The sequence below is a fragment of the Sarcophilus harrisii genome, chromosome 5, assembly GCF_902635505.1.
Source record: "Sarcophilus harrisii chromosome 5, mSarHar1.11, whole genome shotgun sequence".
Taxonomy (NCBI): domain Eukaryota; kingdom Metazoa; phylum Chordata; class Mammalia; order Dasyuromorphia; family Dasyuridae; genus Sarcophilus; species Sarcophilus harrisii.
Genome location: NC_045430.1, coordinates 284,591,291 through 284,735,469, shown reverse-complemented (window position 1 = coordinate 284,735,469; position 144,179 = coordinate 284,591,291). Strand labels below are relative to the sequence as shown.

Below are 144,179 nucleotides of genomic sequence, written 5' to 3'. Positions count from 1 at the left end.
GGTAAGCAGGCCCTTCAAACGGGACTATTGGACCTGAAAGGGCTGCTAAGGGGTTATTTCATAGGCCTAATATACGTGTTGGCATTGCCACTATTTCCAGTACTGAGTACTCAGAAATATTTTGAATCATTTTTGGCCACATTTTTCTGTTCACCAGGCTGTAGTTATTTTTTTCAGTTACAACATCTGATTCAAACCCAGAATTGATCTTTAATCAAAGAGAATAATAAAGGTTGCTAATAAGCACACCCTTGGAGACTCCAGAACTGATTACCTTTGTGTGGTTGGTTGGTGGTTGTCTTTTGTGCTCAAAAAGGACCAAAATGACATCACTATATTAAAGTCAATATGTCTAACTGAGTGATCAGGACGATGTGATCTGAGAAGGTTTTGCCACAGGTAAGGGACAAATTGTCCATATGAATATTTGGAGTGGAAATGGCTCTACATTGCACATCTCATTTCTTTTGAGCTACTATAACTCTGCTTTGCTCATAAATCACAGTACCAGTGTCTACATTGTCTCAGAAATGATTCCAAAGCTTTTCAGAGAAGTCTTGAGAGCGTCCTCTTATTGCTTCATCTAACCTCTGTGTGAACACTTGCCCTCCATAAAATCGTCTTTTAGACAAACATGAATTTAGCATTCAAACAATGTAACCAGCAACCCATCAGAGTTGCCCTCCCTGCAGTAGAGTTGCAATGCTTGGCAGTTTAGCTCAAGAAAGGACTCCAATATCTTGCCAGGAAATCTTCAGAACTTTCCAAAGAAAATTCAAATGGAAGCTATTCAGTTTCCTGGCATGGCACTGGTACGTTTCACAGACACACAATAATGAGATCAGCATAACAGTTCCATAAACTTTCAGTTTGGTAGGCAATATAATACATTTTCTTTCCACACTTTTTTTAGAGCCTCCAAACACTGAGCTATCTCTGTCAGACCCTATGTCAACCTCATCATCTATTTGGACAACCCTGGAAACTGTACTGCCAAGGTAAGTGAATTTACCATAGCATTTAACATTTCTCCATTTACTTTAACTGAGAATTCCATGTCTGTATAGTATAGTGCTGATTAGTAGGGAAGCTGTTTCCTTGATCTCCATTTTTAGTCCAAAATTAGCATAAGAAGCAGAGAATTGATCTATCCTTTGTTGCATCTCAGCCTCAGAGACTGCACTGAATGTACAATCACCTGAGAACAAAAAAGTCACACACCAATTTTCTCTCCAATGTAGTCTTGGCTTGTAGTCTTTTCAAGTTAAATACTTTATTGTAAGTTTAGTAGCTTACCTTGATGCCATTTTCTTCCTTGTTAAAGGCATCTGATAGCATCTCTGCAAACATCATGTTAAAAAGCAGGGAATAAGGACACTCCAGTGGTGGCTTCCATTGGGAAAGTACAAAGGTATCGAACATTTTCCAGAACGCCAGCCAGCATGCTACAAGCCACCCCCTCCCAAACTGAATGATCAAAGGTTATTATTAGATGAATGAATATTGTATTTATACAATATTCTTCTATTTATACAATATTCTTCTATTCTAGACTTCTATTCCGATCCTGTCATAATCTCCTGGAGTTTCCAAGAAGCAAAAAAAAAAAAAAAAATATTAACCCATTCCTTAGCTGTTTCTGAAATCACACTAGCTTTTTGGTAAATGACCTTTTCCTAAAGGAAGTATCTAGCTTTTAAGGAGAATTCCAGCAAGAATCTTCCTGGCAATTACTAAAACAGAAACATCTCCTGTGATTGTCAGAGGACAACCTATTTCTTTTTCCTTTATAAAGACTTAAAAAGGAAGCATCCTTGAACTCCTAAGGGATAACCTCCTCTTGCCAGATGATCCTGAAAATTTATATCAGCTTCTATATGAGCAGCAGACCACATGCCTTGTAAATCTCAGCTAGAAGAAAATCATCACCAGGGGCTTTGCCACCCAAGAAGAGTCTAACAGCAATCAAAATCTCTTCTTCAGTTAGAAGTTTGACTAGAGAGAGATATCAGTCAGTGGCTTCAGCATTGATTGAGGATAGACTGTTGAGCACACTTTGAAAGTGCTCAGTTCATGTCTCCAGAATCATGTACTTATTACTCTAGATTGCTTCACCTGCACTGCTGCTTCAGTTCAGAAAAGATGAGTCTATGGCCTGGACTGCCTACATGCAGGGTTGTGATGACAATCTCCACTGTAACTATCCCTGAAGTTTCATCACTGGCCTGGTTGGCACAGGACTTTAAGGTAGGCAAAAATGGTAACATGTTGGGTGTTTTTTGACCCATACATAAATAGGATTTAAGACAGAGTTCTACAAAGTCACCAGTCTTACTCTCTCTTCCAGAGTCCAGCAGCATGACAAAAATCAAGAAAATGGCAATTGTTCAGGATGTGGTAGATGACCTCGGCATCTCTGGTGTCTAACCAAGCTCTAAGGCCTCCATCAAGCTTCAGCTGTTTTCATGGTCATTGGAACAAATTGTTCACATCCACCCCTTCCACTAGGAAAAGTCTTCACATGGTTGGGTGTTCAACCCCCTCCAAAACTCATCAAGAGGTCTGAGGCCTATTAGTGACCCACAACCTGGTTTAGCCTATCCCACAAAACATTTTCCTGGGCTGAGCTCAAACAGAACCACAGCTGAGGGTTGAGTGAATCAGGTGACCGGACCTGAAAAGGGCTCGGAAATCCATACATCAGGTATATTAATCTTGCCCATAGACATACATCTTATTTTTGTATGGTAGCTGAGAGCTGAAGAAACCCTTCCCAGGAAGTCTCTTCAGTCATACTCTCCAATATGTGATGTTGTATTCTCTCTTTCGAATAAAATTTGAGTTTCCAGATGCTTACAGAAGTTTTATCTGATTTTGGCACAATCTCTCCTTGTTAAAAAGATTATTGAGTGTGAAAGAAAGGTATTAGTATCTAACTTAGACTTTTTAAGGTAAACAATAGAATTGGAAGAAAACTAGAAAGTTTCATAGAGAAAACTGGAAAAAAGCTGTCTAAACCCTGATATATGGAGAGCAGCTACTTTTTTCCATCTGAGGCCATTTTAGAACTTATTATGGAAATGAAAAATGTGTTCAGTACCATACAAGTTGGCACATAATATCCATTCTAAGAGAATGACAATAGCAAGAGGAGAAAAAGGAAGAAAAGTTGTCTTGAGTAAAGAGAAAAAAAAAATACAAGAGGAAGAGGAGGAGGTTGAGAATAAGTACACAGAAGAAACAAGGAAAGGGAAAAGCCAAAAAGTAGGACATGTGAAGGGGAAAAGAAGAAAAAGAGGAAGATAAGTAAAGGAAGAGGAAAAGAAAGGGAAAACAAAGAAAAAGAAGAAAATAAGAGAGAAAAAAGAAGCAAAAGAAAAAGAAAAGAATGATTAGGAGAGGAAGAAATAGTTGTCAAGGAACATCAATTAAACAGTTACACAAATCCATGTTATTGACAAAAGACAAACCATGCTTTCAAGGAGCTCACAATCTACTGGGAAAGAGAACATACAATTAATAAATAAGATACATATGACAGCAGTGGAAAGAGTCCTGACAGAGTCCTTGATCAGCCTGTACCATGAGACTACAAGGGATCTTAGGGATGATCTGAGTCAGTTGCCTCAGTTCATAGAAGGGGACAGGAAGGTAGAAGACTAGACCATAATTATGACTTTTCTAAGGTCACATAGATACTAAGTGCCTAAGTCAGGATTTGAATTAAAGTTTTTGTAATTCAAGCTAAGCACTTACAGCCCTGTAATATAGAGGCAATGATATAAAATATTTTTAAAAAGACAAATTTTGCTTCAAATTTTCTTCTTTAAATGTGCTACATTCTAGGAACCTTCTTCTAGAAATGATGCCATGGAATGGAATGGCCCTACTTACCCACTGTATAGATATTCTTTGACTGGCTTCTTCTAAATCATTCTCATTCTTCTCTTCTCTCCCTACCTCAACACAAAATGAACTCATTGTACCTGCATGTGGCTCCTCAGACAGTATGTCATGAGTGCTTTCACTCATCCTTCACTTATCAAATTTACATTTCAAAGTGGGTAAATTGTTTTGAAACTACATCCCAGCATGAAGTCCTTTGCAAACTCTGTTTGATGTTTCAAAATGCCTGCCATGGATGAGAAAAATGCTGTTTGTGGCAATCGGTGAAGCACAATGAGAGAAAACCCATGCAATCATTCTTCCTGTACAGATTTCAGTAGTATCTGTTACCATCATTATCTGTGAGAAAGATTAAATACGCCTTTGGAGCTGAAAGAGTCCTCAGAGATCAGTGCTCTAAATGATCATCAAGAGAACATTTGAGAACAGTCAGGATCATGGAAGTCCTAAAGGTCACAACATATGAAGATTATGCAAGACAGAGTGAATTTTAAGCAAAAGAAGGAAAGACTGAAGGGGAAGGAACATAATAGCCAAATCTTTGAAGGGATGTCATAAGGAAGAGACTTGCCTTGCCATGCCTCACTCTCAAGAGCATAACCAGGAATGACTAGATGGCTTGATGTCAGGAAAAAAAGAGGAAGAAATCCTCCCTAATCACAACTGTCCCAAAGTAGAATGGGATGTCATGGGAATGAGGAAGTTCCCTCTTACCTGAGTGTTTCAAGTGAAAAATAGCTGGGATGCCAACTTTTGAAAGGAATTTTCATCCAGTTCTTGGTAATTTTCTTTTTTTTTTTTTAATTTAATTTTATTTTTTTAAATTTTTTATTTATTTATTTTTTTAATAGCCTTTTATTTACAGGATATATGAATGGGTAACTTTACAGCATTAACAATTGCCAAACCTCTTGTTCCAATTTTTCACCTCTTACCCCCCCACCCCCTCCCCTAGATGGCAGGATGACCAGTAGATGTTAAATATATTAAAATATAAATTAGATACACAATAAGTATCTTGTTAATTTTCTTATGTCAATCCAGATTTCAAGTTTATCAATGCTATAATCTAGTTCAACAGCTTCATCTTACAAATAAAGAAGCCAAATTGCAAGTGGGGTTTGTTCAAGATCACATAGCTTCCTACAACCATAGTCTTGTTAACTATTGGGTAGTTTTGGTCATGTCTGACTCTGTGATCCGGCAGAGATTTTTCATGGCAAAGATAATAGTTTGTCATTTTTTTTTCCAATTCATTTTATAGATGTAGAAACTGAAACAAACAAGGTTAAGTGACTTGCCTGTCCCAGTCTATGGACTTTTTAGCCGATTTCTGATTATTCTCCTTTATGCATGGTTTGTTCATAGGAAATTACACCAACTTCTATCATGTAAAAGTGCCCAGAAGCTCATTACTTTCGCTAACACAGAAGCCTACTTCTGGAATTTCTTTCCTCTGTGTATTTGTCACTTGGAAACCCAGTCTTCCTTAATGCTTGCCTGAGATAACACCTGCTCCAATAACATTTTGCTGTTATTACTCAAATAGCCCACCTCACCATAAGACCTCATGAGAAGGTTATATTTGTACCTTTCTGACACAACTATCATATTGCAATGTTTATTTGGATCATTGATATAATAGTTTAACCTGTTACTAGACTGGGATCCCCTTAAATTCAGAGGCTCTGCCTTCTCTGCAGTTTCTATCTTCTCTTTTCTTTCTCTGCATGTAGTTAACACTTAAATGCCTTTGAATTGGTTGATTGATTGTTGAGGAGGGTGTGTGAAATTTAGAATTTAAACAAATTGTTTTAAACCTATAATTTTATCTTTGTATAAAGCTCCCTGTATAGAAACCTTCCTAGATTAATAAATATGAGGTATTCATCTTTAATATAAGTTCTTAGAGTATTGGCTAGGACCACCAAAGTTTAACTGCCTCATTCATGGACTTTCCTCAAGAGGAAAAACTAAAAACCTAAAGCTTCTTGACTCCACATCTAGTAACCATTTCGTTATGGTGTTTTTTTTTTTCTGAAATCATGTCTGCAATAACCACAAATATAGTATTTGATATAAAGTATTGTGGGATAAACTATCTGCCACAAATGGAAAATGGTACCTAAGTATGAATTGTAGAAAGACTCTATTTGAAATCATTACGATGAAACAACTCACTAACGAAAACTGAATGGGTTTATTGCTATATATAAACCTTTTCCTTTCCAACTCACAAAAGTCACAGCATATCTGGAAGAACCCACTCATATGTCCATAATGCTTCAGTTGGTCTGGGGAAAAATACAATATTATGCTCATTCATCTCCAATCGCCCTATATTTTCTAAATATCTGCCATATGCAAGATACTGTCTGAGGTGCTGAAGTAAGACACAAAAAAACAAAACAAAATGATTTCCTCCCTCAATGGGCCTAACTGTTGTATCCCCTAAGCCACCAAGGAGGGATGCTAGACCAATTTGAGGAGTCATACCCAACGTAGGGATATGAAACTTGTTCCCAAAGGAAGTATACCTTAACTACTCCTTTTAAGAAGCTGGGGGTCCTAAAAGAGAAGAATGTAAAAAATGAATATCAGAGCTAAGGGCAGCCTTGGCAAAGGTAGAAAGGATGAGACCCAGAACAGTCACTGCATTGTGACTATAGTAAAGACTGTGATAGGGAATCTGGAAAGCTCAATGGGAGGGCTTTTAACACAAGATAGAGGATTTTGTATTTTATCTTAGAGATCAAAGGAAATCACTAAAGGATTTTGGACAGGAGAATGACACATTAAAACCTGTGCTTTGGGATGATTATTTTGCAACTGCAAGTGTATGTGGCAGAGATGAATGTATTGAAAAGGGGAAAGCCTGGAAGCTGTCAAATCAATTAGAATAGTAGTCTAATAATTCAAGTAAAAAGTCATAAAAGCCTAAACAAGAGTATCCACTGTGTAAGTGGACAAAAGCATACTGACTGATTCAAAGATTTTTAGGAGGTAGAATTGATAAAACTTTAGAACTAATTCTCTATATCCCCATAGATAGTTTTAGTCATTTGAAAATCCCCTCATTTGCAAAACAGTAAGATTGAGAGCAGCACAATTTTTAAGAACATCAGGCCTGGTCCAGAACAACTCTATTCCAGTTTGGTCTCTGGAACTACAGTCAGCCATTCTAGAAAATTTATCTATGAAGCAGGACAGCAGTAACTGTGGCCACAATCTTTGATGAGCCACTACTGCATGCATTTCTCTCTCAGGCTCTCTGTGGGAAACTAATAAAATGACACTGAAAAAACTCTTAAGATGATGTTGTTAAATTGGTCCTCATCCAATCAAGCTAATATATTTCCAAGAAGAAGAATGATAGAATCAACTGATACCTTTGTAGTGCACAGCAAAGCAGTCATGGGGAATCAAGTTGCCTGGGTGACTTTCTCCAAGGTTTGCATTGATGTTCCCCTGAAGTGTGTGTGTGTGTGTGTGTGTGTGTGTGTGTGAGTGGGTACACACATGTGCATGGGGCAATTTCATGCATCAGGTTCTATACTGTGATAGTGGTCTGGATAGAAATTTTCATGAACATCATCATTATAAACCATCACAACTATAACAAAACACCTTTTTAATAATTTGAAAAAGAAGGTGATGTAAATATTTCTCTTCAAGTGATGGACAATGAGCATAAAATATTAAAATAGTATACACATACATCAAGAGGCTCTCTGACATTCTGAGGTCAAAACCAAACAGAAAGAATAACCTCAGAACAATTAAATCATATATCAATGCTTTTTTTTTTGCTTTTTAAATATTTATTTAATTATTAATTTAATAAGCAATACCATCAAATAAATTAGTAAATGAATGAATAATAAATGATAAATTGATAAATTTAAATTTTTATTTATTTATTTTAATACACATTGCTTTATGAATCACGTTGGAAAGGAAAAACAAAGGAGGAAAACCAAGGGAGAAGAAAAAAAACAGAAAAAAGAAGTGAACATAGCATATATTTATTTATATTCAGTTTCCACTGTTCTTTTTCTAGATGCAGATGTCATTTTCTATCCAAAGTCTATTGAGATTGTTTTAGATCACTGAACCACTGAGAAGAACCAAGTCTTTCTTGTTCAGCCATTTCCCAATTGATGGCCATCTACTCCTCCAATTCTTTGCTACCACAAAAAGAACTGCTACAAACAGTTTTGCACAGTGGGTCCTTTTCCCAGGATTTTTATGGGAATCCTGGGATTCCCCAGGAATTATGATTTCTTTGGGATACAGACCCAGTAATGTCACTGCTTAGTTCAAGGGTATCTACAGATTTATAGTCCTTTGGGCATAGTTACTAATTGCTCTCCAGAATGCTTGGATCATTTCATAACTCCACTAACAATGATCAGTGTCCCAGTTTTCCCACATTCCCTCTAACATTTATCGTTATTTTTTCCTGGTCATCTTAGCCAATCTGAGAAGTGTAAGGTATTAACTCAGAGTTGTTTTAATTTGCATATCTCTAATCAAAAGTGATTTAGAGCATTTTTAAAATAGCACATAGATGACTTTAATTTCATCCTCTGAAAATTGTCTGTTTATATCCTTTAATCATTTATCAGTTGGGAAATGACTTGTGTTCTTATAAATTTGACACAGTTCTTTATATATTTTAGAAATAAGATTTTATCAGAAAAAACTGTAAAGATTTTTTTCCCTAGCTTTGTACTTCCCTTTTAATCTATTTTCTGTTGGTTTTGTTTGATTACATTAAATTATAAAAGTTTTGCACAAAGTTATCCATTTTGCTTATTATGTTGCCTAGTTCTGCTTTGGTCATCAACTCCTCCTTCTCCAAAGATCTAAAGTAAATGATCCATTGTTCTCCTAATTTGTTTATGGGATCATTCTTTATCCCCAAATCATGTACCCATTTTGATCTTATTTGGATAGGGGGTGTTAGATGAAAGTTCATGCCAAGATTCTGACATGATTTTCCAGTTTTCCCTGCAATTTTTGTCAAATAGAATCTGGAATTTAGGGGCTTATCAAATGCTAGATTACTATAGGCCTCCATTACTGTGTCATATGTATTTAATCTATTCCATTGATCCATCACTATATTACTTAGCCAGTACCAAATGGTTTTGATGATTGTGGCTTTATAATAGAGTTCTAGGTTTGGTACTGCTAAGGCACCATCCTTTGTATTTTTTTTTTCATTAATTCCCTTGATTTCCTTGATCTTTTTTTTCTTCCAAATGAATTTTGTTATTATTTCACCTAGTTCTATGAAATAATTTTTTGGCTGTTTGATATGGCACTGAACAAGTAGACCAAATTAGGCAGAATTGTCATTTTTATTATATAAGTTCAGCCTCACCATGAGCAATTGATATTTTACCAATTATTTAGATCTGACTTATTTGTGTGGGATGTTTTATAATTGTGTTCATATAATTTGGTTTGTGTTGGCAGATATATTATTTTGTCTACAATTATTTTAAATGGAATTTCTCCTACTATCTCTTGATGGGATTTGTCAGTAATATATAGAAATGCTTATGATTTGTATGGGATTATTTTATATCGTGCAGTTTTGCTAAAGTTATGAATTTCTTCCAGTAGGTTTTTGGATGATTTTCTAGAATTCTCAAGTATATCATTATATCTTTTACAAAGAATGATAGTTTTATTTCCTCATTGTCTATTCTAATTCCTTTATTTTCCTTTTCTTTTCTTATTGCTAAAGTCAACATTTCTAGTACAATGTGATAATGATGCATCCTTGTTTCATCCCAGATCTTACTGGGAATGCATCCAACTTCTCTCCATTATAGAAAATGCTTGCTGTTGGTTTTAGATAGATAGTGCTTATTATTTTAAGGAAATCTCCCTTTATTCCAATACTTTCTAGTGTTTTTAATAGGAATGGGTGCTAATTTTGTAAAAAAAAAAAATTTTTTTTCCTACATCTATTGACATTATCAAATGATTTCTGTTAGTTTTGTTCTTCCTATCATAAATTATATTAATACTTTTCTTGATATTGAACCAGCCCTGCATTCCTGGTATAAATTCCACTTCATCATAGTGCATTATCTACTAATAAGTTACTGTAATCTTTTTGCCAATATTTTATTTAAAATTTTTGCAACAATATTCATTAGGGAGATCGGTCTGTAATTTTCTTTCTCTGTTTTAGCCCTTCTTAGTTTAGATATCAGTACCATATATGTGTCACAGAAGGAATTTGGCAGTACTACTTCTTTATCTATTTTTACAGATAGTTTACATAGTAATGGAATTAATTGTTCTTTAAATGTCTGGTAGAATTTACTTTTGACTCCACCTGGCCTTGGAGACTTTTTCTTAGGGAGTTCATAAATGGCTTGTTCATTTTTTCCCCCTAAAATGTAACTAAGTAATTTTTTTACTCTTCTGCTAATTTGGGCCATTTATACATTTTCCCAGGTCAATCACTTTTACAGTGAAGTATTTTACATTTTCTTCTATTTATTTATTTTTTGGTTTGTTTGACAGATTCTTGAAGTCTCAGTGAATTATTGATTTCCATTTGTTCAATTCTAATTTTTAATGAATTATTTTCTTCAGTTAGCTTTTTATCTCCTTTTGCATTTGACCAATTGAATTTTTAAATGAGATGGTTTGTTCATTGCATTTTTTTCCTTTTCACAAATTCTAGTTTTCAACGATTTTTTTTTCATATCTGTTTTGTAAAGAGTTATATGCTTTCCCCATTTCATCAGATCTATTTAGTAAAAAGTTTATTTGCCTTTTCCATTTCATCAAAACTATTTTGTAAGGAGTTTTCTTCAGATAATTTCTGTTATTTTTTTTCCTTTTCCATATTCTCTTGCAAAGATCTCATTTCCTTTCCCCATTTTTCTTCTCTCTTTTAAGATCCTTTTTTTCCCTGAGGCAAGATCATTATATATAATACTCATTAGCAAGATATAGTTTCCTTCTTTATCTCTCTTAGATTTATTTTTTTTCTTTTCCTTGATCTGAGATCAGGATTGCTACCCCTGCTTTTATTTTTTTTTTAACTTCACCTGAAGCATAATAGATTCTGCTCTAGCTTTTTACCTTTACTCTGTATGGACTGCTCTGCTTTAAATGTGTTTTTTGCAAACAACATATTGTGGGGTACTGGCTTTTAATCCAGTCTGCTATCTGTTTCTGTTTTATGGAAAAGTTCATCCCATTCCCATTCACAGTTAAAATGACTATTGTATTTCCTGCCATCTTATTTACCCCAAGTTATGCTTTTCTTTCCCTTCCCCCTTCCTTCCTCCCCAGTATTTTGCTTCTGACTACCACCTCCCTCAGATAGCCCTCCCCTTTTAGAGCTTCTTCCCCTTTCTTATACCTTTCCCCAACTACTTCTCTTTTCTCTTCTATTAGCCTCTCCTTTCCTTTACCCTTTCCTCTCCCACTTCCCTATAAGGTGAGACAAGTTTCTCTGTGAAAACAAATATGTTTGATATTATCTCTTTGAGCCAAATCTGATGAGAGTAAGATTCGCACAATGCTAACACCTTCACTTCTTTACTTCAATTATAATAGGTCTTCTTTGCCTCTTCATGGGATGTAAGTTCCCTCATTTTATTTATTTATTTATTTTGCTGAGGCAATTGGAGTTAAGTGACTTGCCCAGGGTCACACAGACAGGAAGTGTTCTGTGTCTGAGACCAGAGTTGAACTCTGGTCCTCTGGACTTCAGGGCTGATGCTCCATTCACTGTGCTACCTAGCTGCCCCAAGTGCCCTCATTTTACCTCCATTTTCCTCTTTTTCCAGTACAATCCCCTTTCAACCTCTTGTTACTTTTTCCTATCATAATGAAATCAAATTTTATCCACACTCTTTAAGTATATCTATAACAGAAAAATAGTTCTCGAGTTTTTTTTTTTTTTTATCTTTTTATGTTTCTCTTGAGTTTTGTATTTGGAGATCAAATATTTTGTCCATCTCAGGCCTTTTCAACAGAAATAGAAGAAATTCCCTTGTGTCATTGAATGTCTATTTTCTTCCCTGAAAGATAATTCTCATTTTAGCTGGATAGCTTATTCTAGGCTGTAAAAAAAAAAGGCTTTACTTTTAAGAATATCAGATCCCAAGCCTTTAGATCCTTTAAGGTGGAAGCTGCAAGGTCCTGGGTAATCCCCACTGTGGGCCCTCAGTATTTGAATTGTTTCTTTTTGGAGGCTTGCAATATATATATATAGTTATGAAATTTAGCCACAATATTGCTTGGGGTTTTTAATTTGGGATTTCTTTCAGATGATCAGTGAATTCTTTCAATGGTTATTTGCCTTCTGATTCTAGGACATCAGGGCAGTTTTCTTTTCTTTCTTTCTTTCTTTTTTCTTTTCCTTTCTTTTCTTTCTTTTTTTTTTTTTTTTTTTTTCACTGTGGCAATTAGAGTTAAGTGACTTGCCCAGAGTTACATAGCTAAGAATTGTTAAGTGTCTGAGACCAAATTTGAACTCGGGTCCTCCTGATTTCAGGGCTGGTGCTCCATCCATTGTGCCACCTAGTTGCCCCAGAGCAGTTTTCTTTTATGATTTCCTGAAGGATAATGTCTAGGTTCTTTTTTGCATTATGGCTTTCAGGAAGTACAATAATCCTTAGATTGTCTCTCCTAGATCTATTTTCCATGTCACTTGTTTTTCCTAGAAGGTATTTCATACTTTCTTCTATTTTTTCTTTCTTTTTTTTTTTTTTTTTTTGGGTTCTGTTTGAATGATTTTTGAAGTCTTATTGAGTCTTTCACTTTTATTTGTTCAATTCTAATTTTTAGTGTACTATTTTCTTCAGCTACCTTTATTAGCTCCTTTTGCATTTGGTCAATTGAATTGTTTTGTTCATTACATTTTTTTTCCATTTCAAAAATTCTGTTTTTCAATGAATTGGTATCTTTTTCATATCTATTTTGTAAGGATTTTTTTTTCCATTTCGTCAAATATATTTTGTAGGAAGGTATATAAGCTCTTTTTTTGCTCATGGCCTTCACATAGAAAAAAAATTTTTAAATTATCTCTTTTGGATCCATTTTTCAGGTCAACTGTTTTTCTGATAAAGTATTTCACACTCTCTTCCATCTTGTTCATTCTTTTTATTTGTTTGATTGATCCTTGCTCTCTTCATAAAATCATTTGCTTTCATTTGCCTGTTCTAGTTTTTAATATATGATTTTCTTCAGTTAACTTTTGTAGCTCTTTTCCCATACAGTAAATTCTGCCTTTGAAGGTATTGTTTTTTCAGTGGATTTTTCTTTTCATTTGGTCATTTGTATTTTTAAAGAAGTTGTTTTCTTCAGTCATGTTTTTTTTTTCCTTCCTTTTCCAAGCTTTTGACTCTCTCATGCATACCTCACATTTCTTTTCTCATTTTTTCTTCTTCCTCTCTTATTTGCCTTTTAAAGCACTTCTAACTTTCTTATTCATATTTATGAGCACTTCCAATAAGCCTTTTTGGGCATGAGGCCAATTTATATCACTCTGAGATTTCTTCTGTGGACACCCCCCTCCCCATCTTAGTTGGTGTTTTTCGGTCTTCCTTCTCATCCTAGTAGCTTTCTATGATCAAGGTTATTTTCTGTTTCTTGGTCATTTTCTTTCCTTTATTTTGGTATTTCCTCTTTTTATGTATATCCTCTTTTTTAACTTTTATGGTTGAGCTCTGCTCCTGGGTAAAATTGGCACTGTCCCAAGCTTCCTCTGCAGCTCTATGCCTTGGCTTTGAGCACAGAGGCCCCTTGTGTTTGCAGGGGTTTTTCTGCTCTTTTTAGAGCTTGGGTTCCCAGAGTTTGCTTTCTGAGTTAACACTGGAGGCTGCCTCACTGTTCTGGCCCTCTACTGAGACAGGATGGAGAGTTTCAGTTGCTGATTTGCTGTGATTAAGCCCTTCTCACTGGCTTTCCCAAAGTCTGTATGAGTTGGACTGCCCACCCTTTTCACCCCAGTGAGACTGACCTTTCTTGGAGTTTTTCTTGGACTATGGTTTTGCTAGATCAGATTCTGTTCACAGGCTTAGTTTCATGTGTTTTTTGAAGGGAAATGGCAACCCCTTCCTGTCTTCATTCTGCTATCTTGGCTCCACCCCCAGAACAAAGAAATATTTTCTGTTTCTGATGTAGCAGTGCTCTTAATGTTAACCTTTGGAATACATTAGTTTTCATTGAAGTAAAATGAAATATATTATTTAGAAAACATTCAATCAGAAACTGATATAATAGTAACAATACAGAGGATTCACTAACAAGATGTGCAAACCTTAATACTTCCATGTAATAAAAAATAAAGTAGAAATTTAAAAAAAAAATCCCAGATCATCTTTGTTGGAGGATGAGAAAAGGAAATCATTCTGCAAATTCATAGCCATGTAGTGGTTAAAGCCAATAGTTCCAATAACAAAGAACAAATTCTTCAAACAACCAGTAGCAAGATCTTCAAATGTAAATGAAAGAAAATTGGGGTCACAAATGATTCTGCACCCACTAGAAATCAAAGGAGCAAATGTAATAAAGGAATAATGTATACCAAAAAGCAAAGAAGCTCAAATTAGTCAATGTAACATTTCTATAGTGTATGCAGACCTGGGTATATTCATCAACAGAAAAGGTGGGTATTCAAGAAGAGTGGCATTTGAAGGATTCCTACAAAAATCTTCATGCAAACATACCATTTGCTTTTTAAACGCACCACAAAACATAAATAAATGAAAATCACATAAGCATACAGACCAAGGAAAGCAATAAAATAAATTACCCGAGAAAAAAAGGCAAAATGGCAGTCACCTTTGGGGTTAAAACAACAGCAAGAGCACCACAACAATAATGGGCTCCTTTAAATTCTTTACCTAAAAATTTACATGGAGAAATTGGTGAAAATAGAACTTAAATAGATATGATGGTGAAAGTAGCAGCCTGAACGAGGACTAAACTCCTCGCAGCAGATACACAATACAGCAGTTAAATCAATCCACTTGTAAATAAACTGCAGAATGTGATGGCTTATAAAAGGAGAGAAGAAAGGAAGAAGTTAGAGGGCCATATATGATGCATATGAATCCAGTCAATTGTAAACACTTATAGGATACAAAATCTTAGGGTATTAGGAAAAAAGAGTTATTGTAAGAAAACAGGTGAGGTGACAAAGGGGGAGATTGAAACAAGAAGAAAGAGAAAAATCTTGATTAAGTAACCTTAATACTCCAAATCATAACTGCCTTCAAACAGAGGGACAGAAGGCAGTGATAAGTTGGAATATCAAAGCTAATAAGATCTCATGGGATCATGAGGTTTTCCTAAATGAGCTTCTTGGGGATATGGTAAAGTCCAAAATATCCCAGAGTGGTGCAAATAGGTGAGAAATGAGAAAGCATGGACATCATCCTGCTATAGGAAAAGGGGAATCCATGCTCTTAGAGACCACTGATATTCAGAATGAGAACATGGACATAGAAAATGAGTTTCATTGCAAATAATAATATTAGAGATAATCAAATCTAACTTTCATAACTCTAATGTAAATTGGTTGAACAATTCAATAATTTTTTTAAATGATAAATTGCATAAGAAAATGAAACTTTACAATCTGTTGCTTATAGAATACACCTAAAAAGTAGACATACATAGTAGGACTGGAACAAAGTTTAGTATGCTTTAGGGAAATCTTAAATGAAAAAGCAGGAATTGACATTCTGCTATCAGTCAAAGAAAAATCAAAGATTTACAATATTAAGAAAAAAAGAAACCACATCATGCTGAAAAGAACTGTAGAGAGGAAAATAAAGTTCATACTAAATGTATATGCTCCAAATGTATTAGTATCTGAATTCATAAAGTAAAAAATAACTGAATTGCAAGAATATGTAGACAATAATAAATGAGAAGCAATAGATTTTATTGTCCTTTTCCTGATTTTGGATAAATCTAGCATAAAGACTAAAGGAAAATGTAAAACTGAATAATATGCAAAGAGAATTAAAGATAAAAGATAGATTCTAAATGGAATACAAGGAAATCTACATGATTTTTAGAACCACATGGAACTTTTATCAAAAAAAAAAAAAGTTAAAGCACAGAGATAATTCAAATAAATATAAAAAGTCAGAAATAGTGAAACAGTCTTGCAATCAAATAATGTAATATAATGGTAACTAGTTCAGAAGGCACCAACAAAAGAGACAGACTCAAATGCAAACTTATCAAGGATATTATAAATAATAAATGGATAAAAGCATGCAATTGCTATAATTAAAAGTTAGAGATGGAGAAATTAAAAAAGTACTATTCACAGTTTTAAGGCAGTAAAACTAAGAACACAGAAAATCTAAAAGAATACTCTCAAAAATATAAAAAAAAATATCCAAACTGATTGAAGGATCTTAGAGATATTAAATAATCAAATATAAGGAACAGAAATAAAATGGGACTACCAAAGCAATGAGGCATGGGGAAAGGACATGTTCTAATCCTAATGTATTCATAGGAAAATTCTATTATACTTTTACAGAACAATTAGTATCAATAATGGATGCATTATTTTTTATTTTATTTTATTTATTTATTTATCGAGCTATTCTTTATTTATTTATTTATTTTTGTTGAGGCCATTGCCCAGGGTCATGCAGGTAGGAATTGTTAAGTTTCTAAGGCCAGATTTGAACTTGGATCCTCCTGATATTGGAGTTAGTGCTTTATCCACTGCACCAACTAGCTACTCCTTGCTTGTGTTATTTTCAAAAATGGAGAAATACATTAGTCTACCTGTTTATGAGACAGATTTATTCATAGTGCTTAAACTATGGAAAGATAAAGTCATAGAGAAGTATAGAATAATATCATTAATTAATATCAATTACATTTTTTAAACTTGTCAAAAAGACTACAACAATTCATCCCCCCTCCCCCCAAAAAAAACTTTCATTAAGATCAAGTAGCACTTAGAGTATACATGAACAGAGATGCAATGATATACGTTGGGGAAACAATGATATAATTCATAATGTTAAAAGGCAAATTATCTCCTTTAAAGCCTAAAAGGCTTTAACACAACAGACTACACATTAGAAATAAAATGAAACTTTCAAAGTCTGATATTATGAAGTCTAAAAGTAAGAGCAAGAACCATTTGCAATAGAAATGCACTAGAATGTGTCTCAATAAAAGTAGGAATAAGACAAGGGAGCCTATTCCTACTATTATTGATATAGTTCTAGAAATGGCAATAAGATGAGAAAAATAAATTGAGTATAAATACTGGTTAAAAGGGGATAAAATTTCCATTATTTGATGACATGAAAATTTATGAAAAAAATCCTGAAAATAAGCAAAGATACTAATTAAGAAAATGCTTTCAGCAAAATTGAAAGCTACAAAATAAATCTACAAAATCAAAAAGATTTCTACTTAAAAGTATTTAATTACTATCGCAATAATGGAAAAAATAACCACCTTCAAAGCAACTACAAAATATTTGGAGATCAATATACAAAAGAATATCAAATGATTCTATTGATTTAATATTCAAATGTTATTTAATACAGAACAACTTTAATAGGTGGGTACTATTCATTATTCACAGAAAGAGCTATCAAACTACTATAAGATAAATTAGAATAATATCAAAGCTAATATGCAATTTTAAGATTATACCAATCAAACTATATTGAATTAAATAAAATAATAGGAAAATTTATTTTGAGAAACAAACTATGAAATATCAAGGAAACTAATAAGAAGTAAGGAAGTACAACAGAACTATATAAAACTATATTATGAAGCATCAGTTGTTCAGTCATTTTTTAATTGTGTTCCTCCTCTTTAATTGTGTTCAGTTTTTTGGAATGATTCTTTGGGGTTTTCTTGACAGAGATATTGAAATAGTTTGCCATTTCCTTCTCCAGCTCCTTTATAGATGAGGAAAGTGAAGGAAACAAGATGGAGTAACTTATCCAGCATCACATAGCAAGTAAGTCTCTGAGGTCAGATTTGACCTCAAGAAGATGAGCCTTCCTAACTTCAGACCCAGAGCTCTGCACCTTGTAAGTCTCAGCTGGGATGGAACCAGCCCTTTGCGCTTTTCCACACAAAAGGAATCCAATGTCATTCAAAACTTGAGATAGATGTTGGGGAGGCAGGGTTAGTCGTTGATGGGAAGATTCTTGTCATAGTCCTCCTTAATAAACTGATTCTATTCTGGAAGACAGTCATCAACCTGAGAGCCAGTCTGGTGTCAGAAGGGGCTGAGGAATATTTGCTATTTGCTATCTGACCTCTCCAGGAGAAATGGCAAGATCAGAATAGAGGTCTATATGCAACAGTTACAGATCTGATCAAGCCCTTTGACACTGTTAATCATTGGAACTTATGGAAAATTATGTCAAAATTTGGTTACCTGGAAAAGTTCATCCATATAATATGACAATTGTGATGGCCTGTTTGCCCCAGTTCCAGACAATGGATGACACTCTTGCTCTCCCAGTCACTGATGGAGTGAAACAAGACAGCGTGCCTGCTCTATGCTTTTTAGCATGATATTCTCAGCATGTTGTCAAATGTGGTCAATGAGGAGGAACATCACATCATGATCAGCTACTGCAGTGGTGAGAAATTCTTCAACTTGAGAAGACTACAAGCCATAACTGAAGTGGAGGGAATGCTGGTCCATGATTTTTTTTTGTTGGTTTGCAGATTATTGTGCATTGAATGCAGCCTCTGAAGCTGAGATACAACAAAGTATGGATGGATTCTCTGCTGTATGTGCTAATTTTGGCCTAACAACACCAAGCAAATACAGGCATTCCATCAGCCAACATCACCTCATCTATATGTGGAATCATCAGTTACAAAAAATGGAGAAGTTTTGAATGCTGTGGCTAAGTTCTCTTATCTTGGCAGTCTACTTTCCAGGGATGCCCACATTGATAATGAGATGGACACAGGCATTGCCAAAGCTAGCTCAATATTTTGGAGGCTCGGAAGGAAAGCTTGGGAGAGGAGAGGTGTTACAACTGATTACCAAACTGAAGGCTACAGAGCCGTCGTGCTGACCTCATTGTTGTATGCTTGTGAGACTTGGATAGTCTGCCATCATCATGCCAGAAAACTGAAAAACTTTCATTTGAATCATCTCAGGAAGTTTCTGAAGTTCATCTGGCAGGAGAAGACACCAGACACTGAGGTTATTTCTCAACCTAAACTGCCAGACTGGGCTACTTACATTGTTTGAATGCTAAATCTGTACTTGCCAAAAAGACTGTTTTATGGAGAACCCCACAGGGCAAATGCTCATAAGGTAGAAAGAAAAAGCAATATGAGTATACTCAAGTGTATTTTAGATTTGATTGCAAAATATGGGAGACACTGGCCCAGAACCACCCAGCATGGTGTGCCCTCATCAGAGAATGTGCTGTGCTCTATGATCAAAGCAGAATTGAATTAGCTCAGAAGAAACATGAGATGTACAAAGTAAGAAAATTCACCCCAGATGCTCCTGTGGACTATATGTGCTTGACCTCTGCCATAGCATTAGGAACTCAGATGAATCTTTTAAAAACAATAATAATAGCTTTCATTTTTTTTTATTTAATAGCCTTTTATTTACAGGTTATATGCATGGTTAACTTTATAGCATTGACAATTGCCAAACCTCTTATTCCAGTTTTTCCCCTCTTTCCCCCCACTCCTTCCCCCAGATGGCAGGATGACCAGTAGATGTTAAATATAAATAATAGCTTTAAAAAAATAGTTTTCAACATTCACTCTTGCAAAAACTTGTATTCCAGTTTCTTCTTCCTCTCTCCTCACCTCTCTCTTCCCCTAGATAGCAAGCAATCCAATATCGATTGAATATATGCATCTCTTTTATTTCCACATTTATCATGTTACTCAAGAAAAATCAGCTCAAAAAGGGAAAAGTGAGAGAAAAAAAACAAGTGAGAAATGAACAAAAAAGGTGAAAATATTATATTGTGATCCACATTCAATCCCCATAGTCCTCTCTGTGGATGCAGATGACTCTCTCCATCACAAGACTACTGGAATTGGCCTGAATCAGTTGTTTAAAAGAGCCAGGTCCATCAGAATTGATCATCACATAATCTTATTGTTGCTATATACAATGTTCTCTTGGTCCTGCTCACTTCACTTAGCATCAGCTTATGAAAGTCTCCCCAACTCTCTCTGAAATCATCCTGCTGATCGTTTCTTATAAAACAATTAATATTTCATTACATTCATATATCATAACTTATTCAGCTATTCCCCAACTGATGGACATTCACTCAGTTTCTAGAAACTTGCCACTACAAAAAAAAAAAGGGCTGCCACAAACATTTTTGCACATGTGGGTCCTTTCCCCTCTTATATGATCTCTTTGGGATACAGATCAAGTAGAAACACTGCTGGATCAAAGAGTATGCATAGTTTGATAGCCCTTTGGACATAGCTCCAAATTGTTCTCCAGAATGGTTAAATCAATTCATAACTCCACCAACAATGTATTAGTGTCCCAGTTTTCCTACATCTCCTCCAACATTTATCATTATCTTTTCCAATCATCAAATCAGTCTTATCAGCCACAGTGGGACACACTAAATTGACTCTAACATAGTAATGTCATTTAAGGACAATAATTAGTCTTAAAAAGTTGCTTAGGGGAACTGAGAAATTGTGAGGAGGAGGAAGGGAGTTATCCCTTATATTGTGTTTATTATGCACTTAGCACCATGCCAAGCATTATCTCATTTGATCCTCACAACAACTCTGGGAGCTATGTGTTTTTATTATCCTCATTTTAAGGTGAGGAAGCTAGGTTAAATTGAGGCTAAGTAACTTGTTCTGGGTCTTTACCTAGTGTGTCACTGAGGAAGTACTGAAATATTGCACTTTCTGACTCCAGAAGGCCATTTCTCTATTTGCTCCATCATATAGCTAGGATACATGATTCAGAGCAAATGATTCTTTGTGTCAAGTTTTTCAACTGAGACTATGCTTCGCCCAACGTCCCATCCACTCAACCTCAAAGGATCATTTTCTCCCAGTTCTCTCTCCTTGGTGTCATGTTTCCCTCTTTAAACACTGATGTTACAAGTCTTCATCATGTATCTTGCTGAAATCCACTGACAAAAAGCAAAGTGAAGAAATGCTGCTTCTAAATAATACTGAATAATTGATGGGAAAATATGATGGCTGTAAATAGGTTGGAGAGTCCTGCAGATCCCGACTTGAGAACAAACAGAGGAACAAATGTCATTGATATGGATGAATGGAAATTGAGGTGAGATCCTCAGGTAACAAGAGCAAGGAAAAAGAGCTTGAATGAGCCCAGCACAAACAATAATATTGGATTGGGTTCGTTATCTTCTTGTGGATTGAACAGATAATCAGCTGAAACCTATGGACCCTTTCTCATAATAATGTTTTTAAATATATAAAGTAAAGTAAAACACATAGGATGTCAAAGAAATCAGTTATATTACAATAAAGATTTTTGTAATCCAAAGTTATGGGCCTCCAAATCTTTTTGTAGTCCTAGCTAAGAACTCTCTATAAGGAGAACTAGAAAATGTCTAGTAAGTTTAATAGAAGCTCTGTGGAAAATTTCTAGGATACAAACAAAACAAAACAAAACCTGACAAAGCATTGAGGAGGACAGAATCTGGCTGGGTTATGATTTGCCTGTGAAAGCCACTATCAAAAGGACCATAAAAATCTTCAGATCCAAAAGGGCTAATTAATCACACTGCTGTCTCTGTCCCAGGTTATAGGTTGTGGGGAGGAAAGGGAAATGTGTGTTCTTTCATCTCAGCTTTCCCTTCTAGTCAATCTTGCCCAATAAGGATGCTTTCTTCACACTCTATGTAGTTTGTGACAGGGAAGCTCTATTTTTACCATAGAACTGACTACAGCATCATGGAATGTTTCTTGGTGCATAGACAATTGACAAAAGATGTTTTAATTTTAAAAAATACTAGAAAGAAGCCAATAGTTTGTTATGTTTACTTGTAATACTCTCAATTCAGTTGTTATAGTTGTATTCAACTCTTTGTGGTGTCATGTGGGAGCATTTCTTGGCAAAGATATTAGAATGGTTTATCATTTCTTTTTCCATCTCATTTTATAGATGAAGAAACTGAGGTAAATGAGGTTCAATGACTTTCCCAGGGTTACATAGCTAGTAAGTATCTAAGAGCAGATTTGAAGTCAGGAAGAGGAATCTTTCTGACTCCAGGCTTAATATATACATCCATTAAACTACCTTGCTACTAAGAATATGATTAATAGCAACTTACATAGGAATTTTATGTTTCACAAAACAGTTTCTACATATGCTTTAATTTGATCTTCAAAGCAACCCTGTGAACCACATCATATAGAGGAAGAAAACGAGATTTAGAGAAAGTTTAACTTGCTAAGCATGATAGTTTATGTGAGAGCAATACAGGTATCTCTTCAATCCCAGACTATGACCTTTCTTCTAGACCACATCAAAAAGCTAAAGTTCCTTTCAGATTTTTCTCATACCCTCTCATATTCGCCTTGTTTTAAGCACATTTGAAATCAATATTATTTAATTCCTTACCACAATGGAAAATAAAGCTTAACTTTCCCCATAGCCAAATAATGCCAGATCATCTTCTCACTCCCCTGCTTTTTGAAGCCCAAGAGGTTTCTAGAATCCCATGGATCCTAAGTTACTGAACAGCTACAAAATAAAATGCATAACCTAGAGGGAAATCTCTGATATATTGCTGAATTGTGTCACTTACTTAATCTGAAAGGTTATTGATCAAAACTGAAATAGTTTCTTATAATTTCAAGGATGTCAGACATGGTAATAGTCACCAAATCACATTTTTTCATCACACTTACAGTACTATTTAAAAGTGGAAGCATTAGGGTTTTTTAATGTGCTTTTCTTCCTCAAGAAAGATGACTATTCTGCTAAAAATAAATGATCAAGACACACGTCGCACATGTGTTGTAATGTTGTCTTGGTATTGACTTATATAAAGACTGACTAATCCTATAGGGATTGATAAAGATGTGTTAATATATATTTCATTTTAGAATATATTTCAATATACTTTTCTTTGTATCCCAAACCTAGGTCACTGTTTCACTTTCATAGAATCTTTATGGGATCTTAGACTGAAAAAGTGAACTTGGGAATTCAGTCTCATAATGAGATTTCAGTAAAGTTTCACCATTAATCGAAACAGGCTGGCAGCTGGAAGGCTATTCAGGATGATAACTAGAGCTCAGACTCCAAAAGCTTCATTGTCTTTTGTTTGTCACAGATGCTGAAAGGTGATAAAGTAGCATCTTGCTTACTAATTCTTTCTATGTAACCATCAAAAGAGGAATGCTTGTCTATTGTTAGACAACTCCAATCTTGAGTTTCATCTTTGCAACTTCTAAAAATTGTTTCCAATTGTATTTGGTACCAAGTAGAGCAAGTTTGTTGCTTCTGTCCCAGCACAGTTCCTTAAATATTTCAAATCAAAATATAATCCCCTCTTGATCAATACTCTTTAAGTATTTGTAAAAAAAAAACTGTTGTTATTATAAACTTAAATATTAATGTCCTCATAAATCATGGTTGAATGAAGCCAAACTAATTCTGCAAGTGGTGATTAAGCAGAGCAGAGTACAAGACTCACAGTTTCCTAGTTCTAGAAACTATGACTCTCAAGGGCAGCTGGTGGTTTAGAGCCTTTTAAATACTCTGTCCATTGTGAATGTTTATGGAGCTTGACCCTCACTAAGAGACAAAAATCTTTTTTTTTTAGATTAATTACATGTCACCTCGAGTTGTAACTGTAAAACTGGTACTTAAGCCAAATAGGCCATTTTAGTACTTTGATGTATCTATACTCATATATACTCCCTATGGAGAGACAGAAAAAAAAATCCATCATGCTTTCACATTCATTTTTTTCAGTTCTTTCAATCAAATCTGATATTCTTTTGGGGTTTTCTTGTCAAAAATACTGAAATAGTTTGCCCTTTCTGTATCTGTTCAAAACTGGATTTGGGCACTTACAATGTGATTCAGGAGAGTTACTTAATTCTGCCTCAGTTTCCTCAAATTTGTATGTTATGTGGGGCTTCTCCCATAAATCTTCCACAAAAAGTTTACTCAAGATTCTGGAGATGAATACTACCTGTTGACATTGTATGGATTTCAGTGGACCACATGTTCTGCCTGTTGTTAATTACTGCCTTCCCACTGCTAGTTAGAGATATAGCTATGTATGTATACATATATAGGCATGTTTCTATATTATATACATTTTTCATCTTTAAACTTTTAAACGACCTCATTACATTGACTTGCACTCAAGTTTTCTCTAAAATTTTTTCTGCTATATCTTGTTTTATGAGGTAATGTTGAATAAAATATTCCCTCTTCCTCCATAAAGATTTTGTCTCTCTCTGACCCCTTCCATGTATAGATGCATTGTTTGCATTTATCCACAATATAGATGTATACATAAGTTGTGTAAATCTATATATTTATAGGAACATATTTGTTTCTCTCTCTGATATTTGTATGTGTACATACATACATATATGTATACATGTAGACACACACATATATACACATAAAGTCAGAGGGAGAAATAGTCAAAAGATATATACTATATATACATGTAGTTATATGAATGGATACACATATATGCATCTATATGTATTTGTGTTTGTGTCTATAATTTGTCCTAGAGACATTCTCAACTTAGCAATTAATTATCCCCTTGTCTTTAGATAATCAGAAACTATTGATTATCAAAATTGGATACTTTTTGTGCCAATAATGGTGCTAGGCATAAACTACTAACTTAATAAATGGTCGATGAGTTGGAATTAAAGATCCTAGGAGTCTGAATGCTTATCCCATCTGACTTTCACTTGACTTCAAGCTCCTAATCAAAGAAATATAAGATTCAGAATCAAAAACTCAGAGCAAGTAATTCAGAGAAAAAGTAAAATAATTACAGAATCTTAAGAGTTGAAAAGAACATTAGAAGTCATTGAATTCAACTCTATTAGAATCTTCTCTGGAATGTTCCCTATAAATGGGCATCAAGACTTGTGTAAAGGGCATTCACTAATATGTGCAAATCACCTGTTCCAATTTTGGACAGTTTTAATTATGAGCGAGTCTTTTCTAGATTGGACTTAGGTCTATGTCTCAACAATTTCCAAATATTTCTCCCCAACAAGTAAACAAGTACAAGTTACATACCATGGCATCACTTCCCTGATGTTATGGTCCTCTTCAAGAAGAGTAAACAAGTAAAAATGAGTTGCAGAATGGCAATGTAGAAAGGATAAAGTCATCTAGTCCAGTCCATACTTTACTTCAAAAAAGTTTTCTCAAATGGTATTGATAAATAATTCCCTAGCCTCTGTTTAAAGATAGCCACACAAAATCTTTCCCTTATTGCAAAACTCTAATTTCTATAATTTCTTTTTTCCCCAATTCTTTTTTATCTGTCATTATCCTTTATTATAAGTGTCTTTGTAACTTCTACCTATTGCTCACAATTCTTTCCTCTAGGAAATGTCATCATAGTAATGTACTCTTTTACAAAACCTCTTTTCCAATATTTCTAATATTCCATTAACTTAAAAACCTCCACTCTTCTATCTTTCTAGTTTTTCAATGTCCTTTCCAAAATGTAGAGCTCTAAAAGCCAAGTGTCTTCCCACTCTTCCACAGCTATTTCAGTGAATCTAGGAATGGTTAATAAGACCATGGGCAAAGTGGAGGATGTGTATTATGAAGAAAAGAAGAAATCCTATATTTCAACCACAACACAAATGGTTGAGGCACATGCCTTATACTTTACAATCTTCCCAGAAGTTTTCATTTGCCTCTTTCACAAACTGAGTTTGATTTTTCTCAAATATGAACAGTCAGAATAAACAAAATGTTGTTTTAAACTGACACAATTTTGTTCAGCAGTAGTGTTTCATTTTGCTTAATTTTCATGATTGTGATAAAGTCCCTTTCTAGCCCATTTTGACAGAGTTATTCTAATATTCATGTTTTCCACTGAATAGCTTTTCACCTTTTTTTTCCAGGATTTTTTGGTACTCGGAGCATACCCTGAAAGTTCCCCACCATCTAGAGCATTATATCTATGAGACTCCATAGTCTGAATCCCAAACCTCATTTGTTCAAATGTAGTTTAGAAATAGTGAACAGACTGGACTCATAAACTGTTTTCTCTGTACTGAAGTACATACAATAGTAATGGAACTTCTACACTTCTGACCATTGATTTCCACTTGAAGGATTTTTCTTCAGTCTTACAAGAGAAATGCCATTTGTTGCTAAAAAGGATTCTCAACAGAATGAGGAAAAGGTGAGAAAAGAGAAATGGAATCAAAAGAAGACTTCAAACTACTTCCTTGATAATGCTCTTGAATTCTTTGTACTTCTCTATAGACTAATTTATTGTTCTCAGTCCTAAAGCCAGGAAAAACAAGAGTTTGGCTTTGAAAAAACAAATTTACTTGTCTCTCAGAACGGACGCTTTATTGATTGAAAGAGTAGGTGATTCATGACCATCAATTAGAAGTAGAATAAAAAGTAATATAAATTATGTCTTTACCTATATGTTGATTTGAGATTCAAAGTGGAAATTGCTGGGAAGTCAAGGAGAAATGGACTGGACTGTTTCAACTTTAGTGAGACCTCGCTCACTAGGCTTTGCTTAGTGTCTTATGCCAGCAGTCTACTCACGATTGTTCATGTAATGGAGTAGAGAAGTAACATATATAAAAAAAAAAAATTAAATAAACACTTTTACAAAGCAAAACCTCTTTTTAGCTTTCAATTTCCTTAGTTATAATCTCAGTAGAATAAACAACAATTTCAATTCAATTACATAAACATTTGTGAAAGATTTATTATCAATAACTCATGGTCGGCAATAGAGACCCAGGGATAGGAAAATTAGTAAGTCCTTGACAACCAGAACCATATGGTCATAGAAGGGATAGGATAATTGTATAAATATTATCCTGTAACCCAGGAGTAATATTTTATAACTAAAAAAGAGGAAGTCTAGGCAAAATTCTACAGGAAAATCTGGGATGGAAATTTGCTTTTGATTGTAGGGATCAGGAAAGGCTGCATGGATAAGGTGGCCATGGAGCAGGGAAGGTTGAAGATGAGATATTCCTTTGAGAATACTTGTCTCAAGGTAGAAATATGACTGGCATATCAGGGAAGAAATACAATCTGATTAAATCCATGGGGAGAAGAAGGAAGTAATAATATTATGGGGAAAGGGGTTTCTATTTAATTGTAATGGAATATACATGACAGCAGAATTCAATGGGTGTTCAAAAATGGGTAAGAATAAAACTGTGGAGTAGAATGTAAGCAACTTGAAGGAAGAAAAACTTTTATTTTTGTCTTTGCATTTCCAAAAGCCTGACACTTCCTTCCAAATAATAGGCCCTTCACAAATGTTTGTTGAGTTAAACTGGGCTATGAAGAGCCTTGAATTCCCTAGAAAGGCAAATATATTTTAATCAATAGTATGAAATGGCACAGAAATTTCTTGCATAGGACACATGCAGGTCAAAATGACAGCTGGGCCTCCTATTCCAGAAAGTTTTAAGCCAGGCTAGAGGTAGAAAGGAATGAAGGCTAATAAAGGAGCACTACCCTAAAATTTGAGATCTATTTTTTCCAGTTCTGATAAAGAATACCCTTGCATAAGTAACTTAACCCCTTCAGATCTCATTTTGATTCTCTACATCTGTGGCCTAAACTAAATCACCTCTGATGGCCCTTGAAATCATTAAACATGTTGAGCCTATGATCACATGTTGATTTCACGGCTCCTTATCAGTTACACTTTGCTTGTAAGGTCTTGCTACTTCTGTGTTAGTATCTCCTAATATGGAGATAAAATATGAGGCTCATCACTTGGAGTCACAGCCACCCAGGCTCACACTCATGTGTCAACCCTCACTCTTCCCCCTCCCATTTCCAATTAGTGCCAAGTGCTGTTAGTTTTGCCTTCCTCATATCTCCACCCCCACACACACAGTAGAGCCCCTCATCACCTTCTGTCTAGCCTGTTTGGTCTGCCTTCTCTACTCCATCCTCCATTAAGCTGAAAAATTGATCTTCACACAGCACAGTTTTTACCATAGCACCCTGCTACTAAGTAAACTCCAAAGGTTCCTTCTCACCTCCAGGATCAAATACAAAACCCTTAGGCTTTTAAAGACTTTCATAATTTGGGACCCTACTGTATTTCCAGTATTCTTACAGCTTCCCTCTTCCCACCATCCTCATCCAGTGCCATGTCTGTTACCCAAAGACACTGGTCTCCTTATTGCTGATCCTCACATGAGAGATCTCTATCTCCTAGCTTCCCTGGCTTCCTTCAAAACACCTTCAAGAAGTCTTTCCCAATGTCCCTGAATGTTAGTGCTTTCCTATTGAAGATTACAGCCGATTTCTCCTGCATATAGCATCTTTGTGCATATTTCATCCTGATTTTCCAACTAAACTGTGAGCTCCTGGAGAGCAGGGACTATCTTGTCTTTTTTTTGAAGCCCCAAGGATATTGCACAGTGCATGGCAAATAGTTGGGGTAGTTCTTGTTGAAGAGGACCATAACATCAAGGAAGTGATGCCATGATATGTAAGTGAACTGAATTTAAATGCAGGAATGCACAGTCTTCACCTCACTTTCTCCTCCAGAGCCTCTGGGTCCTTTGGTCAGATATAAATCACAAAGACTGGCTACGGCCCTGGATGCAGTGGGAGAACTGAGGCTTTTTAAGCTAAGGTTTTCAACAGGTCTCAGTTTGACAGAGGCAACACCCAATGAGTCATTAAATCTAAGTAAAAGCACTTGAAAACTTATTGATGGATTGTTCACTGACATGCATCTCTTCAAAAAAAACCAGGGGCCTTTGAACAAGCTGAGTTTCCTGGTTTTCCATCCAAGTGTTTATACTTTATAAAAGTCTTAAAAGGATAAAGGAAGAACATGAGAAATGAGCCATTAGCAGATATGATCCACATCAGCCAAATGGCTTTTTTAACTTCAACTGAAGGAGTTAGTTCAATCCAGCCTAACAAACCTTTGTTCTGCACCTACTATGCTAAAGGTCTCAGCTGGGGGCTTGGGAGAGAAAGACAAAACCAAAGGAATCCTCCACCAAAACGAACTTCTTGATCAAGCCTAGCCCTACAGCCAGCCAACGAGTCAGGGCCCCAGCCCTCCCAATTATAAACTCCAGGAAGAAGACAAGCGGGCACTGAGAAAAAGGCGAAGAGCTGGCTGTCTAAACTACGCCTGAACTCCAGACCTGAGGGACAAGGGAAAGGGAGGCCGGAGACTTCTCTGAGCAGACTTAACCCTCCCTCATGGTTGGCCTAGTGTCTGGACATGTAAGTTGCAGCAATGGCAAACTTCTGCTTCTGGATTACTGGTAAAACAGCTCAAGCCCTCAACAAACTGTGAGGGGAAATGTTGATATGCCCAAAGGCTTTGAAAATGAGCGCAGCGCTCATGAAATTCTGGGAAGTCAAAAGTTCTCTTCCACAGAAGCACTTGTCTTTTTTTTTCTTCCCAGAGATACAACTTGAAAGTCCTTAACTACTGACAAGAATTTCTCCTTTTCTGGAGTGTTTAAAAATCATATGAAGCCTTCTTAGCACTTCAAATATACATTTGAAAAAACTAGGCCATGATGATTGCAAGAGGTGGCGTGGTTTTTGAGGTCAGTTAAAAATCCACCAAATACTTATTTGCATAATAATGTGTATTTCAAAACTACATAAATATGTATTCAAACAGTCAACCAGATTCCTTCTGAACAGGCCATCACAGCCCAGGGTATAAATTTCCATATATTTTGAGGAAGTCTTATCTTCCCTACTGCTAATTCACCATGAAACAAAATCCCTGCAGCAGGACTGTATACTTTTCTTTCTTCCTCTCATCTGAATACAGTCATGCTAACAGAATGTTTGACTCAGCCATCCCACTCTCTTCACTAGATACTGAAGGAAGAAGTCACTGAAAACTTGAATAATTTCATACAGTTGAATCTGAGACCCTGAGGGGAAATTATGGTAAATGGGATTGATATCAAGATTGCATGCCATTGGGAAGTGCCAACATGGGTGAAAAATACATGAGGAGAAAAAGTCATTGAGCTATGATTTCTCTTTGACCCAACCAGTCAATAATAGAGAAGTATTCCTTTGTAAGAGGAGTATGGAATAGTCCCATTGCCCAGGTTAACTCTTGTGTGGTCAGACATTTAAATAGATCATTGGTAGAAAAAATCTCATTGGTCTGGCCCATTGTTAGAGGTATAATATTGCCCTAAAATGAGTTTCTGAATCTCCACTACCTAAGAGAGAGGAGTCCACACTAAGCAAGCCCAATCCTTTGTGCATTGCAGCACATATGACTGCACGGCAAGAAGCTGAGTGCTAGCAGACAGTGAAGGCTCTGATGGGAATTAGGAATTCAAGATTTGGGAAATGGTTAAAACTCGACTTGCAGGGCCTTTGGGTCATGTCACTCCATCTGGCATGAAATCCCATGCAGAATAGTGAGTAAAATATAAAATTTACTTTAAATAATCCCAAGAATTTTAATTTGGTTGTTAAGAATTTTTTTATGTGTCAGACATTTTCTACATACTGGAAAACTAAGAGCTATGCCATTGGCCCTCTTCCTAAAAGGCTACCAGGCTCATGGGTGAGGGCAGAACAAATAGACAGAAAGCTACATTAACAAGGAGACTGAAATAAATGAAAATGAGAAAAGTAAGTTGGATGCTATAAAACCTAAAGAGAAAAATGATCATTTCTCCTGGCAGCATCAGGGACAAAGTGGCATCTAGTCTGATCCTGGAGGAGAAATAAATGAAAATGGAGATGAAATGACATCAGTAGTACGAACAATGGCAGTAACAGATAAAATTTGTATATCACTTTAAGATTTATGAAGGACTGGTTACTTATTCATTAACTAGATCTTTTTATTCATTTTACAAATATGGAAACTGAGGCTGAGAGAAGCAAAGTCATTTGTCTAGTTATAGAAGGAACTCCTGCTTGTGCTCTATGCATTGTGTCTCATCACCCCATGATCAGAGAAGACAAATAGAAGAAGGCAGGAGAAGAGGGGGAGTAATGGTTGTAATATATCTGGAGTTTAGGCAAAAGGAAAGGAAAAAGCTTCATGAAATAATCATAGATTTATAAGAGTCACAGGCCAACTGGAATTTCTTTGATTGTTTTAAGAATCTCCTGTTAGGTGCACTTCATTCCTTTTCAAAAATTCACCATTCTTAAAATTGAAGTTTTGTTAAACCTGCTTCTGTAAAACAAAAGTTGGATTTTTATTTTTCAATGTTTTCCTTAAATTTTCTTTGAGATAATAATGATGTCTGAAAACCATGTAACAAATTAAGTTTTATAAAAGTCTTTTTCTTCATCATTCAAGCCTCAAAAAAATTCTATGAGTTTAAGAGAGGAGAAATCGGTTGCCTTATTCTACATATAAAGCAATGAATAAATAAAATCTGGAGCTATGCTAAGTCCTGTAAAATGAAATATTGAACACTTTTTAATACCTGATCTAATGAAGCTTATCTTCTATTAAGGGAAGATTACACATATGTGTTATAACCCATTGTGGTCTCTAGGGCAAGATGGATTTATTCTGGCAAGCAATAAGGATCATGGTTGGAGTCACAGGGCAATGGACTCCTCTTCCAAGGGATGTTGTGTACTGCGATGCCAGTTTCCAAGAAGTGAAAAATAGATGGAGAAGAGAATGAAAGAGAATGAGTATGGCAAGCACATGGCCATAATACCCTATGATGGATCTAGAGTACCTAGGTACTGTGGGTTCTGGCCAATCAGGCAACTGCTGAGGCACCATCTGGGGATACAGTGTAGTTAAGCAACATGACAGAAAGATATATGGAAACAAAGGAAACTAGGTCACAAAAAGGTTGTCACATTACTAAGAAATGTCAGAGTCAATATTTGAACCAAGAGATTCCATTTTCAGGACTAGCACTTTATTCTTGATGCCATACTGCTAATATTCTGGGAATGACTGAATAGATAGTTAGGAGCCCAGATCCTGGAACTCCATGAAGGTCAGAAACAGAATTTTCCATATTATTCATTATGAATAAAGACAGCCTGAGGTTAGCCAGTTACTGATCAATGTTTAGCAACAAGAACTATTTCATTAATTAAGAGAGAAAACATTCTAAATAGAAGAAATATTCCTTCAGATTTCCATGGTGAAGTAAACTTGCAATCATATACACACATGTGTGTACACACAAAGGTGCATATGTATATAATTTTATTTAATCTGCTTTAATGTTATTAATAAAAATCACTATAGGATCAAAAGTTTCAATAGAGCGACTGGAATCGCTGGAAGGAGCTGCATGGCAGAGAGAAATGACCTACTCAAATTCTCAAAGAAGAAAGTAATTGACCATAGCTTGTAAATTTTTTCTCATTCAAAATTCAGTATTTTGTTTTGTTTTCCAACTAATTCATATTGATTCATGGAATGGGTCGTGGGAAGCTTGAAATGACTTAGGACAAGAAAAATGACTTGATCACTGTCTCAAAGAATTGCAGACTTGAATAGGACCAAAGATGCTATTAAATCTCCCCACTGGAGAAGACCCTCAACCACTTACCTGAGAAATAGTTTGGCAGAGTCAAATAAAGTGGAACCAAGTGACAGAAAACACTTTGATTTCTAAGGTACTCACATTTCCCTTTTGGATCATTCTAGCAATTAGGAACTATTTTTTTTTAATGAAGCTAGAGTTTACTTCTTTGAAACTTTGATTCTCTTCCTTTATCTTTCAACCCTTTAGAAGTAATTCCAATTTCATGTGAAAACTCTCTACCCAAATTTCGTATTGATCTCCTCATTGCCAAATTTAATCGTCTTCTCTCAGTTCTCATAATTAGTAACTTGTCTGTAGCAATTGACATTGTTTTCTATGTGTATTTTATTTCGTGTTGTTATATTGGGGGTGATTAAGGTTGGGATGGTGGTAATGGTGGTGGTAGTTATGGAGGTAACATTGCTTTCTCTTTCTTCTCCTATTTTATGACTTCTCCATCTCCTTTTCAGTAGGAGCATCCATCTCTGCACCTAACTATAGAAATATCCCAGGGTTCTGCTTTGCTTCTATTTCTCTTAGGTCCATACATTTTGTTCTTTAGTGACTACATCAGCTTCAACAGACTGATTTTACATTTACTATAATTGACTCCTAAATATATACTTCTAGTTCTAATCCTCCACCTGAATTTCAGTCTTCAATGTCAGTGGTCTATTGGAAATTTCAGACAAGATATTGCATAGGCATTTCACATGGGGCATGACCATAATAGAGCTCCTTAGTTGCTTTTTTTTTCCTATTAAACCTAGGCCTCTTCTGCCCTTTCCTTTATCTGCTGAGTATCTCAATATCCATCTAGTCATCAAAGATCTCAGCCTTAAAGATAATCATACTCCTCAGTATACCTCATTTCATAGACCCATTGATTATTGTTATGCCTCCATTATAGGTTTGTGATGTGTTTTCTTTTCCTGCCTAGGTCCTCTAACTATACAGTAATGATAACACCACTTACACTTCTCTGTCCATTAATTTTAGACCTAAAGCTCTCCATTGTGTTTTCATGCTTTAATTACTGGTTGTCCCGAGATAGTGAAGTAGAGAGTGGTCATTCAATGACTAATTATCAGGAATGTTTCAGAATCCTATTCCAAAGATCCTTGGATAAATTCAGATTATACTAGATGGCTTTGATAATCCTTCTAAATTTTATCTTCTGTAATTCTGTGGCAGGATTCTATGACTGATTGAATGTGGGAGTAATTAAAGGGAAGAATAAAAGATGACACTGGTTACAAAATTGAATAACTGAAAGTATAATAGATCCATCAGCAGACAGAGGAAGGCTAGAAGGAAAAGGAGATACAGACAAAAAGATGATGCTTCAAGTTAGAAATATTGATTTGAGATACCCTTAAACCAGCCACGTGGTAATTGAATAAGTGTGTGTGTTTGTATGTACATTTGTGCACACATATGTGTGTGAAATCACAGGTCTAGTCTGTAACAAAACCAAGGAGTCCAAATCACGTAGGACAGAGCATATCACTTACTCCAAGTGTTCTTAGTTGTTCCCATTCTTTCAATCGATGTTCTGGGCCTGCAATGAAATAAATGGATATTTTTAGCTCATTTGTCAAAGGACAAAATTGCCACTGTATAAGAACTGTCATCATCTCCAGCACTAATTGGGAGTTTCTTCTTTTTTAACAGCCTCAGTTGTGAGGCTAGATCGAATAGACTTGGGGAATTCACTTTGGAAGATTTCAGTTCAAGTTAAAGCTGATTTAAAAGGTAGAAATAAATGTGGAATATAATAGGAAGTAAGAAAGCCCATCATAGCTCTCCTAATAATTAATTCATTAGAAAAATATCACTAAGACCATGGGTAACTAGTTGCTAGGGATGTCCTAAACACATCTCATAAGTATTAAAGCCATTACTTTAGCCAAGATGGAATTTCCAGACATTTAGCCACCACACAACCCCCCAATCCCATTTCAACAATCTCTCCCCTGCCGTGATTTTAAAACCATATTCTGTGAAATGGTATCACTTTGTCTTGGGGGAAGGGAAAACATTTTGAAACCCTTATATATATGTTAATGTATTAAAGAAAATGTGCAAATATTGATTATACTGATCTTTAACCTAAATGCCTCAAGTTAAGTTATTACCATTTCCTTAGGATATGTTATTAAAGAAATAAATTCTGCTATATTTTTAAAATGAGGAGAAATTTCCTGGTAATGGGATAAAGCATTTGTTCCTTTGTTTTGTTCTAACAATCCCAATTGAATACCTACACAATTATACTGAGAAAAAAAAAACACAATGTAATATGGGCAATCATTTTCATTAATTTTATTTAGACTTGAACTGCTTTTCATAAGGGGTGAGTAACTTGTCTCATATGAATTTCATCCCCAAAGAATAATTCACTGCATATGTAAATAGAATCACTTCCTCTGAAATGTTTAGGAAAGAAGTCAGAGTCAGTCATCAACCCAATTGATACTCTGATTTTCTTTTAAATTCCTGAGGGTAAAAGATCATTGCTCTTTCAACATGTAGAAATGTTTCAGGCTCAATCTTACTTTAAAGATCGTGCAGGACCAACACAATTTTGACACTATACCCATTTTCATTAAAAATGTGAGTTTATGGCTATAGCCCCCAGGAGATGAATATTGGTATGTGCTTGGATGTGTTTATGTTTGAAATAATGAAAATGGACTCCTAAAAAGATGACTTGGCCATACTATCAAAGCCCATATACTTTCATTATCTCAAAAATAAATTTTCAAAAAAAATCAACCAAACAAATAAGAATGGGAGGGGGAAGAGGGAAGAAGACAAAAATCTGCACTAGGAAAAAATGTCAAACACATGAAAAGTAAACAACTGAAAGAAGGTATTAATATAATTAAGAAATCCTATGAGGTAAAAATCATCAAGGAGGAATTTTCAGAAGGAAAGAATAATTCTTTCTACATCTGGAGATCAAGATAAGAGAACGGAGTAGCCACAATGATCCCTAGGGTTATTGAAGCTTAATGTACTAAGGGTAGATATAAGGAATGAAATTTAAGCTCTGAAAGATAAGTTTTAAAAGAGAACCCATAATTTAGAACAAAAAAAAAGAAAAATTTTTATTGAAACTGAGAACATCCTGAAAAAATAAATCTACTCCATCTCAGAATAGAATAAAGGAGTGAAACCAAAAATATATACCAGTTAAAATCAAAACATATAAAACTTGAAAAGCTATTTAGTTTCTGTAAATCAAAGGACCTGATATTCCAGAGAAAACAAGAACAACAACAACCAAAACAAAATCTTCCAAGAATAATTGGCCTCTCAGAAAAAAAAAAAAAATCTAGGTAAACACAATACATATATCAAGTATTTCAGGAAATTATGTATGGCCTAACTAGTGCCCATGGAAATGCCGAGCCTACTTTCTCAAGAGTTAAAACTCCTACAGAGTTTTCATGCCAAACTCACTGCTACCATGAAATGGTTCAACATCAACAGACAATAAGATTTTCTTAATGGAAATGAGACTAAAAGAGCTGTATTACCATTTACTTTTCTGTTGGCAGAATCATTGGACTTCCATTTCTGACAGCTGAAATCTTTTTCGGTCTGCTTTATTACTTTTTATCTTTTTGAGGTCAGTTCCTGTCTTGATTTTTTTTTCTCTTTAGATCCCGGACAGCTTAGCAAAGCATTTTGTATACAGTAGATGCTTAATAGATTATTTTTGTTTCATTGTTTTAAAACTCTCTAGAAATACTGAAAGTGGAAGAAAGTTCAGATTACTAGACTTGACTACACATAATGCTAACATAAACTCCAAGCTTAACTCACCTAATAAAATATTTCTCTTTTCTCGTGCTCCAAAAACTCTTACAAGTCTTACAAATAATAAGAAGGAAACATATGTCAAAAGACACTACGTAAAGGGGAAAAATGACTTTAGGGTTTTTTTGTTTGTTTTGGTTTGGTTTTGGTTTTAAGATTAGGGCATGCTACAATGAACGCTTTTACTACCAAAATAATGGCAGCTGGGTGGCACAGTACATAGACCATCAGGCCTGGAGGCAGAAAGATCTGAACTCAAATGCAGATACTTACTAGCTATGTGGCAAATCACAATACTGTCTGCCTCAGTTTCCTTACCTATAAAATAAACTGAAGAAGGAAAAAGCAAAGCACTTTTGCCCCAAAAAAAAATGGGATGAGAAATAATCAGACATAACTGAGACACAACTGAGCAAAAGAAAATAACATAAAATAACTCATATGATAGAGTTGAGTATCATCCTAAAGATAAAGAGGATTTTTAGAATAAAAAAGCAATAATTTCAGAATATTTTGGAGAAAGCAAAATTAAGCATATTTGTTAAAATTAGATTATACCTGTAGAATGAAATTGCAACAACATATAGAAATTTGAATGAAATGAAAATAATATAAAATGATCTAGTATTTTATCCTGTAAAGGGAGAATAAAAACAGTGTTCCTTTAGAGATCTACCTTTCCTAAGGGCCATAAATGGAACTGCGTGCTACAATAGAATGTACATTCATTTGAGGATTAGCAATACTAGTTCAAATGCTGCCACAGATTTTTATGTATATGTATTAACTTGGGAATGCAATTTAACCTCCCTGGGACTTGGTCAACTATCAGTTAAGGAGTATGGGTGGGGAACTAGGTTGTCTCTGATCCGTTGTAATTCTAATTACTTGATGTGATTAGGTGTTCAAAGGAGAAATACACTAGACCAGAAAAGAAAAAGTGGAGGATGGTCATCTTTAAACTGTAATATTAAAATGAAAGTCTTTCAAGGAAAGATACAGAGTATGGGGAAGAGTAAGAATGTAGAACATCTTGCTGCACAAGGAAAGGTATTTTATTTTAAATATAAAAATCAATTCAAATCAACAGAGGCTGAGCTGGGTCAAGGTAGGGGGGAACAGGAGGCATGGCAAAGGATGCATCAGTCCAAGAGGGGTGGGATTAATAAGGCAAATTAAAAGTCTATCAAATTATGTGAGAGATACAGATAGACAGAGACTGAGACCAAGAGACAGACACAGAAACAGACAAAGAATTCACTGAATTAAGAAAGCAAAGGTAGACACTATGATATCTAAGAAAATATAAATAAAAAGTGAAAAGATAATTATATTATGTAAAAATATCCCATGATTTGTGAAAAATATCAATGCAACAAATATATATATATAATTCAATGAAATGTTATCTAACTGCACAAAGTCTGAGTTAATTTTTTACTTATATGGTAAGAAAATAATCATTAGAGCTTTTTATGTTATTCTTGGACATTTAGGAATTGATGAATTGAGCTGAAAACTCCCCAAACATACACACACAAAGAAATCATCAAGAAAGTAACTTTAAGAAGTAGAATGTCTGGTAACATAAAAGGGGCCAATTATATCTTGAAGAGAGAACTAGCCCTGGTGATTGAGAGCCATGCCATAGAGATCAGATCCCAGGTGAATTTCTGTGTAAAGCTGTGTGAACAGTACAGGGGAGGAGGATGTCAAGGCCCAACAGTACCAGATAAATGAATTGGATGCATATGTTCCCTATATATGTGCTCTAGGACCATTGCATCACACCATTGTGCCCACTCTCTCCTCCAATGCTATGTATATATTTTTGACCAAGTAAAAGAGGCCATTCTCTCCCTTATTTCTTACCTATCTTTAATCACTGACTGGACATTGCCTCAGTCAGACTGAGACCTGGGAAAGATCTTAGCTTAAAAAGGCCAAGGTCTCCTGCTGCAGCCTCAGCCATCTCTAGTCATCTTGATTTATATCTTTCCACTGAACTCAGATGGCCCCGGAGGAGAGGGAAGCTGGTGACTTTGTATAATTCCTCCTCATTTTAATTCAATTCACTTGTATGTCATGACATCACTTCCTTGATGTCATGATCTTTTTCAGGAAAGAGACAAACAATGAGAACAACCTACATATGTGTCAGAGAGTATTATCCAGATATATTGGTGGGAGAGAGAATATATTGAAGTTATCATTCCTTCTATGTAACCTTAGTCAATTCACTTGCTTGGGGCTTATTATGGTCACTGACTAGCTATTATGGGAATAATCACTGGTGTGGCTCATGAGCTACAGTTAAGGAATATCAACCCACAGAGTACTCCTTTAATCCACAGGAAGGCACATGTTTATGACTGCAGCCTCTCACCAGTAAGATGCACCAAAAAGGAAATCAAAGAATGTATACAGAAAGTGATGACCAGTTGGTCACATGGCAAGAGTGAAGGATAACAGGTAGATATATGTGTTTAGTAAGAGGGTGTATTTGTATAATGCTTTAAGGTTTGTATTTCCCCATTTGATTTTCCCAAGGACCCTAGGAGGTAAGTACTATTATTATTTTCTTTCAACAAAAAGTGACTGAAATAGAGGAGATTGAGAGACTTGCCCCAGGTCATTCAGTCAATAAATGAGCACTCTCAGGGAGAATTTGAATATTTTGTAAAGTATTGCACAGTGCAGTTTCTACCATTTCTTGGTATGTTCCTCATTGCTCAGTAAATCTGGGTCCATAATGATAACCTTTTTATAATTTCTGATGGTAATGAGTAGCTTTAAAATACTTGTAATAAAGCCCCATAGTTCATTAAGTCTCTATGATTCAGTTATTGGTTTCTTTGTTGACATGTTGTTTGTTGAATCTATGTGGATGCTAGTCATGGAGGGCCTCTTGATTCTATTGTTGGCTCCAAAGCATATTCAAAGATTATTAGAGGAAGAAATTGTATTATTCTGGCATGACTTATTATGGTTAAAGCCAAACTGGGGGTTTGTAGTTACTCTTTCCTTCTTCTAAGTGTTTAAAACTGTCCCTTCTTCATAATACATTCGATAAAGTGTCCAGAGTCAATGAAGTTCACTGGCACATAGCTTTCTGGCTGCCTTTCTTGCCTTTTGTCAAAAGTTACGATAACAATTGCTGCTTTTTCAGTCACAGAACATCACTTGCATCCTTGATATATATTGAATAGAACCAACTGTTGCTCAGCAATCTAATTTATCATCCATTTCACAATTCTGGGACATAGAATAGTTGATTTAGGCCTCGTTTTACTCATTGTTATTGTATTGATTTGAATATTTATTGTTTTTATTTTAATATTATAAATACCTATTTAGTATGGTCATTTATATGGTATTTTAAATTCAGAAAACGTATCTATATAATTAGCTCAATTAATTGTCATAATAGGTCTTGAGGATACTACTTTACCATTTCACAGATGAGTATGCTAAACCCTAGAAAATTTCAATAACTTCCCCAGCCTTATACTAGAAATTGGGGATCAGATCCTGTGTTTATGACTGCCAGTTTAATGACATATTATATTCCAATTGGCCACAATGAATCATTCTGACTATATCAACATGTTTGCTATAAACCTTTTCTTTTTTGTTTTTTTAAAATTTTCTATATTTTGCTGTCTCCTAGGGTAAATCTTTTCTGGCCAGTATTTCAGTTGAGTTAAACCTTAAAATATAAAATATAGGAGTGTGACCTTGCTTAGCTAAAGCCTTGCTCCTTGAATAATATAATCAATATATTTGATGACTGAGAATGTGTTGGAGATTATTGGGAACATACTTCAATATACATTAGTACTTCCATATCTAGAAAATTCATTTATCTTTGTATTACATGAAGATGGACTAAAAAGATTAAGTCTCTTAAGCTATAAAGAAGGAAAGGGGCCAAGATCAAAACCTCTCAGATCAGAAAGAGGCTATAGAGAAGAAATATGACAATGGAGCATTGTTTCAAATTGGACACAATTGTGGGAAGGTAGGATTGTAAAGACAAGTACAGAAGGAATATTTTTTAAAGAATTGCAATAAGGAATGAATTACATTTTCACCTCAGAGAACTGTGACTTTTTTCTCATTTTGTTCTCTTTTTCTCTCTACTTTATACATAAAATTACCATCAAACAGAAGAGATGTCACCCTAATTGGGATGTTTCTGAATCCGGAGCACAGAGAAGGCCATACCTCATCAAAGGAGAAAGAACCATCCCATAATTCTTGGGCAGAGTAAATGTAGGTATCAAAGGCTTCAAACCTTATTTGAATGATGTAAGTTCACTGCATGTAATAGAGACATTTTAAGAAGTTAACCCTTGCCCCAAAGATTTATATGATACAATCAGCATTTACCCTCTACTTCAGAAGAATTTTTATACCGTCCACCAATTACTGTTCATGAGAAATAACTGAGGATTGGGAGGAGGAAGAGGGAAGCAGTTAACCATGGTAAATTCAAAAGATTTCTTTGTTGGGATCTTGGAAGAGCTATGACTTTGCTCCGCAAAACTATTTTACCTAATAGCATTAACAAAAAGTCCGGGTCATCTTATTTTGAGGCCTCCTTAGGTAGCCTGTCTTTCTGGCTACCTCTCCTATAATTGTTTCTCTATTTTTTTCCCTAGTTCCTTTGCTTTCCTCTCTACCCTGAACAATGTTAATGGTCTCAACTATTATGCCTTCAATGCAATACGTGCCTAATATATCTTTCTTTCAGATTCCAATATACTCTTCTTAAAGAACATGTCACTCACCAGCTCAAAGACCCTCAGTGGCATCCTAGTGTCCTGACTAAAAGTAGTAACTCTTTAACAGGACGCTTAAGGGTACAACCACTCTGGCTCCAGCACAATTTCAAGAAATTGTTTTGCATTTTTCCTTCTTATACATTCTGTGTTTTAGCTAAGCTGAATTGCTATCTTTTCCCACAAAGATAACTTCCCTTTTCCCATTCCTGTTCCCACAATTATATATGTGTGTATGTGTGTATCTATTTATATACATATATATGTATATGTATATTATATGCTATATATAATGTAATATATACATATTATATATATATATATATATATATATATATATATATATTTCCTCCCATCTCATCACTGAAATGCTTTTTTACCTCATCTCTACTTTCTTTGATATTAAGGTGCAGCTTGAGTAGCATTTCCCTTTCATTAAAACACCATCTCTCAGATGAAAGCATTCTTTCTTCAAATTTTCCTTAAGTAATTTTCTGGATGTCTTCTTTGGTCCATCATATCTTATTTTATATTATACTGATTAGAGTACCTGGCTTATCCTTCTAGTAGAATATATTCCAGCATCTCAAAACTAGAAGGCATACAGTAGCATTTGATTTAACATATACTTTGTATAAGAAGGCTTTCTGCAAGATTCAAGACAAAGAATCAAGGCTATGCTTGAAAACCAACATGCTCCCCAAAAAAGCCCCATTTGATTTTGTGGCAGCTGAAATTGTTGGGGAGGTTTTCTTATCATTTAACTTATACGTGTCTCTTTCCCTCAAGGACCTTCTGTATAAGAGTCTTCAGTATATTAACTGCTCAACCAATTTGGGGTCATGGGGACAATTTTTGATTGTCTACAAGGCTCTCTCCCTAGCCCTTCTCCAAGATCTGTTCACACATTTTCCTCATTTTAACTGGCACTGCCATTCCTATAATTCATTAGTTTTTATCTTCAGTTCTCTCCATCCACCTAAGCTCTATTACTCAACTCCAAATACGTAATGGGTATTTTTACTTTGGTAGTTCATTCTATTTCTATACACAGAGAGACATAGACACATATCAGTGTCTTGTCTGAATTCCACTAATGGCCAATTTTGCCAGTCAAGCATATTCAACATTTGAGAATTATTTCAGTCTTACATTTCATGCTCCATATTAAGACCTACAATTGTTTTCCCTTTAAAATATATCTTTCATCCATCATTTTTTTCCCATTGTTCTGTCATTATCCTCCTTTGGCTTTTCATCAACTTCTATATGACTGCACTTGTCTCTTGGAAACTGCCTCCTTAGTTCCCAGAAATCTTCCCTTCCATCTCTGATGTCATTTCCTCCGTGTTTGAAGCCCTAGCCCAACCAGGTAGGAAACAGCTCTCAATTTGGAGCACTATGTATCCATAGGTAGAGTTTTCATTTTCTGGAAAAGTTCAATGTTGGACTTCCAGTGTTGATAGATTTTGACTTGAGGCAGTAAAGCCCACATATATTGCTGTTCAAGCTAACATTAGTGCTCACTGGGAAAGAACTGTGAGATGATCACATTCAGTCAAAACAGCTTTGGTGGAAATGGATTTCATCGAAAAGGGAAGATTGACTATAGTCAGAAGATACACATAGAACTAGACTAGGAATCAGCCTAGCCACACAATACCCAATTCTATACAGAGGTCTACAACAAACCCTCCAGCATTCCTCCCCCCTAGTCAAACTCTAATGTCTGACTAGGAAAAGGAACAAAGCTGAAAGCAGCTGGTGAAATGTGAGAAAAGGTTAAAAGGCAGAGTCCTAGCAGCCATCTATCACAAGGAGGAAGGGAATAGAGGTAGCCATATCAACTAGACCCAATTGTATAAATCTTTGACTGATCAAATGGTTTTTAAAATATAAAATTGTGAATGGATTTTTATAGGCAAGAGTATTCTGGGTAATTCTCAATGACTCACTCTTTCTTAGGATTATAACCCCAAATCCTCAGACTGTCAATATAATGGGCTCTTACTTTTTCTTGGCAGGCAGTCAAGAGTGACAGACCAGCCAGCGGTGATTGTATACCAGCTGTCTGCATAGACCAACTGGATTGGATGAGAACCAAAACCTCCATCTGTCTTCAAAATCCTTTCATTTCCTTTAATTTTATTGCAGCTGCCCTATTTTTCAATATTATTTTGACATTCATCATTAAGTTTTAATTGAATATGAAGCAACATAAATGGGGAAAAAGAAAAGAGGGAACAAAAGGAGAAAGAAGTAAAGAAGGAAGAGAAGAAAGAAGAGGAGAAGGAGGTGGAGGAGAAAGAAAGAAGGAGTTGAAGATTTTATTTGTCTCTATAATCTATGAGTTAGGCTCTCTTGCTATTCTCATTCTGCAGATGAGTAGATAAAGTCATAAATGATATATCCAGAGTCATACAGTTCATAAGTATATCAAGCAGGATTTAAACTCAGGCCTTCCTAAATCCATGTTCAACATTCTCTCCATAAAGCTGACTAGTCTTTTCAAAGATAGTAAGATTCAAGTTTTATATTATTTTGTATCACTTTCAAACCAGGGGAAGGTTCATATCATTTCCATATGTCTCTCTCTTGATTTCACTAGATCCAATCTGAATTCTAGGTTTTGATTTATTTCAGTTTCCTCACTGAACTGCAACCATGATGGGACTGATTGATAGCCTGTCAGAGGAGCCAGATTCATGCATGTGGTAGTGGAACAGTCAGCCCCAACTCAGCCATGACGCCCAGCTGAGAAATAAAATGAGTCACTTCATTTTAGGTTTTGTTTTTTCTCCTTTGTGTACAGGACAAAGAGACACAAAGGAGATAATATTAAGACAGTTTTTTCCTCTCTGCATGCTGTTCAGGCTATCTCTGGAGAAATAAAGTGCACTTTGCTTACATGTTTCCAACTATGAGAAACTAATGAAAACTTCTTAATTAGTATCATTAATTTCTTCTACACATTTCAAAGTCTATATCTCTCTCTTTGTATTTATAAAACATATTTCTCTTTCCAAATTCATGCAATACTAGAAAGTTCATAAAACTTTATTTTTGCTGAATTTTCACAGAATTTCAATGTTGGAAGGGACCTCTGGGGTCAGGGAGACTAGCTGGTACTCATGAAAAATGAGTGCCCTCTTCCCCCTTCACCAAGTGGTCATCCAGTGACTATGCTTGAAGACCTCAAAGCAAGGGAAAACTATTGTTTCTTGAGCTTTTCTGTGGCCCTTTCAAAGTGCTCTCCTTGTAGGGAAATGTTTCTTCATCCCAACCCAAATTTTCCTCACTGTGACTTTTTCTCATTGTCCTAAGTTCTCCCCTTTGTGGCCAAGTAAAAAAGTACAATTCTGCTTTCATACAATGGTGCTTCAAAACTTGAAATCATCAAACACATCCCTTCTAAGTCTTTTCTTCTCCAGGGTAGGTATCCCTAGACCCTTTATGCAGTCCTAATATGACATGATCTTAAGGATTTTCTCAGTCCTAGTTACTCTCCCCTGAATACTCCATCCAGCTTATGAATAGCTTTATCAAATTATAGGTTTTTGAACTGAAACAAGGATATCAGATTCGATGATTCCTTCATCCTGAATAATATGCCTTTTTAAATTCAGTCTAAAAGTACATGAGCATATCAATTTTGCCAATCCATATCTGAAGGCAGTCAACCAGTATTTGTATTTAATTGAATATCAGATCATGAAAAAACTGTTGTCATTGGACCTCAGGAGCAACATTTTGAGGTACCTGATCATGTAGCAACACAGAAGAGAGCTTGACCTTAATAAGCCAAGCATGTATAGTTGTTGTTTGCCTCATATGGAATAATACTCTAATAAACAGATGTAGCAAGAAGAAAATGAAAGATTACAAGAGAAGTATATAATTGTTTTCAAATTGTCATTATAACACTGATTGTTTTCTGCTTTGGGAGAATATTGTTTAAGTCTCAAGACTTGGAATGCTCAAGACTGACCTTGAGTTGCTAAAGGCTGTTACAGGGCATGAAAAGTCTGGCAAGTTTGACCAAGTTTGTTGTCTTCAAGTGTGGTTGAAGCTGAAGGTCAGTCTAGCAAAGTAGAAAGAGGCTCAGTAGCACCTAGTTAGCCACAGTGACCCCAGAAATAGTCTCCAAAACAATAGAACCCCTGGATTACTATCTGCTATAGTAGAAATGATCATTTGTTACTTTTGGCAAAGAGGGAAAAAATTGCTGCTAATCACATGACTTGTAGAACATCTTCAAAATGCAATTTCAAAGGTGGTAGGCTTGACTTGGGAGCTTTACCTAATCAATGATGGATGAATCGATGGACTGCAAGATGAACTAAACTATCAGGATATATTATATGGAAGTGTTTTTGACAGGGCTGAATGAGACCCCGGTCTTTGGTAGCAAGGAATGGGATCAGTAAAAAGTCTAAATTTTGCTCTATAAACTACTCCAAGAGTCAAGCTCCAAGAAGGAGAACGAATAAGATTATTATTTTTTTTAAATAGACCTTTTGCTCTTAAGTAGGGCTTTTTTCCTTTTTGTCCATTTTGTCAATTCTTTGCATTGATAAAATCATTATGACCACACAGTTTATTGAACTCAATCAAATAGCCAAATTATGATGTCAATCTTCAGTTATGTTTTCCCAATAAAAAATCTATTCTACTGTAATTGCCCACCTTTGCCACTAAACTTCTTTAAGAATTTAGCCCACCATTCAATGATGTAATCCCTACTAAAACCCCTTTAGTGAAATGGGCTGAGGTTTGGGTTGATGCACTGAGGTCCCAAGTACGTGAGGCTAAATAATAATTGGGCTATATTCTATTAATATACATGATTGGATAAAGAATGGCCCCTGCCTATTCTCCATGCAAGTCCTCATGTGTTGTATGGGAAATGACGATTTTGGTGGGTGGAGGCAGAGAGAGACAGGAAGAGAAGCTGGGAGAGATTGGGCCTGGGTTCCATACTCCTACCTGCTGGTCGTGTGGCTGCTGGTCTAGTGGCTGCTGGTCTAGCTAGCTTCTTGACTCAGCCGCACACATTGCTATCGCCAATTCCCTTCCACCTCTGATCTTTCTTCACTGAGAATAAAGACTGACGATTTTCCCCTAACCTAAATTCCTGACTCCAGCTGATTTTAAAATGTGCGATCTTCACACTTTAGCAATTTAGGCTGGGCATGGTTCTGCTAGGGAATTTAGCTCTCCTTTGCCCTTGTTAATTGCTAAAAACCCTTCTTCTTTGTTAAAAACCTAATATCGCTTTAGCCCACTATTAGGATAATAAAATATTTGCCTCTTGATTTGAAGATAATCTAAATTATAATTTTTTTGACACTTCATGACACTAGGATATAGTCTCAACAATACTTTTGGGGTCTAACACCCCTTCTCCCAACATTTGGTGATGAAACCCCACCTGCCTAATTTTATCTCTGTCTTCTCTCTCATTACCTTCCTCCCTTCCTTCTCCATTTGTCTCTTTCTATCTCTCCATCTCTCTGTCTCTCAAAAAATCTGCAACTCCTTCACAGAAAGGATAACAAATATATCAAGACTTTTTTAATGTCCCAAATAAAATAAGAATATTTTCAAGAAAAATATTCTCATATTATCTCACAATAATAGTATCATTATCAAGCATGCTATCAAGTTGAAAATGTCTGTCAGCCAATGTTCATTCTCCATTTCACATGGGAAGACTTAAGATAGTCTGTTGAATGTGAAGAAATTTGTCAGTTAACGGTTTCAATGACTTACAGTACAAGTTTATTTGCTAAGTATTACATTTAAAAATTATTCCTGCTGATTGACTGTATCTCTTATCAAAACAGAAATAAACATAATCCTTTGATGAGCTACCTATGGAGTAAAAATTAATGGCTGAAGTATTTTTTTTTAATGATTAAACTGATGCAAAAAAAAAAAAGCAAGGGTAACAATCATGATCTCAAAGTTAAAGCTAAAATATATTTCAGACATAAATAGGGAAATTGTATTATGTTAAAAATGTGTCACACATAGTGACATAATATCAATAATAAACATATATGTACCAAATGCAATAGCATCAAAAATTTTAAAGGAAAAAGAAAATGAATTACAAGTTGAAATAGGTAGCAAAGCTATAATAGTGGGGTACTTCAACCTTCTCCTCTGTAAACTAGAGAAAACTAACAAAAATAAATTTAAAAAGAAGCCAAGAAGATGAATAAAATCTTAGATAAGCTAGATATGATTGACATTTGGAAATAACTGAATGGTAAGAGGGAGGAATATACCTTTTTCCTAGTTATACATCTTCACAAAAATTAACCAGATAGTGGGGCATGAAAACTCTATAGTTAAATACAGAAAAGTAGAAATATTAAGTATATTCATTTCAGACCATAATACAATAAAAATAACATTGAATAAAGGATCTTAGAAACAGATTAAAAATAAATTATAAACTAACCCAATCTTGAGGAAGGAATTAAAGGACAATAGATAATGTTATTAAAGAAAATGATAAAAATGAGACAAAATACTAAAAATTAAGGGATTCAGCAAAAGCAGTAATCAGAAGAAAATTTCTATCTCTAAGTACTTTCATTGAAAAAAATAAAAAGCAGATCAATGAGTTGTGTGTGCAATTAAAAAAAAAAACAGAAAGAAGTTTAATTCCCAATTAAATCCCAAATCAGAAATATTAAAATTGAAGTTAGAGTAATAAAATTGATATAAGAAAACCATTGTATTAATAAATAAAACTAGGAGTTGGTTTTTATTTTAAAACCAAATAGGTAAATGATTGAGTAATATCACATTTAAAAGCCAAAAGAAAACCAAATCACTAATATGGAAAATTAAGATGGAATTGAAGCAATTATTAGATTATTTTTACGCAGATTAACAGAAGAACCAATAGAATATCTAAATAAAACGATGGTAGAAAAAGAAATTGAACAGTCCATAAATTATTTTCTTAAAGGAGGAAAAAATCATCTAGACCAGGTAGGTTTATAAATGAATTCTTTCAAAAATGTAAAGATTACTAATTCCAATAGTAAATAAATTATTTGGAAAAATAGGTAAAGAAGGAATTTTACCAAACTCCTTTTTATGAAACAAATATTGTTCTGATACCTAAAAGAACAAAGTCAAAAATGAAAATTATAGTTATTTTTGTTATATTGACTTAGTCCACTCATGAATATTGGTGCAAAAATCTTGAATAAAATACCAAAAGATGATAACAATATATAACAAAGATTATACATTGTGACCAAATAAAATTTATACAAGGGATGCAGAATTGCTTCAAAATAAGGAAAACTATGACATAATTGATTATATCAATAACAAAAGGTAAAAAATAATATGATTATATCAATAGATACAGAAAATGCTTTTTTAAAAGTATAACACTTATTCCCACTAAAAACAAATCAAAGTGTAGGTATAAATAGATTTTCCCCTAAAATTACTAGAAGCTTTTACCTAAAAAATCAGCAAGCATTATCTGTAACAAAGATGAACTAGAGCCTTCAGTGGTGAAACAAGGTTGTCTATTATGTCCAATATTATATTTTATATTGTACTGGAAATGTTATATGCAGCCTTAGAGAAGAAAAGAAAATTGAAGAAATCAGAATAAGCAATAAGGTAATAAAACTATCTCTTTTGCAAGTGATATAATGACATTTACTTGAAAATCCATAAATTGTTATGGGCCAGAACTTGAAACAAGGTGCTAAGTCAGTGGAATTGATAGAGACAATGACTATTTATCATGGTATTTAACAGTTCTCTAGTTCAGAACATGTACTTAGTTCTTATTATACTTAGTATACTTAGTACTTATTATCATGTACTTAGTACTTATTATAATTCTACAAGATTCACACCTTTAAGAGAGCATATATAAGCCAGGAGCTTCAACCAGGATTCAGTTCAGGGGATTCAGAAGCCTGAGAAGGCAGTTGGGGAGAACTAAGGAAGACAGAGAAGTGGTGGCAGGCTGTCCTGTGGAGAACACTGAAACCAAGATACAGAAGCTCTCCAGTAAACTAGCCAAGCCCCAAGTGAAAGATGTAAGACTTTGAAGGAGATAATAAAAGATCTGGACTTTAACTCCTGGCTTGAGGTGATTATACTGGAACTGAAATGAAGGCTGCCTCCAGAAGCCCCCCCAAGAAACCTGCTCCCAGAGAACATTACATTTTAGAGAATATTACAATAAATTCAATTAACAAGTTCATTAAAACAATTAATAATTTTAGTAAGGTAGTAGGATATGAAATAATGTCCTACAAATCATCAGTATTTTATGTCACCAACAAATTCCGGCAAGAAGAGATAGTAAGAGATATTTCATTTAAAATAATCATAGACAATATAAAATACCTGGAGTTTACCAGCCCCCCCCCCAAAAAAAAAGAACTTCACAAACATAATTATAAAACACTTTTTATACAAAAAAGATTTATATATATATATATGTGTGTGTGTGTGTGTGTGTGTGTGTGTGTGTGTGTGTGTGTATGTAATTAATTATTCATGTATGGGCCAAGTCAATATAACAAAAATAACAATTCTACCCAAACTAATCTACTTATTCACTGCCATCATGATAATATATTATATATACTTAATTCAGATAGAAAAAAATAATAAAATTCATCTGAAAAGAACAAAACATCAAGAATATTAAAGAGGTTAATGGAAAAATATATAAAGAAGGGAGGTCTAGTATTGCATGTCTTAAACTGCAATATAAGGTACTACTTATTAAGACTATCTGGTAGTGCTAAGAAATAGAATGGTGGATCAGTGAATTAAAATATGTTATACACAATAGCAAATGACTATTGTAACCCTATGTCTGATAAATGTAAACATTTAAGCTTTGGGGATAAAAATTCACTACTGCTAAAATATATATATATAGAAAACTATAAAGAAGTTTAGCAAAAAGTAGCTATAGACACTCTTACACCATCTATCAAGATAAGGTCAACATGGATGGACATAATGGGTGATATCATAAGTAAATTGGAAGAACAGAAAACATATTACTTATCAGATTTGTGGAGAAGTGATTTTGTCATTAAAAAAAAAAGAGAGATAGAAGGAGAAGATTCTGGGAAGATGGCAGAGTATGAGAAAATTGCAAGATCCATAAAGAAAACAACATTGCACCTCAGAGTGAACCAGTGAAAAACAAATAAGACTTGGGACACAACATGGGTCCTCCTGACACCTTAAGAAGACTAAAAGAAAAAAAAAACCCAGGATTGAATTTTAATAGATGTGAAGTATAAACACCTCCAGATTAGGTCTGCAGAAATGCCAGCAGGGAATCATAAGGCTAGCTGGGGTCAGCCCAAACCACAAGACTTTCACCTCTCAGAAAACTGAGGAGTAAGGCTGGAGGTGAATCTGATTTCAGGAAGACTGAAGGAACCTTTGCTGATTAAAAGCACCAGTTAAGCTGCAGTGATTTGGCCCCAGGCAAGAATGAGCCAGAACACTCTTTAAGTGCAGAAGCAATGGGGTATGGATGCTGCTGGCTTCAGGCATTTAGAATTAGGGTTAGGTGTATATATATCTCACCAGTTAGGTTGGAGTAGTTTGGGGGAGATAGACTAAAGTCAAACTAAGCATTCATTGCCTTGTGGATTTCAGACATGCACCATTTTGTACAATGTCTCATAATTCTCATTGAAGCTACCCATAACCATTTCAAAAAGTCACAAACACACACACACATGTGGACACATACATATGTGTATATGTATATATCTTTGTCAAATATTGGCCTTCTCTAGTGCAAAATTGGGAGAGAAAGAGGGAAATATCTCAGAATTTAAAATGCAACCCAAAAATAGGAAGATAGATAAACATTTTTTTAAAAAAAAGAACAAAGAGGAAAAGTGTCATCTGCCTTTATATATGGGAGCTGTTATGTTATATATGGGAGATGATATCCATCATGTCTCATGTAAGAACTATGAAGAATGATCAATGAGATTAGAAGAGGGAGTGGACTTTGCCAACAAGTCCAGAAGAAAGTTGTCCTAAGGAGGAATCTAATTTTTCCTAGGCTCATGACATTTTTTCCCTTTTTCTGTCTTTCTTTTTCTATTTTTTTTCTTATTTTATGTTTAGTTTTAAATATTATATTTAAATATTAAATTATTATATATATAAGAGATTGAGAACATAGTAACATAGAGATTGGATCATTTTAAGTATATTAAACTAAATTGGAAAGAAGAAAATTAAGGGGAAGTTTAGATAGTTTATCCAATAAAGACCTCATATTTCAAATATATAGAACATTTTGTCAAATGTATGAGATTCGAAGTCATTCCTCAGTAAATAAATGGTCAAAGGATATGAACGGGAAGTAAAAATTAATGGCTGAAGTATTTTTTTTAATGATTAAACTGATGCAAAAAAAAAAAAGCAAGGGTAACAATCATGATCTAAATGCATCTAATGCTTGATTTTTAAATATTTTGACAGCCTCCAAAAGAATAGAAAATAAATACTCCAGATAGTAAAAGAGAAACAAGAGGGTCTGAGCAGCTCCTGATAGACCTACTTTTTCCTTTTTATGAATTCTGTATAAGAATTAGCACCCATCATAAGGAAAAATTATTCTAAATCACTACTGATTAGATAAATGCAAATTAAAACAACTCTGAAGTTTCACCTCACACCTATCAGAGTGGTTAATGTGACAAAAAACGGAAAATGAGAAAATAGCTAATGCATTGTTGATAGAGTTGTGAAATGATCCAACCATTCTGGAGAGCTATTTGAAAGTATGCCTAAGGGACAACCAAAAAGATTTTTGAAAATAAAGATCTATTTGTACAAAATATATATAGCAACTCTCTTTGTGGTGGCTAATAATTGGAAACCAAAAGAATACTAGTCAATTGGAGAATGAATAAGCTGTGGTATATGACTGAAGTGGAACATTATTGTGCATAAGAAATATCAATCAGAATAATTTCAGAAAAACTGGAAAGACTTATATGAACTGATGCAAAGTGAAATGAACAGAACCAAAAGGACATCTTACCATTTATGGTAAGAGTATTATTATACATTGAAGAACTGGGAATGTTACTCAGCTATTCTCAGAAATACAATGATCCAAGATGATCCCAAAGGACTCAAAATGAAGCATACTATGTGCCTCCAGACAAAGAACTAATGTTGACAATACAGACTGAAGCATGCTGGGTTTTGCTTTTCTTCTTTAATTTGAGTCATTAAAAATTACTACACTGGAAATGTTTTACATGATTACACATGTATAACTTCTATTGGATTGCTTCCCATTTCAAGTAGGAGTAAGAGAAGGGAGGAAGAGGGATAAAATTTGGAACTCAAAACTTAAAAAAAATGTTTGAAATTGTTTAAACATATAACTGAAGAAAATAAATTAAGATTTTAAAGGGCACACATTCATTGAGCACATACTTAGGGACATTATATGTAAGGGAGAGGCACAGAGGCTTTGAAACATAACTTTCTAAGATGATGTCACCTATCCAGTAACCAACACATCAAGATGAAGAGAAAATGTCAAGTTCTTCAGTATTTTTCTATTTGTTTTTTTCCCATGAAAAATTAATTTGTAAAACAAAGTTCCACAAAGTTGATGCTAATGAGTATATGAAAATTGCAGGGGTATCTCTGGGAGATTGGATACAAGAGATCACTATTCCCTGATCCTTGGGTAAGGTGTAATAAAGGAAGCCAGAGGCACATCTCTGGAATTTCATAGTATCTCAGAAGACATGCAACACAGAATCCAAACACAAGTTGCTGATGGTCTGCCAACGGTTGCTCTTTGCAAATGACATTGTACAAATTATGAAGCCTCCTCATGACATTCACAGCAAGATCTACATAAACTACCTAACTATTTCACCTGAAAAATGAAAGTGTTCACACAAGATCAGAAAGTAGGCTGAAGAAAAGGCAGCACTTCTATTACTCCAAATTACTCATTGAGGAAAAAAGTCTCTTCCTTTCCAACTGATATTCCCTGAGTGTCAATTTAATATATAGCTGTGAATCAGGGAACCCCCTGATCATAGACAGAATCAAAAAGACAAACAATTCAATGAGCTATGATGCCTGAAAAGATTTTGAGGACACAGATGACACAAAAAAAGAAGTTGGCCCTACCCTGTAAAAAGAGTGAGAAAAAACAGATGGAGAGTGAACATAGCCCATTAGTACCTCAGAATTTAAAAAAAAAAAAAAACAGACCTCGAGCACATCAAGCAGATACTTTATGGAAATGTACAAATATATTAATAAGAATCACATGACATGGAAAGACATAGAGGAGATGAAAATTGTGAGGGTCAAAGGTGGACTCACACAAATAGAACCTAAACCTAAATCAACTTCCAAAGATAAGATTCTACTTCCAGCAATCCCCCAATTGGTAAATAGTCAAAGAATATGAAGATGCAGTTTTCAGAGGAAGAAATCAAAGCTTTCAATAATCACATAAAAATGCTCTAAATCCCCACTGAATAGAGAAATACAAATTAAAGCAACTCTGAAGTAGCACTTCACACACATCAGATTGGCTAACATGAGAGAAAAGGAAAATTATAAATGCTTGAGGGGATGTAGAAAAGCAGAGATACTAATGCATTGTTAATGGAATAATGAATTTGTTCATTCATTATGGAGAACAATTTGGAACTATACCCAAACAACTATAAAACTGTGCTTACCCTTTGACCTAGCAGCAACTATTAAATCTATACCCCAAAGAGATCAAAGGAAAGAGGAAGGGACTTATTTGTACAAAAATATATATATTTATAGCAGGGTTTTTTTTTTTTTGTAATAGCAAAGAATTGGAATTTGAAGAGATGCCCATCAATTGGACAATGAGTAGACAAGCTGTGGTAAATGATTGTGATAGAATACTATCTGATAAAGAGAGTATTTCAAAAAAAAAAAAAATTCTGAAGTATCCATAATAAAAGTGCTATCCACCTCCAAAGAGAGAATTAATGAACTCCGAGTGCTTATCAAAGCATACATTTTTCACTTTCTTTTTCTCATTTGTGTGTGTGTGTTTTCTTTTACATGGCTAATATGGAAATACATTTTGCATGATTTCACATATGTAATCAATGTTATATTGTTTGTCTTCTCAAATGATGAAGGACGGTTGGAAGGTAGAGAATTGGAATTCAAAAAAATTTAAATGTAATTGGGAACAAAATAAATGGAAAAACATAAAAGACAACTTTTTTAAAGTAACTACTTTTTAAAAAAAAATTACTTTAAAATTATTTATTTAGTTGAACATAGATTGTTTTTATTTACTTTTAATCTCCATGTTTCTCTTTCTGGATGCAGATGGGATTTTCCAAACAAAGTTTATTGGAAATGCCTTGGATAAGTGAACCACTGTGAAGAACCAATTTTTTCATAGTTGATCATCACATAATCTTGCTGTTATTGTGTACAATATATTCCTGATTCTTCTTATTTCACTTGACATCAGTTCATGTAAATCATTCCAGGCCTTTCTAAAAGCAGCTTTTTCATCATTTTTATATAATAATAATATTCCATTACTTTCATATACTATAACTTATTCAGCCATTCCTCAACTGATGGGCATGTACTCTTTTTCCAATTCTTTGCCACCACAAAAAGAGGGTCTATAAACATTTTTGTACATGTGAGCCCTTCTCCCTCTTTTATGATTTCCTTGGGATACAGACCTAGTAATGTCATTGCTGGATCAAAGAATATGCACAATCTTAGACCCCTTTGTACATATTCCAAATTGCTCTTCAGAATTGTTGGATCATTTCACCATTCCACCAACAATGCATTAGTGTCCCAGTTTTTCCACACCCTCTCCAACATTTATCATTATCTTTTCCTGTCATCTTAGCCAATCTGAGAAGTGTGAGTTGATCCCTCAGAGGTGGTTTAATTTATATTTCTCCAGTCAATAGTGATTTAGAGCATTTTTTCATATTATTATAGATGGCTTTAATTTTATCATCTGAAAATTGTCTATTTATATCCTTTGACCATTTATCAACTGGAGAATGACTTTTATTCTTATAAGTTTGACACAGTTCATTATATATTTTAGAAATGAGGTCTTTATTGGAAACACTGGCTGTAAAATTTTTCCCAGCTTTGTATTTCACTGTTAATCTTGTTTGTGTTAGATTTGTTTGTGCAAAAAAAATTAATTTAACCAAAGTTGTCCATTTTGTCTTTCATAATGCTCTTTAGTTCTTCTTTGGATATAAATTTTCCCTTCTCCAAACACCTGATAGGCAAACTATCCCTTGCTCTCCTAATTTGCTTACAGTATCACCCTTTATATCCAAATCATGTTCCCATTTTGATCTTATATGTATGCTTTAAATAATAAAAAGGTATTTGGTCACAGCTCAATCACAGCCATAAATTGGGAGAAACGTGGGATATCGTTAAAGCATTAGAAAACATTTAGCATTGAAAAGGATGTCAGACATCATCTCTTCTGCTACATATCTGAATAAAAACATTTGCTATAACCTAACCATTGATTGATAATTCAAACTTAAAGACCACTGGGGGAGAGGAAGAACCTGCTACTTCTTGAACTCAGCATTCATTTCTCTTTGGAATATCTTTCATCAGTAGAATGTCGTGTGTTTGAATGAGGGGTGTGTGCCATTTCCCCTTGATAATATGCTTCAATTTGCCTCAGTAACTTCCAATGACTGATCCAGGATTTTTTTCCGATATATATAAAATCTTTCAAATACTTGGAGACAATTGTCATATTCTCAGCCTTCTGCAGACTAAATCTCTCCAGTTTCTTAATATGACCCTCTTTTGACCTGATCAAGTTTCTTAAGTAGCTTACCATACAATCCTAGAATGTTAGATTTGGAGTTGGACAGGACCATAAAGACCATTGAGTCAAACTCATAATATAACTGAGGAAACTGAGTTCAAGTAAAGTAACTGTATACTTGTACACATTGTTGTGAATTGCATACCTTAAATGAAAGCTGAGAATGTAATGTAACTCTTTACAACTGTCAAGGATCAAAGTATTTGTTTTTTGATTGCCAAGTTGCATTGTTAATTCATATTGATCATGGTCATTCATGTATAGATATTTATTGATCTTTTAAAAAAACACTTCTGCTACCATATTCATTAGGGCAATTGATCTAAAATTTTTGAGTCTGCCAGTTGTTAAAAACTACATTTGCTTCCCAAAAGACCTTGGTCATATTCCGTGTTTCTATACATTGATGAATATTCTAAATCATGCAAAGGTTAATGTTGCTTAGTGAAAGAATTCTCTTGTGAATTCATTTGGATCACGAAACTGAAAATTTCTGTTCAATGATTGTGTCCAAAAAATCAGCAAAAAAGATTAAAAGACAATTTCACATACATAGTTTTTGTGTTCTTTACAGATAGATGAGTTTCTAGCTACTCTTTTGTCATGTTATACTTTTGAGTTGTGAATCCTTATTAAAAATCATCTCATTAGGTGCAGTTCTAGTTGGCAACCTATATCAGTGAACATATTAGTTGACTCTCACTTTTTGACATCTGTAAGAATGCTACTTTACATCTCTATCAAAATCACTGGCAAAATGTTAAAACTCAAGCTCAAGCCCAGATTTCTGGGTCTCTTCTCCGGAGAGCTTTCAGTTTATTTATTGAACCACTAAAAGATCTTTGTTCCAAGCTTCTTAACCAGTTTCAACCCCATTGACCAATGTGATTGTTTCCACATATTTCTCCATCTTTTTGGCTAGAGACTTTCTTTGTTAGATGTTTAGGCAAAAATAATGCAAATTTTATTTACAAATTTCTCCCCTAAAATACCAGGTTAAAACTCCTATTTTTGAAAAAAACAAGTAATTTACGTATGGTGTCGGCTATTCTTAAAAAAAAAAATTTGACTATTCATGATTACTGCTGACTTTTCAACATCTTTTTGTAAAATGTCTTTAATAATATAACTCCAAATATTTGCCAGAAATTTAAGTCAAACTTATTGTCCTAATTGCATACTCTATACTACTCTTGACATCATTTAACTGAGTTCAAACAGAAATCTAAGAATTATTGAAATAAATATTTTATTTCCTATATTATTTTGAAATAGCCATCTGGCTTTACTTAATGTGTAATTTTAAAATAAGATATAATTTGCCATAAAAAAGCCATATACAAAATAATTGATTCAATGAAATCATCTACAATTGATGAAAATGGGGAACAAAATCATTTTATGTTCTATGGGAATATGGAAATAGCAGAGTGAATTTCATGATATTTTCATTCATAAAATTCATTATTTTTTTAAACTTTCTCTTTATCCTGATGAAGTGTGGCCTAAATGTATGTTGCCTCCATTTCACTTCCCAACATAGTTCATCATCAACTTAAAAACAAACAAGACAAAGTAACTCACATTTCTCTTATTCATGGTTTGTATAATCATTTCATCACCAACTTCTGTGGGGCAGCAGTAATGTCCTGCCCCTTTTATGGATCAGGAAATGGAAGCACAACTAGGCAAAGGGCTTTATCCATGATGACTTCATATAGATAAATGTCCCGGCTGTGATCCTATTATGAGTGTTGCTTGGAGCTTTTGCTATTACACCATACAGTCTTTTGTTTTTTGTTTCCGATGTTTCCGATATATATAAAATCTTTTTGTTTTTTTAATCAATTACCTCATGCTTAAAATTTATTAACAGGTGAATAGAATAGCCCTAATGTGTTTCCTAAAATCTTTTCACCCTGCATAAAGCATAATTTACTGCTTTTTTGCTATTATTTCTTTCTCAGCCTCCTCAGGTGAGAAGAGGAGCCAAGTTCCTGTGTATATAAGCCATATGCCTTCCATTTCCTGTTGGGACCAGTGTGTCCCTAAGGGGGCAGGGGTGATTAGAGGACCAGCTAGATGTCTTCCATATGCCCCAAAGGGCTTCCCCATGCCTCAAATCAATAGCCTCCATATGTGTCAATCCAAGGCAACTTCCATGCAATGCTACAGCCCAATGTCCCTTCTGAGATGTGAAGAACCTCTGACACAAAGATGAGCAACCACTTTAGACTTTCCATCTTCTGCTGTTCCTGTCTTTAGAAATGAGAATAAGAAGGAAGGTGATAGGGAATAAGCTTCTTTCTCCTACTAAGTAAATTTGACCACCATCTCTTGCTGCATCCTTTTATTGGTTCTTCTTCACTCTAAAAGGAAAAGAGCAGTGAAGTAGGCTTGCCACCTGACTGCCTCCAATTTCATACTGCACTTGTGTCTAGTCTAATTTTCATGCCCATCCCCATACCTAAACTCTCTTACTCCAAAGATTCAACCAACATCAGCCAGCCCTTCCATTGTGTCCCCTGGGTTGCCTGTCCCCTAGGCACTAAACTTCTCTGCCCTTAATATTCTTTTTTGTCTCCCACTCATTCCTGTACTAGTTATTACTAAAGCCTGGTTCCCCATCCCCAAATTATTCCAGCTCTTCCCAGTAATGGCTTGATATTCCCATTTTCTTGTGGACTCATGGGTCAGGGTAAGGGAGTTGTATTTTTTTTAATGCCTAAGCTAAATTTTTATTTCTTTCCCAACTGTATAATTTATGTTTTTTATAGCTTTTTATTCACAAGATATATATGCATGGGTAATTTTTCAGCATTAACAGTTGCAAAACCTTTTGTTCCAATTTTTCCCCTCTTCCCCCCTACCCCCTCCCCTAGATGGCAGGTAGACCAACATGTTAAATATGTTAAATCAAATACAATATATGTACACATGTCCATAGTGTTATTTTGCTGTACAAAAAGAATCAGACTTTGAAATAGTGTACAATTAGCCTGTGAAGGAAATCAAAAATGCAGGAGGACAAAAATAGAGGGATTGGGAATTCTATGTAATGGTTCATAGTCATTTCCCAGAGTTCTTTCGTTGGGTGTAGCTGGTTCAATTCATTAGTGCTCTATTGGAACTGATTTGGTTCATCTCATTGTTGAAGAGGGCCACATCTATCAGCATTGATCATCATATAGTATTGTTGTTGAAGTATATAATGATCTCCTGATCCTGCTCATTTCACTCAGCATCAGTTCATGTAAGTCAGGGAGTTGTAATATTTCTTGTTCTGTGTTGACCCATCCATGTTTTCCCCACCTCCAACACTCAGTAATTTTTTTCTTCCTGTGAAGGTCACACTATACACAGCTACTACCTAATCAAAATCCTTGTAATTGCTGTTTATAGACTCCCAGGTCAGTTCCTTTCCTTTTTTGTAAATGACTCACAATTTTTTGCCTCCTTCCCAACCTTTGATCTCAAGTTTAACTCTCCAAATATCCTAAATATTCAGTGCCTCAGTTTCCTCACTTCTCATGACTACTTCTTCATCCCAGTTCAGCCACACACAAAAGTGATCATACTTTTAATATTAATTTAATATTAATTGCCATACCCAGAAATTTACTATCTCCACATTCAGGAATTCCAAAATCCCCTTATCCAACCATAACTTGTGATCTTTTCCATCTCCTTTTACAAAAGTTTTTTTTTCATCTGTACTGTGGCCTCCAATCCCTTGTTCCATCAATTTCTTCCCTAGGCCATCTGCCATACATTATGCTGTCCTTCCTCCTTTCATTATATTGAACCAATTCAACTTTCCATTGTCATCTCTTCTTGGCAATTATGTCCTGTAAAGTGTTAGTCTTGAATCATTCCCACCATTTTCCACTTCCACTCCTATACACATACTGAAGAAAAAAGAGAAAAAAGAATATACTTATTCTGATTTGTTCACTACAAACTTAAGTTACACAATCTCAAGTAGGCCCTCACTGCTGCTAGATAGTCTCATTTTATATCAACTCACAGTGCCTTTCCCCATTATCACAAATGAGATTCTTGCCTCATCTTTTACAGAAATATGAAACCATTCACAATGAATTCCTTCTTTCTTCATATTTCTTGTATTCAAACACTCAGATGGCTTCTATTATTATCGCCTCTTTTATCCCTATCCACAAGATGAAGTGACCTATGCTTTGCAAAAGCTAACCTTTCTACATATTCAAGTGATTCTGTTCCATCCTGTTTCCTCCAACAGACTGCCCCCACCTACTACCATTCCTTCTCTATTATTACATCCAATCTATCCTATCTATTGGTGTATTCCCTAATGCTTGCAAACATGCCCATGACTCTTCTCCCCTAAAAATATCCTCACTTGACACCTCTAATCCTGACAACTATCTTTGTCCCATACTTCCTCTGCCCTTTGGAGCTAACAAAACTCCTTGAAAAATCCATCTGTAGGAGGTACTTCTGCTTTCTCTCTTCTCACTCTCTTGTGCTACCTAAAGTTAGCTTTGATCTCAAACACAATGATGACCTTTCTCAATCCTCATTCTCTCTGGGCCCTTCAGCCTTTGACATTATTGATCACTCTTTCCTTCTTGATACCCTCTTCTCTTTAGATTTTCAGGTTTTCACTGTCTCCTGGCTTTCCTCCAATGTATGTCTGTTTCTTTTCCTTCTCTTTTGTTGGATCCTCATCCAGATCACACACTTTCACCATAACTTTTCCCCAATGTTCTATCTTAGGACTGTTTCTCTTCCTCCACATTGCTTCATTTGGTGATCTCAACTCTCCAGGATTTAAATACCATCTCTATATGGATCATTCTCAAATCTTCCTATTCTGCCCTAACCTTCAATCTTGTATCTCCAACTGTCTTTCAGAAATATCAAACTTGAAGTCCAGGAGACCTCAATTTAGTCCATAGACTAAATATGTCCAAAAGAGAACTTACTGATTCCCCCTAAAGCTTTCTCACCTCCGACTTTCCCTATTACATAGGAAAGTTCTCTTTATTAAAGAGCAACATCAACGATGATTTCAGAAAATCCTGGAAAGACATATGAACTGATGCTAAGTGAAGAACCAAGATAACACTGTATACAGCATCAAGATTCTGTGATGATCAACTGTGATGGACTTGGCTCTTTTCAACAATGAGGTGTTTCAAGACAATTCTAATAGACTTAGGATGGAAAGTGCTATCCTCATCCAGAGAGAGAATTATGGATATTGAATGGAGATTATTTGCTCACTTTTATTTCCTTTCTCATTTTTTTCCCTTTTGATCTTATTTTTCTTGCACAGTATGACAATTGTGGAAATATGTTTAGAAGAATTACACATATTTAATCTATATTGGATTGCTTGGTATCATGTCAAGGGGGAGGCAGAGAGAGAGAGAATATGGAACACAAGGTTTAGCAAAGGTGAATGTTGAAAACTATCTTTGCATTTATTTGGGAAAATAAAATAATATTCTAAGAAACAGCAATATCACCTTCTCAGTTCCTCAAGGACTCTCATAACTTACAACTTTGGAGTTATCCTCAACTCAACCCTTCCTCTCACCCTCCATATCCAATCTGTGGCCAGCACTTAACAAGTTTCCCTTGGCAATTTCTCCCAAATGTCCTCCTTTCTCTGACACTTCCACAGATCTATTGCAGGTTTTCATTACTTCATGGCTACACTATTGCAATAGCTTCCTGATGTGTCTCTGTGCCTCAATTCCCTCTCCACTTTACTCCAACCTTCCATTCAACTACCAAAGTGATTTTACTAAAGCACAAGTACAACCACATCACTCCCCAATTCAATAAACTGTAGTACTTTCCTGTTGCCACCAAGTTCAAATATAAAATGCTTTCTTTGGAATTCAAAGCTCCTTCCTTCATATTTTTCTAGTTTTCTTTTACCTTACTACGCACCACTTGCTCTTTAATCTAAACATAAGACACTTCATGTCCTAACTGCTGGCATTGTCTTTAGATATCTCCCATGTCTAGAGAGTTTTCCTTTCTCTATTATGACTATTCAGTTCCCTTCCTTCCTTTAATTCCTAACTGAAAGTAACACAAATAATTTTGTTGGAGTTTATTCCAACATACATCCCTGATGAGTAAAAAGCAATGCATGAAAAGGTCTTCCCACAGAGCCACTGATTCAAACATTTATTTTTCAAAAAACTTCCCTTCACTTAAATCCCTATGCAGTAGAGAACACTCAGTCAACTCATTTATTAAGTAACTGCACTGTGTGAGGCACTGGAATGAGAAATACAAAGAATGAAACAAGCAACATGAATAAAGAACTTATTTCAAAAATAGCAAAATCAAGTTCTGAGTGACTTTTCTACTTCTAGAAATTGTAGGATCTGAAGGAACAACAACAACAAGTATCATTTATATAGAAATAATTTACTAAGTTCCCAGAGCAGCTAAATGACATTGTGGATAGAGTGTTGGACTTGGGAGTCAGGAAGACTTATCTTCTGGAGTTCAAACATGGCCTCAGACACTTACCAGCTAGGTGATTCTAGGCAATTCACTTAATCCTATTTGCCTCAGTTTCCTGAGGCAATATGAAGTGGTGAAATAAATGGCAAAGAATTCCAATATCTCTGCCAAAAAAAAAACCCAACCAGAGGCAGAGTCAAAATGGCAGAGAGAAAACAAATCTTTGTCTGAGCTGTTCTTAACTTCACTCAAATAAACACCAGATATAGGTTCTGAATGAGTTTTGGAGTAAGAGAACCCACAAATATTTGGAGTATAAAAAATTTCCTATGGAAGATATTTTGGAAGGACTTCAGGAAAAGTCTGCCTTAATTGGGCATTGGGAGGAAGGGTTGCAGACCAGTACAGTTGCAGCACAGCATAGTGCAATGCAGGTAGACCCACGATGGAGAGGCTTCTGCATGCTGAGAGAATCTAGTGGGAGGCTTTTAGAAAAAATACAGCAGTGTTGGCTATTCTGTCCTGATTTAGAAGCCAGTAGATCAGCAGATTAGCTGTGAGATTCCCAACAAAACTACAGAAGGCAAATAGTGAGCCCCTGAACCTCAGCATAATGAAGGCCTTGGCCATGCCCACCCAGCATGGAAAGAAAGCCAGCAACACCAACTTCAGGGCAGCGTGAAGCCAGTGTTACCTGTAGAGGAAACTTGGGACAATCTCTCTTTTGCCCTAAGAGCAGACCTCAATCTTTAAAAATGAGCAAAAAAGCAAAAAGAGTTCTGATCATAGATCACTTTTATGGAGACCAAAAAAAAATAGATCTCAAACCCTGAGGATACTGAAGGCAAAACATCTCCAGAAGAAGCCCCAAAGAGTGATTTAAATTGATTTCCATCTCACAAGGTTCTCTTGGAAGAAATCAAAAGTAATTTTTTTAAAGTGAGTTAGAAGGAAAATAGGAAAAGCAAAGAAGAGCTCTGTGAAAGGGAACACAGAAATTAAGAAAATCACTTCTTAAAGAATAGTTTTGGTGAACTGGGAAACAAAATCCGTTTCTTGAAAAACAGAATATCTGTAATGGAAAAAAATCCAATGAACAAAACAACTCATTTAAAAATTCAAGTGCTCAAATGCAAAGGGAGATTAAAAAAAGCTAAGAAAATAATTCACTGAAATTTAGAATTGGACAAATGGAAGCAAATGACTCAATGAAACATCAAGAATCTGTCAAACAAAACAAAAACAATGAAAATATAGAAGATAAAGTACCTCACTGGAAAAATAACTGACCTGGAAAATAGATCCAGGAGAGACAATCTAAGAATTATTGGACTCCCAAAAAAACCATGATGAAAAAAGAGCCTAGATAACATCTTTCAAGAAATAATCAAGGAAAACTATCCTGATGTCCTGAAACCAGAGGGTAAAATAGCCATTTAAAGAATCCACCAATCACTTCCTGGAAGAGACCCCAAAAGGAAAACTCCAAGGAACATTGTAGCTAAATTCCAGAATTAACACAGCAAGGAGAAAATACTGGAAGCAGTCAAAAATAAACAATTCAAAGCAATAATTAGGAGTTCTTTTGTCCAACTGTATGCCAGTAAATCTGAAATGCATGAATACCTACAAAAATATAGATTGCCCCAGATTAACAGAAGAGCAAATAAATTACTTAGCTAGTCACATTTTAGAAAAATAAATTGAACAAGCTATTAATCAACTCAATAAGAAAAAATCTCCAGGGCTAGATGGATTTACATGTGAATTTTACCAAGTATTTAAAAAACAATTCCAATACTATAAAAACTATTTGGAAAAATAGGGAAAGAAGTTCTTCCAAATACCTTTTATGATATGGTACTGATACCTAAACCAGAGAAAGAAAATTATAGACCAATTTCCCTAATGAATATTGATGCCAAAATCTTAAACAAAATGTTAGCAAAGAGATTATAGTAAGTTATCACCAGGAATAATATACCATGACCAAGTAGGATTTATACAAGGAATACAGGGCTGGTTCAATATTAGGAAGCTATTAGCATAATTCATTTTATCAATAACCAAACTAACATAAATCATATGATTAGCTCAATAGATGCAGAAAAAGCATTTGACAAAATCCAACACCCATTCATTTTTGAAACGCTAGAGAGAAGATAAATAAATTGAGTTTTTCTTAAAATGGTCAGTAGCACCTATTAAAAACCATCAGCAAGATCAGGGGTGAAACAAGGTTGCCCATTATCATCGTTATTATTCAGTATTGAATCAGAAATATTAGCATTAGCAATGAGAAAAGAAAAATAAAGAAATGAGTGGATATGAAGAAACTAAATTATCATTCTTTGCAGATGATATGATGGTATATTTAGAGAATTCTAGAAAATCAACTGAAAAACTATCAGAAACAATTCACAACTTAAGCAAAGTTGCAGGACACAAAATGAATCCACAAAAATCATTGGCATTTCTATATGTTACCAACAAAGTCCAGCAACAAGAGATACAAATGGAAATTCAATTTAAAATTACTGTAGATAATATAATATATTTGGGAGTTTACCTGCCAAGACAAAATCAGGAACTATATGAAAGCAATTACAAAATACTTTTCACTCAAGTTAAGTCGAATTTAATCAATTGGAATAATATCAAGTGTTCATGGGTAGGCCAAGCTAATAAAAATAACAGTTCTACCTAAATCAATCTACTAATTCAGTACCATACCACAAAACTAACAAGAAATTATTTTACAGAACTAGAAAAAAATAATAACTAAGTTCATCTGGAAGAAAAAAAGTTACAATTTTCAAGGGAATTAATGAAAAAATGCAAATGAAGTTGGTCTAACTATATCAGACCTAAACTATATTACAAAGCAACAGTCATGAAAACCATATGGTACTGGCTAAGAAACAGAGTTGTCAATTAGTGGAATAGGTTAGGTCAATGCTTCTAGGAATCTAGTATTTGATAAACCCAAAGACCATAGGTTCTGAAATAAGAACTCACTCTTTAACAAATATTGCGGGAAAAATTGGAAATTAGTATGGTAGAAACCATACCTAATCCCTATATCAAGATAAGGTCAAAAAGGTTTCATGATTTAGACATGAAAAGTAGTACTATAAGCAAAATAGAAGAAGAAAAGGATAGTCTTCTTTTCAGATCTGTGAAGAAGGAAGTTTATGCCAGAGAAGAACTAGAATGCATTATGGAAAGCAAAATGAATAATTTTAATTATATTAAGTTAAAAAGTTTGTACAAACAAAAGCAGTACAGACAAGATTAAAAGGGAAACAATAAAACAGGAAAATACTTTTACATCCAAGGGTCCTAATAAAGTCCTCATTTCTAAAATATGTAGAGAATTGACTCAAATTTATAAGAATACAAGCCACTACCAATAAATAAATGGTGAAAGGATATTAACATAAATAAATTAAAACCATTTCTAGTCATATGAAAAAACGCTCTAAATCACTATTGAGCAGAGAAATGCAAATTAATACGCCTCTGAGGTATCACTACATACCTCTCAGATTGGCTAAAATGACAGGAAAAGATAATGATCCATGTTGGAGGGATGTGGGAAAAAATGGGACACTAATATACTGTTGATAGAGTTGATAGAGTTGGTAGAGTAGAATCAGCAGGATGATTTCAGAGAGACCTGGAGAGACTTATAGGAACTGATGCTGAGTGATTTTACATGAAACTTCAAACTACTATGCATAACTTGCTATTCTTTTAAATATACAAAATCATCATGTAATTTTTTTCTTCCTTCCTCTTGCCTTAGAGATGGCCACTATTAGACACAAATAGTTATATATATGTGTGTGTGTGTGTGTGTGTGTGTGTGTGTGTATTATATAATATATATATGTATATACCTCTCTATGTATATATATATATATAATGTGTGTATGTATGTGTGTATATATATTTATTTATTTATTCTATTTAAGCTTCTATTTATTGATTCATTCTCTAGATAGAAATAGCTTCCTTCATATGTTCTTCCTAATTAATTTGGGTATTTACAATAGAACAAAAAAAACTTTCAAAGAGTATCTTTAAAAAAGGTCAACTATGATTTAGGAGTAAGGGAACAAAAGTTGAAGTTGGAAGATCTAAGAGTGAGTTCTTATCAGCTGCATAACTGCTGAGAAGTCATGTCATTCTTTTTTAAATCTCCATTTTCTCATCTACAGAAGGGAAGGATAATATATGTTATATTCACCTTCAAAAGATTCCTTTGAAGATAATGAAATCAGCATCAAAAATATAGTTATATTATGTATAAAAACATTCATGTGCCTGTACACAAATATCTGCTGCACTTTACCCCACCTATAATTTCCACCCATTAGTCTCTAGTAGGAAGAAAAACAATAAGATGAATCTCTCTCAATTAAAAGTAAAATATTATTTTCCTTTTTATGCAATCCAGTTTTAGTAGCAATGCTTTCAGAAAACCAATAGTTTTATTGAACAGCAATAGAAAATCAGCTTCCACCTAGGGAATGAAAGTTATAGGAATTCTTACAGATCATTCCTACTACTTGCTGCATGCTTGTTGACTAAAGGAGATGCTGATCTGAGCTGACCAGGTGGTTCTCATGCAAAAAAAAGTCCAAAAGACCCATTCTTTCCTTCTTGATGTAGTCAATACTTTTATAAATACAGAGAACACATGCTCTAGATAGCGTTCTCCCCTTCATCATTTACACCATTCCCCAAGTATCAGCATGCTATATGCAATATGAAGGATGAAATCATTTCTTCATAATTCTCCTATAACAAACTAATAAACTTCATATTGGAGTCATGTGAGTGCTGATAGTAAGTAAGGCTCCTCGTAGGCCTTTTGCATTCATGTTTACCTTTTTAGATAGTTTGAGATTGATCTCCTGAGTGGGAAAGTAGGAGTGGATCTTTGATTGTATTTGCAATTGTTTCTGAACTACCTAAATTCACTTCAACTTCAAATGAAAGCTGCAGTGTTTAATTAAGACTCCATAAAAGTAATGAGGAGAGTTTTTCTTAAGGTTGTGGAGCCATATCCCAGAGCTTTGGAGCCATAGCATGAGGTTGTACCACTACCTTCTAGGCACATATTAACAAATGCAGAGAATACATTGAAGGTGACAACGGAGAATGGTGGTGGTTTTGATCATTTTTAATGAGCTTGTTTTGCTTATTTATTATTTATTATTTATTTAGCTTTCTTTAAGCTCATATGGAATTTAGATTATGCTAAGAACATAGAACAACATTGTTTTTGTTCCCTTTCTGAAAATCATTCTTTGTATAAGCCATTATCTAAGAAGAGAGAGAATGAAAGAAGATGCTTTTATCTTTAATGGAAAAGGACATGTCTGGGTATCCAGCTAAGATAAGGCTATACAGAAATGATACATTTCAGTCACCCAGAATAGTAACTGTTTGGATGATTTTGGGACACCACACACTTTCCACATAAATCTATTGAAAAGATGTCAGATGTAGTTATTGACTGGGAATCAGAGTGGGAGTCACAGGTATTGGGTCCCTTGAAGTGTCTTTTACAGTGTTGCTACTAACTCACCAACTTGTTATGAAAAGTTAGGAAAAAGAGAAAAGAAAGTAAAATGACTTTGAAGTTCGATTCTGTGTAAACATGGAACAAGATACGTATCTGTAAGGATGGATCACAGAATCCAAAGGAATGTCAGACAGCATCAAATCAATCGCAGGATCTCAGAGATGCAAGTGACATCTGTGGCAGGGGAAAGAGAAAATGACTGAGGAAAAAAGGTTTTATCTGAGGATATTGATTTATTAAACAATGTATGGCAATTGCCCAACAAACCTGGACCAGATCTCCTCAGCTTGGGCCAGGATTCCAGACATAGGGACAGACAGAATTTTTCAAGTAATCAAATAAGAAAATAAATTAAAAGGAAATAATACATTAAGCAATCTGATTTCTAATTGAAGGATTAGGGACTTTCCATGTTGGAAGGGGGAGGGTAAACAGATACAATTCCCTGACTTCCGCAAAAGAGGTGCCCCTCCAAAATGTCTGTGAACAATCAAAAGAACATGGAAAAATAACTGATTTGCCAGTGCAGGACCAGCTTTCAGATAACATGTATAGGTTACTTGAGATGTATCATTGTGAGAAAACTTTTTGCATCAATCTTTGGATGTGATTGAGCTCCTGGTCAACACAACCAAAGACCTTCATTAAGGACATCTAAATAGCAGGTAAAGGTGGTCCAGTTCCCAGCCACACTGGGACATGTTCAAACAATGCACTAAGATTTACTCCCAATTTTCACAATTGAAATATAGTTTTCTCACAGGACATAATTTGGATTAGACCCATAATTGAATAAAAACTAAGCCAGCTCCATAATTGAGTCACAAGATGCAGTCAGTTTGGCTCCTTCAGTTCCCACAATTAACCACTTGCTAACCTAATCACATTAATTGCCTCACATCAAAGGTCAGCAGAGCATGGGTTTCTAAATATAAAGAGACCATGAAGATCATTAAGCTAACCCTTCTCACTTAATAAATCTTCCTCTACCCCATTAGATGTGGGTTCACTCTATTTTATTTTGCAATGTTTATTGAGGGATGTTTGGAACTTTAGATGTGAAGCATTTATACCCAGGTAACATAGTGAGTAAAGTGTGCAACTCTCAAGACCATAGTTCCAATTTAGCGGCAGATATTTTCTACTTATGTGACTGGAAAAAGTCTGTTTGCCTTAGTTTCTTCAACTATAAAATTTGAACAATTGCACCTACCTCCTGGTTGTTATGAGGATCAAACAAGATAATATTTGCCCCCCCAAAAAGCATTTAGCACAATGCATAGCCTTATGACACCTATATAACCATATATATGGTTATATATACCCATATAGACAGACACCATATAAATGTTTATTCCCTTATCACAATCTCTGACATATAAAAGTTAGTTTTAATGCTTGTCAACTTGGTGATCACGTTCTCTTTTGTTCCATATTGACTTGGCTCTTTTCAATAATGAGGTGATTCAAGTCAATGCCAATAGACTTGGGATGGAAAGTGCCATCGACAACTAGAGAGAGGATTATGGTAACTGAATGTGAATCACAACATAGTCTTTTCACCTTCTTGTTATTCTTTTTTTTTTTTTTTTTTTGGCCTTGGTTTTATTCTTTCTCTTTGTTTCCCTTTTGATCTATTTTTTTCTTGCACAGCATGATAGATGTGGAACTATTTGCACATGTTTAACCTATATTTCCTTACTTGCTGTCTAAGGGGAGGAAGGAAGTGGGGAAGGAAGGAAAAAAATTGAAACACAAGGTTTTTACAAGAGTGAATTTTTAAAACTATCTTTGCATGTATTTGGAAAAATAAAAAAGCTATTCTTTTAAAAATCTATCATTCTTTTGGGAAAAAATTCTCTCTGTGTGTATATATATATATATTTATTCACAGATCTCTACATGTGTGCATGCATATATATGCATGTATATACACCTACATATATATTATGTACATGTATGTCTTTAAAATTTATTCAGCATAAGATGGAGAATGAAGTTGCTGTTACATATAACATCATAAATATATAATCCTCTGCTGCTACTGAAAGTTCTTACCACAATCTTCTTCCTTTGCTGACCATCTTTAATTTCAGTCATTTGGTCCTATCACAAACTTTCTTCTTCCCTTTCTTTTGAAGTCAGGTTTTCCAACGGTTAATCTTCAAATCTTTTCCCAGACTCCTCTAATGAGAAGACATTCCCTTCTCACCATAAGAAATTTCACTTATCTCAGTTCCTACCCCAACTGACTTCTGGGACAAACAAAACTGGTCTTAGTTACAACCTAGGCAATTTCCTTTCAGAAGACCTAGAAGAACTCCACATATTCTGATACCCTCTCTCAGCACCCTCTGTCCTTTAGTTCTCCCAGGAAGAGCATTGCATACATCGATATTCTTCTTGTAAAACACATATGGTGGAATATCAGATTAGGGCAGGGGATTTTGCTGATTTTTACCACCTAATTGTGAGGCAAATATAAGGCTGGGTATTTGCTGAAAATGAAACATATGAGTGAGTATTTACTGAAAAAAACTAAGGAAGCAGATAGAAAATTGTTGAGCATATCCCAGAGTATAAGTCCACAGGCTATGCTTCCTTGCCAGAAAGTTGAAGCTGGAAGGAAAGGGATTAGTAAGAAGTCTTTTCAATATTAATTTATTATATTGTTACTTCAGACTTCTTGGTGTCTTACTCTGCTGAGATGGATACAATGATTTTATCTCTTTTCCATAATTTTTACTTGGGAGTGCTTTGAAAATTTAGAAATTAGAGAAAACCACTAACCCTCCATCTTGTTGAACATGTGACTCATCTACGTGACTATCTCATTTCCATTGTATATGGTAAGGAGTAAGAGTGGACAAGAGGATGTTGTCCATTTCTGAATTCCTTGGGGAAAAAGGGAAAATGACCTGGGATTTGGTCTATTAAATTCAGGTATGTTTAGAGTAAACATTTAAATACAATGAACTTTACAGGGGAGGTCACTGAGGAATAAAAATGTCCATGCAGGTGTATAAAAAGATTAATATTCCTCCTGACCCTGAGATGCTGAGCTTCTGTAATCTGTTTCACTGCATGCTTTGTCCCACTCCAATTGCCATAAGGTACTTTTTTTGGGGGGAGGGGGAAGCTTTTTCATACTTTTCCTAATAGCAGTTTAGAAGATTACCAGAACATTGTTCATCCATGTACATTTTAAACAATCACAGTTAATTGTTTGCCAGGAAATAGTAGCACTTATTAGACTGAGACTTTGATTTTACTATTTTTTTTTATAAATTCAAGATTGTTGTTGTTGTTTGATTGTTTTGGGGTTTTTTTCCCTATTTAATTCACAAAGGAATTTTCTCAACCTGAAAGAAACATGTAATTATGTCACACGTATTCCTGAAAATGTGATTTTATACAAGCCTAACTTCAATTAAGTAGAAATGTTGCAAGAAGAACCAGTCAAATAACTCATTATTAGAAAGATTTCAAAATCCCCAGATATTTCTCTCACCTATAGAATGAATAATATTAAAAGAGTGAGTGTCTGGGACATAATAACAATTTCATTCTCCATCTTAAGCTGAATAAATTTCAAATACAGATGTATACACAGCATCTGTGTATACATCTGTATTTGAAATATATACATATATTTCATGCATATATGTTTGCATACATGTGTGATTATATGTATGTATATATATATGTAAAACTTTATATATGAATGCATATGTGTAGAGACCTGTGGATAAATATATATATATATATATATATGCAAAAACATACATTTTTGTATATGTTGTATGTGCATCTGTGAACCTATGTTTACACAGATTTATTGTATACACATGTGTATAATTATGCCCATGTATACATGTGTATATATGTGTGTACATGCATATATATATATATATATATATATATATATATATATTCTCTTTGGACAATCAATTAAGTAGAAATCTTAGAGTATTTTTTTAACAATTAGAGATATTTTATAAATATGTCACTTTTTAACCTAAATTTCAATTAAAAGAAATTCTCTGGAGCACACCAGGGACAACGTGATGGGGATCTACTTACTCCCCTGAGAATAATTGTTTTCACTTGTCTGCTTTCTACAAAACTCTGTATCCTGTGAAGCCTAATTTCCCCCTCATTTTACCCAATCAGAAGACATACCTCTCAGAACACAAGTTCTTCCTATCATATTCCCAACAAGTTGTCCAACCTTTGCCCTAAGACTGCCAATGAGAACGTGCCCCAGACTGCCTATGAGAATGCTTTTTCCAAGGCAGACAATTTTACTTTGAGGCAGTACTAATCACTAGCAGGGTTTGGCTTAGATCTAGCCAAAATGAGCTACTTTACAGTTCCTACCTATTGCTTCCAATTCTGCCCAAAGAGCCAAATATAGTCAGTCTTGCCTATGTCTCCCATCTGCCCTATAACCAAATCCAACCATGTGAAGACTAATCTCTGCCTACATCTCAGGTTTCACCAGCTGTGTTTTTTTTTTGTCTTTCTAGATCCATTTTTCTTATGCAGTAAGATAACTGTATAAATATGTATACATATATTGGATTTAACATATTTAACATGTATTGGACTACCTACCATCTAGGGGAGGGAAAGAGGGGAAAACTTGGAACAGAAAGTTTTTCAAGGGTCAATGTTGAAAAATTACCCATGTATATGTTTTGTAAATAAAAAAGATATAATAATAAAAATAAAAATAAACTAACTAAATAAAAAGAAATGCTTTGTTCCTGTGGCTATCCGTGGGATATGTGGGAAATGCTATGCTGATGGGCTCCACCTCATCACACATCCTCCAGCTCAAAATCTTTTCAATTGATAATGCCATTCATAGGCTTCACTTCTATTCCATCTGAAGCATTAACCCTTGCAAATCTGCAGTAAGAAAGTTGCAGCATCAAGGAACTGGAAATTGAGCGGATGTCCAACAATTGGAGAATGGCTGAATAACTTATATTATATGCATGTAATGGAATATTACTGTTCTATAAGAACTGAGGAGTAGGCTGATTTCAGAAAAGCCTGGACTTATAGGAACTGATGCTGAGTGAAGAGAAAAGAACCAGGAGGACCTTGCACACAGCAACAGCAAGATTATGTGATGATCAACTGTGACAGGCTTGGTTCTTTCAAGGAATGCAATGATTCAAGATAATTCCAAGAAATTTGGGTGGAAAATACCATCTGTATCCAGAGAGGGATCTATGGAGACTGAATGTGGATCAAAGAATAACATTTTCACCTTTTGTTGGTGCTGTTGTTGGTTATTTGATTTCTTTTCCTTTCTCATGTTTTTTTTCCCTTTTGATCTGACTTTTCTTGTGCAACATGACAAATATGTTTAGAAGAATTGCACATGTTTAACCTATGTCAGATTTCTTGCTGTCTTGGAGAGAGGAGATATAGGGAGAGGGGGGGAAAATTTGGAACATAAAGTTTTTCAGATGTGAATATTGAAAAGCATCTCTTCATGTATTTGGGAAAATAAAATACTAAAAAAAAAAGTCACAGCATCTAAAGCTGTAAAGCCCATATTGCTATTTCCTATGAGAAAATACATTCATGCGCTTTGTACTAGCAAATGAGTCTGAGCTCTGGGAAGCTCTACCAAGGGATCTGATCTCTGACATTTGTCATCAACATAAAATCACTTTGAACATGATTCCAGGAACAGCAGAAGAAATGTGAAGCCTAAAACATCTTACTTTAAGTCCTGGATCTGCTGCTTTCTGTCTGGGAAATTTGGGGGAAGCCAATTAATCTCAGTCTGCTGATATGTGAAATAGTGACAAAGTACCCCCATCCCCAAATATCTCACAGAGATGAGTAGTGAAGAAGAGAAATGTAGGTGAAAGCATTGAAAATGGCATTTCTTAAGTGTCTACCATGTGGCCTATGTTGTGCTGGGGCAGGACATGTGGATCCTTTCATCAGTGTGCTTCCTTCCTCCCCTACTACAGGAATTGATCCTCTTTCTACCATAATAGATGATCACCATTTCCATTTCTGAAGTAATATACCAACACTGATATGGATCTCTGATCCCATTAACATGGATATTCTCTCTACAATCTCTCATTTTGGGACTACTCTGAACTTTAACCCTTGTTTAAAAAAAACAAAATTAAAAAACATAAAAAAATTAACTCCAAGGACTATTAAATTCATGTTCATGTTTGCTTGGTGATTTTGATTTTTCACACAGGCTGCAGTTGGGGGGGGTCATTTTGTGAAGCTGATCCTTGGAAGAGGTTAAATATCTTCACCCCTTTCCATTCCCCCATTGTGAAGCACACACCCATATTTGGGAACAATAGTGGAAATCACTCTTCCTCTGAGTTGTGGTGGAGGTTAGAGTTTATAAGCATCAGAATTCATCTACTTGAATGACTCAAAAAGACCAAAATAGCCCAGGAACAGTCATAGTAGTCATAAGGTTATTGTAGTCTTAAACTTAATTGAAACAATAGGGTAACCACAAGGATCTGTCTAATGGGCAGGACTTACTGTGGGATTTCCTTCACTTTTTTGTATTCCCTCCTCATCTTCCTATGGCTGAGTATTAAATGTTCAATCCAAATCCTCAGGGAGAGTATCTCGATGGCCCTTCCAAGGAACAGAAAAAATGGAATGGACTTGGTTCTCTAAGACCATATCTGAGAAAGTGGGCCCAGGAATTAGAGCTAAGCCATGTTTCTGATAGTGCTTTCCTGTCTCTGCTACTGAAGTATACCAAAAGACTCAGACCAAGTGAGCAAGCCCTTCAAGAGAAAGTAGAGGGATTGCCACAGGAAGGAAAGAAGCCTTTCCCTGCAATTCCTGAAGGCTTCTCTCTGCATCATCATGCTTGCTCCCCTGGCTCACCAGTGACCTGAAGAACTTTGGGGCTGGCTCTTAAAGTAATGGCTCATTATTCATCTTAAGGTTTGACAGACACATGAAGAAAGCCGGCTCACCATCTTTGAACTTGTCTTCTGACAATCAGTGTGGCATTTAAATTTTGGGTGCTAAACCTGGAGGCAGAAAGACTCCAGGCTGTTATTCCATTCTCATACTGACCATCTAATTATCAAGAAACCAAATGCTTAATCACTCAGAGTCAAAGTTCTCTGCTTTGTGAAAAAGAAGAATTGAAAATATGCATTAGAAGGTTGTCGTAAGCCTCTAATGAGATCGTGTATAAGGCTTGTAAGCTCTAAGGCACTATTTAAATGCCAGCTATGATTAGTCTTTCTTCATAATCATAGTCATTTGAGCATAAAAAAAGATTCAAAACTGCCTTTCAGAGATGAGTGAGCTGTGCACTCTATCTCAAAAATGTTTTAGCAAGAAGAGTAAGTACATAGGAGGGAAAACTTCCTTTGGGAATGACAAAATAATCAAGTACGGAAATTTCCGTGCCTCCCTCTTGTAACTGTATCTCCAGTTTGTTGTCAGTCTGCATTTACTGGGACAGAAGAAATCTGTAAAGATCAAATATGGAAAGATATCTAGGAATCATGCAATGAAACGCATTTAGTAGAAAAGGCCCCTGCAATTTGGAACTGCCTTTGAAAAAAATTACGCCGAGAAATAGTCAGTCAGGTGACTATCAGATCATAGGTGACGATGAGGATGGTAATGTTCCATTTCATCTTTAAGGATTCTTATTGGCTACATGGAAATTTAAGAAATGCTAATTGGGCCTGAGCAATAGGCTGGCTCTGAAAGTTGACCCAGAGCACAGGTGACCACACCAGAAAATTCACTTCTCATAAATGGGTCCCAGATACCATCTGCACAGCTTGCTGTCTAATAGCACAGGTCCCTAAAGATGGAATTCTATTCTGCTCCTCAAAAAATATATGTGGAAGTCATAGATATCCTCCACCCATGTCTGAGTTACTGACTTCCCCATAGCTAGAAAATAAGAGGGTCAGACCAGAAAAGCTGAACAATTTATGGAAGATATTTTCGATAGGAATCACTGTGTTGAGTCAGTAGGCATTCGTGGCCACTCTCTGGCTTCATTTTCATGCTTACAACTTTCATCTGACTCAGAAAAATAAACAAATCACAGTAAAATTATCAAATGACATTTCTGGGATCCTTATAATTTGCAAAGCACTCTGTATAATACTGGATTTTGACCTAACAGTGGCCCTTTAGGATAGATTGCCTCCATTTTATAGATGACAAAACTGAGGTTGTCAGAGATGGTCAGTCAGTAAGTCAGTAAGCAGTCACTCTTCCAAATGATAGGAACACAAATACACAAGGCAAATTGTAGGTGATCTCAGAAGGAAACCATCAAATTAAATAAGACCAGAAATGTGCTCTTGCAGCAGTTAGAACTTTATCTGAGATTTGAAAATACCAGGAAAGTCAGGAGGCAGTAAACAAGAAGGAAGATCATTCCAGGCATGGGGGATGGTCACTAAAATGTTTGGAGAATCAAGAGAGGATCGTGTCCTGTGGGAGCAGCACCAAGCAAGCCAGTGCCATTAGAATGTAGAGCACACGGACCAGAGTCAAGCTTGGAAGGGGCCACATCATGGACTTTAGGAGTCAAACAAGATATTGCCCCTGGAGACAATAGGGAACTGCTAGAGTTTATTGACTGTTGAAAGGGAGAAAGATGGATAATATGGCTGGAGCTGAACTTAGGGTCTACAGTTTTCTCATTTTGAAAGTAGGGATAATAATAGCTCTCCAAGTCAGAGGCTTGGAAAAAAAAACAACTAATCAATGAGCACTGTGAATGCATAGTGCCCATTATGTGCCAGGGGACTCCATTAGATGGCGGCAATGGAATTATAAAAAGCAAAATAATCCCTACTCTCAAGGAATTTACATCCTAAAGAAGAAATGTTATTTGTCTCCAAGTTTAGTATTCTTTTACCTTACCATGAAATTGAGTTTTTTTTTTCATTTTAGTATGTCTTCTATTATTTTCACTGATGCTAAAAATGGCCAAAAATGTACCTAATGATTTCTTTTAAAATGAATTTTATTTCAAATTACAAAACATTTTTATAGCAAAAATCCTATTTTGAGCTTGAAATAAAAGAGATAAGGAAAACAGTATCTCTCAATAGATAGAGCACCAAATTTGAGGTTTAAATCTACCAGCCACTTCCTCTAGGTCATATATCTTGGACATATTCCGGCCTTCACTTTCTTCAGATGTAGAATGGAGTGGTTAAATGCAATGATATATACAAAGTCCCTTCTGCTCCCCCCCAAAACTAAGAAACACTTTCTGTAATCTGAGGCAATCTAAGAAAATACTAGACACGGAGTTCCAAATAATCCTGGAATTGTCTTCCAAAACTAATACGTTTTTATTAAAGCTTTTTTATTTTTAACTTAATTTCAACATTCACCCATGCAAAACCTTATGTTCCAATTTGTTCCCTCTCTTCTCTTATCCCCTTTCCTAAACAGCAAGTAATCCAATATATCTTAAATATGTGCAATCCTTCTATAATATTTCCACAAATATTATGCTGCACAAGAAAAATCAGATCAAAAAGGAAAAAGAAAAAGAAAACAAAATGCAAGCAAACAAAAACAAAAAGAGTGAAAATATTGTTGCGATGCACATTCAGTTCACAGTCCTCTTTTTGGGTGTAGATGGCTCTCTTCATCACAAGACAAGGCTTGAATCATCTCCCAGTATTAATACGTATTAGTTTGGGGAATTATGGGAAAGGTACAGTAACACTGGATCTGATTTCTCCTTCATAAAATAGAACTACACATCCCTCATCGGACTATTGTGAAAACCAAATGAGATCATGTATAGATAATGGTTTGCAAATCACAACGCACTGTGTATATGTCAAGAATTATTAGCACCATGATCTTCAGCACGCTTTATTCTTTGTCTCTATCCATATCCTGCTTAGCCGTTAATATATTCGATTCACCCTACATATCAGCAGTATTCCCTTTCTTGTGTCCAAGTGGCTATACTCCATACCGTAGACTGACAATTGTCACTGTTTTCAATTTCAAAAGCCATCTTGAAATTATGGACACTATGCTCCACAGTGAAACAATATGGCCCAAACAAACCGATCCAGTTTTCATTTAGGAGGAATCAGAAGTGGGGAGAGAAGGAATAGAGATAAAAAGAAAGGTCAACTCTTTGCTTGTCTATGATGTGACTGTTGTCACAGCAGCCTCTGGAAAAGCAATGCCAAACAGGCAGCTCCCTCTGTGATCCGCAGCTCTCTCTGTCACTCATTTCCCTCATCCCCTTTGTTCCTATTAGGAGACAGACTTGGAGCATGTTGATTACAGTAGGCAAGCATTCATTGACCTTATGGCAGAGTGTGCCATGAGGAAGCTGATTTTGAAAAAGAAGAAAAAAGAAAGAACACAGTCTCGGGAATAATTGTAGTGGAGCAGCAGCAGCAGCAGTGGTCCTGAGCCAGGCTGTGCGTGTCTCAGGTCCAGGCTTTAATGAGACTTGTAGCTTGAGGCGAAGAGAGCCTTCCTGTCTGTCTCTGGCACTGAGCAGAATTAGGCATTAGCTCCAGCATGGACCCCAGCTTATCAGTCACCTTCCTATGACTACACTGACCCTGCTGTGCATAAGCAATATTTTCATCCACTTCCCGAGAGCTTTATCTGGCTGTTGAAGTAGAAAATGAATATTTTACAGTTCACTTGTCTGATCAATTACCTCCTAGCAGCTGCAAGGGTTGCTGGCCAGTGGGAGAGCTGGGTAGGTGATGATAGAGAAATCTGGGGGGAATCAGGAAGCCAAAGACCAAAGGGGCAGGAAGCTGGGATTGAGCTACTCATAATAGGCATTTGTGTATGAGTCTAGTCAGAAATTACAGTGGAGCCAATTAACAGACTTAAATATAATCAGCCACAGGTGAATTCCAGAGGTGAGGAGACAAGACAGCTTGATTGGATAATAATGAAGTGCATGATGGGGCCAAGCCAGTCCATGACTGGGGGAGGGGAAAGTCCTTCCCTTTCTTCTTCCCTCCTTTATTAGCCACTGGGGACTGTGTATAACAGCAGAAAAACCCTTTTCAAAGACATTTGGAAATTAAGGAAATGAAAGAAGTGAATGGGGGAGCATGGTTGGGGTCCCGTTGCCATTAGATGTGGGGTTTGCCTCCCTGTTGGCATGTTACAGATTTTATTTTTTTTAATTCCTCATTGAATGCAACATGATGAGATTTTTTTTCTTTCTTTTTCTAAAGCTATAGTATTGTGTAAGGGCAATAGATCTAAAAGAAACAGTTTACTTTGTCTCTCTCCTCTCTTTTTATTGGTGGAGGGAGGGCAGTGTTGAGAGGATCTAAAATTTGTAGGAATTCTTTTTATCTATTCTGGTTTGTTTCTTAAATGTACCTATAGTGTATTTGAAACCATTTGTAATCCAAAGAATAATAAAGTAATAACATCTATCAAGAATCCATTTACCATAGGCACTGTGCTAGGTGAGGGAGATACTAGGAGGAAAGTAAAATTATCCTTATCTCTAGAGGGGTTTGCAATCTAATCAAGAGAGTCAACTATGTGTGTGTGTGTGTGTGTGTGTGTGTGTGTGTGTGTGTGTATGTGTATGTGGGTGTGTAGCTGTGTGTGTATAGCTATATACAAAATAGATTCAATGTAATTTAGGGAGGGAGGACTAATGGACTGGTACCTTCTCAGGTCAGAAAACACTTACTGAAAAAGCTGTTGTTTAGGCTGAGAAATGAGAAACTAGACTTTAAAAATAAGGAAATTAGAGATTTTAAGAGATATAAGTGAGGAAGATTATGTTCCAAACTTGAGATGGCAGATGGCCAGTGGGATGGCACAGAAGGGAGAGCTAGAGGGCCATGTCTGAGGAACAACAAAAAGTCACTTTGGCTAAATCCAAGAGTGCATGAAGGAAAGCTGATAGACAAAAAGACTAGAAAGGTGGTTTGAGCCATATAGGGAGAGGATCCAGGTGGTGAACAAGGGCATTTTCATTTGATCCTAGAGATTAACAGGGAACCAATGGTGCTTTTTGATCAAGAGTGCCATATAGCCAGAGCCACACCTAAGAAATCATTTTGGCAGTCATTCGGAAGCTGGAATGGAAAGGACAGACATTTGAAGCAGGGAACCCTTTGTGACAGTCTCAGCAAGAAGTGATGCAGACCTGAACTAGGTATTTAGTTAGGTATGTGAATAAAAACAAGGGATCTACAAGAGACAGAAACAGGAATTGGCTGGTGATTAGAAGCCAGGGGTGAATGTGAGCAATGAAAAACAACAATGAGATGTTAAACACAGTGATTGGAAGAATTGTAATAGGTGATGATACCTCCTATTCCTACAGCCCTTTTGGGTTTGCCAAGTACTTTGTAAATGAAATCTCATTTATGGCTCTGAAGAAAACCCATTTCATAGAAGCAGAAACTGAAGCTCAGAAAGAACTGACCTGCACAATGGAACAGAAGAAAGATCTGTAATGAAATCAGAAGGCCTGAATTTGAAGAACCTTTTTTAATATTCAGTGCCTATATGAAGGAATGAAGTGATAGAGGAATGAATCAATAAAAATATTGGCATTTACTCTGTGGTAAGCACTGTGGAACAGACTGGATACAAACAAAACAAAACAAAACAATTCCTATCTTCATGACTGGGCAAAGGGATTTTATTTTAGCAAGTGACTGAGACGCTGAGATAGGGAAACAGACTGTTCTGCACATTTAAGAAATAATGAAAAAGAGAGGGGATACATGAAGGTAGTGAGGAAATGGGCAAGGAGTAAAAGGAAAAGATCCCACAGATACTAGTAAGTATTACATCCAATAAGGATCAGAAGCAGAATCTGAATCCAGGTTGTACTAGCTCTAATTTCAGTACTCTAAATGATATGCTACACTGCCTCTGGAGTCACCTGGAAGCATATATAAATTAATATATTATATTATATTTAAGCTAACATATAATATACATAAATTAATAATATAGAAAATAATGATTGTCGTTGTTTCAAATGCCTGTATAATTATTTGCAGCTGGACATTTGAAGCAGGGACCATTTATCTGAATTTTTCTGTGTAGACTGAACAGACTGGGAGGTGTTCTTGTTTCCCAGCCTGAGATTCCATAACTTTTTAACCTCTTTAACCAGGTCCACTCTTGTCTGCACAAGAGAGGACTTAGTAAGCCAGGGGACAGCTCAATGGGTCACTTCCCCACAACCACTGAAGAGCTGAATTGAGAAAGCTCATTTGGGCTCAAGCAGTGAGAAGTTCAGGTGTAACTTGGCAAGCCTTAACAATGGCAAACGGCATTTAAGAGAAAGCCAAATGAAAAGACTGAACTTTTAAAGGAAGAGACATCAGGGATCTTGTTTAAAATATGTGTGGGTTGGCTACAATTCTTTTTGAAATGGTGTTCTATTTATTCAGTAATGAGCTTTTATTTTAGGAACTGAAGTAGTCAAAATGATTTTAAATTAACATCCTTTAATCCTATTCCCAGTTTACTTCATGTTGGTCTTGGAAAAAAAAAAATGAAGAGTCGGTCTTAAATCCCAAGGATTAAAAAAGGAGATACTTGGGATAGTTTGTAATATTGCAGATTGAGGATTGGTAAAAGATCACCATGAAGATAATTCCATTTTATATGCTAACATCTATTGTAGATGATGGAGATTTAGAGGAGGGCTAGAACACATTCAGTAAAAACTTCCAGACTAAATTAAAACATAAATTAATACTCATTGACTGACTGAAAAGGGGAACATTGAAAAAGACAACAAAATATATATTATATGTTGAAGCACATAGTGAATCTTCCATGTTTATATATTGCCAAACATGATTTAGAAATAAGCAATAGTATAGGCTACAACCTACAGAAAAGTCCCATACCTAGATATCCTACATATTATTTCCAGAAGAAATAGAATGTGCCATTGGATACTGAGAGCCATGAATAACATCATTAACATAAAATTGATTATACATTAACAGACAAAAAATGGCTGGTTAACACTATAATAATCATTTCCAAATTAGCTGTTCATATAGAATTATCTTTAATTAGTCTTATAATATCAAAATCAGTGCCAAACTCAAAACATAAAAAGGGTTGCAATTCAAACAACTTTAGTTTGACTTATTTCAGTAAGGTATCGGTTCTAGAAAATGGGAAATGGAAAAAAGAACAGAAATCAGCAACAACAATTACCATTAATCAGTTATTATAATAAGGAGACTAAGTTACCTTGGCCAGCAAACACTGAATCTGTTTGACTACCAAAAAGATTTTTTTAAATATACAAAGAAGAATGGTAGAATATATATATATATATATATATGTCAAACAGATATGTTATATATATATATATATATATGTACTTGTATTTGTGTATATATATATATCATATATGTGGAATATATCCTTACAAAATAATAAGATATGGTGTAAACTAATTCAAGTTTACTAGAAGCTCTGTGCTAAGTGGACCCACTTAAACTAGATCATTCAAATAAGGGTAAAAATAGAAGAAGATCAATTGGACAAGAAGTCACAGAGAAAATATAAGATTATAAAACAAATCATTGTCATCATGAATTATAATAAACACACTGCATTTGGATTCAAACATTTAGCCCCCATTTTTTTTTTTGCAAGATAAAGAAAAAGAAGAACTACAAGGCTTAGAATCAGTTGGTTATCCAGCTCCACTTAAATATAATCATTTTGTCAGTAAGAACACTTCTTGATCCAATAAATCTGAACCAAGAATGGACAGGGCATTTTACTTTTAGGAATCACTCAAATTATATGACAATTTTCATGCCTTAAGGAATTTACATAAAAGGAAGGAGCTAGTTTCAAAACCATATAGAGATTCTGAGGGTCTAGAAGAAAATATGGAGTAAATCAGACATAGCTGGCCCAGGAAAAAAGAAATTGGCAGACCAGATACAAGTAAAAAGAGAAAGAAACAGTAGAATGAGCTGTGGAAGAGGAGGGGCAGAAAGGCCTATCAGGTTATATCTCCAAATAGAAGATTCAGTCTTACCTGCCAGTGTAACCATCTACTTTGAAATAAGCACTTAAAAATGTAATATACTGAGAGAAGTTCTTAAAAAGGCCTGCTATTTTCCAAAATTCTCTTCACAGTGCCTGTCTATCCAAAGACTTTATAATGGGATTTATAGTTTCCATATTTTAATGTTTTGACTAATTTGAATTTTGATTCAACCATAATAAATGTGAAGTCAACTAAAGTGAAACATTAATGCTAATTGAAGAAGAGATTGCAACCTCATTTTCCCCTAATGGAGGTCTGGTAAAAATTGGGATGGACTTCTTAACTTTTTATCTAAAAAAAAGTTTCCCTAAAACAATAAGGGAAGTAACCACAAGGATGTTAGGAGCATTGTGTTAGCCCCAGGTTCAAATAAGCTAATTATTGTAAAGGTGTTTGGGATGTAAACAAAAATGGGAAAGGCAGCCAGCCAAAGGAAGCCAGAGATATTAAGAGAATGTTAGTGCTTGAGGCTATATGAATTTGTTAGCATTTAGGAACAAGTTTTGCAGATCTCTGAAAGAAGCAACATCCAATACTTAAGGGAGGGAGGATAAACACCATTTAACATTGGAAAAAAGTTCCCAAAGGTGGCATTTCCATTGGATCCTATGTCTAGTCTTTCCATCTCTGATTTTTTTTAACTGGACCTGATTATCTCAATGCTCTAGGAAATTTTTTGATAGAGAAACTCCCTCTGTCAAGTAGATTAACCCTTTGCTAAAAACTGAAATTGTCTGGGTCACTAAGAGATTAATGTCAAAGGCTTGTCAATGAATAGGGATGAGAGATGGGACCTGAAACCCAGCCTTCTCCTGATCCTCAAACTGGTTCTCCACTCACTCCAGCATGCTGCCTTCCTCTCTGACACTACATTTACTCTACCATCTTGCATCATGGTGCTACGTTATAGTTCTCTTCTGAAAACAAAAGACAAACAGCAATTACACTTTAATGAGAATAATTTCAAAGCAGATGAAAAGCATCCCTGATGAATTTATATAACATAGGAACAGACAGGCTTTCACAAAAAAGATTCTCCAATACCCCAAATGTGAACAGTCACGCAACTGATTGAGAAGAACAGAGGACAAGTTAGCTGTTCATTGTAATTCTCTTTACATATATTATCTCATTTAAACAGCACATAGCCAGGGCAGTATTACTGTAGGGGTTATTCCTAGTTTACAAAGGAGGAAGCTGGTTCTCAGAAAGGATAAATGAATTTGGCAGCTTCAACACAGTGATTAGGTGTCTGAGGCACTATTCATACCTGTTTTAGTGTCTCTCCTCTAAGAAAACATGTGTGTATCTTAAAATAACACAATGCTTTTTAAAAGAGGCAACCGAATAAACTTCCACTACCTTCTGATTATGTTTTTCCTACATATTTTAAGTCTTTTTTATTATTTTCCACAGTTACATATTAAAATAAGTTTAACATTCATTTTTAAGACTTAGAGTTCCAAATTCTCTCCTTTCCTCTCTCTCCAACACCCACTCAGTGAGAAGGCAAAAAAAAAAAAAAATGATAAAGGTTATACATCTGTAAGTCATACAAAAATTGTCCACAATAATCATGTTGTAAAAGAAAATACAGCAAGCTTCTTAAGAAACATAAAGAAAATATAAAAAACCCAGCATATTCCAAATTGGATTTCGACACCATTCTTTCTCTGAGAATGGATGGAAATTTTCATCACATAAATCCTTCAGGTTGTCTTGGATCATGTATTGCTAAAAATAGTTGTTCACTGTTGGTCATCTTATAGTATTGTGATGGCTTTCTAAACAGTCCATTTCACTTTGCATCAGCACATGTGACTCTTTCCAGGATTTCTTTTTTTTTTTTTTTCCTAAGGTCATTATGCTTCTCATTTCTTTTCTTTTTTTTTTCCCTTCATTTATTTATGTTAATACATATCACTTTATGAATCATGTTGGGGGAGAAAAATCAGAATCAAAAGGGAAAAAAAAAAAACATGGGAGAGAAAAAGAATAGAAAAAAAGAAGCATGTATTTATTTACATTCAGTCTCCCTAGTTCTTTTCCTGGATGGTATTTTCTATCCAAAGTCTATTGGGATTGCTTTGGATCACTGAATCACTGAGAAGAATCAAGTCTTTCATAGTTGATCATTGCACATTCTTCTTCTTGTTGTGTACAATGTATCCGGGTTCTGCTTGTTTTTCTTAGAATGAGTTTGTGTAAATCTTTCCAATTATTTCTAAAATCAACTTGTTCATCATTTTTATAGAATGGGTATCTACTCATTTTCCATTTTTTTGCTACCACAAAAAAAGAGCTGCTCCAAACATTTTTGCCCATGTGGTTCCTTTTCCCTCCTTCATGATTTCCTTGGGATACAGAACAGAGATAGTGACACTGCTGGATCAAAGGGTATGGACAGTTTCATAGCACTTTGGATATAATCCCATTTTGCTCTCCAAAATGTTGGATCATTTCACAATACTATCAACAATGCATTAGTGTGCCAGTTTTCCCACATTCCCTCCAAGTTTTATCATTATTTTTTCTTGTAATCTCAGTCATTCTGAGAAGTGTGAGGTTGTACCTTACAATTGTTTAATTTGGTTTTCTGTAATCAATAGTGAAAAAGCGCATTCTGTCATATAAATATAGATGGCTTTAATTTGGTCATCTGCAAATTGTTCACATTGACCACTGATTTTGTGTGAGAAGTGTTTTGTAATTGTGTTCATATACTTTTTGGGTTTGTCTCGGCAGGCAGTCCCCCAAGTATTTTATCTTGTCTACAGTAATTTTAAATGGACTTTCACTTTCTATCTCCTGTTGATGAACTTTGTCAGTAATATATATGATAATGTGTGTGGGTTTATTTCATATTCTGCAACTTTGCTAAATCTGTGGATTTTTTCCAATAGGTTTTTGGATGATTTTCTAGAACACTCTCAGTATATCATCATAGCATCTGCAAAGAGTGATAGTTTTATTTCCTCATTGCTTATTCTAATTCCTTTAATTTTTTTTTCTGTTCTTATTGCTAAAGTCAACATTTCTAGTACAATGTTGATGTATGCAGCTTCTCTCCATTACAGATAATAATTGCTGTTGGTTTTAAATAAGATTTTAAGGAAAGCTCCCTTTATCCCTATGCTCTCTGGTTTTTTAAATAAGAATGGATGCTATACTTTGTCAAAAGCTTTTGCCTACTTCTATGGAGATTATCATATGATTTCTGTTAGTTTTGTTCTTGAGATGGTAGATTATATTAATAGTTTGCCTGATAGTGAGCCAGCCCTGCATTCCTGGTATAAACCCTATTTTGTCATAGTATATTATCCTGCTGATAAGTTAAGGGTAAGTTGCTGTAATCTCTTTGCTAATATTTTATTTAATCAATTTTCACTAGGGGTATTGGTCTGTAATTTTCTTTCTCTGTTTTGGTTCTTCCTGGTTTAAGTATCAGTGCCATACTTCTATCATGGAAGGAATTTGGCAGTACTCCTTCTTTACCTATTTTCCCAAATAATTTACATAGTATTAGAATTATTGTTCTTTAAATGTTTGGTAGAATTCACTTGTGAATCCATCTGGCCCTTTCTTAGGGAGTCCGTTGATGATGTGTTTAATTTCTTTCTCTAAAATGGAACTATTTAAGTATTCTATTTTCTCTTCCATTGACCTGGGTAGTTTATATTTTTTTAAATATTAATCCATTTTGTTTAGATTTTAAGATTTGCTATCATACAATTGGGCAAAATACCTCCTAATTATTGCTTTAATTTCTTTTTCATTGGTAGTAAATTTAATCTTTTCATTTTTGATGCTGTTTTCTTTCCTTTTTCTAGTCAAATTAAGCAAAGGTAACGATTTTGTTGATTTTTCCCCATAAAACCAACTGTTGATTTTATTTATTAGTTCAATAGTCTTATTGACTTAATTGTCTTAAGTCTGAATTGTATTTATTTCTCCTTTGAAGTTTCAGTATTTCTAATTTGGTATTTATTTGGGGGGTTTTAATTTTTTTCTTTTTCTAGTTTGTTTTTTTAAGTTGCAAACCCAATTCATTGATCTACTCTTTTTCTATTTTATTCATGTAGCTATTTAGGGATTTAAAATTTCCCCTAAAATTGCTTTGGCTGTGTTCCATAGGTTTTGGCATATTGTTTCATTATTGTCATTCTTTTGGATAAAATTATGAATGTTTCTGTTATTTGTTGTTTGACCCACTCATTTCTTTTTAGGATTAGATTTTTCAAAACATATGCATAGGTAATTCTGCAACATTAGCCCTTGCAAAACCTCGTGTTCCAGAATTTCTCCTTCTTCCACATCCTCCCTCAAATAGCAAATAGTCCAATATATGTTAAATACAGTAGATATATGTTAAATCCAATATATGAATACATATTTATACAATTATCTTGCTGTACAAGAAAAATCAAATCAAAGCAGAAAAGAAAATGATGAAGAAAATAAAATGCAAACAAAGAACAACAAAAAGAGTAAAATGTTATTTGTGAACCACACTCAGTTCCCATAGGGTGTAGATAGCTCTTTTGATTACAAGATCATTGGAACTTGTAATGTTCTTCTCTAAAATATAATGTTCTCTGGAAGCAGGTTTCTTTAGAGGTTTCTGGGAGCACTCTTAGTTTCAGATCAGTGTAATCACCCCAAATGCATCCAGGAGTTAAAAGTCCAAATCCTTTATTGTCTCTTTCCTTGGGGCTCAGCTAGTTTTTCTGTAGGCCTTTTGGATCTTGGTTTCAGTGTTCTCCACAGGACAGTCTGCCACCACTTCTCTTTCTTCCTTAGTTCTTCTCCTGGCCGAGCTTGTCCGAACTAATATGGTCTCTTATTAAAGGTGTGAATCTTGTGGAATTCTAGTAAGTACTAAGTACATTACTGAACTAGAGAACTGTTAAGTACCATGCTAAATTAGATAACTGACTTAGCACCTTGTAAGAATCCTAACAGGAACTGGTCTGAATCATCTCACTGGTGAAGAGAACCATGCACATCAGAATTCATCATCATAAAATATTGCTGTTGCTGTGAACAATGATCTCCTGCTTCTGCTCATTTCACTTAGCATCAGTCCATGCAAGTCTCTCCAGAATTCTCTGAAATCATCCTATTTATTGTTTCTTATAGAATAATAATATTCCATAGCATTCATATATCATAAGTTACTCAGTCATTCCTCAACTGATGGGCATCCACTCAGTTTCCATTTTTTTGCCACTACAAAAAGGGTTGCTGTGAACATTTTTGCATGCATGGGTCCCTTTCCTTCCTTTAAGATCTCTTTGGGATATAAATGCAGTAGAAATATTGATGGATCAGAGGGTATGCATAGTTTGATAACTCTTTAGGCATACTTCCAATTACTCTCCAGAATGGTTGAATCCATTCACAATCCCACCAACAATGTATTAATGTCCCAGTCTTCCCATATCCTCTCCAATATTTGTCATTATCTTTTCCTGTCATTTTAACCTGAGAGGTGTGTAATGGTATCTCAGATTTGTCTTCTCTTGCATTTCTCTGTTCAGTAATGATTTAGAGCAGATAGTAATTTTTTTATAGGTGTCATATACTGCCAAGAAAAATGTTTACTCCTTTCTGTCTCTTTCACTTTTCTCCAGGAGTCTATTCTATCTAAGTTTTCTAGGACTCTACTAACCTCCCTAGTTTCTTTCTTATTTTACAGTTATATTTGTCTGATTCTGAAAGGGTAAGGTTGAGGTCCCCCACTGGAATAGTTTTGCTGTCTATTTCTTCCTGTAACTAGCTTAAAATTTTTTCTAGGAATTTGCCTGCTATACCACTTGGTGCATACACATTAGTATCATTACTACTTTGTTGTTTACAGTATCCTTTATCAAGATGTTCTTTTGTTCCTTATCTCTTTTAATAAGATCTATTTTTACTTTTGCTTTATCTGAGATAAGAACTGCTATCCCTGCTCTTTTTACTTCAGCTGAAGCATAATAAAAATTACCCTTAACTTTGTATGTGTTTATGTCATATGTGTTTCTTTTAAACAATATATTGTAGGATTTTGTTTTTTTAATCCACTCCACTATTGCTTCCATTTTGTGGGAGAGTTTGTCCATTTACATTCACAGTTATTATTAACAGCTCTGTATTTTCCTCAATTCTATTATTTCCCCTGTGTATACTTTTGTTCTCTCTTTCCATCCTATCTTTTTTAGTGTTTTTTTTACCTTCCCCACCCACTACCTTATCTCATCTCTTTTTCATCCCTTTTCTTACCTTTTTCCTTAGTGTTTCTGCCCTCCCTTCTATCCTGCTCCCTCCCTTTTCTTTCTTCTTTCTTCTCCTACTTCTTTATAGGGTTAGATAAATGTCTTATACACAACTGAATGATTATGTTATTCCCTCTTAGAGCCAAAACATAAGATCAAGCTTCAGACAATGCTCATCCTCCTCCCTCCTTTCCCTTGATTGTCTTCATCATAGATCTAATTGTCCTATTGTACCTCCCCTTTCCTCTTTTCCTGATACAGACCTTTTCCCACTCCTTACTGTCTTCTTCTTTGATATCATCACATGTGAATACATTCAGATACATTCAGAAACACACTCTCAGTCCATGTGATGCTTCACTTTGTCTACCCCAGTGACACATACAATTCTCAAGAACTACAGGTATCATTTTCCCATATAAAGATATAAACATAACCTTTAAATAATATACATTTTCTCCTGTTTACCTTTCTATGCTTCTCTTGAGTCTTGTATTTATAGATTAAATTTTCTATTTAGTTCTGGTTATTTCAATAGAAATTATTCGCATGGGTGGGTTCAGTGGTAGAATTCTCAATAGAAATTATTAAAAGTCTCTTATTTCATTGAAGATACGTCTCCTCTCCTAAAAGATGATGCCGAGTCTCTCTGAGTAGTTATAATTCTTAGTTGTAAAACCTAGGTCCTTTGCCTTCCAGAATATGGTAGTCCAGACCCTCTGATCATTTATTGTAGAGGATGCTAGATCCTGGGTAATTCTGACTATTGTTCCTTGATATTTGAATTGTTTTTGTTTTGCAGCTTGCACTATTTTTTCCTTGAGATTATATTTCTGAAGTTTCACAACAGTGTTCCTTGGGGTTTTCCTTGTAGGGATCTCTTTCTGAAGGTGATCAATGGATTTTTTCAATGAGTATTTCCCCCTCTGTTTCTAGATTATTGGGGCAGTTTTCCTTAAGGATCTCTTGAAGAATCCTATGTAGGCTCCTTTTTTGCACAGTTTCTCAATGAAAGTAGGATTTAATTTCCTCATGTTCAATTATGAGCTCCAGTCCTTTGTGAATTTTCAGTATTTCTCAGACAAATGTGATGACGACATCTCTGAAAGGGCATATCACAATCTGGACAATAGACAGTCTTTATTGTCTGGCTGTGTTTTATGTAGATAGTTTGGTATCTTGAGTGATTATGAACATTACTTAAGGTTCTTTAATATGAGATGATCACCATGCATTTGCCCTGTTCTGGTTTTTTATGTGTGATTTCCTTCAGTTAGCTTTTGTATCTCTTTTTCCATTTGGCTAATTCTACTTTTGAAGGTTTTGTTTCCTTCAGTGGATTGTTTTTGCATTTGGCTTATTGTATTTTTAAGGAGTTGTTTTCTTCAGTTAATTTTGTGCATCCTTTTAATAAAACCAACCCATTCCTGAAGCAAAACCCCATTTTAAGACAAATAACCCTCCAGTTTTACATTATAGCTAAAAAATCTAGAACAAGATTTTCCAAAGACTTCAAGTTGTAGATATGTAAGAAAGTAATGGAGCCATTAGTGGTAGCCCTGATGAGGTCTCAGAAAAAAAGCATTGTGCAGAATTGGGGGGTTTGGAGGGAGGAGAGAGACTTTTTCAATGAAACACATCAACAGAAGAGGAGATGGTATGCGTCAGTCATGGCTATCCATCCAGGGAGGTATCCTCTCCAGAGAGCTAGAGAACATAGACTTCACTTGTGTTTGAAGTCATCTCCTTCCACAAGGGAATGGGCTCGCTTGGTCCCCTAAGGGGACTCTCTCACCCTCTAATCTTGATACACTGTGGACATTAATACTTTAGGCAAAAGAAAGGTTGTTCAGGACTGACTGAGATTTTCAAATGTCTCTAGATCACATGGTAGTAAACAGCATGGCTCAAGTTGATCATGAAGTTTGAAGCTTTGAATGTTACTTCTACTGCTTGAAATTTAAGGGAATCAAATAAAGAAGCTCTGAGCTATCCATGGCCACTTCTCTGTGTCACTTAATCAAGATGAAACCATCCAATACATGCATTCTTTTTCCTTCTCCCTACTCTCAGATATTCTTACCCAAGGCAACAACTCTTCTTAAAACCACCTAAACTAATTCATTTTGTACTCACTGCTCTTTGAAGAGCTTGGAATTCTTAATCAATATTTGCTTGTGGTTTTCTGGAGGCTGACATTTACATAGTTACAGAATAGACTTTATACTGTATACTTTGCCTGTTGAAAAGCCTTGTCCTGAATAAGAATGTTTGCCCTTACAATAATTATAATATAATATTGACCATGGAAAATGAGAAAAGCACATAGGAATGACAGGTATAATATCTACCCACTAGGGAGAACATACACAGCAGGGAATAAAGGTTGGACAGCACTTGAATCTTTTTAATGCCTCATAGAAAAGGATTCTCCATTTTCATTTCTGAATTTATTTTTCTCTCTATAAAACAGTAGAAGTATAGAAACCTTACTAAAACCATGCTATTTCTTCTAAAATATATCAACATTTTATTTTACTCTCTATAGGATCTATTTAATTTTTAAGTCTTTATTTTAAACTCATGCTATATGGGAGCATTTTCAGTGTTATAGTTCTTTATAGTTTACAAAATATTTTCTTCAGAGCAAATCCGTGAGGTCAGTATGGCATTATCTTCACTTTATAACTGAGGGAACAGTTATAGAAACATTTGGATTTGCTTACAACCATATGAGTAGTAGGTGGTTCAAATGAAACTTGTACCTGCCTCAGAATCAATCTCAGATTTGGAAGAAATTTGAGATGCCTTATCTTCAAGTTATATCATACCAAGGATGCTTATGTATATATACATATACATATGCATGTGTGTATATCTGTATGTGTGTATATATTAGGTATGTGTGTATATATGTGCGGGTATATGGATGTATTGTGTGTATGAATGTATATATGTATATATGTATGGCAAGTGATCAGCCAGCATTACCTAGAAGACCTTGAAGGAAAAAGAAACTACTTCCTATTTCCTTCATTCTAGTAATGCACTACATCCCAAGACAGCCCATTTAACTAACATACTGTGATAGAATAGGAAAATATAGAGAAACCAAGGAGTTAAGTGTGTATGTGTGTGCCAAGAATTGTGCTAAGCATTTAGAAATATTACCTCCTTTGATCCTCAAAATAATCCTGCAGAGGAGGTGCTATTATTATCTCCATTTTTACAGTTGAAGAAACTGAGAGAAATGGATTTTTGGTAATTTATTCACTCACTGAGTTAGTTAAACTTCTAAGGTCAGATTTAATCTCAAACTTTCTTGAGTCCAGATTCAACCCTTTATTTACTATATGACCAGCTATCTCAAGGCAGCCAATTCTTTGGGTCAGTTCAAATTGAAGAAAGTCATCCTCTATATCTAATCTCAATCTTGCTGTCCAGTCTTCACTGTATCCCATCTCCAAAATCCCATTTGGGGTTTTCTTAGCAAAGACACTAGAGCAATTTTCAATTTTGTCTCTAGCTTATTTTACAAAGGAGGAAACTGAGGCAAACAGAGTTAACTGATTTGCAAAGGACCACATAACCAGTAAGTATCTGAGGCCACATTTGAACTCAGGTTTTCCTTTTTTTAATTATTATTATAGTTTTTATTTACAAAATATATGCATGGGTAATTTTTCAGCATTGATAATTGCAAAATCTTTTGTTCCAACTTTTCCCCTCCTTCCTCTCAGCCCCCTTCCCCCCAACCCCCTTCCCTTAGATGACAGGTTGACCAATACATGTAAAATATGTTAAAGTATAAATTAAATACAATATATGTATACATATCCATAAAGTTATTTTGCTGTACAAAAAGAAGCGGACTTTGAAATAGTGTACAATTAACCTGTGAAGGAAATCAAAAATGCAGATGGACAAAAATAGAGGGATTGGGAATTCTATGTAGTGGTTCATAGTCATCTCCCAGATTAACTCAGATTTTCCTATCTGCAGGTCCAGTGCTCTATCTACTGTGTCATCTACCTGCCTAAGTCTACCTCACAAAATCTCAGAATTTTAGACTGGCCAGAATCCTAATAGAAATGCTGTCAAACACATATTCCCCCTTCCCTCCTCCCAAAAAGTATTCCCACTACAAATACTTAAGCAGCAGTCATCAAATTTCCTTTTTGACACCATCCGAGGGAAACAAAAGTTCTTTCAAGTCAGCATATTCAACCTCTTATCCTCTTTCACTGTTAGGAATATTTTCTTGATGACAGCCTTGAGTTGACATCTTTGAAACTCCTTTTCTTTATTCCCATTCTTCTTTCTGGGAACAAGCAGGTCAAATCTAATCCCTCCTCCAGAGGTTAGTTGTTGAATACTTCAAGACCTTCTCCTGTCAAGACTGAGTTTCTTCTTTAAAAGATTAAACACAGCCAGGTCACTTCCTTCAGCTGGTTTTCATGTGGACTAGATGCAAGGCTCTTCCACCATCTTGGTTACCCTCCTCTCAGTGCTCTCCAGCTTGTTACTATCTTTCTCAAAGCATGGCACGTGGAATTGAAAACATTGGTTCATATACACTGGATTCAAAGCAGAGAACAAGGTTTTTCTTAAGTCTAAGGTCTATTTAAACCACTGCCACTCTAAATAAACAGATGAAACTGGAAATTGGTTTCTCACTTAGCCTGAAAGCTCTAATGACTCATATGAATATCCATGTAATAACCTTGAAGGAAACAAAACTTTTTTTCCCCCTGTATAGACAATGATGCATGAGCTGCTATTATAGAGAATGCTTTTTGTCTGCTTCATGACCCCAGGCCTGCTACTTCAGGTTCCTGGTAAAGGATGGAGATGGTATCAAGCATTAAGCAAACTCTTATACAACTGTGCTTTTCTAACATTAACCAAACCCATGGCTCTGGTGGAGGCCTCCACCCACCTGCCCGGTTTTTTATCAAATTATCTTTGAGTGTAACTCCCGACTGAAAATTGTGTCTGTATTTGCCTGGAAGATATCTTAAACTTCTGCCAGAAGCTCTTTTACCTTTCAGACTCTCCCTGAATAATTCATTTCACTCACCTAAGAGACATTGAGTAACATCCTAATGCCATCTTTTCTTTGCAAGGTTGTTAGAGGTTATAGAGGTCAAATTATTGGCCAAGTTAGTACAGGAAGCTAACTGGAAAAGAAACTGAAGCTCAACTGCAACCCCAAGAAGGAATTCCCCTAGCTGCTCACCTTGTCAATGAACAGAACAAAATACCTCCTTTTAATAGGCTCCTTGTGACTGTGTGCACTTATAAAGTTAATAAGCTATGAAGTCTGATAAAAATCAAAGCCAGTCATTCAAAGGGCGTTTGCCATTCCCGTATAGCTTGTCTTCTGAGAGGAGATTTAGGTTATCCAGAAATGCAAGATATTTAATCTCTACAAATTTGAGAGAAAATACAGATTCAGTTGGAAGGGACTTAAGTGCAGTTTCCCTACAGTTAACAATTAATTGGCAACTCCAAGTAGGAAAACATTGCTCAATGATGTCGGGTTTTTCCTATATTCTCAACAATTTTTTTTTTTTGCTTCCATTGACTAGCCATTTTTTTCTTTTGCTGAGCTATGTGTTGATCCTCCATAAAATTCAGACATTCAGAATATTGGAATAATGCAATATATACCCCAGATCACTTCTTGGGCCAGCACTATGTAGTTACTATGTACTCCCACCCTATCCCAGTACAATGAGACTAATTCAATCAGAGAAAAATCTTGAAGCTTTCAATACTACCAACTCATCCCAGTCTTTTTAAAAAGAGCAAAACTCCAAGATGCTCCAATGACCTGGAGAGAATTAAGCAGAACATTCTCATAGTAGAGATGTACAAGGGGGGAAAAAGAAATTCCAAAAGAATGGAAGAAATTCTCATCCAGAATGATTCTCCCTATAAAGAAAGTACCATATCCCTTCAGAAAAGAATATCTTACTGTTCTTATTTAGCTGATCAGCTTTTCAAATAAGCAGATAAAATGTCCATTACCCATTTTCCTCATTGACTCATAATGTATTTGTTGAATGTCTGTGTTAATGTATAGTCAGGAAAAAAGGTCAGATAATATGTCAGGAGAGAAAATGGATAGAAAACTGCATTCCTGTTAATGTCAAAGAGGGAGACAAGTGTAGGAAAACTCCCAACCCTTTGGTTGTGCAAGTGGATGATTTATTGGACATGATCAAGACTGGTGAATTTCTGACTTTCATTCCATTGAAACTACCATTATATATCCAAATACATCCCTTTAGAGAAGGCAACACCTATTCTTAAGCCCTCTTCTCTTTTTTGTGGATCAGTAAAGTAAGGTGATCTAAATTTGAAGGACTCATCCATGATTAGGGATAAAGGGATAGAATTTCTTTTTTTTCAAAACAAAGGCTCTTTATAATGTAATTAATTGGCCAAGTGGATATGACACTATAAGTAAATAAGAAAAACTGAATTCCTGAGATACCACTACACACCTGTCAGATTGGCTAAGATGACAGGAAAAGATAAAGACAAATGTTGGAGGGAATGTGGGAAAACTGGGACGTTGATACATTGTTGGTGGAGTTGTGAACAGATCCATCCATTCTGGAGAGCGATTTGGAACTATGCTCAAAAAGTTATCAAACTCTGCATACCCTTTGATCCATCAGTTTCTTCTAGGATTATATCCCAAAGAGATCTTAAAGAAGGGAAAGGGACTCACATGTGCAGAAAGGTTTGTGGCAGCCATTTTTGTGGTGGCAAGAAACTGGAAACTGAGGGGATGCCCATCAGTTGGAGAATGACTCAATAAATTGTGGTATATGAATGCTATGGAATACTATTGTTCTGTAGGAAATGACCAGCAGGATGATTTCAGAGAGGCTTGGAGAGACCTACATGAACTGATGCTGAGTGAAATAGGCAGGAGATCTTTATACACAGCAAAAAGAAGATTATACAATGATCAATTCTGATGAACGTGGCTCTCTTCAACAATGAGAGGATTCAAATCAGTTCTGCTTGTTCAGTGATGAAGAGAGTCGTCTACACCTAGAGAGAGAACCATGGGAATAGAGTGTGGAACACAACACAGCATCCTCACTCTCTCTGTTGTTATTTGCTTGCATTGTATTTTCTTTCTCAGTTTTTCTGTATGTGTATATGTATACATATATAGGATCTAACATGTATTTCAAAATATTTAACATGTATTGGACTACCTGCCAGCTAGAGGGGGGGGGAGTGAGGGAGGGAAAATTTGCAACAAAAGGTTATGCAAGGGTCTTTGTTGGAAAAATTACCCATCCATATGCTTTGTAAATGAAAGTTTTTGTAAAAAAATTAAAGAAAAAAAGAAAGACCTGAGTTCAAATAAGCCTTAGTCATCTCTTTTCCATCTGACCTTAGGAAAACACAAGTTCTCATCTTCAAGTTTCCTCGTCTGAAAAATGGGAATAATGAAATGAGATGTTATTTTTAAAATATTTTGCAAATCTTTAAGTGCTTTTTAAATCCTAGCTACAATATTTGTCGATCTGGTTAGTGAGTCTCGGTCTTTAAATATCAATTTTTTAAACATCCTCTCCATCATTTTTTCCCTTTTCTGTGGCTTCTTTCCCACAATAGCCAAAGAAGCATTGTTCCCTTACTCCCATAAATCACTAGCCATTACCAAGGCATGACCATCTGCACAGATGGTATGAGCCCTAATTTTAAATCAAACTGATTTCAGCTAAAATTAAGAATTATATGCTTAGATTTAACTCCTCTCACTAATATATCCTTCTGCCCCATAGTTTCTAGCATCAATAGCAAGAGATAAAGGGCATGCAACAAAAGATATGATAAGAAGTGGAACATATTGAGGGCATAGTTGAATCTGTCAGTTCTGGCATCAGTATTGAACCTGACTGAACAAAAATTTGTAGCTTCCTAGCAGATTCTCTTGGACTGATCCCTCCCTAGAATTATTGTTCTCTCCCCAAACACAAAAATAAAGGGGAAATTGCTCATATTTCTTAGAACTTTTATTGATTTTTCCTTTTACAATCCTATTTCTTTGTCATCTTAAAAATGAGTTGGGGTGAGCAAAGAGTCAAATAATATGTGAATTTTAATACACATTAGCTTCTAGAAACTCATTCTGATGATTTAGATGAATAATCAACAGCCAAGTAGCCTAGGGAACCCAGAATCCAAGAGAACTAGGACAGGAAAGAAAAGACAACAGTACAACTTCTGCTTGCCCCAGGACAAAAACACTTTAACAAAGAAATCATTTAAGGCAAAATTGAAAGTAGTTTCATCAGGGATAGTCAGGTTCCAGCTTTCATGGACAGTGGTACCAAGCTAAAGAAACAGACTAGTGAGAGGAAAGCAAAGACTGCCCAACCAGCATAAAACAGATCAACATTCCTAATTTATTTTTCAAGATAATTTATATATCATGGTGAAATAGAACATGCTCTTAATTAAGTAGGAGAATACAGTAATTTGTCTTTTTTTTTTCTTTTGTTTGTGTAGCTTCCTCCAAAAAAGGAAATTTCTGTTCAGACAATAGACCCTTTACAAGACTTCCTGATTCCTTCAGATGCTAGTGCCTGCCCATGAAAATGATCTTTTAGTCAGTCAAAAAGACTTTAGTAAGCAGACTACTATATGTGTGCCAAGCATTCTGCTAAAGGTCAGGAAAAAAAAAACAGGCAAAAAGCATCTAATCTAATGAAGGGGAAATATGAAAATACCTATGTAAAAAACAGAAAATACACAGGATGAATTGAAGATAATAAAAAGAGAGAAGAAATTTCTATTAAGAAGGATCAGGAAAGGCTTGCAAAGAGACTTGAAGTTTGCAGCCAGAAAGTCAAGAGGTGACGATGAGGAAAAGGAAGTAAAATTCAAGCATGAGAAATGTGTGAAGAAGTCACATGGTCCTAGGCTGCAGAAAGATGGAGGCAAGAGATTGGAAAGGGAGATAAGAACCAGGTTATGCAGGATTTTGAGTAGGATTTTCATGTAATTCTGTATGCATGTCTGTAATGGTATCTACTATAATAGAATTCAAGTTTCCTGAGGGGAAGGTCTTTTTCATTCTTTGTCTTTGTAGTCACACCCCAACCATAGTGTCCCTGGCACCAAGTAGGTTCTTAATAAATGTTTAGGGATTGACTGATAATCCAATCCAATATTTCGAAGGCTGTGTGGCTCCTGGCATCCTTTGGACTTTGCTTCAAATTCTGTTATATGTTTGTTTCATCACGGAATCTATGTCCCTGCCAGGTCCCCTCAAGGGAACAGAATGAAGTGATTGCTGAAATCCCTTTAATCCCATAAGCTAGATGAAACATTGCATCATTGCCTCAGGACCAAGCAGGTGTGCCAGTGCTATGAATGCTGTATATAACTTAGTCTCTGCCTTTAAAAGACTTACCATCCAGATGGGGATAAAAAGCAGAGAAAATGGAATTACTCAATACCATTAACTAATAGGTTATTTCCTCTATCAAATACTCAGGACAAAAAAAATGATGGAAATAGATAAAGAAAGGCTTTTTCTCTTCTATGTTTCAGTCAGTGTTGAGTCAAGTATATTTTCCTGGAGCTGATTGCTAGCCTACCTGAAAGCTTTCTCCTGACATAGCTCCCTTAATCAAATCATAAATCAACACTATAATATCCTACGTTTTACTGCACACTTTGCCAAACCAACCATATGAAGTGGTACCAGCTTTATTCCCATTTGATAGATGAGAAAACTGGAGCCTAGAAAGATAAGATGGAAGGCAGAGCCAAGATGGCAGGGTAAAAGCGGAACTTGGTTGAGCTCCCCCAAACTTGTTTCTTTAAATAATGACACTAAACAAAATTTAGAGCATCAGAACACACACACACACACACACACACACACACACCAGAATGGAACAATTTTCCAGCCAAAGACAACTTAAAAGGTCAACAGGAAAGGTCTGTGATATCAGGGTGGGAATTCAGCCTGTAGTCCCCAGGGCAGCCCCAGGGCAGCCCCTTGGGGCCTCTGAATTAGCAAGCAGAACTGGTGGCTGCCAGACTGCTCACCTCAGAGATGTCAAAGATGATTTGGAAGGTTAGCAGGAAAGCTTGGTCAGAAGCATGAGAGGGCCTTGGGAAACTAGCAAACCAGAAGTAGGTGTGGGCAGCAACTGCAGTGGCAGCTTCCAGAGGCCTCAGCTCACACAAGGTCTTTTTTTGTTTTGTTTTGTTTTGTTTTTAGCATTGAAGAAGGACCCTGTTGCTTTAGTGTACAAAAACTTAGAGCCACAGTGGAGCAGGAGTGGAACTCCTCACAATTCCAGGACAGAAAAAAAATGCTTGTGATTAGGCCCCTAGAAGGATCTCTGAAAACAGCTGCACAAAACCCCTAAAGCTTGGAACAGTGCACCCATTACCCTGGAAATGGAGGCCTACTTTTATGACTGGAAAGCAATGTAATACACTGGGAAAATGAGCAAGCAAACAGAAAAAGATTCTGATCATAAAAAGTTACTATAGTGACAAGAAAGATCAAAACACATACTCAAAGAAAATAACAAAGTCAAAGTTTTCATATATAAAGCTTCCAAAAAAAAAAAAAAGAATTGGTGTTAAGCCATGGAAAAGTTCAAAAGGAATTCTGAAAATCAAATAAGATAGGTAGAGGAAAATTTGGGAAGAGAACTGGTATAAAAGGAAATACAAAAAGCTAATGAAGAGAAGAGTGCCTTAAAAAGCAAACTTGATCAAGCAGAAAAGGAAATACTAAAGTTCAAATTCCTTTAACTTTTTATAATTCCTTAAATATTATTTATTTAATATTTCCTTAATTAATAATTCCTTAATTCCTTAAATTAGAATTGTGCAAATGAAAATCAAGAAACAATAAAACAAAACCAACAGAATGAAAAAAAAAAAAAAAAGAAAACAATGCGAAATATCTCATTGGAAAAACAACTAATCTAGATCCAGAAGACATAATTTAAAAGTAACACCTACCTGAAAACCAATTTTTTTAGCAAAGAGCCTAGACATCACCTTTCAAGAAAATTATGAGGATAATAGCTAAAAAAATTAAGGGATAAGAGAGGAATGTACTGGGAGAATGGGGAAAGGAGTGGAATGTCATAAATTATCTGCCAAAAGAGGCAAAAAAAAAAAAAAAAAAAAAAAAAAAAAGATTTTACAATGGAGGAGTAAAAGAGGAATTGAAGGAGAGTGAGTAACCCTTGCTCTCATCAGAACTGACTCAATTGAGAAATAACACACACACTCAATATGGGAATATCAATCTATCTTACATAAAATAGAAGGAGAAAGGCATATGGGAAATGGGGACGGTGATAGAAGAGGGTAAAATTTATTTTTAAAGAGAGCCATCACTCAACTAATAAATGATTAAAAGAAATATGTCCAAAGGGCTATAAAATCATGTGTATCCTTTGATATATTATTATTACTGAACATAAATCCCAAAAGAGGTTTAAAAAAATGAAAAAGATCCACATGGACAAAAATATTTATAGCAGCTCTCTTCTCAGGGCAAAGAACTAGAAAGTGAAGGGATGCCCATCAATTGAGAAATAGCTGAGTAAGTTCTGTTAAGTGATTATTATGGAATATTGTTGTTCTATAAGAAATGATAGGCAAGATGTTATCAGAAAAACCTGGAAAGTTCTTCATGAACTAAAGCAAAGTGAAATGTATTATGTACAAAGGAAAAGCAATGTTGTGGGATGATAAGCTGTGAATAAGTTTGCTATTCTTAGCAATACTATGATCCAAGCCTGAAGGACTTATGATGAAAAATACTATCCATAGCTAAAGAAAGAACTAATTTTGTCTGAATACAGATTGAAGCCTGCTCTTTTTTTTTACTTTATTTTTTTTGAGGAGGGCATCTACGTGTTTGGGTTTTTTTGCAACATGACTTTTATAAAAATGTTTTGCATAATTTCATTTGTGTCTTCTTAATGGGGTGTGAGGAGAAAGGGAGAAAATCTGGAACTCAACATCTTAAAAACAAACGTAAAATTGTTTTATATGTAACTGGATAAAATAAAAATATTAAATATTAAATAAAAATAACAACAAAATAATTTACTTAAGCTGAGGATGATTATCATTTTTTGAAATGGATTCCTTTGGGTTCATTGGTTAGTAAAAACAAACAAACTATGGCACCTTCTCAAAATGATGCTTTTAAACATATAAAATTAAATACATAAGACTGTAATGGAAACCAAAGAATAAGAAAAATAAAGAAGTATTTTTCTCATGCAAATTGATGGAGTCCCTAAAATATAATCTATGAGCCTCAGATTAAAAATTCCTAATTTAATGTCACACACAGAAGATATGAGATCCAATGAGATCTTGATGCCTCCAAACAAACTAACTACATAAACTGGTTATGAATTAAACAAGTTCACCCACGTAGCCTGTTGCAAAGGATTCACTGATTTCATATAGCACTAAGGATCTCTTCAATGATGAGTTGAAACTAGGAATTTCTAAAAATTATAGCCAGTGATAAATGCATCCAAGGCCCTTTTATTCTTTCTCTGGTTTAGAACATCAAAACTCTGAAAGAGAAAGGGCTCTATGAGGCAGTTGGGTTCTTTCTTATCATAAATGGTGCAGCTGCTCTATTTCTGATATCCTGAGATATCTCACTTATGAGTTCCTTACTAGACTAGATATGGTCCTCCTTGGGGTGGGAGAGAGAACAGCAGATGCTCATTCTAAATGGATTGCTTGGATTAATAAGGTCTACTTTCTGCAGGCAAGGATACTGCATGTCTCCTTAAAGGGATGATCTCCTTCTCAATGAAACTAGAGTGAGAATGCAACCTTTCCCTAGGAGAAATGGACAAACCTCAGTAAGCCAGTCACAAGACAGAGTAGTAAGAACAAGGAAGACCCTTTCAAATTCACCTAAAGGTCACCAGAATAGATACGGAATTGCAAGATAATTTTACTACCCAGTGCAGACAAGATGAGTGAAGACAAAACATAGATGAGGGCTGAGCCTGGACCACTTCAGCATCAGACCTAGAGGAATCTCATAAGCACGTCTTTAGACAAGGAAACCACTGTAGACAGTGAGCATCCTCACATGGACACATCCACCAAAGTTTCAGTGGCACAGGGCAACTTTTTGATGACAGTTCTGACTACAGACCTATGATAGAAAAATTAGACCCAAATCGTTTCCTAGACAGAATAAAGGGAGAGCAAAAATTGAGGGTCCCCCTGAACAAATCGTTGCCTGAGAAGGCAATAGCTGAGGACCAGATAATAGAAGATATATGATTGGATAAGAATATCCCTGAAGCTGCTTCTGTGTCAACAAGTCATGTTAAAGCATTTTGCCACTGCACATTTTGCCACTGAAAAAAAGATTCAAAAGCTTAAAAGAAAACAAAAAGAGAACAAATGGATCCTAAGGAAAGGTCAAGCAGAAACCTCATAAAAGGCCGTGCCAGGAGATCAGAAGAGGCCCACAGAATGACAATGAAGGATTCATCTCAAAGAAGCAGCTGAGTCTACACTGAGACTGAAGGAAGAGAAAAGATGAAGTGATCAACAGTTGGTGAATACATGTTAATTAAATGTTTACTTTGTGCCCTTTGAGGATAAAAAAGGAAAAAAAAAACACTATCCCAACCTTCAAAGAGCTCCCATTCTAATGGAGAAGAGTGTTATGAAAGACAATCTCTGAAGAGAAGCAACAATGTGGGGGGCAAGATGGGGAGGGCCCTGAAAAAGATGTGATGATGATGAAGATGAGAGAGAGAGAGCATTCTAGGCATGAGAAATAGCCAACTCAAAGAGATGGCAGAGGACAGGTCATGACCCAGGGACGGCAAGTTGTCAGCAAAGATGGATGAAGAGCCAAAAAGAAACAGAGAAGCATGAAGACATTAAAAGCAAACCCAGAGAAGAGTGAGCATCCCAGAAAAGACAGTCACTTGTTTCAAATGTTGCAAGGATGAGGAAAAAGAAAAGTTTGATTTGGCCATGAAGAGATCCCAGATAACTTGGAAGGAAGTGCTTCCAAGCACTTGAGGTTGTATATCGACTCCAGAGACTCCAGAGAAGTTAGAAGCAAGTGAGAGAAGTGGAGGCAGCCCCTGAGAATGCCTTTCTCAAGAAATGAGTTTGGAAAAAGAAAACCAACATATGATAATAGCTAGTTAGGATGCTGGGATCAAGTTCAATTTGTAGATGTGGACACATTTATGGGAGCAGGAAAGGAGTCAGTTAAGAATTTCAAGGCTAGATTACAAGTGAGGATGATGGTAGGGACAGGCAAAATTTGCAGGAGAATATAGGAGGGAATGGTTTCAAACATACATGTATAGAAGTTTGCCCAAAAGGGACCTGCTCATTAGAAAGAGGAGGGAAACGGTTATGGAAGGGGAATATTTCTGAGTTATGGAAGAGGAAGAGTAGAGGAAGATGGAGTTCTCTGCGAATGAACTCAATTGTGTGTGTACGTGTGTGTGTGTGTGTGTGTGTAAATAGGTAAGATTATTAACTGAAATAGAGGTGATAACAATGTATATAATAAACACAAAGAATATTAAAACAGTTAAAAATTAATACAGTAATTGTGCCTTGGACCACCATATATGCAAATACACACACACACACACACACACACACACCCAAGTCCAAAAATGATGAATTTTCCAAAAGGGTCAAGGAGACATTCTCCCTTGACAATGGATGAAGAACAAGTCACATTAGCATTTTAGACAGTGTCTGAGACAGAGAAGGAGTTTGATAAATGCTTGATCAATAAAATTGGAGCAAAGTGAGAAAACTTCAGAAGACAATAACTGATGCTTATTAGGCATTCGTTGCCGCCTCTGAATGTAACAACTCTGTGAGGATGAAACTACAGATGGTATTATGTCCATTCCATAAATAAATATAAAAAAAGTTCAAAGAGGTTCAGTGATTTATATTAATGGGCACAAGTCAGGATTTAAACCATTTGGTTTTGCTTCCAAGCCCTGCCCTTCATCCACTAGCCTATTCTTGGGGTCTTAATAAAGCCTTTCCTGTTGCATATCTCTAAAATTTTTATGCCAGTTGTATGCACTCAAGTCTAAATTGATTTTTGAGTCATTGTAGTGGAATATAAGATGAAATTTGATAAGCATAAATGTTAAGTCTTAAACAAGTTGAAAAGGTTAATTTCAGAAATACAAAATGGAGAGGGGCATTGAGACAGCAGTTCATCTAGAAAAAAATGTTAGAAATTTTAAGGGACTGAAAACTTTGCATAAGACCATGATGATATGAGACAGTCAAGAAAACTAAGGCCCACTTAATCTGCCTTAATTTTGGAACCAAACCCAGAAGGAAGGATGTTTTGACGTGCTGTATTTGACCCTGACCAAATGACATCTGGGCACTGTGTTTACTCCGAAGCATCATGTTGTAGGAAGGACATTGATTACATTGACTGTGATTACAGAGCCACAAAGATACTGGAAAAGTTTGCATTGAAGATATATGAGCACAAAGGGAATAAAATAGTCACATTTTTATTAGAGAAAATATAGGGGCATAGGAGGCAATGTTGGGCATAAGAATCAATGAATCAAGAAGAATCAAGAATCCTTTTGGTCTCACAGGGCAGGACCAGGCAAAAGGAGTGGAAGATATAAGGAGGAAGATTTGTGCTCTGTGTAAGAAAAAAATCCTAAACATTTAAACAATGTACAAGTGAAATGGGCTTTCTCTAGAGTTCTCAGAGAAATGTCTGAAGATCATTTATTGGTAAAAAAAAAAATAATAATAATAGAGCAGCTAATTGGCTTTATATAGATTGGACCAGATGCCCTTTAAGTGCCCTTCTAACTCAAGAGTCTGTGCTTCTATAAAATCTAGTCATTTTATCTATACTCAAATCTACACTCATTTAAGAGTTTGGAATGTAGATATAATCCCTCCAAAATCCATTCTGATCACAAGAGCAAGGATTCTTGATTTTCTTTGCCATGGATTCCTTTGGCAGTCTGATAGAGACCTCTTTTAATAATAATATTTTAAAATTCCTAAAACAAAATACATAAGATAATGAAGGAAACAAATCGCATTGAAACAGTTACAAAAAAAAATTAAAAGTTCCCAGACTTTAAGTTATAATCTTTACCTTAAAGGTATCTCACATGTCCATCTGCATAGATGCAATCTTTTTGTAAGGATCTGCTACCTACTCATTGATTTGATGAACTCTGGCACTTTCACTCATTCATTTAAAATTGCTCTAGGGAGAAAATGTACCCCTTAGAAGCATTGAGACATTCAGCATACACTGCAAATCTATATACTAGTTTCTTCTAAAAATGACAATTTCCTGCTACTTTTTGCAACTCTTTCTCTCACCATTTCTTCCCCATTAGGTAAGTTGCCCACTCTCACCATTTCTTCCCCATTAGGTAAGTTGCCCACTGTATTATATGGAATTCATATGGAGAAACAAAAAAGCAGCATCTCAAGAGTAACTGTTGAAGAGGTAGAAACAAAATGGTGGAATAAAGCAGGAACTCATTTGAATTCTCCCAAATTTCCTCCACACAATTTAAAGTAAAGCCTAAAAAGACATTTTGGAGTGGCAGAATGGACAAAAGAATGGGATGAAACAATTATCCAGTCCAAGACAACTTAGAAGGTCAACAGGAAAGGTCTGTCATACAGAGATGAGAATGGAGTATAGTCCAATACAGAGAGTCCTAGCAAGTGAGCCCCAGTAAGGCACCAGCAAGCCAGTAGAGAGACTGGCAACCAGCATCTTCCCCTTGCACAAGCCAGCAGCAGGCCCTAACCAATAAGCTACTATCGACTTTGGGGGCAACTGAGTCAGCAGCAGACATTTCCAGAGCTTTCAGCCATAAAGAATGAGAAGATCAGACAAGTGGTCAGGAGATTGCAGTTGACAATTTGCTGGCACTGGAAATGGAACTCTTGTACTGAACAGACAAGGAACAGGGAGCAGGGAACACAAATCCAAGTCAGTGTCAGGTAAAGGAGGAGCCTAGATATCAAGAACCACCCACCCTAAAAATTTGAGCATAATCCTTGGTGGGGGAGATATTTAATGAAACAGAAGACTTTCCATCAGAACTGAACAAAAAAAATGTGTTTTTCAAATATAAGACTCAAGAGAATGATAAAAAAGAAAGTAAACAAGAAAGAGACAACATAAAAGAGTAAATAATTGTGATGGAATCATTTTGTACTATAAGAAATGACAAGCAGAATCTTCTCAGAAAAACCTGGAAAGACTAATATGAACTGATGCAAAGTGAAGTGAATACTATCAAGAGAAGGTTGTATGCAGTGGCAGCAATATTACACAATGATTGACTGTTAAGGACTTGCCTTTTCTCAGCAATACAATGATCCAAGATAATTCCAATGTACTCATGATGAAAAATGCTATCCATACTCAGAGAAAGAAGTGAGGGAGTCTGAATAAAAATTTAAGCGTACTACTTTTCCCATTATTTTTAAGGATTTTATGGGTGGAAGGACAGAAATTATGTTTTCTTTCACAATATGACATATATGGAAATATATTTTGCATGATTGAGAGTATATGATCTATATCAAATGTCTCAAAAATGGGAGTGAGGGAAGAAGAGAATATGAAATTCTAAATTTTTAATGAATATTACAATTAGTTTTTACATGAAATTAGAGAAATATTATTAAATATAACAAAAAGCATAGTAAACTCCCCCCAAAAAAGAGTTATCAGGAAAAATGGGAAGGAAGGTACTCTATTAGTAGCAGATCTCAAATTGAACTATAAAGCAATAATTATTAAAAATGATTTGTCACTGGCTTAAAAAATAATTTGATCAGTGGAACAGATTAGTATAGAACAGAAACAAATTAACATAGAAGTATAATGTTTGATAAACTCAACTGCTGAAAGAAATACTCACTATTTGACCAAAACTACTATGAACATTGGATAGCAATCAAGTAGAAAATAAGTTTAGACACACATCTTACACCATACACTAGGATAAGCATCAAACAGATGCTTGATTTACAATAAAAAATAAATAGTTTTTTTTTTAAATCACAGTATAACCAAATTAGAAGAGGAACAAAGAAATTACTTTTTTTATTCTATGGATGGAGAAAAGTTCATGACTAAACAAATGATAAAGAAGATCACACGATACAAATGTTATTTTAATTATATAAAATTAAAAATACTTTTGTATAAAAAATCCAATGCAATAAAAATAAATAAATAAAGAGGGAATGGGTAAATGAAAAAAAGAAAGAAGTTTCTTTGCAAGAGTTTATATTAAAGATATGAAAAGACAGTTTGAAAATGGAATTTAATCTATCATTAATCTTTTGAAAAATTCTGTCATTAATAGTTAGAGAAATGCAAATTAAGACTTTAATATTCTACCTGATACTTATCAGAGTGGCAAAGATGACAAAAAAAGAAAATTACAAATTTAAGCAGTGTTGTAGGAAATCAGATATGCTAATGCCCTGTCGATGGAGCGATTGGTCCAACTATTCTGGATATTGAAATTATGCCCAAGAAGTTACCAAAATCTGCATACTCTTTATCCTTGCTAGAGCTAAACCCCAAAGAAATCAAAGGAAAATTGCATAGGTATAAAAATGTTTATAGAACGTCTTTTCATGGTAGTCACACACTAGAAACTGAAAGGATGGCTAAGCAAACTGGGGAATGACTTTGGTAAATCATGGCATAAGCATGTGATGGAATATAAGCATTGTGTGTAATGGAAATGATGAAATAACCTCAGAGGAAACTGAGAAGGCCTTTATGAATTGATACAGAACAAAGTGAAAACATTTACGCAATTTGTAGCATCTTCTTGGGGAGAACAATGATGAAAAAACAAACATCAAAGTGATTCTAAACAATGAGCCAAAAAGAAAGAAGATGAAACACACTACTCACTTCCTGACCCCCCCCAAAAAAAATGAGTTTAAAATTTTTAAAAAATGAAACATACACTCTTAGACAAGCCTAAAATGAGTCTTTGTTTCCTTTTTTCTTCTTTTTAACTATACAACTAGATATTGAGGACTTGTTTTTCTTTTTCTTTTAATTTGTTTAATAGATCACAGTAAGAGGTAAAGATTAACTTTTATAAATAGTTGTTTTGTATAAAATAAAAATGATTTGAAGCTGAGGGAATTATGTTTTCAACATGTAAAATTTAAGATATTAGTGACAGTTAGCAGGACTTCTCTTGAAATGATTAAAGATCTGATCCAAAAGACTTTATACACACTCTAACCCTGAAGAATACAAATAGATTCATGCATAATGTATATACTTATATGTGTATACATACATGTGCATACATGTTTTGTATGTATGTATACTAATTGACCTCATGAATGAGCACATAGATATGTGTGTCATAATCAACATACATGTGTGTAATATAAGTGTGTTGATATATGTATGCATGATATATTATGAATGTGCAATCCATGTAATGTAATAGTGGAGTTGAAACTACATTGATTCATTTTAGTCTTTCTGCCTTGATTAGCTGAAAAACCATTCCAATCAATCATAGATTTTAGACTGTGTGAAGTCTTTAATAGCCATTTGAGAAAGTGAAATAATGACAAACCAGAAGCCCATTTCAATTGGTCAAGGAGTTTTGGCACATCACTTGAGTCCTTTATAAAAGCATTTAATTACCTGAAATTAAATTTTCATTAATGGGTCATTTAGGAGAAGGGAATCATTTCAAAGACTGAAACAAACTTGGATTTTTGTCAAAATTCCTAAGCAGCTATTGAGGAGAACAGTAATAGATTCACTAGCTTTGGTCTTTGACAAGTCTCCCCTCACCCCTAGCCAGAGGAGGATCTTGGGAACCTAAAAGATTGGGCATTTTTGAACTTCTCAGCATCTGAGTCACTTTCCACAGTCATGGAAAGCAAAAGTAGAGCCAGATTCACTGTGCTTAGTTGAAGCTTCTTGAGTATCCCATGAATAGAAGAAAAAGATCTTCAAGTGGCTTCTTTCCTTCATGTCCTTTCAAAGTTTTAATCTTTTTATGCCCCTGTGGAAGAGTATATCACAGACTTTGGGGGAGAAGATGTCTTGTACTAGCTTTTCTTATTGAAACACTTTAGCAAGTACCCCCTTTCTAAAAGATATTTCATCCTGGCTAATTGATTCCCAATTCAATCTTGGGTTTGGGACTCAGGAACTTTACAGAATCGTTTGAAATTATCAGGGGCGGCCCCTCAAACCTCACAGTGAACATAGAGTCTCATTCTTAAACTTAAATTAGTGGGTAAAATTGGAAAATGGAATGAGATTCTTCAGAATTTGCATGGGCTACATATAGAAATGGGGAGAATGCTGAAATCAAAGTTGCTAAATTATATCAGTCCCTAAGATTAGCTGCAGAAGCCCACAATTCTAAAAATGGGATCGGTACCATTTACAACTAATCTATACTTGCTGAGAAACCAGATTTTTTTTCCACTGAAAAGTTAGATGGTGCAGACATTCTGCCTGGGATTTAGAAATGAATATCCGGTTTTTTGTAGTTGGATTGTTTGGGGGTTTGTTGGGTTTGTTTGTTTCCTTGATTTCAGTACTTTTGTTATCTATTTCCATGTTTACTAAAAATGAGATTGAAAGCACTGTGTGTCAACTGCAAAGGATCCTCGTGTTCACTGGGAATTTGCTCTGTTCTTCTCATTCCCAGATCATCAGCAAGCTCTTTCTATTCCAAGTGCACAGGGCTAGATTTGTTTTGCACCCTCTGCCCAGTCATGCAGTGTTTTGGTTTCCCCCCCATTGTGGGCACTGTTCCAGTGTTGTTTGCTTCATGTTCATTGTTTCTCGGGGCCTGCTTTTACCAACAGCATTGTCTGATTCAATTACTCCTTTTTTTCTGCCTGTAAGTGATATCACCCTTTGACTCTATATTTCTGCTCCTGACAGCTGCCTAGACAATGCTCTCCACCAGAGAGAGGAGGAGACCCCAGACCCTGTGCTCCTAACCCATACCCATAAAATATTCACATTCAATTAAAAGACAACAGCGATCAAGATAGAAATGGAGTGCCCTAGAGCTCCCAAAGCACACACTGTGGTAATTGACATCCTAGAACCTTTCGTGCTATTATCCCGCTTGTCATTCGGAGGCATCATGAAGAATGCATGCATCCTGAAATAGTCCTCGGTATGAATGGGGATGTATGTGCCTCCCAGATGTTCTGGCCTCTGGATTTGCAGTGACCATCGAGAAATTAATATATAGATTAGGAATTGATAGAGGAGGTGTTTTAGAATAAACACAATTACTGTCTTTTTATGCCTTGTTCAGCATTGAAATAGAAAATTAAACATTAAAGAGAAAGAAAAAATATTTATGCATTTGAATCCTTAAATGAATGGTGCCTCTTCATAAAGATGGAGTCAGAGAGCAGGAAACCATTTCAAAATGAGCATTGCTTAAGCAGCTTCTGAAAGCCAGGAACTGGCCAAAGTGCTGAAGGTACAAGGGCAAAAATGGAATTCCCTGGATTGATGAAGTCACATCAACAGGCCTTTCCCAGATATTTCCTATGTGCTAAGTACTGTTCAAAGCACTAGAAATGTAAGGAAAAACCAAAACAGCCTTGGCTCTTGAGAAGCTTCCATTCTAGCATAGACAATTGGATAGACAACATAGAAACAAATGGATGTCAAAAGGTGGACAGTGTGCCCTGGAGCTCATCTCACAGAAAAGGTGCTATCTTTGAGGGAAACTTAGAAAGGCCTCCCACTAAAAGAAGAATTTTGTTGAGAACTGAAGAAAATCAGATAATTGTAATACATACAAAGTATGTGTCTCTATGTGCTCCCGGAGTTTCCTGAGACCAACTAGCAGCTCTCTCGGTTGTGTCTTTGTGGCCCGGCACCTGCCAAGCATACAGTTGTTATTGTTGCTCATCGTTTGTTTTCTAAAGAGAACCAATGACATCACTGGTGTGTGAATTGAATTGAAGTGAAGCTGAGCTTCACAGCCTCTTCCAGAGCCTCCAGTGGCAGGGCAAAAGGCAGGATGACTGGCAATGGCCCACGATGCAGGGGAGGACCTTAACATCCTTAATGTCTGCCCAAGCACTAAGCACTCCACATGCCAGCTTCAGTTGCTTTCTTCATCATTGGAACAAACTGCTCTTCTCTGCCCATTCCACCAGGGAAATCTTCACATGCTTGGGATAGACATCTCCCAAACTCAGTGGAGGGTTTGTTGCCAACCTGTCAGTTCCCCTCAGCCTGGGTCAGCCATCTGTCAAGATGGTTATGGTGGGGTATGGCTGCTGCTCATGCTTCAGCTTCTATGACTAAGTACACAGTAGTGCTTAAGAAATGCTCAGTGGCTGATTCTGAAAGTAACACAAGAATTGTACTCTGTCCCAGGTATGGGAGCTATCACTGACAAACTGAAGACAAAGGATGAAGAAAATGAGCAAAATGCCCCATGTCTCTGAAAGAACTGGGATCCTGGAGTAGAGACATGTGCAGAGAGATAAGAAAGCTTGGCTCCTTTCCAGACAAACAGGAGGGAGACTGATGGGCAGTCTTCACCAAAGACAGCCTTGAAATAGAGTCTGCCTACTCACTGATCCTTGAGAAATGAAGTCTCCCAACCAGGAGGTTGAGGCAGACCCCTGAGCACCTCACCACGCCTCTTGTAATATGGGCAAAGAGTCCCAGGAAAGCATGATCAGGCCTTCAAAGCTGATCTAGATCATTAGAGCCTCTCTCTGAGAGGCAGCCCCATGTGCACAAAAGGCACAAATTGGGAATTGCCTTCCTGATGGACACTCTGGGTGACGGCACACCATCTAGATGTGAGCTTCTCTAGGAACCAGCTTCTGCTTGTTTCTGACCTGCCTCAAAGGCAGATCCAAAAATATCCCCGCCAGCCAGAAATCATGTTTTGCTGACTTGCAGTTCTATACAATTAGAGATCTTGTGGGGGGACCTCTGACATAGCATGTGAGTATATGCTAGGGCACAACTCGGTAAACCACTAGGCCCAATCCTTGAGTTGGGAAAACCAACATGTCCCTGCCCCCTTAGGAAGGGAAGGGCCCACTGAAGTTGACCTGGTGATATTCCCTTCCAGTCCCCTAATGTCCTAAACATTAGACTAGATCTCTGGGAATAGGAGTTTAGGAAGACCAGGTGCTCCTGTGCTCCTCAGTTCAAACCATTTCAACTTTATAGCAATCCTTCAAGGAAGGTTCACTAAAAGCCAATGACACCGAAATACAGGATCCATGTAAGACCGTGCAGAAGAGGGAACAGCAAAAAGGAGAAACAAAGAAGATACTCCATTGATTCAGAAATGGTTCCACTAATCTTGGTTCATGAACACAACTGGCCTAGGAGAAATAACTGGCAGAATGGATGCAGAAGAGCCTAGACGATGCAAAATAAAGAGACCAGAACCCAGAAAATAAGGCATGGAAGAGACAGCAGTGTAAAAGAAACAATCACAAAATGATGGCCACATGGTGCTGGAAAATCCAGATGGCGTAACTTTGCTTCAGATAAAGGTGAGGGCATTTTGCCCAATTTAGGTCTATACCAGAGTGACTTCTAACCAGCTCTCAGGAGTCGATTGAGAAATTGTGTGATCATTTACACCACAGCAATGGGAAGATGCTACTAATCAGTATCAATCAATAACATAATTTTTTTGCATCAGTCAATAAATATTTATAAAAATTTCTAGGGAGCAAAAGACACTCTGCTAAGTGTTAAGTGATGCAAATAGACAAGAAAGTAAAAGAAAATGATATTGATATAGATTAAACTCACAACAGTATTTGGCATTTTCTCCCCAAAGAGCCAATTGTTAAACATTTACCAATACACCAGGGTCCATTTTGTACAGAGGTGGGAGAATACTTCGTTGGAAGACTACATGCACTATCAGACTTGGTTGATATCTTGATTGATTTTGTTGAAATATTTCCCCTCTTTTTTCTTCTTTGTTAAAAGAATTGTTTTCGTGTGTGTGTATCTGTGTGTCTATGTGTGTCTGTGTCTATCTGTCCATGGGGGAAATTTTGGAAAGACAAAATAAAGGAAATCCATACAAATTGAAAAAGTAAGATAGTCAAAACACAGGTCAGAAAGCAGGAAAAGCTATGGGATCTGGGAGTCAAGCAACTTTATGGAATACCTTCCCACATAATTGGGGAAATAATCAAAGCATAATTGCAAGACTTTTGGAGGAGTGGAATTCTCTCTGAAAGATATCTTGAGTCCAAGAACTCAGTCCCGATCTGCAGAGTTGCTAGAGTGGAATTGAAAAACAAATGGAGAATCAAAGACAGCTACACAAGCTCCCATTCTATCCCAAATCAAGATTTGTTAGGGATCAAGCTTTGTTTTCAGAGTCAGCACAGAAAGGAAATTTTCTTTAATGCAAAACAGCTGCAGGATTTTAGGAGCTGTCTGAAGTGCAATGGACTCAGGCAATACAGAAATGAGATTAAAATATCTCCAAGGGGGTTTCTGCTCAAAGCATGCCCATAGACCCCAGTTGAAGGAAGCTTCTTTTTGCATTGGGACTTTGCTTTGTGAAGTTCAGATTTCTGCTGAAGACATCACAACAAGTTAACCAAACATCTCATTGGAAGATAAGGTCTCCCAAGATAACTGAGCTCCAGGTACCATGAACAGAAAGATAGTCCCAGGAGTCAGCCAGCAGAATGAGAGACCCCAAGAAGTCCACTAAGAGCAAGTAGAAAGAGCATCTGCAGTTAATTTGCTGTTTCTGTGTTTCTGCTAGGACCATAGTCATCTCATGGTTCCCAGATGCAAGTGAATCTACTTCATAAGGAAGAAAATTCTGAATACATTTGACTTTTGGGTTTGGGAGAGAAAATTCCAACAAATGGAGGGAAAAAAGAAGAAACCAAAATTATCTGAAATTCTGCCAGGGAAGCAAGTTCTGAAGGGTTGAAATGCTGCCCAGAAGTAAAATGCTAAAGGTATAGCTGCACCTGATTCACATAATTTGGACTTGCGTATGCTAGAGATAAGCCAAAGGTCCTCCTCAAAACCAGGAATAAATCGAACTAAGATTAGAATAAAATGAAATTTAGATGATTAAAGGCAGCTAAGGTGCCCTGTGGATAGAAAGCAAGAGTAGGAGTCAGGAAGGCCTGAATTCAAATTTGGTCTCAGACACTTTTTCCACATAATGGCAGGAAAGCATCTGACTCAAGTTTTCTATCTGTTCAATAGAGATGATATCTGTACAGTATAATGGTTCTGAGTAATGAATTTATATTTATGACATGGAGTGCTATGCAACTGTTGCTATTGTCACTATTACTGAGGCCATTGCTGATGATATTGGTATCTAAGGAAGATTCCATTTCTTTCCTTCAGGCTTTGAGGGAAGGATGGAATCTTTGGGACCTTGTCTAAACTGAATAATTAAAAAGTTCCAGGTGATCAGTTAGTCAAAACATTCTCTTTTTATCAGAGGTTGGATGCTTCAGTTTGGGCAAGTTTTAGCCTTATAGAAATCATTTTCCATCTTATAACTCCCTTGAGGTAGAAAAGAGTTCAATTGTTGGGAAGCACAGAGGCTGGCCCGTTGGGGGCAGGGGGAGGCTACTTTCAATGTCAAGTCTCTTCTGGGTGTAAAGTGTCTTTATCAGGATGGCCAAAGCTTTGCCTAGTTCCTGCCAAATGGGGAATGCTCAGTTCTTAATGCTGAAGAATAAAAGACAGAGGGAAGTCATACTATTTGTTTGCCCCTAGAATGGGGAGGATGCTGATTCTGCCATCCCACTGAGTACAGGAGTAGAAGCAAAAGCTGGCTTTATGGAAGCAAATTTCGGCTAGTCATAATAATGGGGGCGGGGGACAAAGGCAGAGAACCCTTCCTAACAGGGTGCCCAGAAGAGGAATGGGCCGCTTTGTTAATGATAGGGATCTTTTGTACCAGGGAACTTCCAGCAAAGGCTAGAGGAAGGGGCATCAGATATGTAATAAAGAGAAATCTTCTTTCAGACATGCATTGAACTAGGGAAGCTGCAAGGTCCTTTCATAGGGAGGCTGCAAGGTCCTTTCATGGGGGATTGCAAGGTCCTTTCACAGGGAGGCTGCAAAGTCATTTCATAGGGAGACTGCAAAGTCCTTTCATAGGGAGGCTGCAAGGTGCTTTCACTCCTGAGCTTCTAGAATAATTTTGTAGAGTTCATGGGTTGTTAACCTTTAGTGAGGAAAATCAGTTTTGTTTGGAATGTGAGTATGAGAGTATGGCGTAGAAGAGACCAAACTTAGGTCCTGGCATAAGTTACACGTGACAATTTAAGACAGTTTGGGTGCACGTGGCACTTCCTACCTCCTTAATCCATCCTCTTTCCCTCAACTATTTCTCAGGAAGTTAAACATGGGCTTCCTCAGGATCAATGTGCAACTCACATCAGCCTTCAGGAAGGGACAAGAAGCTTTTTGCCCAAGACCTGAATTCAGGTGACATTAAACTGGTTTCAGACCAAGACTAGCTAAATCAGGCACACCACCCTTCCTCTCAAGAATTATGGGCCTTCTTCTGTACCTTGCAACATCCTCTCCTTGTACTCCCAGCTCTTAACTCAGTACCTGGCACACAACAAATGTTCATTAAATGCTTGATGATGGTAGTGGTGCTGTTAATGCTTTTATTGTTGACATCTGGCCATTATCTCAGGCAAACGTCATTTGCCATTGTTCTGACTCACTTCTACTGGTTCTCAGTTCCTTATGAATGCCTTCCTGTCCCCTCACTCTAAAGGCTCAATGAAAGCAGAATGCTAGTGGGGTTTTCATAACTGTCAGAAAAACCCATCTATTGGGGTACAGAAAGAATCCTCCTCCTCCCCTGCATCATTCATTCAGTGCTCAAGGCACATAAGAGCTCCATAATGCTGTCTGTATAATAAGTGATGTGAAAATTGGGCCCTGTTGGATTTTTACCCCCCCAAAAATGCATCAAAGGATTCTCTTTGAAGGAAATAAATACAAATAATTGTACAGCCTTTGCAGAAAGATATAGGAGAAAGAAAGGAAGATCAAACTGTGCACCTACCAACCTTGACAGCATTCGCTTTCAACTGGCTTTGATCCAATCTTTTTCACTCCCAGCAGTTCAATATGCATCCTTTCATTATGAATTATCTTCAAAATATGTGCGCATCCTGGAATATCGGCAGCCTGACGCCACTTCTCGGAAACAACAAAAACACCCGGGTCGTTTGGAGGGGGTTAAAATTATATTGGACCCATCCGGCAGCACCAACACAAGCTTTGATGTCTTATTAGTGAGAGAGAGGAAGAGGAAGAAAGAGGAAGAACAAAAGACAAATGCCAGAGAAGGTGGACTAGAGAAAGATCCATGCCTGTAGCTAAGAGAAGGAACTGAAGTGGGGTGGGGAGGGGAGGACTGCTCTGGGTTTCAATCCCACTACTGACATTAACGGGTGATGCTGGGGTCACTGCTTCAGCACTCTGTGCCTTGGGGTCTGGAAAGTCAGAATAGTCATGCCTAGAACCCTTTCTGTAGAATATAAGTTTCTTGAGGTCAAAGGCTATTTCATTTTTGTCCGTGTGTTTCCAGCATCCAGTACCTGGCATTTAGTAGAGTACCTTAATCGATGCTTGTTGAACGAGCAAAGAATGAATCTTTAAAATATAAAAAATGAAGCCAGAGAAGCGGCTCCTTCCTTTCTTGAGGCCGTGACATTGTGTTCGGCCTCTCCTCAACTCTTTCCCAGATGGGAAATAATTCTATTAAGTCCCAGTCATCTTGATGCTTCTTTCATTTGACATAAAATCCATCCCTCCAGGAAGTTTCGCAAACAGACAGACAATATCGTGGAAGACAAGCATTCACGAGCCAGTCTTCAAATCGGTGTCCAAACTGATGGTTTGCACACAAAGGACCTGGGAGAGTCTCCCAGCAAACATTGATCCCTTGCACACCACTTTCAAAGTGATATTTAAGGGGACTGAAATATAGCAGGGCCCTGCCACAAAGAGCTTCTCCCTGTGGAACTGAATGTTCTCTGATAAAGCCATCCTCAATTCCTCACTTTCAAGTTCCTTCCCTAGCACTATTGTTGCTGTATGGATCTTTTTCCAATATAAATCAAACCAGAGAGCAGGAAAGTCAACTCAACTCAGGAGACTTGATTTCCACAGAGATGTGTTTAATCCAGCTGGGCAGCATCCCAACTATAAGAGGCGGGAGAGTAAGATTTTGCTGCTACATATGTAATTCTGTGCAACAAAAGACTTTGGAACATTTTGCAAATGCAACCAGGAACCCTGTTTAATAAATGTATAAAGGGCTGCATGCTGAGGACATGGCAGGATTAGAGGCTGGGCTCCTGTGGCCCCTTATGACACAAGAGTCTTGCTATGATGTCACCTCTCTGCTGGGCTTCATTAACTCCAGGAGAGTCATCCTGTAGGGAAACCATCACTCCCCACCCTACATAATCCAATTCCAGTGACCTACATGCTACAACCATCACTGCCTTTACAATTTAGGACCATTTGGGTAAAATATTTTTGCAAAATTCTGTGGTTAGTGAATCACCAAAACTTTCAATTAGGAAGAAGCCACAAAGTCATCCTCAATTTGCTATTCTTCAGCCTTATCATACACCACAGCTCAGTTGCTATGACCTCTCAACTCTGACTCTAATATTGGTCCTTTTCTTTCTACTCACATCATCACCACCTCAATTCCCAAAAAGACTATTACAATAGCTCCTAATTAATCTTCCTCATCCATCTTCTGCCAACAAGTCATGTATCTGAAAACTACCCAATGGTTATTCCCAAATTGTGTGGCTAATGAAGTCACTCCCCTCCTCAAAAAGCTCCAGTGGCTCCCTATTCTCCTCAGGGCAATACAAGCTTCTTTGCAGCTGGTATCTTCAGAATCTAGAACAGTCCCTGGGAGAACATAGAAACCTGATAAATGCTTATTTGGTTGAATGAAATTGAACTCATTCAGGTGAGCCAAGCTTCCTCTGGGCTAAATCTAAGTTTCCTTTATTTCTTTTTAGTTTTCTTTTTTTATTATTTTCAAAATACATACATAGATAGTTTTCAACATTCACTATTGTAAAACCTTGTGTTCCAAATTTTTTCTCCCTCCCTCCCCCTAGAAGAAAGTAATCCAATATATGTTAAACATGTGCAATTCTTCTCTACATATTTCTACAATTATCATTCTGCAAAAGAAAAATCAGATGAAAAAGGTTAAAAAAATTATCTCTAAGTTATCAAAGCTGAATTTGAATCTTTTCAACTTCTCTGTTTTCTGAGAACAAACCAAACAAAAATCACTGGTTTGTAGGAATAAAGATACATACTTTGAAAGGACACCCAAAGCCACCTAACCCAGCCAAAACATTGTACAGATGAGAATAGCTGAGACAGGGAAGCTAAGGGATTTAGCCAGTAATCTTGCAGGTACTAACCATGGAGTCTGACCCTAAGTCGCTTAGCCATGAGGGCAATGTTCTTTTTAATATCCAGTCTCATCTAATTCTTCTTCGATGGGAAAGCCCTTCAGAGACTTGATGAGAATTCTCCTATTCCCCCAAAGCCTTTTCTTCTCTTAACATCCCTAGTACCTTCGTTAAATCTATGAGGGCCAGAGCTTTCCCCCAGAGTGGGCTGCCATCCTCTACCTCAGTGGTATCAATTGAAATTGAAATGGAGGCTAATAAACCATACAGAAGGATTGCTGTGGGCAACATACTAACGTACAAAAACCACATAATAACATTGTCTATGTTGCATTGTGTTTTTATTTATTTGCTTAATTATTTCTCAATTATATCTGAATCTGGTTTGAGCCACTAAGGAGAATTATTAGCCATATGTTTGTCACCTCCACTGTAGAGCATAATCTGATTTATTAATGCTTCATCCCTCAAAATATAGGCTCTCCTGGCTTAAACATGACACTCCAGCTATAGTCTAACCAGGATATTATACCATGGCTCTCTTCTCTGCTTCTCCTAAAGCTATCAAGATGATGTGACATCCTGGCTGCCATTTTGTACCATTGATTTGAAGTACCACCTCCTTCTACAAAAGTCCTTTGTTGATCTTGCTGCTGGTATCTCCCAATCCTAAATGATCTATTTGTTCTGTATATAATGTATCTGTTAATACAATTATATTTCTATATACACATATGTACATGTGTATATATGAATATGCATGTATATATATATGAATATGTACATGTACTGCACACATACACACACACACACCCCTCCACAGTCTCCCTGAATAAAATGTAAGCTCCTCCTTACAGGAAAACATTGCTTTATTTTTTCTTTGTTTTCCTAGCAAAAAGTAACCTCTTAATAAATGTATATTATTTGCCTGCTGTTTTCATAATGATCTGACAATCTAACCCTATCAATTTATACATAAAGAAACTGAGGACTAGAAAGAAGTAGTTCTTCTGAGGTCATGCCAATAGAATGTGATAAGTAAAGACTTCCAGCTCCAAATCCAATGCTTGTCTGTAAATGCCAAATGGAAAAATCCAGTTCTTACTCAGGATTGATACACAAATCCCTCAAAATGTTCTTCACCTTTGACCTATGCTATCTCACCTGACTGATGCTATGTCTTGATACAATATTTATTTAAGCACAAAATAGTGGAAAGAATGTTCAATTTGGAGTCCCAAGACTTGAATTCAAATACTGACTCTGCTGATTAGTACTCGTATGAACTTGTAGAGGAAGAGAAGGGAAAAGGAAGGAAGGAGATGGGAAGGGAAAAGGTACAAGGGAAGAGGAAAGGAATCCCTCAAGATCTGCTAGAACCCTAATAGGAAAAATATCTTTCATGCTCTCAGAAATCAACTTGCCACTGTCAATGGGCTCTGAGAGAGTAATCAAGAGCCTTCATTACATAGCTTTTATATGGATATTTTTCCCCATTAAAATGTGAACTTCTTTAGGGCAGGGCCTGGTATTTGCATTTCCAGTGCTTTGAATAGTTCTTGGAACAAAGGAGGTCTTTAATAAATGCTTAGTTATTTTACTGATCTTGAGGATCTATCTTTGGATTAATGCCAATCCCATTAGGAAATACTGTCACCTTCCCTACCAAAATGTCTTCTCCTTCTATCCACAAAGGACTCCACATTTAATACTAGTTTAAGTTTATTATTTGTCCCGTATTGCACCATCCTTTCCTCAAGAAGAGGATATAAGGGAATTTGTCCAATGCTTTGCTATAATTGAGGCAAACTTTATCTACACAGTTCCCCTGATTTACTAGTATATTCACCTGGAAATTGAACAGGTCTCATATGACCTGTTCTTGATAAAAAACTATGCTGGCTCTAAGTTATCACTGCTTCATTTCCTAGATGGTCCCCAAGCCCTTGGGGAAAGATCCACATGATAAGAGTATATTGAATAATAATATCCTTGCAGTGAAGAAACCATAAAATATCAAACATTCATGGCATGCACCATGCCCTTAAGTCTCTGTGCTTCATTTCAGTACAAGAGAACTGAGGAGAATTCATTTCATTTTAGTGCCAGATTGAAAGATGTCAGCAGAGTGACTATAGCTTGGCGAGGGTATCACATTCCAACATGAATTATCAGTAAAGAGCAAGGACCCATTTAACAATTTATCATAATAAATCGATATGTTTCTTTGATAAGTGCTAATAAGAATGTTCATTTTTCCATTGCTAATTTATTTTGAAGATCAATAAACATAAATTAACTCCTGGAGGTCTCAGGTATACTTTTAGTGAGTGACATTTCTCTAAATGACCTAGATGAAGGTGCATTTTATGGAATGTTGAGTGTAAAGTGAATTTCTATTTACAAAATTATATTTAGACACTTGGAAAATAATCAGATTAATTTCCCCAATATTTTATAAATTGGAATTCAAGTCATATTTGATATCATTAAATTCACAGTATCAATCCCAGAATATATTTCATTTAAAATAAGACTGTTCCTTTAAATGATAAGAGATCATTATCAAATTTAATCAGATACATGATATTATTAGATGGGCTCTCTCTCGATAGCTATGGAGTACAACTCACCTAAACTTTTTTTTTTTCTATGAAATTCTTGACCATATATATTTTATAAATATCTTAAAGAGGAGTTAATTAAAAATAGAAACTTGACTTATGGTTCTTTTAATATTTCATGGCTAGCAGGGCAAGATCTGGTGAAAAGCTCTAGAACTCTGGAGAAGTATACTTGAAACAAGGATACTTACAACAAGGTGTTAACTCAGTGGAACTGATGAGATAATGGTTCTCTAATTCACATATATACTTAGTACTTAGCATGGTGATGTAATAGTCCTCTAGTTCACAAATATTCAGTATGCTGTAATGCTGTAATTGTAATAGGGTATTTAAAGGCTGAGAGGATTGGAAATGAGACATAACATCTTTGACCAACCTCCTGATAGCTCTCTTATCACATCTCCACTAAGACCAAGGACTGGAGCTGATCCTGAGGACCTCCAGAAAGCTAACCCAAACATTACAACCTGGTATACTCAATTATTTTTGCCATCACTTTCTAAATGATCAATATTTTTTCTTGATCATAAGACCCCTCAAAGTGTCTTCTGCAGCAATTAAGGGGAATTTGAGCTTTATCCAACTCCTCACCAGCACTTTATGAAATAAATAGTAAAAGTATTACTATGTGATAAATAGTAAATTTTTTTATAAATTTTTTATATTTTATTATATATATTTTTATTTATTATCTATAATTATTTATTTATTATATATGATATAAAATATTATATATTTTATTTTAAAAAATAGTAAAAATAGAGGTTCAGAACTATTCCAAGATTTACCCAGATTCATCAAGTTAGTATCAGAACTGAGGTAACAACCTGAGCCTGTTCTTACTGCATGCCCATTATTGTTCCCATTATTGTGTGAATGTGATAAGAGAATGAGAGAGCTAACAGGCAATCATATAAAATCACTTAGTGGTTCCACTGCTTTTTAACAGGGCTTTTTCTGAAACAGCAAAGCAACTGTTATTAGCTATGATCTTTCCTTCTTCCTAGAGCTTCTCACTTGACTTTTTCCACTAAATTCTCTAACTGAAGAGAAATACCTCAGATGAAGCTCTTGCTAGGACTCATTGTCCAGAAACCAAATTAGGCAATTTCAATCAAACTATCCTCACAGCTTCCCAAAGGAATCATCTCTCTACCATTTCCAATCTCTAGCTCATTCCTACAACTTTACAGGCATACAAAAATGCCTTTGAATTTACCCAAGCCCAAAACCTCTCTTCAAATTCAATCTCCATTCTTATATTCTGTAGTTACTCTGGTTGATTCCCATTGAAAGAAAACCAAGAAAAACACAAAACACCAAACAGATCAAATAAGGGGCAGAAGTCATTGTTCTTAACCATTTTCGTTATCCTCTGAAATTCTTTGGAAGATGAAAGCAGTGTCACACTGCTGAAGACAGATCAGCCTCTTCATCTTCAAAGGGTAAATGTTTTGAAGCATAGGACAATGAGTAACCCAAGAATAAGACACTACAACTATTCTTATGAAATTTCCACATAGAATCTTGCTGATTACTCTAACCTGTCAAAATATCTTAGGAATGGGCTTCAGTTATTTAACACAGTATCAAATTCTTCCACATGAACATTTGATCCACATGATTTCTATGTTTTTTATTCAAATTAATGATAAATACAGGGAGTTTCAGTGGATGAAAAGCAGAGACAAAGAATGCTATCTGACACCCCTCCCAGACCTGACTTTTTCTAAGAAACCCATGCAATGGAAGGGATCACTTCTTCCCATTCAAAGGGCTCACATAAATGTCTCTTTTATTATGCTTTCTTAAATTTGGATGGAGGTTGAGTGAAATTTATTATTGACTCATATACTGAAATCTTCATCTTTTTTTTAAAGATGTAGGATAGAGTTCAACTAGCAAAAGTCCACGTGAAAAAGATATAGAAATGACTATAAGCAATACATGACCCACTAAGTGACTTAGAAGCCAACATAGATAGTAGAAGATGGGCAGGTTTACACACCTTTACACACAAGCCTATCACTCAATCAATCAATCACAAACTGAATTTCTGTACTAGGAAGCATAGTGCTAAAGAGTCTGGCCAATCAGACACAGTCTAGTTGCATATTAGATACAAGCCTATCCATTCATTCCTTTTATCAATCTGCTTATTGTACTAATGTGCAGGATCGTGGCCAGTCCAAACAGTGCTGGAACAGGCTTAGGGCTGATCTGGCAGTCTTATGGTCATGAAATCTGCCTAATGATCCAATCTCATGCTCCAGTGGTTTTCCAAGGGACCTTTCAGAGTCGTCCAGGTGGACCACAGAGTCCACCTAATTCAATGGTAATGTGCACATGAGCTCTGTAGGAAAAGTTTGAGGTTGGCCAGGTTCACTAAATGGCTAAATGTTACAGATGGGGTGGGTGGGGAAATTCAATTACAACACAGATAATAACACATCATGTTAAAATGTTCTGTATTCAGAATAGAAAGGGGCCAAATGAAGTCAATGAAGATACCATCTGGTTTTGTAAACTAGATATTCTCCAAAGAATGTTCAGGAAATTGTGTCATTTAAGTGATTTGTGACATGCATGGTAGAAAAGAAGAAACATGGTTACCAGCCTGCAGTGATCAACTCTTGATATATGTGTTGGGGAAAGAGTGTGTGCGTGTGTGTGTGTGTGTGTGTGTGTTCATCTCCCCAAAGCTTTCCTGATTGTGAGCTTAGGACTTTACTTAAATTATAAAATATGAAGTCACATTGTATGTTTCCCTTTGGTATTTAAATGAATCTGCCACACTCTGTTAACATATATCTCAAGACCCTTATTTTTCCCATCTTTTGTAATCTTTGCCTGATTATCTGAAAATATTTCCCTAAAGGATTTATTCCATTTTAAAACCTTATTTCCATTTTTAAAACCTTATATCAATCATTTGTTGAGATATAAAGGTATGAGTATCTAGATATAATGTATCATTCTTACTACTTGACCAGCTCCCACTCTGGCCTTTTTCAATCATATGCATTTCAATTATATATTATAGAATTCAAGTATCAATGATTTTATGAATTACAGTCTTTCCCTCTACTGATACAGATAACTACCCTTCTTGAACTAAGTAAACAGTTTAATAGGCTTCATCATCACCATCATTATCCTAATTCATAACATCTCATCCACCACCACCACCAATCATAAACATCATCACCATCACCACTTATCATCATCATCAACTCAAATGGGGGCCAAATTCTGTCAAAGAGCCTTTGCAGATTTGGAGAACCTGAATCCCCAATGACAAAAATCATCTCTCATAAGCCAATACTCAACACTCTGTCATAGCTGGTTCTCTCTGCACACTTGTTTTCTATTCAACTGTTCATTTTGGAGAGTTTTGTCAGAGATGTTGCTCACAATCTTCAATCTTTCTCCTCCATTGTGTTTGGTAAATGAATTTTCATTCCAGACCAGCATCATTTGCTCTGGCTGAAATTCCAACTATGGCACTGACTGTTCATATGACCTTGAGCAAGTGACAGTTTTATTGGACCTCTCTTTCCTTATCTGCAAAATAAGAAGGCCGGTCTACCTAACTTCTGACATCCCTTATTGCTACAAATCTAGGATGCAATGTCTTTCTTCTCAGAAAGATTAACACACGATTGCTGGCCAAAATGTCTTGAGGGATTTTTTGGCCTCGTTGGATTTAGTTTTTTAACATCTAAACTTCTTTTGTTGTTGTTATTCATTTGTTTCAATCATGTCCAACTCTTCATGACCCCATTTGAAATTTTCTTGACAAAGATACTAGAGGGATCTGCCATTTCCTTCTCCAGCTCATGTTACAGAAGAGGAAACTGGAGCAAAAGATATTAAGTGACTTGCCCTGGATCACACAGCTAGTAAGTGTCTGAGATCAGATTTGAACTCAGGATAATGATTCTTTTTGACTCCAGGACCAGAACTCTATCTATTGCAGCTACATGCACTTTAAACTTCACTAAGAAATATTAAATATCTTTCTTTTCAATTTTTACTCCTTTTTAAGTTTTAGTTTTAGTTTTTAACAAACAGTAATTTAAACATGGTAGGCCCAAGGTGTAATACATCTACAAGTTGAGCCTTTATTTTTTTCTAGAAAATATGTGCTCTATTTCATTTAGAAACAATCCTATTCATAACTATTCCTGGTTCCTCCTCTTTTGTTATTTGTCCCCTCTTCATTCCCACACTATCTAGTATTTGTTTATATGTTTCAATGCCAAATCCTCTTAATAGAAATCGTGGGCTCCTACAAATAGGCAAAACTTCTTATTCTCCCCAAGTCTTGAAGCATAGCCTGGCATAAAGTGGCTAAATAAATACATACATACATATACATATATATGTATATATATACATATACATATTGATACACAGATATATATTAAATTGAAACATATTTTAGGAAAAAATTAAAATGTCAACATTAAAATAAATCAGAGCTTTTTAAAAAACTGTTCCTACTAATAAAACCATAGCCCATTTCAAGTACAAATTAGACAAATTATCAGTATTCCATCCTTTCTACTGTCCCCCTCCCTTTAAAATAAACTATGTGGACATACATCTTATTCCTGCCCACTCGATGAATTATAATGAATAGGAAGTTTATATAAAATGCAATTCAACTAAAAAAAGTGTGGAGGGTAGAATGTTACATCTAACTTCACTATATAATATTTGGAATGGTGCACACTTGGTCAAGGGTTTTAACCCAGGGTTTATTTTATATCCCAAGGACATCAATATCAGCCCAGAGTTTCATTAGTCATGCCCTTGGTTCCCTGTTTTAGGAAATTCACTTATCTGTACTTCCTGCAGCTAAACTGTCTTGATTGGAGAGAGTATGAATGCCAAGGCTCTCAGACTATAATAAGCAGCTGACTCCAAACTAGACCATGTTTTACATTCCCACCCAAGTCAACCACTTCCACAACCACTAGCACATTTCACCATTTGTCCTGGTATGAGAAGTAAATCAATTTGACCTTTGCTCTGAGAAGAGAAGGTTATTCTGTGGAGCCTCTCCCCATCCCCTTGACTACGTGAACCCTTTCATGAATACTACAATAGTATTTCTTTCTAGATTTTGACTCTTCCTAGTACCTAGTTACTTTCTTTGGGGCAGAGACTCTTTCACTTTGGTATCTGTATGCTCACAGTTTAGTAGAGTGCCGGACAAAAAATAAGTGATTAAGAATAATTTTGTGCTTGCATTCATTCATTTCCTCATACACTCAGATGTTTATGTGAGATAACAAAAAGCTAGAAACAAATTTGGTACCCAATGATTAAAGAATACCTGAACAAATTGTGATAAATGCCTACAGCCAAATCATCCTGCACTCAGAATTATGACTATGATGAAAGCAGAGAAATCTGGGGGAAGTTATATGAAGTAACACAGAATGCAAAAACCCACGTACCGAAAGACTAGAGCAATGAAAAATGAAGTCAATGCGAAAAGACAACCAACCTAATGTCAATTACAACAGTCCATGTCAATATAACCTTGCCAGAGTTAATGCACATGTTCTGTCCACCATTTAACTTCAATCAGTTGTGTGTGGGGGTGAGAATGTGTGCGTGTATGTGGGGGTATGTATATGTGTGAGTCTGTGTATGTGTGTGATGTGTTGGGAGCAAGGCAATATCTTTAAGGGATTTGGTCTGGCTATTTATTGGAAAGTTTCTGTTGCAGAAAAACAAAATGTATCTGTGATTTTGAATTTTTAAAATGTTTTCTGGCAATATTATACAAGGGCTTGATTCATACTGAGCAACACTCTCAGCATTTCAAACTCTTTTTCCTGAGAAAGCTCTTTGCAATTAAAAATATACAACAAAACAAACTACTTAGAATGAAACAAAGTTTAATCACCTTGATAAGAGACTTGATCATCTCAGAGACTTTGTGATACTTGAGTATTACCATCTTCCCCAAATATCTCTTCAGTATAGATATATGTGCACACAAAATATTCAGGCATACTCATGCAGTCACTAATTTATTCATTTAGTCAATATTTTCTGATTATCTACTGAATGCAAAGGATTCTCCATTCTAGAATCAGCTCTATTGAAATCCCTCTCTGGCTTCTAGTGCCACAGAAAAGTTGAGAGAAATGGGCTCTGACTTGAAGGAGCTTTTAGTTTAATATTCAGAATAAGTCAAGTAGAAGGCAGAATATGTATACAGATACAAAAGTGCATATGTACATACACACATATACATACATACAATCCTAAGTATACGTATATGTGTGGAGGCTATGTGAGAAGGAAAATCAAAGTAGCTCTGAGTCCAAAGAGGAAATCAGATTAGCTAGAGGAGATGGAAGATAAAGGAACGTTTCCAAAAGGAGGCATTGTAAAAGAGAGAGAAAATATTGATAGCTAACAGGCAGAGATTGTGAGGTAGAAGAGTTTTTGAAGACATTCAAGATAAAAGCAAGATTGTTAGTGGAGCTGTGAAATTCATTCTGGAGAACAACTTGGAACTATGCCTAAAGGGCTATAAACCCGTGCATACCCTTTGACCCAACAGTTTCACTACTGGATCTATATCCCAAAGCAATTATTAAAAAAGAAGAAAACAACCACATGTGCCAAAAAGTGTTTGTGGCAGCTCTTTTTGTAGTGGTAAGGAACTGGGAATTTGAGTGGATGCTCATCAAGTGGGGAGTGGCTGAATAAGTTATGATATATGAAGGTTATGGAATATTCTTGTTCCATAAGAAATGATTAGCAGGATGATTTCAGAAAAGCTTGGAAAGACCTATATGAACTGATGATGCTGAATGAAGTGAGCAGAATCAGGAGAACATCATACATAGCAACAATAGGATCATGCGATTATTAACTGTGGTGGACTTGGCTCTTGTCAACATTGCCATGATTCAAGGAAATCCCAATAGACTTGATGCCATCTGATACCATCCACATCAGAGAGAGAACTATGAAGACTGAATGGGGATTGAAGTATAATATTTACACCTTTTTGTTTATTTATTTTTCTTTCTCATGGGATTTTTCCCCTTTTGGTCTAGCTTTTCTCGCAAAACTTGACAAATATGAAATATGTTTTAAAGGATTGCACCTATTTGATCTATAGCAGATTGTTTGCTATCTTAGAGAAGGAGGAGATCAGAGATGGAAAAAAACTTAGAACACAAAGCCTTACAGCAATGAATGCTGAAAACTGTCTTTATATATGTTTTAAAAAATAAAATACTATAAAAAAAGATAGAACCAAGAGCTAGAACAAAGATGGTACTGGACAAATATACAGGATTATTTTTTTCAGAATAGTAAACTGTTCACTTTTGCAAAGATTGGCACATATGCAGGGAATATGACTGTCTAGAATAAAAAAGGGCAGACCATATCATGCTATGGAAGGTTGCTATGGAAGGTCTTCAATAAACAAAAATTGATTGAGTATTTTGGGGAGAATCATTAAAAGTAACTGATCAAAGCAATGCCTCGAGTCAAATCAGGCTTGAGAAAGATTTATCTGGGCATGTAGGTGTAGGATGGAATACCTTGGGCAGAAATGAAAGACAGGGTTGTTGGGTGAAAGGCTGTAATGATCTAGGAGAGCAATTACAAAGGACAGCTGGTATAGGGGCAGTGAGGGTAGAAAGGAAGGAATAATAGAGATGTTTCAAGGGTCAGGGCAACAGAAATTGGCAACTAAGGCGATGGCTGGAGAAGGGAAAGGAGGAAAACATGCCTAAAATTGTGAGCCTAATTAGTAGGAAAATGTCAGCACCATTGCCTTCATCCTCATTCTCTGAATAGACTATATTGAAACCTCTTCTGGTTCCAACTTTAATTTCAACTTCAACTTTCTTTTTTAAAATTTTATTTTCAAAACATATGCATAGATAATTTTCAACATTCACCCTTGCAAAACCTTGCGATCCATATTTTTCACCCTCCCTTCCTTTTATCCCCTCCCCTAGACAGCAAGTGATCCCATAGAGTTTAAGCATGTGCAATTCTTCTATACATATCTCCACAGATATCATGTTGCACAAGAAAAATAAGAATAAAAAGGAAAAAAAATGATCAAGAAAAGAAGATGCAAGCAAACAACAACAAAAGAGACAAAATGTTATGTTGTAGTCCACACTCAGTCCCCACAGTCCTCTCTCTGGGTGCAGATGGCTCTCTCCATCACAAGACCATTGGACCTGGCCTGAATCATCTCATTTCAACTTCAACATAACTTTTTGTGTTTAAAGAAGCCTACCCTGATGCCCATCAGTTGGAGAATGGTTGAATAAGTTATGGTATATGAATTAATGATGATTTCAGAAAAGCTTAGAAAGACCTAGATGAACTGATGATGCTGAATGAAGTGAGCAGAATCAGAGAACATCATGCAGAGCAACAACAGGATCATGTGATTATTAACTGTGGTGGACTTGGCTCTTGTCAACATTGCCATGATTCAAGGAAATCCCAATAGACTTGATGCCATCTAATGCCATCCACATCAGAGAGAGAACTATAAAGACTGAATGAGGATTAAAATATAGTATTTACACCTTTTTTGTTTATTTATTTTTCTTTCTCATGGGATTTTTCCCCTTTTGGTCTAGCTTTTCTCGCAAGCTATAAGAAACAATAAACAGGATGATTTTAGAAAGACCTGGAGAGACTTACATGAACTAATGCTAAGTGAAATGAGCAGAATCAGGAAATTATTATACACAGCAACAAGAAGATTATATATTGATCAATTCTGACGGATGGGACTCTTTCTTGTTTTCTTTCTCATTTTTTTCCTTTTTGATCTGATTTTTCTTGTGCAGCAAGATTATTGTATAACTATGTGTGTGTATATATATATATATAGGATTTAACATATATTTTAATATATTTAACATATAATAGATTACTTGCCATCTAGGGGAGAGGGTGGGGAGAAGGAGGGGAAAATTTGGAACACAAGGTTTTTCAAGGGTCAATGTTAAAAAAGTATCCATGCATATGTTTTGTAAATAAAAAGCTTAACAATGATCATTCCCTCTTCAGACCATGCTTCAACCTCATCCTTGTGCTTAGAACATTCACCTTGAATTAATTAACTATATACTGATCCTTTCACCAACTCAAAAGAAGAGCTTCTAACCCATCTCTCCTCAAATCCCAAACTCCTGGTAAAATGTATTACATGTAACTATGGTTCTCCATCTGTCATTGTAGCTACACCCAACATCCAAACACTGTGCCCCTGCTTCAAATGTCAGTCTTAAAGAGGAATTTAGACACCAAAGAGGAAAGTGATTGATGCCCAGCCAGAGACAAGACTTTAATCCAGCTCTTAGGGCTCAGAGGTCAGTTTTCTGTGACCTATATGATATCACCTCTTACTTTGTACAACATTTTTGAGTTGATACAAATTTCATCAAAAAGTTGGCAGAACTGGAAAGAGAAAGAAAAGAACATTAGTCTGATGAAGTAAGAGTGGAGAGAAAAAAAGGGAAAAGAAATATGTTCCCTTTCCAAGGGAAATGAAAATAGAGGTAGTAATGACAATAACAACTGACTTTCCATCATGCTTTATAGTTGTGAAAATACTAATTAGACCTGAGCATCTTTGAGCCAAGTGAGTGATATACTTCAGCTTTTAGATGTTTATTATAAATGTAGAAACTGCAGCTCAGAGAGATTAAAATGGTGGAAAACAGAGGATGCTTATAGGCAGCTAGAAAAGCAGTACTGGAGGAAGAGAATGGGTGGAAAAGATCTAGATAAACACTTCAATAAAGATGAGAAAGGTGAAGGGTGTCTTTCTCAGGTGTGAGGTGATCTGCAGCAAGGGAAGTAATGAGGGCAAAGTTTAAACCTTGAGACGAGTGAAAAAGGTTTGGGACAATCATCCAACAGTGTTGGGAGATTGCCAAGCTGGAGGACTCAGCTGAGGAGAAGTAGTATGTTTTTGTGTGTCAGTGGGCCAAAAGCAGTCACATGAAAGCAGGATTACAAAGCCACAATGCCAAAATGTTTGTCTTTAATTCTTTTTAAAGTATTTTCTAGTTAATGTTTTAAATGACTGAACTAAAGGTACAAGTTCATGGAAAATGACAAAAGGTTCCTGATGATATCCATTCTTAATTGAGTCTAATTTTCCAGTGAGTGCCCTTGTCATCGAAAGAAAGCTTTGCTTTTGAACACTGTTTTCTGACTTGTCAATTAAAGGTCTTCCTTTCAATCCTTAAACATTATTACTCATTTATAGAAAGAAATTAAATGCAAACAAGCTATTAGTGTCAGAGGGCAGATTGGTGGATGATTAAGGCATTCCCCAAACTCCCCACCTTTGCTCTGTGCCCTTCAAAGGTCTTCTTCGAGCAGTATTCAATCAAATGGTCTCTTCAATTGCAAGAGCACTTGGTTGGGGGGAGGGGGTGGAATTCAATTTTATATTGCTTGACTTTTCTGTTCTTTTGTTATTTTTTTTCTCTCATAAAAATTATCCATAGAAAGAAAAACTGAAAAAGAGAGGGAGTACATGTCACTGTGGGACCCATAGCACCTCTTTAAATAGAGACCCTGAAACATTCAACACTCCCCAGATATACTTTGTAATACTGAAATACTCAAGGATAAATAATAAAACTGTTCCTCCTGGTGTCTAAAGGAAATATTGGGAAGTTCTTGATAGACATGGAAATTATATGAAATTAGTTTCTGGGGATTCACAAAGTGTGACACTGGTGTTTATTACATGAAGAAGAGCTTCTAAAAAAAAAAAATAAAATGTATTTTCAATGCTTCTTTTTTCTCCAAGATGAATGATACAACTACCCATCTTAATAATTGCCTCCAAAACATTTGTTTACAAAAATTTCATGTGTGATTGTAAACATATATGTGTATTTTGTGTGTGCATATCAAGCAAGACATTCATCTATGAAAGAAATTACTATATTGAAGTGAAAGAAAAATACATGCAAAAAGAGAAGGAAAAGTGGAACAAAATACAAAAGAAAGAAAACAAAAGGAAAGAAAATTTAGAAAGGAATAAATAAAGAGGAAAAAAGATAGGAAGGAAGGAAAGAAGGAAGGATTGCTCTATATTATGACCCAATGTTCTGCAAAAAAAAAAAAAAAATGAGAAGGGCTATTAGTTGGGGATCTCTGGGGGAGATGGTATTCGTCAATATTATGCTAGAGAAAGTTAATAGTTAAGCACTATGAAAGAAGTTCACAAATGGAAGTCAATTGTGGCAAGACACATGAAGCATTATGGAAGTCTCCTGTTCAGTTACCAGAGATAAGGAGTGATTAAAGGTCAGAACAAATTCTCTTGTAAATGTGTGCTCATTTGATCGGTATTGCCATTAGAGTGCGCTCATTCTAAACAGTTTCAATCAAAATCTATTGCTGGAAGAGCAGAACCCAGCCTTGAGATTCTACATGCAAGTTCAATTGAAATTCTCAAGCATAGTTTTAAAAATATAAGTAGGCAGAAATATCAGCATAAGAGGAGACCAAATGTTGAATCAAAATTCAATAAAACCACCATCCATGGATAAAAGCCCTGGGGAGGCAGCAGTTATGGTACCTTCTTACAAGAGGCCTTAGTTATCTTCAAGAAAGTAATAAAGTGGGATGTAACATATTTCTCAAAGAATTATTCCTTTGATTTTAAAGTACATGCTTTTAAAAATAGTAATTGAGGTGCTGGGTTCTTTTTTAATCAACAATAATCAACAGCTGTACCCCAGAAGGAAATTAATGGTGTTATTTTTAAAAATGCAAGAGCTCTGCAAATGATAAATTTCTTTGTCTAGGATCACATGAATGTGAAGGGCTAATCCAGCAGAAAAACTGAATTGAAAAGAAAAAAAAACAAAACAAAACATACTGTGACTGAAGATAATAAATACAATTTATATCTGAGCTTTATTTTGAATAAATATAAAATAATAATCCAAATATATAATGATGGTTTCAGTTACAGCCCAGGAAAGAGTACCCTAAGGTCATCAAAAACTAAAGATTCTCAAACATTTGGGTATCAGAACTTTAAACTCTTAGAAACTATTGAGGACTACAAAGGGAATTTGTTTATGTGAATCATTAATACATAACATATTAAAACTTGAAATGTCTTAGTATCGTCATGAAAATAGTTTTGACTTCACAGATACCCTGAAAGGTATCCCTTATGACACTCCCAGGAATCCCTTGACCACCAAGGGAAAGAGATCGTTACAGACTTTTCACTGATAACAGCACTAGAATACTACCTATAAGTCAATAGAATGCTATTTTCATAAAGAATTAAGGAATCAATCAACAAGTGTTTATTAATCACCTACTATGTGTTAGGCATTATGCCAAGTGCTAGGAATACAAAGACAGAGCATGAAACAATCTCAAGGATCTGATTTTTAAATGAGGAAAAATCAAGTATATCTCTATATGTGTATGGAATACATATAAGGAGAATAAATAGTGATTGCAGTCAAGGTGTTTTAAGAGGGAGGGCTGTAGCAGTCAGTGGGGGCAAAAATCAGGAATGGCTTCAGTTACAAGGGAGATTTTGAACAGCATTTTGAAGGCTGAGAGAGTGTGCAAGGTAAAATTGAGAAAGGAATGCAGAGCAAGCACGGAGAAGGTCACAGCTGAGAGAAACGATTATTAATAAATGATTTGAGGAGATCCAGAGTTGCCTCCTTTTGCTAAAGTCCTGATTTTAAAAGTTCAGTCTACCTGATGTTATGGTCCTCTTTGAAAATGATGGACAATCAACAAGGACAGAAAAACTTTGTGAGTAATAGTAGGAACTGTCCCACCAGGGACCCAACTGGAACTGACCAGTTTGGCAACACAACTCTTCCTTCCTCCCTCCTTTCTTTCCTTCCTTTCCTTTCCTTCCTTCTTCCCTTCCCTCTTCCCTTCCCTTCCTTTGTTCTTTCCTTCCCTTCCTTCCTTTCTTTTTTCCTTCCTTCCTTCTCTTCCTTCCACCTGCCTTCCTTCCTCCCTTCTTTCCTCCCTCCTTCCTTCCTTTTTCCCTTCCTTCCTTCCTCCTTTCCTTCCTTCCTGCCTGCATTCCTTCCTTCTATACTTTCTTTCTTCATTCCTTCCTTTCTTTTATACTTTTTCTTTATTCCTTCCTTTCTCCCTTTCTACTTTCCTTCCTTCCCTCCTTCCCACCCTTCTGCCTTCCCTTCTCTTGCCTCTGTCCACATACAGTATCATATCCTTACCTGCAGGTATTCTGCCTAGAGGAATGTAAATGTTGATCCCCCAAACCTCCCAAGATATCTTGGAGTTCAAAGCTAGGACCATGCTTTCAACCCACATCATTCTGGTTCTCATTGTTATTCAACAATAGGTCCCAGGCCAGGCCTCCCTAGATCACTGGGCCCTGATTGGCTCAGAATGAATCTAAATATCAATTTGCTGGAATCTTTACAAAATGTTAAGCCATTGGAGTTAATTTAATCTTAGAAAGAGTTATTGGGCCAGAACTTGAACTAGGTACTAAGTACAGCTGATGGAAACAATGCTTGTGTTCACACCTTTAGAGAGCTCATAAGTATCTAAGAACTCAATGGAGTTCACATGTTTGGGAGATTTCAGAGAGCATGCTGGGAGATATCCCACAATCCCACTCTCAGAGAAGTAGCATAAATTCAGTTCCTATGAGCCACTCGAGAGAGCTCTGGGGAACTTTGACTGGGTTGGAGACAGAGCACTCTGGGAGATACAGAAGAGTACTCGCCTCAGTTGGAGATTGAGAAGCCACGAGTTGGAGCTGGCTGGAGGCTGAAGAAAGCAGAGGCAGAAGCCAAGGACAAAGCTGCAAGATCTCTTGGAGCCAGGCAGAGAGATAAGCCTCAACTAACCGGGCTAATTTGGAAGGAGAAATAAACGTTTACATTTTTACCAGCTGGCTGCGATAATGGAGTAATTATTTATTTCAACTGAGACTAAGGCTGCCTCCAGGAAAACCACCACATTTTGACGCCCAACGTGGTGCGCTAAAAAGGGCCTGAGATCAATTATTTCTGTTTTGGCCAGAAACACTGAGGATATTTCCCTCAAATACTGACACTTTTTTTTTTTTTTTTTTTTTTTTTTTTACTAAATAAGAGACCATTCTCTGCCTCATTTCTAATCTAGCCTTAATCCTTAGTTGAATACAGCCTCAGTTGAACTGAGACTTGGAAAAGACTTTAATGTACAAAGACTAAGATCTTCCACTGCATCCAAAGCCATCTCTAGTCATCCTGATCTATGTCTGATCACTGGACCCAGATGGTTCTGGGGGAGAAAGTGAGAGAGATGACCTTGCACAGCCCTCCCTCTCTCGAATCCAATTCACTTTCATGTCATGGCGTCACCTCCCTGATGTCAAGATTGTCTTAGAGAAGGAAGGACAAACAACAAGAAGTGATGATACTAGACTGACTTTCTTGTTCAGCCCCCTTCCCCTCCATGCAGGTGGGGAGGCCATCTTGTTCTGCTCAGGTTGGGTGGGGACAAATTCTTTGAATAGTTTGCCCAAGTCTGGGGGTAACTTAAGAAGTAAATGACATAATCAAAGTTCAGGTCTGGTCTTTCCTTGCAATACTCATTCTCTCATTATTTTTAACAATTCAGAGTTAATTGCCACTCTTGTGAATCTTCTTTCAATAACATATAAACCATGAATCTGCCATGTGATTGTTATTGGTCTAAGAGAGAGCTGGCCAAATGACCATCCTTTTATTATTAGCCATGCTGACATTATTAACAAAATGATTAAATTACCCAGAAATGTGTCGCTTTGATTTTTTAATGTCATATTGCCCTGGAATTGAGATGAGACATAGTATGTGAGGAACATAGAGAAGCTGGTTTGTGTGGATCCTTATCTGGGGAATGCTAATGTCCATCCAGACCAGAGAGCTAGGCTGGGCAAGATCATACTGGGCTTTCAAAGTTAAACAAAAAGTTCATTGTTCATCTTAGAAGCAATAGGTAGCAACTGCAGTTTAGCAACCATGGAAGTGATATGGTGAGGTCTGAGTTTAAGGAAAATCTCTTTGGCACATTGTGAAAAAGGGGGAAGAGCTAAGCAACAGAGAACCCAAAGAGGAGGATATTGCAAAGAGACTGACTTTATGTTGTAGTTACATAAATTTAGAGAGTAGAAGCTGGATAGGGAAGCTTTTGAGGAAGTAAAAATGGTGAGATTTGACAACTGAGGACATAAACCCCAATGAGTTCAATTACTGTGTACTTAGAATGATGGGTTCTGGATATAGAGATGATTGTCTCTGAGTCTTGGTGGCACTTGGTCCCTTGCTGATCTTCCTCATGCAGAGGTCTTTGGTTTCCTCTTAAGCAGAGCCTTCTCACACCTTGACCTCAGACTTGACTTGTGGATTGGCAGAACTTTAGCTTGCTGCTGTATGGGGGAAAGTGACTTCCTCTTCTCTGACCCAGATCCTCCTATCTCCTTCATGCTCACCTAAACACCGTCTCACTTAGCTACCCTCATACCACAAGCACCCTGTCCTACACGATGGCAAAAGAGTCATCTTCAATAAGCAAAAAGAAACATGAAAAGAAAAATGATCAAAGTCTGTGAAGGATTTGGGTGGGGTAAATCCTGCTATGTGTGAGAATGTCATGCATGACATTGAAGAAAAGCAGAGATCGCATCATCAGGAAATTCACAGATGTCATACACAGCTGGGTAGGACAGCTAACAGTGAATGGCAGAGTCAGGATTCAGAAGGATTATGCTCGACTACAACACTGTCTGAACCTAACAAAATGAAATATGAGTCAGTGAGTGGAATAAAAGATCTCATCTATATTATTAGTCCTCTGTCTTCCCATTCCTCCCTTCTCCTCCCTTCTCTTCTCCTCTCCTCCTAACTCTATTTTCCTCTCCTTATTCCTTCTCTTGTGCTCTCTCCTGGTTGATTCAGTGGAACACAACAGTACTTTTAGAGCTCTCCTGCACATTTCAAAATTATGAGTCTTTTAAAAATAAGGGAGAAGTCATATTAGAAAATGGTCATTAGCTCACATTGAGCATTGGCAAAGAGCACATGAACCAAAAGGCAGATAAGGTGCAAACTTTCCAAAGGTCTCTGTCCCTGTCATGGAAGAGCTCCAGCACAGATTCTAAATGAAAGATGGGTACTATAGATGGTGATCCTGTCATGTGGAGGTGACACCATGCTGCTTGGTCCAGATCTTCTAAATGAGACTCATGGCAACTCAAAAATGTTGACCAGAATAATTTGTGCAGGAATAGACAAGTACTTAAAGAGTGGCTGTTGTCCAGGCCATGGAGTGTGAGACCCGGAGACCTGGCCCATCAGTATGGACATATCCAGTGGATGACATTTCTATGGTGCTTTTAAGCTTGCATTTGACAAATATCTCATTTGATCTAAGTTCAAAAATTCTGAAGCGCCCTTATCTGAGCCCAATCTGCTGGTTTTTCACCTTTCCCTCTAATCTTCCTTACATGTTTTCCTTAATTTGTACCCATTCCTTGGATTCTCTCCCTCCTCCACTATGGCTACTGACCTTCCTGGTTTTCTTTAAGTCCCAACTAAAATCCCATCCATTTTTTTTACAGTTAGCCTTTTCCAAACTCTTTCAGTTCCAGTTCTTCATTCTGTTAATTATTTCCTACTTGTTCTGACTCTATCTTGCTTTCCATATAAATTGTTTGCATGTTGTCTGCACTTGAGATTGTAAGTTTTTCAAAGGCAAAGTCTGTATTTTGCTTCTTTTTGTATTCCCAGTACTTAGCCCAGTACCTGGCTCATAGCTGTCACTTAATAAATGTTTATTGATTGACCGGTTGATCTTCACAACAGGCTTTTGAGGGAGTTCTATTCCTACATACATTGTATAGATGAAGAAACTGAGACTGATATAAATATATACTCAGTATCTCAAGCAGAATGTAAACTTGGGTCCTCTTCACTCTGAAGCCATCATCTTATCTCGTCCACACCTTAGATTCTATCTCGGGTACACTGAAGATGGACAAAGACTTCAACTAATAGTTTGGGAATGGAGAGTGGGGAGTCAATGATGGGAAATTTCCCTCTTCCTATGTGACCATTCCAGACCATTTCCAAAAGACAGATCCTCCCATGTTACATGGCTGCTTCTCATGGACTTCAGATCAAATCAATAAATCTCCACTGAGCACATTCTTTGTACGAGGCACTTTGTCAGCTAGAAAGGATACAAGGAAAAATCAAACAAAGCAGTCTCCGATCGGGAGGTTTGACATGAGAAATGGAACCTCTGCTAAGTACAGAAGGAAACACAAGATTCTCAGAGGCAGAAGAAATGAGTCTAGCATCAGCAGCAGCCTGGTAAGGATAGAAGCTGGCAGGGTGAGTTTGCTCTGTGGCAGTTTGACTGAACCATCAAGTGTGTAAAGCCAAGTCAACTCAACAGGCATTTATTTATTTATCTATAAGAGCGCCGAACCTTTTTAACTGACCACGGTCATTTTGGATAGTATAACATCATTCATAGGCCATACAAAATTATCAACTTACAGAACTCACGCAGTGAAAGGGTATTGTCCCTAACTTTCATCATCACCTGTGCTTGCCTTGACTGGACTAGTCTAAAGGATTTTGTGGGTCTTATACAACTTACCAGCCAGACACTCCCCACCCCTGACTTAACTATGTGCCAGAGACTGTACTAAATATGTCTGGGAAAGGGGTTGGCAGGCTGGACAGAGAGAATTCCTTTTTATGTATGTCTTAGACTAGGTTGTTGCTGACTTCCCTACTAATTTAGAAATTATGCAACACTGTCTGAACATAACAAAATGAAATTTGAGTCACTGAGTCTCTTTTTGAGTCATTTGAGCCTCTTTGAGGCTGCGTTTGAAAGTGTCACCACAGCTTCCTCATAATGCCCTGAAACAAAGAAACTCCCTGCCCTGGCCTGAAATGGGACAACTGATTTTTAGAATCTGAGAAAGGCATGGCGAGAAATGCTTCCACCGAGTCATTTGGTTTGTCTGGTGAAAATGGATATTTAAAGAGCATAGGAGCTCATGACACATGGTTAAGAATCATGTGACCCCAGCCTCCTTGGCCCCCATTGACCCATCAGTACTTGTCCTCACTGAAGCAGAAAGCCCAGGAGGGTGGGCCAAGGGCTTCGGTTTGTACCACAATCGCTGACAAAGAGATGCCTCGGAAGAGTTAGTTTTGTAAGGGAACAAGTAGCTCCATCTGGGAGGGCTCCCTCTGTGTCCGCTACATCATCTGTCTCTGTTACTCCGCTGAGGCCCGGCCCTCCCAGCAGTAACTCCTGCTGAAGCCGAGCCTGGGCACTCCATCACTTCCCTGGCTGCAGAGGGAGAGACCGTAGATCATGCAATTCCCTGACAATGTGAGCATCCCATTTGGCCTTCTCTGCCTGCGGGGCTTTTTGTGCTTTTGATAAAGTGTGTAACAGCTCTTGATCCTCCCAATTAGCCGAGGAGCCAAGCCGGCAGCCACGCCGCTCCTGCAAGGCTGAGCTCATTTCATTTTAAAGTTTGTTCTCCTGGAAAGTGCCTTCCTCCCCCCGGTGTTCAGGTGATGCTCTGGGTTTCCAGGTCACTGCATGATTTCTGGTGTGCTCCTTCCCTTGGTTCAAAGGGCTCATCATCACGTGGGGAAGATGAATTTTCACAGGCTGCCTTTTTTAAATGTAAGTGCCCGCATCCTGCTGGCCTTGACGATATCCCGTTAAAGGCTCGGGGGAAGACATTAATCAAATGCACAGCTCTCTCCCTCCTCCCAGTGCACATTGCTGCACGTGCTAAGCATCTGTTACATCTGGCATCTCTACTTGCAGGACAGGGCAGCTCTGCTGCGGAGGAGAGCGAGGGCTGGGGCCCTCAGAAAGACTGGGTTTCTTTTCATCTCTACCTCAGACTGGGCCTAAACCTTTTGGACAATGGCACCTAAACTACCATCCCCACCCCAGTGCAATCTCCCAAGAGCAGCTCAATAAAGGGCCTGCTTGCTGACCAGGCCTTCCTGATGTGGTGATGGTTCCATTACACACACACATGGGCAATCCCTCCTACTTCCTTTCAGCATTCTCCTTCCGCACCATGAACCCTCCACACAGAGTCCACAAAGAACAGTGGACTCCTGCTCCTGCTTATGTCAGCGGATTTCATGTTTAGCACACACACAACACACACACACACACACACACACACGTCATGAGCCCCTAGAAAATCTACCTGAAGTTTGAGGCACTCTACACACCAGTGTCACTTCTGAGGACTCACTGATCTGTTGACTTTCACTGCCAACTAAAGCACATATTTGCTCTAAAGATATTTAACGAAACAGCATAAGAAATGAAATAAAAGAAAAAAGCTCTCTGTGCTAATTTGAAGGTTAACATGCTCCCAAAGCAAATGGCAGACATGCAAAAAAAAAATCCTCTCCCCCCCACTACTCTGTGGACAATAAATATGATAGTCGCCACTTTGGTTTTTGAGATCCCCAGTCATTATATTTTGTAAAATAATAAGTTGACCAATTTTTTTTATCAAGTTGTCTTAGAAACTAGGTCATTATTGAAATTCTCTCTCATTACAGAAAATATCATTTGTTTCATTTATTCTAGATCTTCTTCTAGTTCTTATGAATGAGCCATTTTTTTCTCTGAGGTCCTATGTATAGTGATTAAATGTGATGAGATACTTCTTTGGCATTTACTTCTTGGTCCTCTCTTAGCCTATAATATTTCTTTTTCTATTGAATCATATTTACAACCTCAGTTCTTAGATTGAGATTTTATGTTCTTCCCTACTCTTGCATGTTTTTGGACAGTGCTAATTTTTTTTTAATCTTGCTCCCTTTGGATATCTCCTTAAATGCTCTTAAAATAAAATGTGTTGTAGGAAGGAAATTATAGGGTGGCTTCCGAAGCAAGAATTCACAGAGAAGTGAAAATGGAATTGTTCAGTATACGCAAAAAAAACAAACAAACAAACAAACAAAAAAACTATAACCCAAGGATCCTGTGAATATTTGCTTATGACTAATAGCTTATTTTCAAATTTTTCATTAAATTGACTTTGTTGGCAAATAAAATATATTACTTGAAGTACATAAATTAAGGACTTCCAGTTATCTAAGGGAGCAAAAGGATGAGAGGGCTCCAGAAGGGACTAACACTTGAGGAAGCATCTGAGCCAAAAGTCATTTTCCCAAATATCCACTTTTAGATGGCATTAAACCATCTTAATGGTGGTCACTTTTGCCTGGTCTAGACTTGAAGATATTACATAAGAAGTCATGGAACCAAAAAGAAATATCTTTAAAAGATGGTGCCAATGACTGCATGATGATTTCCCCCTTAAAAAAAATACTAAAACTTGTGCGTTTGGCAGATTTGGATTGATGTTGATAAAAATTATTTTATCAGTAAATGGTCCCCTTGTATATTTCATTATTCCTATTTTGGAATGAAACTTTACTTTCTGTAGCTTTATTTGTCTTTTGTAAATAGTATCTCCTATGCAGCTTCCCCTTACATTGTATTAGTTAATTTAAAAATTTTAAAGGTCTTAATATCCATATTTGTTTCAGCTTTTATAAATAAAACTTGTAACGAAAAAAAATCTTGTCCCCTTTGTAGACTGGATACTCTGTCACTGTTGTTCTAGGTAGGATCCCATCTAGATACTAAGTACCATCTTTTGCCCCAATTCCTGCTGCTTCTTTCAGTTTGCTGGTGGTCTACTGTGAGCTCTGGCTCCGACTGGTGTGCTTCTCCATCTCCTTGTGTGATCCTCCATCAAAAGTTACTTTTTCCACCTTAGTAAGCAGTGAAAGATCCTGCTTAGACTGCCTAATCTTAGTTCACCTACAATTCTCCCTATTCTCTAGTACTGGTGCCCAAGAACTAAGTTATTCTTGTCTCCTAATGTGGCTTCCAGTGTTCTCTGGAGTATACAGCCAGGTTCTGGTTTCATACGTTTCTATCCATGTGCACTAGTTCTGTCCTTCTGTTCTGATAGTACAGGATACATCTTCAAGCACCTAGTTACCAGAATTGACCCTGAATTATGCTCAGAGAATTCACATCAAGCCACACCCACCCTGGAGTTCTTCAATTACTTTCTGGCCTTTTGCTCCTGGTTTTCCTGGATCTCTTCTACTTCCCTCTTTCCTCTTCCCAGTCTCTTCTACTTCCTAACACAATGAAATGTTCCTAAGATCAGGCTCTCCTCCTTTTTTGACCATCTTTTATGCATTTCTGGACTCTGTGAGGGGTGCAGATTTCTAAGCCTCTTGAGATCTCCATAACAGTCATTTTGGGGATGTTTTCAGATATTTGAAGGGGGGAAGTCTGTTGAAGATTTTGGTTTCTCTACAACAACCATTCATGCTGCCATCTTAACTGGAAGTTAGTCTAGGTCATACATCTTACTAGATTATAATAGCTACGGAGTGAAAATACAATACTAGTAGAGTTTTAGAACTGGTAGAAGGCTTTGTGATCATTCTGGATTATTTTAATGAAGAACAAGGAAAAATCCATGGAGTCCAAGTCAGCCACTTTGCAAGTGGCAGTGTTATAATTAGAACCCAAGTCATCTGAATTTCCATCCATTACTCCCTTTACTCTGCCTTGCTTTATGGCTGACAAATAGCTGAGTGACAAGATGCGACACATTCAAAGTCTGGAGGTGTTTGAAGGGACAACTGACATCAGGGAAGTACAGTGCTCTCACTTGATCCTAGTCATTCTCCAGGGAATCAGGAGATTCTGAATAATCTGTTCTATTGCCATTGACTAACTTTATGTTTTCTCTTGTTCAATTCTGGTCCAGGATTAGTTTTTATTCAAAACATGGCACTAAAATAATCCCTCAGAAAATCATGGGATAAAAACTTACATCCCCAAACTGGGTATTTTCTTATCTGCCTAAATTGTCATCAATGAATATTTATCACTGGCTTTAGAGGATCGGATTTTTCCCTCCTATTTCATTTACATACCAAATGTTTGTTTGTGCAGAAGAATAAAACCTATAAGTTTCTTTTCCCCAAGAGAAGTGGCACATTTATATTGTTCATATGTGCACAACTCCCAGATCATTCCTTGGTAATACAGCCCTTAACCAATAAAAAAAAATACATGGTTCAGTTTAATTTCAGCGGCGACATATCTTCAAGATATGTTTTGGTCTCTTACCAATAAAGAGGTCAGCCCCAAGACCCCTTAGGATCCCTGTTCCAACCATCTGGAATTCGCTTCTCTTTGTTCTCTTTTCACCATTCTTAGAATCTCAACTTTCCAGT

General features: G+C 36.1%; 1 long non-coding RNA gene across 1 annotated transcript; it reads right to left on the bottom strand.

The window, feature by feature from the left end:
- Positions 1-33,919: 33,919 nt before the first annotated feature.
- On the bottom strand, positions 33,920-135,196 carry LOC116419642. Its single transcript, XR_004229903.1, has 3 exons — positions 135,078-135,196; positions 57,775-58,559; positions 33,920-34,219 (listed from the first exon to the last, which is right to left on the bottom strand). It is a non-coding gene; the product is annotated as an uncharacterized LOC116419642 (long non-coding RNA).
- Between the last annotated feature and the right edge of the window lie 8,983 nt (positions 135,197-144,179).